Source organism: Tachyglossus aculeatus, chromosome 1 (assembly GCF_015852505.1).
Source record: "Tachyglossus aculeatus isolate mTacAcu1 chromosome 1, mTacAcu1.pri, whole genome shotgun sequence".
Classification (NCBI taxonomy): Eukaryota; Metazoa; Chordata; class Mammalia; order Monotremata; family Tachyglossidae; genus Tachyglossus; species Tachyglossus aculeatus.
Window position 1 is genome coordinate 73,720,480 of NC_052066.1, and position 132,849 is coordinate 73,853,328.

Below are 132,849 nucleotides of genomic sequence, written 5' to 3' on the forward strand. Positions count from 1 at the left end.
GTTAGTGAGCCAGAAGTAAGGGATTGGCATGTTTGACAAATGGATTATTGGGCAGGAAGGACTCGGACCAAACATAAATCCGAGCGTAAAAAAAAATGTGTTTAGAAAAATGTATATCCAACCCTTGTTTTCTGGAGCTATTGGCACTTAGGTGTAACGTGAGCTGACTTTTCAGGAATTATCCCTGCAATTCACTTTTGAGATCAAGATTTGTTGGCGTTATATGAAGCTTACGGTCGGCAATAAGCATGCCAAAACCATTAGTGCCAAAAGAGCCACCCTGGGTGACCTTAAAAAATTCAGTTAATGACAACGTTATGTCTTCAGATGCTTCAATTTCTTCTAAGAACAACAGCCGACCTTTCTTTGCCCTGCTTGTAATGACCTCCTGGAAGCTTGGCTTTCGGTGAAGTTGGCAGTTAAATTATTTCCACTACAGACCAAACTTCTTTTGGACCCTCCTCACCCTGGGCTTCCAGGCTGTCCATCCCCTCGCCCCCTCCTACCTCACCTCCCTTCTCTCCTTCTACAGCCCAGTCCGCACCCTCCGCTCCTCCACCGCTGATCTCCTCACCGTACCTCGCTCTCGCCTGTCCCGCCATCGACCCCCGGCCCACGTCATCCCCCGGGCCTGGAATGCCCCTAATCCCTCTGCCCATCTGCCAAGCTAGCTCTCTTCCGCCCTTCAAGGCCCTGCTGAGAGCTCACCTCCTCCAGGAGGCCTTCCCAGACTGAGCCCCTTCCTTCCTCTCCCCCTCTCCATCCCCCCATCTTACCTCCTTCCCTTCCCCACAGCACCTGTATATATGTATATATGTTTGTACATATTTTTTACTCTATTTATTTATTTATTTTATTTGTACATATCTATTCTATTTATTTTATTTTGTTAGTACGTTTGGTTTTGTTCTCTGTCTCCCCCTCTTAGACTGTGAGCCCACTGTTGGGTAGGGACTGTCTCTATATGTTGCCAATTTGTACTTCCCAAGCGCTTAGTACAGTGCTCTGCACATAGTAAGCGCTCAATAAAAACGATTGATGATGATGATGATGATGACCCGTTAACACCAAACCACCCAAGAGGTGATTTCATTCTCCAGTTTTCTTCCTGTCAGTGGAGCTAGCCAATTCAACCCCTTCAAAAAGCACAGTTGTAAATCTCCGGTCCTTCCCTCCTCCTGTCCCTTCTTCAACTCGCCCATCTTTCCCGGCAGTTTCTCAAGAAGAGATCTTCTGCTTTCTCTCAAAGTCCTCTCCCTCCACCTGTGCCTTATCAAAGCACTCGTCCCTTCCCTTCTTCCCTCCCTGATGGCCATCTTCAACCGTTTGCTCTCCAACGGCTTTTCCACCAGCTGCTTCAAACATGCCCAAGTCTTCCCTATACTAGTCTATTCTATTCTATTCTATTATAGAATGTGTTTAGAAAAATGTATATTCAACCCTTGTTTTCTGGAGCTTTTGGCACTTAGGTGTAAGTATTATAGAATAGAATAGAATAGAATAGAATAGAATATTCTATAATAAATTCTATTTATTTTATTTTGTTAGTATGTTTGGTTTTGTTCTCTGTTTCCCCCTTTTATTCATTCATTCATTCAATCGTATTTATTGAGCGCTTACTGTGTGCAGAGCACTGTACTAAGCGCTTGGGAAGTACAAGTCGGCAACATAGGGAGACGGTCCCTACCCAATAGCGGTGTTGGGTAGGGACTGTCTCTATATGTTGCCATCTTGGACTTCCCAAGTGCTTAGTACAGTGCTCTGCACACAGTAAGCGCTCAATACGATTGATTGATTCCCCATCCTAAAAAAAAAACTCCTCCCTTGACTCCACGGCTCTCTCTCCAAACTCCTCGAGTGAGTTGTCTACACCGGCTGTCTCCACTTTTTCACCTCCAGTTCTCTCCTTGACTCCCGCCAATCTGGTTTCCATAATACTACTAATAATAATGGCATTTATTAAGCGCTTACTATGTGCAAAGCACTGTTCCTCTCCTTCGCTCCACAGAAAGCACCCTTTCAAAGGTCACCAATGATCTCCTTCTTGCCAAATCCAATGGCCTCGACTTCATCCTAATCCTCCTCAACCTCTCGGCTGCTTCGACGCTGTCGGCCGCCCTCTTCTCCCGGAAACATTATCCAATCTTGTTCAGTTCTAGGTCCCATTCTATGCTCCAACGGCACCCACTCTTTCGGAGAATTGATTCACTCCCTTGGCTTCAACTACAATCTCTATGCAGAGGACTCCCAAATCTACATCTCCAGGCCTAATCCTTCTTCCTTTAAGCAGGCTCACATTTTCTCCTGCATTCAAGACATTTCTAGTTAGATGTCCCGCTGATACCTCAAACTTTACATGTTCAAAATCGAATTTCTTATAATAATAATGATAATAATGGCATTTATTAAGCATTTACTTTGTGCAAACCACTGTTCTAAGCACTGGGGAGGTTACAAGGTGATCATGTTGTCCCACGGGGGGCTCACAGTCTTAACCCCCATTTTACAGATGAGGGAACTGAGGCACGGAGAAGTTAAGTGACTTGCCCAAGGTCACACAGTGGGCAATCGGTGGAGCCGGGATTTGAACCCATGACCTCTGACTCCAAAGCTCGGGCTCTTTCCACTGAACCACGCTGATGGCGTTTGTTAATGCTTACTATGTCCAAAACACTGTTCTAAGCGCTGGGGAGGATACAAGGTGATCAGGTTGTCCCACATGAGGCTCACACTTTTAATCTCCATTATACAGATGAGGTAACTGAGGCACAGAGAAGTTAAGTGACTCGCCCAAGGTCACACAGCTGACGACTGGCGGAGATGGGATTTGAACCCAGGACCTCCTTATCTTCCCATCCAAACCCTGTCCTCCCCATGATTTTCCCATCACTAGAGAAAGCACCACGGTCCTTCCCGTCTCACAAGCCCATAAACCTTGGTGTCATTCGGTGTCATTCTGTCTTTTAGACTGTGAGCCCACTGTTGGGCAGGGACTGTCTCTATATGTTGCCAATTTGTACTTCCCAAGCGCTTAGTACAGTGCTCTGCACACAGTAAGCGCTCAATAAATACGATTGATGATGATTCTGTGAGCCCGCTGTTGGGTAGGGACCGTCTCTGTGTGTTGCCAACTTGTACTTCCCAAGTGCTTCGTCCAGTGCTCTGCACACAGTAAGCGCTCAATAAATATGATTGAATGAATGAATGAAAATCCAACAGATGCTCTCCCCGACTCCAAAGCTTTACCCAGGGCACACTTCCTCCAAGAGGCCTTCCCAGACTAAGCCCCTCCTTTCCTCGTCTCCCACTCCCTTCTGCCTCTCCCTGACTTGCTCCCTTTCTTCTTCCCAGCCCCATGGCACTTACGGGAGCATTCATTCATTCATTCATTCAGTCAGTCGTATTTATTGAGCGCTTACTGTGTGCAGGGCACTGTACTAAGCGCTTGGGAACTCCAAGTTGGCAACATATAGAGACGGTCCCTACCCAACAGCGGGCTCACAGTCTAGAAGGGGAAGACAGACAACAAGGCTGACAGCAAGATCAATCAATCAATCAATCGTATTTATTGAGCGCTTACTGTGTGCAGAGCACTGGACTTAGCGCTTGGGAAGTACAAGTTGGCAACATCTAGAGACGGTCCCTACCCGACAGTGGGGGACCAGTTCTTGGAGACTAGGCTCCGAGCAGCAGGGCTCAGTGGAAAGAGCCCGGGCTTGGGAGTCAGAGGTCATGGGTTCGAATCCCACTTGTCAGCTGGGTGACCTTGGGCAAGCCACTTCACTTCTCCGGGCCTCAGTTACCTCAGTTGTAAAATGGGGATTAAGACTGTGAGCCCCACGTGGGACAACCTGATCTCCTTGTATTCCCCCCAGTGCTTAGAACAGTGCTTCGCATATAGTAAGCGCCTAACAAATACCATTATTATTATTATTATTATTGTTATAGGCTAACCATACAACTACCCCAAATCAGAAGAACCTCGTCAGTGTTCTTGGAACCATCCCTGCAATTCCTACAGGAAGAACTACAGGAACCGAGCTGATCATGTCCATTCATTCATTCATTCATTCATTCAATCGTATTTATTGAGCGCTTACTGTGTGCAGAGCACTGGACTAAGCACTTGGGAAGTACAAGTTGGCAACATATAGAGACAGTCCCTACACAACAGTGGGCTCACAGTCTAAAAATGCACTCTGCACACAGCACCCTCAATAAATGCCGCTGCTGCTGAGTACAGAGAAGCAGCGTGGCTCAGTGGAAAGAGCCCGGGCTTTGGAGTCAGAGGTCGTGGGTTCAAATCCCGGCTCCGCCACTTGTCAGCTGTGTGACTCTGGGCAAGTCACCTAACTTCTCTGGGCCTCGGTTCCCTCATCTGTACAATGGGGATGAAGACTGAACCCCATGTGGGATAACCTGATCACCTTGTAACCTCCCCAGCGCTTAGAACAGTGCTTGGCACATAGTAAGCGCTTAATAAATGCTATCATTATTATTATTACAGAGCAAAGCTGAGATCGAGTATTAATAATTCCCCCTTTTAGACTGTGAGCCCACTGTTGGGTAGGGACTGTCTCTATATGTTGCCAAATTGTACTTCCCAAGTGCTTAGTACAGTGCTCTGCACACAGTAAGCACTCAATAAATACGATTGATTGATTGATTAATAAATCCCAAATCACCCACTCATTGTCGTGCCTAAAATGGGTCACTGTGATTGCATATCTATAAAAGTTTACCCAATCATACGGTGAAATAGGGCACCCCAAAACTTGTCCGTGGTCCCAGATAACAAATGATTCTACTCTCAATTACCACCTTACCAAGAGGATGCAGGGCTCCTGTTTCAGGAATTTCCACCTGTCAATCTGCTAAGGCGCTTGCAGTTTTCCTCATTCCTTTCTTCATTCTTTAGAGAAGCAGCGTGGCTCAGTGGAAAGAGCCCGGGCTTTGGAGTCAGAGGTCACGGGTTCAAATCCCGGCTCCGCCAATTGTCAGCTGTGTGACTTTGGGCAAGTCACTTCACTTCTCCGAGCCTCAGTTCCCTCATCTGTAAAATGGGGATGAAGACTGTGAGCCCCACATGGGACAACCTGATCACGTTATATCCCCCCAGCGCATAGAACAGTGCTTTGCACATAGTAAGCGCTTAACAAATGCCATCATTATTATTATTCTCTGTGCCTCAGTGACCTCATCTGTAAAATGGGGATTAAGACTGTGAGCCCCCCGTGGGACAACCTGATTACCTTGTAACCTCCCCAGCACTTAGAACAGTGCCTTGCACATAGTAAACGCTTAATAAATGCCATTCTTCTTCTTCTTCTTATTTTGGTTCAATCGGATTTATTGAGAAGCAGCATGGCTCAGTGGAAAGAGCCCGGGCTTTGGAGTCAGAGGTCATGGGTTCAAACCCCAGCTCTGCCAGGTGTCAGCTGTGTGACTTTGGGCAAGTCACTTCACTTCTCTGGGCCTCAGTTACCTCATCTGGAAAATGGGGATGAAGACTGTGAGCCCACCGAGGGACAACCTGATCACCTTGTAACCTCCCTAGCGCTTTGAACAGTGCTTTGCACATAGTAAGCACTTAAATGCCATTATTATTATTATTATTATTATTATTATTATTATTCTCTGTGCCTCAGTGACCTCATCTGTAAAATGGGGATTAAGACTGTGAGCCCCCCGTGGGACAACCTGATTACCTTGTAACCTCCCCAGCACTTAGAACAGTGCCTTGCACAGAGTAAGCACTTAATAAATGCCATTCTTCTTCTTATTATTATTATTATTTTGGTTCAATCGCATTTATTGCGAAGCAGCATGGCTCAGTGGAAAGGGCCCGGGCTTTGGAGTCAGAGGTCATGGGTTCAAATCCCGACTCCGCCACTTATCAGCCGTGTGACCTTGGGCAAGTCACTTCACTTCTCTGGGCCTCAGTGACCTCATCTGGAAAATGGGGATCAAGACTGTGAGCCAACCGTGGGACAACCTGATCACCTTGTAACCTCCCCAGCACTTAGAACAGTGCTTTGCACATAGTGAGCACTTAATAAATGCCATAGAAAAGCAGCGTGGCTCAGTGGAAAGAGCGCAGGCTTGGGAGTCAGAGGTCATGGGTTCGAATCCCGCGTCCCCCACATATCTGCTGTGTGACCTTGGGCAAGTCGCTTCACGTCTCTGTGCCTCAGTTCCCTCATCTGTAAAATGGGGATTGAGACTGCGAGCCCCACGTGGGACAACCTCATCTCCTTGTGTTCCCCCCCAGCGCTTAGAACAGTGCTTTGCACATAGTAAGCGCTTAACAAATACCAACATTATTGTTATTATTATTTATTGAGTGCTTACTGTGTGCAAAGCATTGTACTAAGCGCTTGGGAGAGTACAATATAACAACAGACACATTCCCGACCACAACAAGCTCACAATCTAAAGGGGGAGGCAGACACTAATATAAATAAATAAATGAAAGATAAATTACAGATATGTACGTGTGTCCTGTGGGAATGTGGGCGGATGAATGAAGGAGCAAGTAAGAGCGGCACAGAAGGGAGTGGGAGGAGAGGAGGGCTTAATCAGGGAAGGCTTCTTGGAGGAGACGTGCCTTCATTATGGTTTTGAAGTAGAGAGCAATTTTGGTTCTCTTTTCTTTTGTCCCCCCGCAGTCCACCACCTTATCGTTGCATATCATCAATCGTATTTATTGAGCGCTTACTGTGTGCAGAGCACTGTACTAAGCGCTTGGGAAGTACAAATTGGCAACATATAGAGACGGTCCCTACCCAACAGTGGGCTCACAGTCTAGAAGGGGGAGACAAAACCAAACATACTAACAAAATAAAATAAATAGAATAGATATGTACAAGTAAAATAAATAGAGTAATAAATATGTACAAACATATATACAGTAGCATATCGTGCTACTGTTTTAAATCCTCCAGAATGAGCCAGTGACAGCAGAGGTGTGGCACGAAAGCCTTAAATGGAAGATAACACAAGACAAATGTTTCAATCAATCAATCAATATCAATCAATCGTATTTATTGAGCGCTTACTATGTGCAGAGCACTGTACTAAGCGCTTGGGAAGTACAAATTGGCATCACATAGAGACAGTCCCTACCCAACAGCCGGCTCACAGTCTAAAAGGGGGAGACAGAGAACAGAACCAAACATACCAACAAAATAAAATAAATAGAATAGATATGTACAAGTAAAATAGAGTAATAAATATGTACAAACATATATACATATATACAGTAGCATATCGTGCTACTGTTTTAAATCCTCCAGAATGAGCCAGTGACAGCAGAGGTGTGGCACGAAAGCCTTAAATGGAAGATAACACGAGACCAATGTTTCGTCTTACAGCGTCCCGTCTGCAAGTCCCCTCGAGGTTCTCCCATATGCTAGTAAGTGTGATGATTTTCCTTTTCGGTAGGAATAAGTTATTGGATACAACTCGTTGATAATGTTTCCCCCGTCAAAAATTTCTCCTAGATTTAAATTAGGGGTATCGGGTGGTAAAAAGTACTCACTGAGTTACATTCGCGTGAATTAATTTATTTGCGTGAATTAAGTGTTTTGTCGTCTGCCTCCCCCTTCTACGCTTTGAGCCCGTTGTTGGGAAAGACCGTCTCCACATGTTGGCGATTTGTACTTCCCAAGCGCTTAGTCCAGTGCTCTGCACGCAGTAAGCGCTCAATAAATACGATTGAATGAATGCTCCGGCGGATACTGTATATATGTATATATGTTTGTACATATTTATTACTCTATTTATTTATTTATTTTACTTGTACATAGCAATTCTATTTATTTTATTTTGTTAGTATGTTTGGTTTTGTTCTCTGTCTCCCCCTTTTAGACTGTGAGCCCACTGTTGGGTAGGGACCGTCTCTATGTGTTGCCGATTTGTACTTCCCAAGCGCTTAGTACAGTGCTCTGCACATAGTAAGCACTCAATAAATACAATCGATGATGATATTGAGGCCCAGGAGCTCAAAAAACCCACTGTCGGAGTCCTGGACGCCGTGTCTGAGGAAAGCTTTAGATGACAGGCAGAAACTGGAAGTTCTTTGAGGACAGAGACATTTCTATCTCAGCTAAATAATAATAATAATAATAATAATTGGCATTTGTTAAGCGCTTACTATGTGCAAAGCACTGTTCTAAGCACTGGGGAGGATACAGGGTGATCAGGTTGTCCCATGTGGGGCTCACAGTCTTAATCCCCATTTTACAGATGAGGTAACTGAGGCCCAGAGAAGTTAAGTGACTTGCCCAAGATCACACAGCAGACATGTGGTGGAGTCGGGATTCGAACCCATGACCTCTGACTCCAAAGCCCGGGCTCTTTCCACTGAGCCACGCTGCTTCTCTAAAGAGCTAAAGAGCGCTGTTGCAGATTACGTTGGTTTCTAGATAATAATGATGGCATGTATTAAGCGCTTACTATGTGCAAAGCACTGCTCTAAGCGCTGGGGAGGTTGCAAGGTGATCAGGTTGTCCCATGGTGGGGGGCTCACAGTCTTCATCCCCATTTTACAGATGAGGGAACTGAGGCCCAGAGAAGTGAAGTGATTTTCTCAAAGTCACACAGCTGATAATGGGCAGAGCCGGGATTAGAACCCATGACCTCTGACTCCAAAGCTCGTGCTCTTTTCCACTGAGCCACGCTGCTTCTCTTGTTGGTTTAATGGCAAAGTATCCAGTAGTGTTCCTAGGGTTTTCTGATTAAATCATCAAGATGGTAGGAGTGGAGGGGTGAAAATGAACTCTTGACGAATATCGTTCTCTCCCAAGCACTTAGTACAGTGCTCTGCACACAATAAGCGCACAATGTGGAAAGAGCACGGGTCTGGGACTCAGAGGACCTGGGTTCTAATCCTGGCTCCGCCTGCTAAAATGCGATTAAGACTCAAACCTCATGTGGGACATAGACTGGGTCCAACCTGATTACCTGGCATCTACCCCAGCGTTTAGTACAGTGCCTGGCACATAGTCAGTACTTCTTAAAAACCACTGAAAACATACGATGGATTGTAAACAAAATCTTATTTTTGCACCACCTTTCTATTTTCTGCCTTCCCCCGCTAGACTGTAAATTCTTTGTTCATTCATTCATCAATTCATTCAATCAATCGTATTCATTGAGCGCTTACTGCGTGCAGAGCACTGTACTAAGCGCTTGGGAAGTACAAGTTGGCAACATATAGAGACGGTCCCTACCCAACAACGGGCTCACAGACAACAAAACAAAATATATTAACAAAATAAAATAGACTAGCAAATATGTACAAGTAAAATAAATAGAGGTAATAAATCTGTACAAACATATAAACAGATGCTGTGGGGAGGGGAAGGAGTGAGCCCACTGTTGGGTAGGGACCGTCTCTATATGTTGCCAACTTGTACTTCCCAAGCGCTTAGTACAGTGCTCCGGATTGTCTTTGTGCAGAAACGCTCTGGGCATGTTACTCCCCTCCTCAGAAATCTCCAGTGGCTACCAATCAATCTGCGCATCAGGCAGAAACTCTTCACCCTGGGCTTCAAGGCTGTCCATCCATCCCCTCGCCCCCTCCTACCTCACCTCCCTTCTCTCCTTCTCCAGCCCAGCCCGCACCCTCCGCTCCTCCACCGCTGATCTCCTCACCGTACCTCGCTCTCGCCTGTCCCTCCATCGACCCCCGGCCCACGTCATCCCCCGGGCCTGGAATGCCCCCAATCCCTCTGCCCCTCCGCCAAGCTAGCTCTCTTCCTCCCTTCAAGGCCCTGCTGAGAGCTCACCTCCTCCAGGAGGCCTTCCCACACTGAGCCCCTTCCTTCCTCTCCCCCTCGCCCCCTCTCCATCCACCCCACCTTACCTCCTTCCCTTCCCCACAGCACCTGTATATATGTATATATGTTTGTACATATTTATTACTCTATTTAATTATTTTACTTGTACCTATCTATTCTATTTATTTTATTTTGTTAGTATGTTTGGTTTTGTTCTCCGTCTCCCCCTTCTAGACTGTGAGCCCACTGTTGGATAGGGACTGTCTCTATACGTTGCCAGCTTGTACTTCCCAAGCTCTTAGTACAGTGCTCTGCACAGAGTAAGCGCTCAATAAATACGATCGATTGATTGATTGATTGCATATGAGCTGCAGGGAGGAGAGAGTGAAGGTCGCGGTCCCCAAATCTCAGAACCAAAGCTCGCCCATCGCTCTTGAGAGGGAGACTCGCTCATCATCATCATCATCATCCTAAGACCAAACTGGTTCTCACACTATATGAGAAGCAGCGTGGCTCAGTGGAAAGAGCCTGGGCTTGGGAGTCAGAGGTCACGGGTTCAAATCCCGGCTCCGCCACGTGTCAGCTGTGTGACTCTGGGCAAGTCACTTCACTTCTCTGGGCCTCAGTTACCTCCTCTGGGATTAAGACTGTGAGCCCCATGAGGGACAACCCAATCACCTTGTATCCTCCCCAGCGCTTAGAACAGTGCTTCGCACATAGTAAGCGCTTAACAAATCCCATTATTATTATTTTTTGTGGGGAGGACAGGAGAGGGGAAGGCTGGGCTGAAGACGGCAGAAGAGTTTATGAAGTGCTTCTTGGGAACCGAGTATTCCTTGCTGGTCAGGAATGACCTGGAGAATGAAGTGGACCTTCCAATCGGACTTCAAAATCCAGCTCATATTTCCTTCGCCCTCACGCTCCGAGTAAACCTGGCTTCAGAGGTCCCCATTTCTGCACCCTCCTGAAGGATCTCCAAGCGCTTTCGGTGGCCTTTGTTAAAACCGTCACGACAAAGAAAACCAACCGCAGCCCGTCAAGACCAGCGGCCTTGAAAAAAAACCGGCCAAGCACCGGGCTGCAGTCAAAATTCAGACTGATACTGATATTGGCGAAACTGAAGCTTCAATTCCTGGCAGCGGGAAACCTGCCTCAGTCAATCGATTAACGGTAATGGCACATAGTAAGCGCTCAATAAATACAATTGAATGAATGAATGAATGAGCACGTACCGTTGGGGGAGTACAGGACAGCGAGCTCTCAGTAAACGTGATTGAATGAATGAATAAACAGGAGTTGGTAGACACATTCCCTGCCCACAATGACCTTACAGTCTGGAGCCTCCCTACTAATGCTCTCCCTTTCGGGAATTCCAAACAGGAAAGAATGTGAGGGATTTGAAAAATTGGCTACAAGAAATTCATTCATTCATTCAATCGTATTTATTGAGCACTTACCGTGTGCAGAGCACCGGACTAAGCGCTTGGGAACGGTAGAGTTGGTAGACATGGAGAAGCAGCGTGGCTCAGTGGAAAGAGCCCGGGCTTTGGAGTCAGAGGTCATGGGTTCAAATCCCCGCTCCGCCGCTTGTCAGCTGTGTGACTCTGGGCAAGTCACTTCACTTCTCCGGGCCTCAGTTGCCTCATCTGTAAAATGGGGATTAAAACTGAGAGCCCCTCGTGGGACAACCTGATCAACTTGTATCCTCCCCAGCGCTTAGAACAGTGCTTTGCACATAGTAGGAGCTTAATAAATGTGATTATTATTATTATTATTACAAGTCAGCAACATATAGAGACGGTCCCTACCCAACAGTGGGCTCACAGTCTAGAAGGGGGAGACAGACAACAAAACAAAACATGTGGACAGGTGTCAAGTCGTCAGAACAAACAGAAATAAAGCTAGATAATAATAATAACGATGACGTTTGTTAAGCGCTTACTATGTGCAAAGCACTGTTCCAAGCGCTGGTGGGATACAAGGTGATCGGCTTGTCCCACGGCTCCCAGTCTGAATCCTCATGACCTGAGTCAGAGGTCATGGGTTCGAATCCCGACTCCGCCACATGTCTACTGTGTGGCCTTAGGCAAGTCACTTAACTTCTCTGCATCTGTAAAATAAAATAAAAATAAAATTTTTATCTAAACTCAAATGGCTCGTCTAAATCCCGACTTGAATAGCTTGATTGCCGTTGTCTCCCTAATGTCCTACACCAAATAGCTTAGGAGGTCGGTTGATTTCCGTCTAGACTGTAAGCTTGCTGTGGGCAGAGAATGTGTCTACCAACTCTGTTCCATTGCACTCTCCCATACTACAGTCCTCTGCCCCCAGTAAGCACTCCATAAACACCATCGATTGATTGACTTTAGTGCTTAGGAAATTGCACATTTCCCAAATGCCGAATTGTTTAATTTGCCTGTGGCTACCCAAATAAAAAAAGATTTAGAGCCCGGGCTTTGGAGTCAGAGGTCAGGGGTTCAAATCCCGGCTCCGCCAATTGTCGGCTGTGTGACTTTGGGCAAGTCACTTAACCTCTCTGTGCCTCAGTTACCTCATCTGTACAATGGGGATTAAGACTGTGAGCCCCCCGAGGGGCAACCTGACCACCTTGTAACCTCCCCAGCGCTTCGAACAGTGCTTTGCACGTAGTAAGCGCTTTATAAATGCCATCATTATATGTTGCCAACTTTTACTTCCCAAACGCTTAGTACAGTGCTCTGCACACAGTAAGCGCTCAATAAATACGATTGGATGAATGAATCATTATTATTATTACTGAAGTCACCAAATTTCAAAATTATCTATGAAAAATAATAATCAAAAAAATACTTTGTAGAATATAAGAAGGGGATAAATGCCAACCAAATCGTTGTAAGGCCAAAATTTACAGAAAAGCGATGCTCCTTTAAAGTAACAATTTTTCCCCACTATTTGATCCATTTTAATCAAGAGGGATTCTCTGGGTATAAATATTGAATCACCCTAAACGTTGCACTTGTCATAGCTTTAAATAAGCAACCTGCTAAATCTAAGGGTGACTAGCGCATTAAAATAAGACATTTAAGCTGCCAATTGATTTTAGTTTCTGATGCTGTCATCTTTTTAATGTTTTCTATTCACTTGTGAATTAGGCTCTCAAACAAAACTGAGTGAATTTGACTAGAGCTGACAAATGCAAACCACCGTCTCATCATTTGTAACACTCTGATTTCAAGACAAGGTAGTTTTACTCTTCAAACACGTCTTCACTTCCTTACCTCTATTCCGGAATGAATAAAATCGATTTTTTGGCACATCTTACTGAGGAATACGGCCCCCTGGAACATAGAACAAAACAGATGTCGATAAAGCCCACACGTCTTCAAAAGGGGTACCGCCAGCCAGAAATCTTAACAGAGTTTCAAAAAATGTAAATCTCTCCTGAAATAATAGCTTCACGGTGATGGAAGTTCTTGGATCTGGCAAAAAGGTCGGGTTCTGTTAATTTCATTACTTTGACTGCAGTGAACACTGAAGAGCTATCAGTAAAAGGAGAATCTCACCTCACCTCAATCATGCTTCTAGGTCTTCCCGGTGTGCAGGATGAAGAAATAATTTTTCAGGATTAATAAATAGCCACTTGGCTTCTTGGGGACCCGGTATTCCTCGCTGGTCAATAATGACCTGGAGAATGAAACTCTAAATACAAGACCAATTATTAGGAAATGACGCTATAGCTCAGCATAATCTATACCTCCCAACTCTTGGAAATGTTCTAACGAAAGGCCCCGCCATCACACCCGTTGGCTTCCAACTCAGAAATAGTAGGCCCGTTTCCTGCCTCGATACTGCTGTATGATAAAAGAAAATACCATGATTATTATTACTGAAAGAAATTTACCAGCCTTTACGTAGGATAAAATGATACAGGTGTGATCTCCCTATAGCTCTCCCCTGCTCTTCTCCAGTCCCCCATGGATTCTTCCACCCTTCTCAGGGGTAACTCAAGAGATCTCCCGCCTCCTCTCAAATTCTACCTCCTCCACCGCTGGGGTCTCTGACCCCATCCCTTCAGACCTTACTGAAACACTTGTCCCCTCCCTTCTTCCTCCCTGACGGCCATCTTCAACGGCTCACTTTCCAATAGCTCCTTCCTCACTGCTTTTAAACACGCTCATGTGTGCCCTATCCTAAAAAACAAAACCCCTCAAAAAAACAAGAACAACCCCCACCCTGACTCCCCCGTAATCGCCCCATCTCCTTCCCGCCTTTCGTCTCCAAACTCTTCGAGTGAGTTGCCTACATCCGCTGCTTTCGTTTCCTTTCCTCGATCCCTTCCACTCCAAGGAAACTGTCCACCCTAAGGTCATCAATGACCTCCTTCTTGCCACATCCAACGGCCTCTACTCCATCCTGAAACTCCTTGACTTCTCGGCTGCCTTTGACACCGCAGTCCTCCCTCTTCTCCTGGAAACACGATCCAACTTTGGGTTCACCGACACCGTCCTCTCCCGGGTCTCTTCCCATCCGCCTGGCTGCTCCGTCTCATCCTCTTTCGCAGGTTACCCCTCCGCCTCCTTCCAACTGTGGGGGTCCCTCAAGGCTCAGTTCTGGGTCCCCTTCTATTTTCCATCTACACCCACCCCCTTGGAGAACTCCCTCCCTCCCATGGCCTCAATTACCATCTCTAAGCTAACGATTCCCAAATCTACCTCTCCAGCCCTGACATCCCTCCTTCTCCGCAGGCTTCCATTTCCTCTAGCCTTCAGGACACCTCTACTTGGCTGTCCCGTCGACTGCTTAAACTCGACGCGTCCAAAACGGAACTCGCCCTCTCGCTCAAACCCTATCCTCCCTGTCTTTCCGATCGCTGTGAACACAGAACAGTGTTTGGCAGTGTTTGACCGTTTTTAAGTGCTTAGTACAGTGCTCTGCACACAGTAAGAGCTCAATAAATACGATTGATGAAATACGATTGATGGCACACAATAAGTGCTTAACAAATACCATAATTATTATTACTATCACCACCGTCCTGTCTCACAAGCCGTAATCACGGCGTTATCCTTGGCTCATCTCTCTCGCTCAACCCACGTATTCAATATCACCAAATCCGGTCGATTCTACCTTCACAAATCGCTAAAATCTGCCCTTTCTTCTCCACCTAAACCGATACGAGCATTTATTTCATCCTGCTTTGCTTACTGCATTCACCCCCTTGCTGACCTCCCTGCCTCTCCTATCTCTCCTCACTCCGGTATTCACCCTGGACCGTTTTTCCAAAACGACATTCAGTCCCCGTCTTTCCACTCCTCAAGAACCTCCAGTGGCTGCCCATCCATCCGCCTCCGCGTCTAACGGAAGCTCCTTACTGTCGGCCTTGAAGCACTCAATCAGCTCTTCTTCCCACTCTCCTACGAGAAGCAGTGCAGCCAAATGGAAAGAATATCAGGGTCAGAGGACTTGGGTTCTAATTCTGAGTCTGTGCGATCGAGGGCAAGTCACTTCTCTGTGCCTCGGTTTCCTCAGCTGTAAAATGAGGATTTAGGCCTACATCCTCCTAGTTAGAGCGTGAGCCCCATGTGGAACAGGGTCTGTATCTAATCTGATTAACCTGTATCTACCCCGGGACACTTAGAACAGTGCTTGACCCAAATAATTGTGATACCATCTTACCTCACTGATTTCCTCCTACAATCTAGCCAGCACACCTCTCACCTCTAACGCCAATGTCCTCACTGTACCTTGAGCTCATCTATCTCGCCGCCGTCCCCTTTCTTTAATCCTACCTCTGACTTGGCGCTCCCTCCCCCTTCCCATTTGACCGAACGCCACTTTCCTCACCTTCAAAGCCTTATTAACGTCGCATCTCCTCCACGAGGCCTTCCCCGCCTAAGCCCTCATTTCCCCTACACCCTTCTCCTTGCTGCGTTGCCCTCAGACCTGGATCTTTAGCTTTTCTGCACTGGCGATTCACCCCGCCCTCAGATCCAGCGCTTAGAACAGTGCTTTGCACATAGTAAGCACTTAACACATACCATCATCATCATTATTATTATTATCCACAGCACTTCTGCCCACATCCGCAATTTATTTTAATGTCGGTCTCCCCCTCTGGACTGTGAGCTCTTTGTGGGAGGGATATGTGTTTACCAGCTCCGTTATAACTGTCCCTTTCCAAGTGCTTATTACAGTGCTGGGCACCCGATAAGCCCTCAATAAATACCATTGATTGATTGATGTACAAAAACCTCTTTGAGTCCTTTATTAATGTTCGGAGGATGTGTGTGGTACATACAATTAATAGCATCACACCAGCTACAGGAAGTACTGTGTTGCAGGGAAGTACTTCGAAACAAGGATCCCAGAGCACCGCCGCTGCTGCCTGCCCCGAACCGTCACAAAAACCCAACTCTGACACACGCAGGACAGACAAACAATACCACAAAAGTCACTTTGAAATGGTTGTTTTAAAAAAATGACCGGAGCTGGAAGTTCAAAACCAATTGAAATTTGAAATGTGGCAGATCTCCCAGTGACAGGGCACTGGTTTTACAAGGCTGCTTCGGACACGCAGACGGTCCGAAGGAACAACGACCGGTGGGCGGTGGGGTTGGGGGGTGGGGGGGGACGGGACGGACTGTGAGGGGCTTCATCTTCAGGGTCGAGAGACGCTTTCAGCGGTCCAAGCTGATGCTTTCAGTCCCGGTTCTGTATGTCTCTGGGCGGAAGGCCCAGACCCGCCTGCCACACGTTCGTGTCGCTGGTTCTGATTAGCAGCCACCGACACGTCAGGAGGGCTAGAAACAAATACACGACCGCCAAGCGGGTTGGAAACGGATGCGTCAGAAAGGAAGGTCTCTGTTCAACGGGCCGGATCGGCTACGGTCCCTCCAGGTCTCTGGGTGCCTCGGGTCGGACCCTCGCCTCGCCCTGTAACTCTTTTAATCTTCCTTTACGTGCATGTTCCACTTAAAACGCCACCGGAAAAGTCCCCCCGGCCCCCAAACCCCAACACCATTGTTCACCGTTGTTCATTGTTTCCACGGTCCAGACGCCTTTGGGGTTTAGACTTTTTCCTTTCGCTTTAATTTGGACACTTTCTTGACAGTCCCGTTCTTGTTTAGAAGCTTCAGAACCCGTTCTTTGTGATCTAAAACTTTCAGCATGGAGTCTCTGGCTTCGTTGATTTGATCCATCACAAGTTTACATCTCTGCATATTACCCTGAAACCACAGACGCCGTCATTATTCAGGTGTTTACGAGCTCTTTTAAGCCACCGTACTTACCTAGTATCTCTAATCAAGAATCATCATAATAATATGAATGGTATTTGCGAAGCACTTACTATATTTCAGGCACTGTCCCGAGCGCTGGAGTGGATACAAGCAAATCGGGTTGGGCAGAGTTCCTGTCCCACGTGGGACTCACAGTCTCAACCCCCATTTTGCAGATGAGGTAACTGAGGCACAGAAGCGAAGTGACCGGCCCAAGGTCACACGGCAGACGTGCGATGGAGCTGGGATTAGAACCCATGGCCGTCTAATGCCCAGGCCCCGGCTCCATCCACCGTGGTGCTGCTATAACATCAGGACTCTCATTTTTTTAAAAAAGGGACTTTCTAGTAATAAAAGAAAAGTAGATAACAGCACAAGTAGTTCAGTGGGGAAGACATAATAATCGTGGTATCGGTTAAACGCTTACTAATGTCAGCTGTGTGACTTCGGGCAAGTCACTTCACTGGGCCTCAGTTCCCTCATCTGTAAAATGGGGATTAAGACTGTGAGCCCCTGTGGGACAACCTGACCACCTTATAACCTCCCCAGCACTTAGAACGGTGCTTTGCACATAGTAAGCGCTTAATAAACGTCATCATCATTATTATTATTATTATTACTATGTGCCGAGCACTGTACTAAGCCTTGGGGACGATACAAGATCATCATGTCCCACACGGGACTCCTTCCTTCTTGCCTCCTTCCCTTCCCCACAGCACCTGTGTATATGTTTATGTGTTTGTACATATTTATTACTCTATTTATTTATTTATTTTACTTGTACCTATCTATTCTATTTATTTTATTTTGTTAGTATGTTTGGTTTTGTTCTCTGTCTCCCCCTTCTAGACTATGAGCCCACTGCTGGGTAGGGACCGTCTCTATATGTTGCCAGCTTGTACTTCCCAAGGGCTTAGTACAGTGCTCTGCACGCAGTAAGCGCTCAATAAATACGATTGATTGATTGACTCATAGTCGAATAGGAGGGAGAACAGGTTGTGAGCCCCACTGTAGATGAGGGAACCGAGGCACAGAGAAGTGAGGTGACTTGCCCAAAGTCACACAGCGGGTAAGTGGCCCACTGTTGGGTAGGGACTGTCTCTATATGTTGCCAATTTGTACTTCCCAAGCGCTTAGTACAGTGCTCTGCACATAATAAGTGCTCAATAAATACAATTGATGATGATGATGATGAAGTGGCGGAATCGGGATGAGGACCCAGGCCCGCGCTCTTTCCGCTAGGCTCCGTCGCTTCATGAAATAACCACAGGACGGCCCGATATCACTGATGAATAGACTAGAGGGGTAGAACAGTGCTTTGCACATAGTAAGCGCTTAACAAATGCCATCATTATTATTATTATTATTAGAGAGGACTAAGGTTGCTGTTCCTACCTGTATCAGTTCATTTATCCGGTGGAGGTCATCATCTGTTGCTGCCTTTTTCTTCGGGATTATTCCTTCTTGCAAGGTGGTGAGTCTCTCATACACGTCGTGCTCCAGATTAGTCTGGAAAAACGCAAATATTTAATAGGGCATATTCCTTCAGGCATTACACAGTCACTCGATCCGTCGAAATTATCTGTTCGGCTCTTACTGTATGCAGAGGACAGTACTGTGTAGCTCGGGGAGAGACTACAAGAGAGTTAGTAGGCATGATCCTCGCCCCAAAGAGTTATCAATCCATTCATTCAATCGTATTTATTGAGTGCTTACTGTGTGCAGAGCACTGGACTAAGCGCTTGGGAAGTCCAAGTTGGCAACATCTAGAGACGGTCCCTACCCAACAGCGGGCTCACAGTCTAGAAGGGGGAGACAGAGAACAAAACATGTGAACAAAATGAAATAAATAGAATAAATATGTACAAATAAAATAGAGTAATAAATACATACAAACATATATACAGGTATATATCTAGAAGGGGGGATGGTCACTAAGATAAATTATAAGCAAAAGGAAGCAACGGAGCATCACGATATGTAGATGGATGCAGCGGGGAGACGTGGAGATGAGAGATTAATCATGGAAGGCCTTCTGGAGGAGATGTGATTTCAGAAGGGCCTTGAAAATGAAGAAAACCGCGGTCTGGACGAAAAAGGGGAGGGCGGGTACGATCCAGAGTTCGATGGTGAGAACGGAGGACGTTCATTCATTCAGCCGTATTTACTGAGCGCTTACTGTGTGCAGAGCACTGGACTAAGCGCTTACTAGACTGAGTTAAGTTTTTAGACTGTGAGCCCATTGTTGGGTAGGGACTGTATCTATATGTTGCCAACTTGTACTTCCCAAGCGCTTAGTACACTGCTCTGCACACAGTAAGCGCTCAATAAATATGATTGACTGATTAAGAGGAATGAAGCGTGTGAGTTGGGGTGTGGTGACAGAAGAGGAGAGTTTTGTTTTGAAGTCTGTCTCCCCTCTTCTAGTCTGTGAGCCCGTTGCTGGGCAGGGACCGTCTCTATATGTTGCCGAATTGTACTTTCCAAGCGCTTAGTACAGTGCTCTGCACACAGTAAGCGCTCAATAAATACCAGTGAATGAATGAAGTAGTGGAGAGAAAACCGATCGAGTGCATTAAAAGCCAGTGCTCGGGATTTTCCGCTGGTGGAAGAGGAATGGCAATAATTAGAGGCTTTTCAGGAGTGTACGCAACACAGTTTTGGAGAAAAATGATCCGGGCGGCAGAGTGAGCTCACAGTGAGCCCTTCCTTCCCCTCCCCCTCGTCCCCCTCTCCATCCCCCCCATCTTACCTCCTTCCCTTCCCCACAGCACCTGTATATATGGATATATGTTTGTACAGATTTATTACTCTATTTATTCATTTATTTTACTTGTACATATCTATTCTATTTATTTTATTTTGTTAGTATGTTTGGTTTTGTTCTCTGTCTCCCCCTCTTAGACTGTGAGCCCGCTGTTGGGTAGGGACTGTCTCTATATGTTGCCAATTTGTACTTCCCAAGCGCTTAGTACAGTGCTCTGCACATAGTAAGCGCTCAATAAATACAATTGATGATGAGTGAAGTACGGACAGGAGGTGGGAGAGGCTGGCGGTCAGCAAGGAGGCTGGAATCTGGGGCTGGGTGATTTACTGGAAAGAGCCCGGGCTTGGGAGAGGTCGTGGGTTCTAATCCCAGCTCCGCCACTTGCCTGCTGTATGACCTTGGGCAAGTCACTTCTCTGTGCCTCAGTTCCCTCATCGGTGAAATGGGCATTGAGACTGTGAGCACCATGTGGGACAACCTGATCACCTTGTATCTACGCCAGTGCTTAGAACAGTGCTTGGCACATAGTAAGCGCTTAACATATTTATTACTCTATTTATTTATTTTACTTGTACATATCTATTCTATTTATTTTATTAGTATGCTTGGTTTTGTTCTCTGTCTCCCCCTTTTAGACTGTGAGCCCACTGTTGGGTAGGGGCTGTCTCTTATGTTGCCAATTTGTACTTCCCAAGCGCTTAGTACAGTGCTCTGCAAATAGTAAGCGCTCAATAAATACGATAGATGATGATGATGAACAAATACCATCATTGTTATTATTATTATTCGTCTAGTTGAGACGTGACAAGTGCCTTAAGAATAATAACAATAATGATGGTATTTGCTAAGCACTTACTATTCATTCATTCAATCGTATTTATTGAGCGCTTACTGTGTACTAAACGCTTGGGAAGTACAAGTTGGCAACGTATAGAGACGGTCCCTACCCAACAGCGCTGGGCGGGGAGATACAAAGTGATCAGATTGTCCCACAGTCTTAATCCCCATTTTACACATGAGGGAACTGAGGCCCAGAGAAGTGAAGTGACTTGCCCAAAGTCACACGGCTGACAGTTGGCGGAGCCGGGATTTGAACCCATGACCTCTGACTCCAAAGCCCGGGCTCTTTCCACTGAGCCGCGCTGCTTCTACCCCACCATCTAGTCTCTCGCCCTTCTTGGCCATCTTTCCAGGGGACCCTGAAGATTCTGGGGATGTCATGGAGGAATCAATCGTATTTATTGAGCGCTTACTGTATGCAGAGCACTGTACTAAGCGCTTAGTACAGGAAGAACTGATAGGATTTGGGGACTCACTGAATCTATACATTATATGTTATAAATTATCCATTCATATTAATGTCTGTCTCCCCCTCTAGACTGTGAGCTCACTGTGGGCAGGGAACATGTCTACCGACTCTGAGCCCACTGTCGGGTAGGGACCGTTTCTATATGTTCCCGACTTGGACTTCCCAAGCGCTTAGTACAGTGCTCTGCACACAGTAAGCGCTCAATAAATACGATTGATTGACTCTCCAGTACTGTACTCTCCCAAGCACTTGGTACAGTGCTCAGCTCACAGTAAGCGCTCAATAGATACGATTGATGATGATGATAATATGGGGGTCGAAAGAGAGGGGGTAGCTGAGGATGAGGCTAAAGCAATGGATATAGCACAGGCTTTGGAGTCAGAGGTCATGGGTTCAAATCCCAGCTCCGCCAATTGTCAGCTGTGTGACTTTGGGCAAGTCACTTCACTTCTCTGTGCATCAGTTACCGCATCTGTAAAATGGGGATGAAGACTGCAAGCCCCCTGTGGGACAACCTGATCACCTTGTAATCAGTGGAAAGAGCCCGGGCTTTGGAGTCAGAGGTCATGGGTTCAAATCCCGGCTCCACCGATTGTCAGCTGTGTGGCTTTGGGCAAGTCACTTCACTTCTCTGGGCCTCAGTTCCCTCATCTGGAAAATGGGGATGAAGACTGCAAGCCCCCTGTGGGACAACCTCATCACCTTGTAACCTCCCCAGAGCTTAGAACAGTGCTTGGCACGGTGCTCTGCAGTGCAAGTGCAGGAGTGGGGGAAGCACACTGTGGAGGAGGTTGTTCATTCACATTCCTATTTACTGAGCGCCTACTGTGTGTGCATAACAAATACCAAAATTATTATTATTATTATTATTTATAGTTTTGTTTTGTTGTCTGTCTCCCCCTTCTAGACTGTGAGCCCGTTGTTGGGTAGGGACCGTCTCTACGTGTTGCCGACTTGTACTTCCCAAGCACTTAGTCCAGTGCTCTGCACACAGTAAGCGCTCAATAAATATGATTGAATTAATGCATGAATGAATGTCTCTATATGTTGCCGACTTGGACTTCCCAAGCGCTTAGTACAGTGCTCTGCACACAGTAAGTGCTCAATAAATATGATTATTTATCATAAATAAATAATACAATACAACAATACAATACAATACAACAATAAACAGACACATTCCCTGCCCACAATGGACTCACGGTCTAGAGTCGGGGAGACAGATCTGCATTAATATAAATACAGGAATTACAGATATGTACATAAGTGCTGCGGGGCTGGGAGCAAGTCAGGGTGATGCACAAGGACGTGGGAGAAGAGGAAAGCCTGGTGATGGCGGTGAAACGTGTGATTAGAGAGGGACAGGCGAATGAGAAAGTTGAGTTCGGCAAACGGAGCGAATTTAATAAGTATAATAATGGTATTTGTTAAGCGCTTACTATGTGCCAGGCACTGTTCTAAGCACTGGGGTGGATACAAGATAATCGGATAATAAGACTGTTTGTCTGTTTATTTGCTGTTCGGTTTGAAGATCCTGGCCCTGGACACTAAATTTCTACAATTTCAGCGCTTAGAGCAGTGCTTTGCACATAGTAAGCGCTTAATAAATGCCATTATTGTTATTAGAATAAAGCCAAGAATGCCCCTGATTATTTTGTCGTTACTGCTTCCGCATCAGAGCACAGCCTCGAGGCTGTGAGACTTTAGACTGTGAGCCCACTCTTTTAGACTGTGAGCCCACTGTTGGGTAGGGACCGTCTCTATATGTTGCCAACTTGTACTTCCCAAGCGCTTAGTACAGTGCTCTGCCCACAGTAAGTGCTCAATAAATACGACTGATTGATTGATCGATCGAGGCCCCATCCAACGTGTAGGTCCATTCTGAGGGTCGGGAGAGAGTGGTAATATTCCGCTTGGAGACGTGCAGTGCCCCGGGAGGAATGACTGTACAGTAATCAGTAATCTGTTTTATTTTATTTTACTTGTACATATTTATTCTATTGATTTTATTTTATTAATGTTTTGCTTTATTGTCTGTCTCCCCCTTCTAGACTGTGAGCCCGCTGTTGGGTAGGGACCGTCTCTCTCTGTTGCCAACTTGGACTTCCCATACAGTGCTCTGCACACAGTAAGCGCTCAATAAATACGATTGAATGAATGAATGAATAATCGAATTTGGATCTTTAAAAGGAGGCTGTTCGGGCAGGGAGTTCAAATGGGACATGGTGGCCAACAAACCTCCACTCTCCACATCTATTCACAGCCCAACTTCAATCCTACCTCCTTCATGAAACTTTCCCTCTCATCTCCGCTCCCTATTCTCCCTCCTTCCCGGTTCACCTATTTACACCTGATTCTCACCTCGCCCCCTCCACCCTTCTGTATATATTCTTACTCTGTTGTTTCCCTTATCTAATTTATTATGTCCGCCTCCTTCTAGACTGTGAGCCCGTTGTTGGGTAGGGACCATGTCTATATGTTGCCGATTTGTACTTCCCAAGTGCTTAGTACGGTGCTCTGCACACAGTAAGTGCACAATAAATAATAATAATAATAATGGTACTTGTTAAGCGCTTACTACGTGCAAAGCACTGTTTGAAGTGCTGGGGAGGTGACAAGGTGATCAGTTTGTCCCACGGGGGGGGGCTCACAGTTTTCATCTCCCAGACTGTGAGCCCACTGTTGGGTAGGGACCGTCTCTATATGTTGCCAACTTGGACTTTGGAGTCAGAGGTCATGGGTTCAAATCCCGGCTCCGCCAATTGCCAGCTGTGTGACTTTGGGTAAGTCACTTCACTTCTCTGGGCCTCAGTTCCCTCATCTGTCAAATGGGGATTAAGACTGGGAGCCCCCCGTGGGACAACCTGACCACCTTGTTACCTCCCCAGCGCTTAGAACAGTGCTTTGCACATAGCAAGCGCTTAATAAATACCATCATTATTATTATTATTATTATTATCCCCCGATGCCCCAGTGACAGTCCTGATGGTCCAGCGGTTCAGACAGGGCATTTCTCCAACTTCTTCTCCGAGCCTCAGTTCCCACATCTGTAAAATGAGGATTAAGACTGGGAGCCCCACGTGGGACAAGCCGATCACCTTGTATCTCCCCATCATCATCATCATCATCAATCGCATTTATTGAGCGCTTACTATGTGCAGAGCACTGTACTAAGCGCTTGGGAAGTACAAACTGGCAACATATAGAGACAGTCCCTACCCAACAGTGGGCTCACAGTCTAAAAGAACAGTGCTTGCTTTGCACATAGTAAGCACTTAACAAATGCCATCGTTATTATTATTATCTAGCTTTATTTCTATTTGTTCTGACGACTCGACACTTGTCCACATGTTTTGTTTTATTGTCTGTCTCCCCGTTCTAGACCGTGAGCCCGCTGTTGGGTAGGGACCGTCTCTAGATGTTGCTGACTTGTACTTCCCAGGTGCTTAGTCCAGTGCTCTGCACACAGTAGGCGCTCAATAAATACGATTGAATGAATGAATGAATGAATGAATCCCTACCTCCGTGCAATCGCTTGGCACCTGGGAACTTTTTACTTACCAGCTGCAGTAACTGGGCCGCACAGAGGTGAACTTTCCAGCCTTGAGCCCGGCAGGACACTCCTTTCTGGTTGGCTATCTCCTGCAGCATGGCCTTCTTCTCCTCTGGAATCGCAGATGAAGACAGGGGACATTATGCATTGCTTTTTCCCAGGTCGGCCGAAAGGTTTCCACGGCCTCAGCAGCAAGAGTCCGAACGCCTAGCAGGTCGCTCTTGAAATAATCGCGGGGGCGGTTCCACAGTGCCGAAGCTACGTCCTTGCAAGAGCCCTCATTAACGAAAACTAGGGCTGCCGTGCTTAATGGTTTTGGCGCTGCGGACAAATAGTTCCTTCTGAAGACTCAGCGCATCGTAAACAAAGATGCTCGCATTGTTGGATAATGTTCCCCGGCTCCCTAACAGAGGTCTTGTTTTGTTTTGTTGTCTCTCTCCCCCTTCTATTCATTCATTCAATCGTATTTATTGAGCGCTTACTGTGTGCGGAGCACTGTACTAAGCGCTGAGCTCACCTCCTCCAGGAGGCCTTCCCAGACTGAGCCCCTTCCTTCCTCTTCCCCCTCTCCATCCCCCCCATCTTACCTCCTTCCCTTCCCCACAGCACCTGTATATATGTATATATGTTTGTACATATTTTATTACTCTATTTATTTATTTATTTTACTTGTACATATCTATTCTATTTATTTTATTTTGTTAGTATGTTTGGTTTTGTTCTCTGTCTCCCCCTTTTAGACTGTGAGCCCACTGTTGGGTAGGGACTGTCTCTATATGTTGCCAACTTGGACTTCCCATGCGCTTAGTACAGTGCTCTGCAAGTAAGCGCTCAATAAATACGATTGATTGATTGATTGACAAGGTGGCAACATCTAGAGACGGTCCCTACCCAACAGTGGGCTCTCAGTCTAGAAGGGGGAGACAGACAACAAAACAAAACATACTAACAAGATAAAATAGACTAAATATGTACAAACAAAGCATTCATTCATTCATTCACTCATATTTATTGAGCGCTTCCTGCGTGCAGAGCACTGGACTAAGCGCTGGGGAAGTCCAAGTTGGCAACATAGAGAGACGGGCCCTACCCGACAGCGGGCTCACAGTCTAGAAGGGGGAGACAGACGACAAAACAAGTCAAATTAGAACCCAGGTCCCCTCGCCGCCGCCCCTCCAAACCGTGAGCCGGTCGTTGGGTAGGGACCGTCTCTCTCTGTTGCCGACTTGTCCTTTCCAAGCGCTTAGCACAGTGCTCTGCACACAGTAAGCGCTCGATAAATACGATTTATTGAATGAATGAATGAGGTCTAACCAAAATGCACAGTGAAACCACGAGTTACAGAAGAACTGAGTATATTATAATTGTCGTCTTAACAGCTGGAGAAACTTAAAGCAAGGGTTCAATGAGAGCAGCTTGACTTGGCCAATCTCCAGGATTCAATGTTCCCAGCTTTATCATTATTATTCACAATAAAAGAATTGCTAAACATTATGAAGCTCCGAACTAAGCCCTGGGGTAAAAACAAGATATTTAGATTAGATACATCCCACATGGGGCTGACGGTCTAAGCTATAAACATTTTGCCCAGACTATCAAGCGCTTAGTACAGTGCTCTGCACACAGCAAGCGCTCAATAAATATGATTGATTGATTAATATAGACCTCGATAATGAGGACAAAGACACTGTTTAAGACCCCAGTATAGGGTCTCGGAGAACTCTGATAATAATAATGGTGGTATTTGTTCAGCGCTTACTATGTGCCAAGCACTGGGGTAGATACAAGGTGATCAGGTTGTCCCACGTGGGGCTCACAGTCTTCATCCCCATTTTACAGATGAGGTCACTGAGGCACGGAGAAGTGAAGTGACTTGCCCAAGGTCACCCAGCTACCAAGTGGCGGAGCTGGAATTTGAACCCATGACCTTCTGAATAATAATAATAACAATAATAATAATAATAATAATAATAATAGCATTTATTAAGCGCTTACTATGTGCAAAGCACTGTTCTAAGCTCTGGGGTAGATACAAGGTAATCAAGTTGTCCCACGTGGGGCTCACAGACAAAGCCCATTTTCCAGATGAGGGAACTGAGGCCTAGAGAAGTGAAGTGACTTGCCCGAAGTCACACAGCTGACAAGTGGCGGAGCCGGAATTCGAACCCATGACCTCTGACTCCAAAGCCCGGGCTCTTTCCACTGAGCCACACTGCTTCTCTGTAATCTCTGCTTCTTCTGAATCCCACCCCGACCCCCACTGCACAGGGTAGGCCAGTGTTAAACTCCCCCTCTCCCATTAGACTGGGAGCCCGCTGTTGGGTAGGGACCGTCTCTATAGGTTCCCAACTCATGCTTCCCAAGCACTTAGTACAGTGCTCTGCACACAGTAAGCGCTCAATAAATACGATTGAACGAATCTCAGAGGGTAAGGAACTCCAGTCTGCTGTTGCCCCCTCTGGACTGTAAGCTCATGGAGAGCAGGACACAGGTCTACTGACATTTCTGTATTGTAATAATAATAATAATAATAATGATGATGGCATTTATTAAGCGCTTACTATGTTCAAAGCACTGTTCTAAGATCTGTAATAATAATAATAATAATAATAATAATAATAATAATAATAATGGCATTTATTAAATGCTTACTATGTTCAAAGCACTGTTCTAGGATCTAAGATCACGCACCGTCCTAAGAGCTGGGCTGGATACGAGCAACTCGGGTTGGAGGCAGTCCCTGCCCCACATGGGGGTCACGGTCGCCACCCCCATTTTACAGATGCGGTCACTGAGGCACAGAGAAGTGAAGTGACTTGTCCAAGGTGGCACAGCAGACAGGTGGCGGAGCAGGATTAGAACCCATGACCTCCTGACTCTGAGGCCTTTGCTCTACTTCTCTACTTTCCCACGTGTCTTGTTGGGTCGAGACCGTCTCTTTCTGTGGCCAGATTGTACTTTCCAAGCGCTTAGTACAGTGCTCTGCACACAGTGAGCGCTCAATAAATACGAATGAGTGAGTACAGCGCACGGCCCAGAGCAAGCACTCAAAAAACACAATTGATGATCATGGACCAAAGTCACTACTTTTCCAGAGAAAAATGAAGATTAGTCTTCAGAGAGCCCAGCTTTTACGCCACTTCAACTTCTGACACAATGGTCTCCCCGTCTAGTCTGTGAGCTCGTTGTGGGCAGGGAATGTGTCTGTTTGTTGCTGTAGTGTACTCTTCCAAGTGTTTAGTACAGTGCTTTGCACACAGTAAGCGCTCAATAAGTACGACTGAATGAATGAATGGAGTTTTGGGTTTTTTTTCAAAGCCGGGCGTGCTGCTAGTTTTGTTCTGATATTGGATATTTTGTGTAATTCACGTTACTACCTATGCTCTGGGCTTCTATTGTTTCTAGGTAAATATCTAAGGAGGAAAATGAAGAATGCACTTCTCTCTAGCAATCAGTTGTATTTATTGAGTGCTTACTGTGTGCAGAGCACTGTACTAAGCGCTTGGGAGAGTACAACGCGACAGAGTTGGCAGACACATCCCGGCCCATCTACACAAAGGAGAGTCTGATAAAAACTGAGACGCAGCATGGCCTAGTGGAAATCGATCAATCAACCAATCGTACTTATTGAGCGCTTACTGTGTGCAGAGCACTGTACTAAGCGCTTGGGAAGTACAAGTTGACAACATATAGAGACGGTCCCTACCCAACAGTAGGCTCACAGTCTAGAAGTCTGGAAAGAGCATGAGACTGAGAGTCAGAGGTCATGCCTGTTGTGTGCCCTTGGGCAAGTCACTTAACTTCTCCATGCCTCAGTTTCCTCACCTACAAAATAGAGATCAATCAATCGTATTTATTGAGCGCTTACTGTGTACAGAGCACTGTACTAAGCGCTTGGGAAGTACAAGTTGGCAACATATAGAGACAGTCCCTACCCAACAGTGGGCTCAACAGTCTGTTCTTCTGTTAAAGTCTCAGCCTTGTGTGGGACAGACTGTCTCATCCGACTGTAATCATAATAATAATTATGGTGCTTGTTAAGCACTTACTATGGGCCCGGCACTGTACTAAGCGCTGAGGAGGATACAAGCAAATCGGGTTGGACCCAGTCCCTGTCCCACGTGGGGCTCGCCGTCTCGCTCCCCATTTTACAGGTGAGGTAGCTGAGGAACGGAGAAATTAAGTGAGCGGAGAAGCAGCGTGGCTCAGTGGAAAGAGCCTGGGCTTTGGAGTCATAATCATCATCAATCGTATTTATTGAGCGCTTACTATGTGCAGAGCACTTTATTAAGTGCTTGGGAAGTACAAATTGGCAACATGTAGAGACAGTTCTTACCCAACAGTGGGCTCACAGTCTAAAAGGGGGAGACAGAGAACAAAACCAAACATACTAACAAAATAAAATAAATAAAATAGATATGTACAAGCAAAATAAATAGAGTAATAAATATGTACAGAGGTCACGGGTTCAAATCCCGGCTCTGCCAATTGTCAGCTGGGTGACTTTGGGCAAGTCACTTCACTTCTCTAAGCCTCAGTTACCTCATCTGTAAAATGGGGGCTAAGACTGTGAGCACCCCCTGGGACAACCTGATCACCTTGTAACCTCCCCAGCGCTTAGACCAGTGCTTTGAACATAGTAAGCGCTTAATAAATGCTATTAAAAAAAAAGAAGTGGCTTGCCCAAGGTCACACAGCAGGTAAGTGGATTAGAATCCAGGTACTTGAATAGTTGACTAAATATTTGAATACGCACATAAACATCTCAGTAAGGAAGGATCCTTTTCTTGGAACACCACTGAGCCCACATCTCTGCATTCTCTGCAGCAGAAAAGTGGCGGGGCTGAGGTTCGAACCCATGACCTACTGTTCCCCAGTTCCACGCTCTATCCACTGTGCCATGAGGTAGGTATAGTACCTACCTCAATGCTCAGTACATAGTAAGTGCTGTATAAATACCGCAAGTATTATTATTTTGCACTGAACCGACAAGTTCATGCACACCTTCCTGATTTGAGATTCCCCTTATGATCAAGGAGCAGAAACACATTGTGTTAGAAATAGAAGTGTCATCAGAGAAGCAGCGTGGCTCGGTGGAAAGAGCCCGGGCTTTGGAGTCAGAGGGCATGGGTTCGAATCCCCGCGCCGCCACTTGTCAGCTGTGTGACTTCGGGCAAGTCACTTGACTTCTCTGGGCCTCAGTTCCCTCATCTGGAAAATGGGGATTAAGTCTGTGAGCCCCACGTGGGACAACCTGATTACCTTGTATCTACCCCAGCGCTTAGAACAGGGCTTTGCACATAGTAAGCGCTTAATAAATGCCATTATTATTATTACTATGATTATTATCATGTGGTAATTCCCATCACCTGAGATATACCTTCTACCAGCTTAACAAATACTATTATTATTATTATTATTGTTATTATTATTATTATTATTATTATTATTATTATTATTTACCTAGGGAATAAATTCTACCCCCGGGGATTGTGAAGATCCACTTTCATGGGACTTTTCTCCCCCTTCTAGACTGTGAGCCCGTTGTTGGGTTGGGACCGTCTCTATACTAAGATACTAAGTACTTGGCAGGGAAGCAGTGTGGGTCAGTGGAAAGAGCACAGGCCTTGGAGTCAGAGGTCATGGGTTCCAATCCTGGCTCCGCCGCCTGTCAGCTGTGTGACTTTGGGCAAGCCACTTCACTTCTCTGGGCCTCAGTTCCCTCATCTGGAAAATGGGGATTAAGACTGTGAGCCCCCTGTGGGACAACTTTATCACCTTGTAACCCCCCCAGCGCTTAGAACAGTGCTTTGCACATAGTAAGCGCTCAATAAATGCCATTATTATTATTATTCTCTGGGCCTCAGTTACCTCTTCTGGAAAATGGGGATGAAGACTGTGAGCCCCCTGTGGGACAACTTTATCACCTTGTGACCCCCCCAGCGCTTAGAACAGTGCTTTGCACATACTAAGTGCTTAATAAATGCCATTATCATTATTATTATTATTCTCTGGGCCTCAGTTACCTCATCTGGAAAATGGGGATGAAGACCGTGAGCCCTCTGAGGGACAACCTGATCACCTTGTAACCTCCCCAGTGCTCAGAACAGTGCTTTGCACATAGTAAGCGCTTAATAAATGCCATTATTATTATTATTATTATTATTATTCTCTGGGCCTCAGTTACCTCTTCTGGAAAATGGGGATGAAGACTGTGAGCCCTCTGAGGGACAACCTGATCACCTTGCAACCTCCGCAGTGCCCAGAACAGTGCTTTGCACATACTAAGCGCTTAATAAATGCCATTATTATTATTATTATGTTACCGACTTGCACTTCCCAAGCGCTTAGTGCAGTGCTCTGCACCCAGTAAGCGCTCAATAAGGGCGACTGAATGGATGGGAAGTCTCACCTTTGACTCTGACATCACTGTATCGCTGAAAGTGGTGATAAGCAGCTTTCCAGGGATTCCGGTAATGGCGGAGCAGAGTAATAGGGGGTCTCGGGCGTACAGGCACGTACCTCACACCTTCCTCATCTGTTAAAAAAAAAGAGAAAAAGCAAAATGGTCATGCATTTATCCTCGAATTTTGTATTTCCACTGCCTATTAGCTGCAGTTTCACTATTTAAGGCGTAATAATAATAATAACGATGGTATTTGTTAAGTGCTTACTATGTGCCAAGCACTGTTCTAAGCGCTGGGGTACATACAAGACAATCGGGCTGCCCCTCATTCATTCATTCATTCATTCAATCGCATTTATTGAGCGCTTACTATGTGCAGACCACTGTGCTAAGCGCTTGGGAAGTACAAGTTGGCAGCATATCATCATCATCATCAATCGTATTTATTGAGCGCTTACTATGTGCAGAGCACTGTACTAAGCGCTTGGGAAGTACAAATTGGCAACATATAGAGACGGTCCCTACCCAACAGCGGGCTCCCAGTCTTAATCCCCATTTGCCAGATGAGGTGGCTGAGGCCCAGAGAAGTGAAGCGACTTGCCCGAAGTCACCCAGCCAATACGGGGCGGAGCCAGGATTTGAACCCACGTCCTCCGACTCACAAGCCCGGGCTCTTGCCAACGAGCCACGCTGCTTCTCTGCTCGAGTAGCGAACCCTCGTTTGAAGACTAGAAAGAGCCGGAGGGGCGGGTGGAGGGAAAAAAAACAAACGGTAAAGGTTTCTTAGACAACCACGTCCGCGGAAGTCATCCTTACCGATATACTCCTTGGGAGGAGACTTTCGCTTCTCCGCCTTCACCAGCAAACTCTTGGCGGTGGACTTCTCGTCGTCGGTGCTATTCGCCTCCATCATGTCACCCTCCTCGGTGGAAATCACGTGCTGCTGCTTCCGGGGCTTTTTCCGCGGGGACGCACCCGGCGGGAGCTCGCTCGGAGGCAGAGACAAGTTGTTGGCCAGCAGAGCAAGAGACGGAGACACGGTGTTCGGCGTCAGAGGCGGAACTGCTGACATGGGAGAAGGGAAATGCGTGCGTCTACTGAGCCCCGATCGACAGTCGCGACGAAAGGCCGACCTCTAAGTGTGAGGCTAAAGAGGTCTTCATTCAGGATGGCCGCAAAAAACAGGTTACCTCTCCCAGTTCATTCATTCAATCGTATTTATTGAGCGCTTACTGTGTGCAGAGCACTGGACTAAGCGCTTGGGAAGTACAAATTGGCAACATATAGAGATGGTCCCTACCCAACAATGGGCTCACGGTTATATGGTAACCGTGGTTATATGGTTATATGATTGATGATATGGTATCCGATCCTCGAGGCGCTGCAGATTTTTTTTTTTTTAATTGAATTAATCTTCAAAACATATCTTTGACCGCTCAAACCACCTTCTCTTTCTTCAGTGGTCTCTTCAATCAATCAATCAATCGTATTTATTGAGCGCTTACTGTGTGCAGAGCACTGCACTAAGTACTTGGGAAGTACAAGTTGGCAACATATAGAGACGGTCCCTACCCAACAGTGGGCTCACAGTCTAAAAAGGGGGAGACAGAGAACAAAACCAAACATACTAACAAAATAAAATAAATAGAATAGATATGTACAAGTAAAATAAATAAATAGAGTAATAAATATGTATAAACATATATACAGGTGCTGTGGGGAAGGGAAGGAGGTAAGATGGGGGATGGAGAAGGGGACGAGGGGGAGAGGAAGGAAGGGGCTCAGTCTGGGAAGGCCTCCTGGAGGAGGTGAGCTCTCAGCAGGGCCTTGAAGGGAGGAAGAGAGCTAGCTTGGCGGATGGGCAGAGGGAGAGAGGGCATTCCAGGCCCGGGGGATGACGTGGGCCGGGGGTCGATGGCGGGACAGGCGAGAACGAGGTACGGTGAGGAGATTAGCGGCGGAGGAGCGGAGGGTGCGGGCTGCGCTGGAGAAGGACAGAGGGGAGGGGAGGTAGGAGGGGGCGAGGGGATGGACAGCCTTGAAGCCCAGGGTGAGGAGTTTCTGCCTGACGCGCAGATTGATTGGTAGCAATCAATACCCAACAGTAATCAATCAGTACCCAACAACGGGCTCAGGGTTATATGGTATCTGATCCTTGAGGCGCTGCAGATTTTTTAAAAAATCGAATTAATCCTCAAAAACATATCTTTGGCCGCTCAAACCACCTTCTCTTTTTCCAGTGGTCTCTTTGGACACCTGTCCACGTGTTTTGCTTCGTTGTCTATCAGACTGGGAGCCCGTTGTTGGGTAGGGGCCGTCTCTATAAGTTGCCGACTTGGACTTCCGAAATGCTTAGTACAGTGCTCTGCACACGGTAAGCACTCAATGCGACTGAATGAATGAATGGATCTCTTTTCTTTTTTCTTATACGAATTCCCATTGCTTCAAGATGACAAAATTTGGACACAGAGAGATCGAAGCCCTTGTCAGGGGTCACAAAATGGTGTAGTGGGGATTAATAACGCGAGTCCCTTGCGGGGGACACGGAACCGCGTCCGACTTGATGAGCTTGTATCTACCCCAGTGGAACAGTGCCTGGCATATAGTAAGCACAGAGTAAGACTGTAACCCCACTGTGGGCAGGTAATGGACGGTTTAGTGTCACACTGTACTCTCCCAAGTGCTTAGCACAGTGCTCTGCATGCAGTGAGCGCTCAATAAACAGGGCTGAATGAATGAATGAAGCATTTAACAAATACCATAAAAAAATAACTGACGCTACAACAAAGAGCAAACCCAATTTCCTGACTTTTTGAGGTCAACAGTCTCAGGTGCAATAACCCCTCGCCACTCAAACCATGTGAGGGACGATGGGGATAAACACACTTTCCGCTTTGTCTGGGAAGCGGCGTTTATGGGAAGAAAACGGACAATGGAAAGGGACACAAGAGAAACGAGAAGGAAGGGACACGACAATGGAAAATAAACTATCTGGTTGGGAAGCTGAGGTTATTTCTAAAAACGATGGATTTTATTTTACCGCTCAAACCACCTTCTCTTTTTCCAGTGGTCTCTTTAGGCAAATTAAATCAGCGCCCGTGTTAACAGGGGAGTAATCTCAGCTCCATCCATCAATCGTATTTACTGAGCAGAAGCAGCGAAGAAGCGTGGCTCAGTAGAAAGAGCACGGGCTTTGGAGTCACAGGTCATGGGTTCAAATTCCGGCTCCGCCAATTAATAACGTTGGTATTTGTTAGGCGCTTACTACGAAGCACTGTTCTAATGATGGCATTTGGTAAGCGCTTACTACGTGCAAAGCACCGTTCTAAGCGCTGGGGAGGATGCAAGGTGATCAGGTTGTCCGACATGGGGCTCACAGTCTTCACCCCCCATTTTATAGATGAGGTCACTGAGGCACAGAGAAGTGAAGTGACTTGCCCAAGGTCACCCAGCTATTGGCGGAGCCAGGATTTGAACCCATGACCCCCGGCTCCCAAGCCCGGGCTCTTTCCACTGAGCCACGCCGCTTCTAAGCGCTGCCGTTGTCAGCTGCGTGACTTTGGGCAAGTCACTTGACTTCTCTGTGCCTCAGTTCCCTCATCTGTAAAATGGGGATGAAGACTGTGAGCCCCCCGCGGGACAACCCGATCACCTTGTACCTCCCCAACGTTTACAGCGGTGCTTTGCATACAGTAAGTGCTTAATAAATGCCATCGTTATTATTATTATTATTACTACGCGCAGAGCACCGTTCTAAGGGCTGGGGAGGATACGAGGTGATCAGGTTGTCCCACATGGGGCTCACAGTCTTCACCCCCCATTTTACAGATGAGGTCACTGAGGCACAGAGAAGTGAAGTGACTTGCCCAAGGTCACCCAGCTGACCATTGGCGGAGCCGGGATTTGAACCCATGACCCCCGGCTCCCAAGCCCGGGCTCTTTCCACTGAGCCACGCCGCTTCTAAGCGCTGCCGTTGTCGGCTGCGTGACTTTGGGCAAGTCACTTGACTTCTCTGTGCCTCAGTTCCCTCATCTGTAAAACGGGGATGAAGGCTGCGAGCCCCCCGCGGGACAACCCGATCACCTTGTACCTCCCCAGCGCTTACAGCGGTGCTTTGCACACAGTAAGCGCTTAATAAATGCCATCGTTATTATTATTATTATTACTATGCGCAGAGCACCGTTCTAAGCGCTGGGGAGGATACAAGGTGATCAGGTTGTCCCACATGGGGCTCACAGTCTTCACCCCCATTTTACAGATGAGGTCACTGAGGCACAGAGAAGTGAAGGGACTTGCCCAAGGTCACCCAGCTATTGGCGGAGCCGGGATTTGAACCCATGACCCCCGGCTCCCAAGCCCGGGCTCTTTCCACTGAGCCACGCCGCTTCTAAGCGCTGCCGCTGTCGGCTGCGTGACTTTGGGCAAGTCACCTGACTTCTCTGTGCCTCAGTTCCCTCATCTGTAAAACGGGGATGAAGACTGCGAGCCCCCCGCGGGACAACCCGATCCCCTTGTACCTCCCCAGCGCTTAGAGCGGTGCTTTGCACACAGTAAGCGCTTAATAAACGCCATCGTTATTATTATTACTACGCGCAGAGCACTGTCCGAAGCGCTTGGGAGAGTACGACAGATTGGCAGCCCCGTTCCCTGCCTGCAGTGAGCTTACTAGACGGGAGAAGCGATCCCCGCAGACGATGATTTTGCTCCTTAGCCACATACCGGAGACTGGCCGCATGATGTCCATGGGCTCCATTTCTTCTTTAATTTTGATGTCAGGCACGGCGGGCCCCAGGACGGCGGAGAGGGCGCTTCCGACCACCGCCGGCGGAGGGGCGGCTGCGAGGGTGGGGATGGGGATGGGAGAGGTGCCGGGCACCGAGCCCGGAATGCCGGCCAGGGCGGCGGCCGGCTGCGACGGCGGGCTGGCGGCCGCCAGGATGCCGGGAATGGCAGGCGCCGGGGGCTGAGCGCTGGGCGGGATGGCCATGGTGGGCTGGTCCCCGCTCTGGCTGGACACGGCATCCACAGACACGGCCACCGGCGCGCCCATGGAGACGTGGATTTCCGATTTAGGCTTCGAGCTGAAACACCAAATCAATCAGTCAATCGTATTTATTGAGCGCTTACTGTGTGCAGAGCACTGGACTAAGCGCTTGGGAAGGACAAGCTGGCAACATAGAGAGACGGTCCCGACCCACAGTCTAGAAGGGGGGGACAGAGAACAAAACCAAACATATTAACAAAATAAAATAAATAGAATAGATATGTGCAAGTAAAATAAATAGAGTAATCAAGCAATCGATCGTATTTATTGAGCGCTTACTGTGTGCAGAGCACTGGACTAAGCGCTTGGGAAGGACAAGTTGGCAACATCTAGAGACGGTCCCTACCCAACAGCGGGCTCACAGTCTAGAAGGGGGAGACAGAGAACAAAACCAAACACATTAACAAAATAAAATAAATAGAATAGATATGTGCAAGTAAAATAAATAGAGTAATCAATCAATCGATCGTATTTATTGAGCGCTTACTGTGTGCAGAGCACTGGACTAAGCGCTTGGGAAGGACAAGTTGGCAACATCTAGAGACGGTCCCTACCCAACAGTGGGCTCACAGTCTGGAAGGGGGAGACAGAGAACAAAACCAAACATATTAACAAAATAAAATAAATAGAATAGATATGTGCAAGTAAAATAGAGTAATCAATAAATCAATCGTATTTATTGAGCGCTTACTGTGTGCAGAGCACTGGACTAAGCGCTTGGGAAGGACAAGTTGGCAACATATAGAGACGGTCCCTACCCAACAGTGGGCTCACAGTCTAGAAGGGGGAGGCAGAGAACGAAACCAAACATATTAACAAAATAAAATAAATAGAATAGATATGTACAAGTAAAATGAATAATCAATCAATCAATCATATTTATTGAGCGCTTACTGTGTGCAGAGCACTGGACTAAGCACTTGGGAAATACAAGTTGGCAACATATAGAGACGGTCCCTACCCAACAGTGGGCTCACAGTCTAAAAGGGGGAGACAGAGAACAAAGCCAAACATACTAACAAAATAACATAAATAGAATCGATATGTACAAGGAAAATAAATAAATAGAGTAATAAATATGTACAAACATATATCCATATATACAGGTGCTGTGGGGAAGGGAAGGAGGTAAGACGGGGGGGATGGAGAGGGGGACGAGGGGGAGAGGAAGGAAGGGGCTCAGTCTGGGAAGGCCTCCTGGAGCAAGAGACGGTAAATAATAGTAATAATAATAATGGTGGTACGTGCCAGCCACTGTACTATGCGCTGGGGTGGATACGAGCAGTCCCCGTCACATACGGGGCAAACGGTTTCGGTCCCCATTTTACAGATAGGGGAACTGTGGCCCAGAGAAGCACAGTGCCTTACCTAAGGTCACGCAGCAGACAAGTGGCAGGGCTGGGATTAGAACCCATGACCTTCTGATTCCCGGGCCCGTGTTCTACCCACTGCGCCACGCTGCTTGGGCTATGCAATCCCAAATTCCTAACTGCAAGGGATTCCCAAGTTAAATGTCAAGGTAAAACCCACTAACTGGGCCCAGGGGATGTTTCGTTGAAAGACTAAATCAATTTATTTCAAACCCTAATGGATTTAATAGTAGTAATAATAATTAATAACACTTAATATATTAATAAATTACATTAATATTATTATTATTATCTTCTAGACTGTGAGCCCGTTGTTGGGTAGGGACCGTCTCTATATTAATATTATTATTATTATCTTCTAGACTGCGAGCCCATTGTTGGGTAGGGACCGTCTCTATATGTTGCCAACTTGTACTTCCCAAGCGCTTAGTACAGTGCTCTGCACACAGTTAGCGCTCAATAAATACAATTGAATGAATGAATGAATAATAATAATAATGGTATTTGTTAAGCGTTTATTATGTACCAAGCATTGGGGTGGATATAGTATATACCAGCGTAGCTCAGTGGAAAGAGCATGGGCTTTGGAGTCAGAGGTCATGAGTTCGAATTCCGACTCCACCACTTATCAGCTGTGTGACTCTGGGCAAGTCACTTCACTTCTCTTCTTAGAAGAAGTCACTTCACTTCTTAGAGAAGCAGCACGGCTCAGTGGAAAGAGCCCGGGCTTTGGAGTCAGAGGTCATGGGTTCGAATCCCAGCTCTGCCAATTGTCAGCTATGTGACTTTGGGCAAGTCACTTAACTTCTCTGGGCCTCAGTTACCTCATCTGGAAAATGGGGATTAAGACTGTGAGCCCCCTGTGGGACAACTTTATCACCTTGTAACCCCCCTCCAGCGCTTAGAACAGTGCTTTGCACATAGTAAGCGCTTAATAAATACCATTATTATTATTATTCTCTGTGCCTCAGTTCCCTCATCTGTAAAATGGGGATTAAGACTGTGAGCCCCCTGTGGGACAACCTGATCGCCTTGTAACCTCCCCAGCGGTTAGAACAGTGCTTTGCACATAGTAAGCACTTAATAAATACCATTATTATTATTATTATTATTATTCTCTGTGCCTCAGTTCCCTCATCTGTAAAATGGGGATTAAGACTGTGAGCCCCCTGTGGGACAACCTGATTGCCTTGTAACCTCCCCAGCGCTTAGAACAGTGCTTTGCACATAGTAAGCGCTTAATAAATGCTATCATTATTATTATATAGAACAGTGCTTTGCACGTAGTAAGCACTTAATAAATGCTATTATTATTATTATTATATACATATTAGACCCAGTCCCTAAAATAATCAGCATTCCTTTCCAAAGCACGATATTCACATCTCTGTCCAAAGGAGGGGTCCAGCTCAAATCTTCATGTGGCTATAATTCTCTTCTCTCCTGGCTTTCTCAACAAATCTTTCTGAGCTTCAGCTAAAACTCGCGCTACGGTCAGTTTAATATACCTAGTTGGAAATCCAGAGACGAAAATAAGTGGTTAGAGAAGAAAGCGTGGCCTAAAAATGATGATAACTGTGGCACTTGTTAAACGCTTACTCCGTGCCAAGCAATATACTACGTGCTGGGGTAGATACAAGATAAGCAGATGGACACAGTGCTCTGCACACAGTAAGCGCTCAATAAATACGATTGATTGATTGATTGACCCTGTTCCTGTCGCACATGGGGCTCACAGTCCAAGTGGGTGGGAGACAGGGTACTGACTCTCCATTTTACCCTGTGCTGAAACTGAAAGGTAATCTTGTAATAGAACAAGAAGCATGAAAACCTTAATTAACGGCATGTTTCGACCGGCTAACGTATAGCCACCTTGTAATCGAAACTGGGGGTATATTGGAAGAATCAGCGTTCCTTCCTAAAGCACGATATTCACATCTCTGCATGTATGTATATATGTTTGTACATATTTATTACTCTATTTAACTTGTACATATCTATTCTATTTATTTTATTTTGTTAGTATGTTTGGTTTTGTTCTCTGTCTCCCCCTTTTAGACTGTGAGCCCACTGTTGGGTAGGGACCGTCTCTATATGGTGCCAACTTGTACTTCCCAAGCGCTTAGTACAGTGCTCTGCACACAGTAAGCGCTCAATAAATACGATTGATTGATTGATTGATTGATTGATCTCTGTCCAAAGGAAGGGTCTAGTTCAAATCTTCATGTGGCGATAACTCTCTTCTCTCTCAGCTTTCTCAACAAATCTTTCTGAGCTTCAGCTAAAACTAACGCTACGGTCAGTTTAATATACCTAGTTGGAAATCCAGAGATGAAAACAAGTGGTTAGAGAAGAAAGCGTGGCCTAATGCAAAGAGCACATTTCCGGATTCTAATCCCGGCTCTGATATTTAATAATAATAATAATAATGATAATAATAATAATAATAATAATAATAATGATAATGGCATTTGTTAAGCGCTTACTATGTGCAGAGTACTGTTCTAAGCGCTGGGGGGGAATACAAGGTGATCAAGTTGTCCCAGGTAGGGCTCACAGTCTTAACCCCCATTTCCCAGATGAGGTAACTGAGGCTCAGAGAATTGAAGTGACTTGCCCAAGGTCACACAGCAGACATGTGGCGGAGCCGGGACTCGAACCCATGACCTCTGACTCCAAAGCCTGTGCTCTTTCCACTGAGCCACGCTGCTTCTCTGATGTTTGCCTGTTGTGTGACCCCGGGCAAGTCACTTCACTTCCCTGCGTCTCGGTTTCCTCATCTGTGAAATGGGGATTCAATGCCTGTTCTCCGTCCTACTTGGAGTGAGAGCACCCCATGGGACAGGGATGGTGTCCGAAATTGATGATCTTACATCTACGCCAGAGTTTAGAACAGTGCTCGACACTTAACAAGCACTATTATTAAAAATTATTCTCCAGCACAATTAACTCCTAACAACTCCGGCCCACATGTAACTTTGGGCCGATACAGCTTTTTCGATTTGAATCTTACTTGGCTTCGATAGACAATTAATTAATTAATGATGGCATTTATTAAGCGCTGACTATGTGCAAGGCACTGTTCCAAGCGCTGGGGAGGTTACAAGGTGATCAGGTTGTCCCACGGGGGGACTCACAGTCTTAATCCCCATTTTACAGATGAGGGAACTGAGGCACAGAGAAGTTAAGTGACTCGCCCAAAGTCACACAGCTGACAATTGGCAGAGCCCGGGATTTGAACCCATGACCTCCGACTCCAAAGCCCATGCTCTTTCCACTGAGCCATGCCGCTTCTCCAGACAAATAACACTGCCGCACAGATTGCATTTCTCCTGCCTCCTGTCCTCTTCTAACTAGGAAATAATAATGATTGTGGTTTTTGTTCAGCGCTTACTATGTGCCAGGCACTGTATTATTATTATGGTATTTACTAATCGCTACGTGCCAAGCACCGTACAAGGTCAGCAGGCTGGACACAGTCCTTGTCCCTCATAGGGCTTACAGTCTTAACCCCCATTTTACAGCTGAGGTGACCGAGGAGCAGAGAAGTGAAGTGGATTCGAACCCATGACCTTCTGGAGCTAAACCGGCGCTCTACCTCTTACCCCGCAGGCCTGGGGGATCCCGATGGGGTCCGCAGAGAACTCTCCACTCGAGGGCTGGCGACGTCAGGAGGCTGAGGCGGAATGAGGTTTTTCCGAACGGCCGTGCTGAAACACACACGGATACGCTCACACGCATGGTCGGCCTGGACCGACGCTTCTACTTACAGAGAACACCCTCCGAAACCGTTAAGTGTGCAAATCGCGGGAGGTATTCCTGGAACTAATTGGAACGGCCGAAGGGACCGGCCGTCCTTTTTATCGGAACTGTAATGGCTCGTCGTCACAGATTTGGAGTTGAAAATATGATATCTTGACGGGAGTAACCGCTGAAGGGCAAATATGAGCAATTCGTGTGTGACGGTAAAAATGAGGTAATGGGAGAGCGCTTTGGGGACAGAAGTGCTAAACAAAATCGAGGCCTTATTAGAACTCTGCACCAGTGGGCCAAAGCGGCCAGCACAGTGACTGTAACTCCATTAAGCAACCCCCCTCATCCCCCTCTCCACCCCCCATCTTACCTCCTTCCCTTCCCCACAGCACCTGTATATATGTTTGTACAGATTTATTACTCCATTTATTTATTTATTTTACTTGTACATATCTATTCTATTTATTTTATTTTGTTAGTATGTTTGGTTTTGCCTCCCCCTTTTAGACTGTGAGCCCACTGTTGGGTAGGGACTGTCTCTATATGTTGCCAATTTGTACTTCCCAAGCGCTTAGTACAGTGCTCTGCACACAGTAAGCGCTCAATAAATACGATTGATGACGACTCCCCGGAAATTGCTCTCTTTAAGGTCATCAAAGACCTCCTTCTTGCCAAATCCAATGACCTCTACTCCATCCTAATCTTCCTCCGCCTTTCAGCCGCCTTGGACATCGAAGACCACCACATATTCTTGGACACATTACCCTGTCTTGGTTTTATCGACACTGTTCTCCCTTTGGGGATTTCCTCCTATCTGGCTGGATAATCACAATCACAATGTCATTTTACAGATGAGGCAACTGAGGCCCGGAGAAGTGAAGTGACTTGCCCAGAGCCACACAGCTGGTAAGCGGCGGAGCGGGGATTTGAACCCATGACCTCTGACTCCAAAGCCCGGGCTCTTTCCACTGAGCCACGCTGCTTCTCCATGTCTACCAACTCTATTGTTCTGTACTCTCTAAACACCTGGTGTAGTGCTCAGCACACGGTAAGCACCCTAAAAATACCACTAATTGACTGATGATTGACATATACCTGTGAAGAAGCCATGACAGGTCTCCCAGCTGCCTTCTGGGAACGTGTGGCCCTATCCATCTGAAGTTTAAGACAGGTTTGGACAAAATCAACCAATGGCATTTTTTTTTTTTTAATGTTATATTTACTAAATGCTTACTACATGCCAGGCACTGCACTGAGCACCGGGGTAGATACAAGATAACCAGATTGGACACAGTCCCTGTCCCACGTGGGGCTCGGTCTTAATCCCCATTACACATGAGGTAACTGAGGTACGGAGAAGTTAAACCCCAGGTCACACGGCAGGCAAGTGGCAGAGGCAGGATTAGAACTCAGGTCCTCTGACTCCCAGCCCTGTGCTCCTTCCCCTAGGCCACGCTGCTTCTCTTTAGTGAGCGCCAATTGTGTGCAGATCATGATATTTAGCGCTTGGGAGTGTCGAAGCAGTGTGGCCTAGTGGATAGAGCACGGGCATGGGAATCAGAAGGCCCTGGGATCTAATCCCAGCCCCGCCACTTGTCTGCTGTGTGACCTCGGGTGAGTCGCTTCACTTCTCTGTGCCTCAGTTACCTCATCTGGAACACGGGGATCAAGGCTGTGAGGCCCACGTGGGACAGAGACTGTGTCCCACCTGACTGACTTGTCTCTACCCCGGCGCTCAGAGCAATGCTTGACATATCGTAAGCGCTAACAAATACCATTATTGTTATTATTATTATTATTATTATTAGAATGTAATAAAGCTGGTAGGCATGATCCCTGTCCTCAGAGAGCTTGCAATCTAGTCAGGGAGACAGACATTACAATCAGTTACAGACAGGGAAGCAGAAGAGGATGAAGATATGTAAGTGCTACAGAGATGGGGATGGAATGAGCGTCAGAGTGCATAATGCATTGACTTAAAGGCACAGATTATACTGAAGGCAGGGAGAATAGGGTGGAGAGAGATTAACCGGGGAAGTCTTCCCAGTGTAGATACAATTTTAGCCCGGTTTTGAAGATGAGGCGAGTCATGGTCTGTCAGATATGAGGCGGGAGGGAATTCCAGGTAGGCGGGACGGGGTGACGAAGGGGTTGAGTGACAGTGAGAGAGATGAGAGTGAGATACGGAGTGCAGGTTAAAGGAGAGAGGTGTGTCTGCTGGGTTGTATCGGAGAAAAAAATAGTGAGGTTCGCAGGGATGGGGAGGGCTGATTGAGTGTCCTAAAGTCAACAGTGAGGAGCTTCTGTTGGGTGTGGAGATAGATGGGCAACCCCTGAAGGTTTCTGAAGCGTGGGGAGACATGCCTTGTACTCCAGAGATTCGGTTACGCCACCAGATTCTCACCCCAGGCTGACCCCTGTCATTTCCCAGGAAGACCCTCTGTGCCCTAAAGAGCTTTTAACCTTCCTCCATTTTAACCCTCTCACGTTATTTACACCCTCCCAAGGACGACGACTGAGAATCAGGTACCTTGGAGATCCCACCTCCTAAAGTGCTTACTAAATGCCAGGCACTGTACTAAGCACTGGGGTAGATACAAGATAACCAGAATGGACACAGACGCTAGCCCCAGGCAATCCCCAAATCGAGAGTGCCATTTCAAAATTCTGGGAGCCAAAATATGGATTTTTTTTTTAAAAAAGGCTAATAAGAGGCTCCTAGAATATGGGGCCCCATAAATACTCACAAGGTAACTATACGGACTGCAAACACTGCACCGTATTTGGGAGAGTCCAACACTAAAGGGAATCAACAACTTCTATCTCCCTCAGGAAGACTGCCACCAGGTCAGATTCTGAGGCTAAAATGAGAGATTTAGGGTGACTACGCTCCAACAGAACCAGAGCTTCAAATCTCGCCATGAGGAATAGCTGGGCGTCTGCCTCACTGGCTCCTCTAAGCAATTGAACTGTCAGGGCAGAGAAGTCCCCCCACATCAAATTACTGAGCAAATTGAATCTTACTCACCCATCCGTGGCCGGTTTCTTACGGAGGATACTTGGACGAGGGGACGAGCCCTGGGCAGGAACACTGGTGCTGGCACTCTGGCTGTGCGTCTGCACCACCGTAGTAGCTGCTGGAGCTGCACTGAATGTGTTACTAATAGGGTTGGCGACAATCGTTGCCCCTTCCGCCAACACTACCGCTGGAAGGTCAGAGGGGAAGAGTAAGGAGTGAAGGGAAAAGGAAGAGGGCATTTATTAAACTCCCTTGAACGGAGACCGGAGCACGCTTCCCCTACAGGAACGTAAGGCCCGAAACAAATCCACTATTGACCTACGGCAGCGGTTAGGCCTGGCCAGCTTTTCAGGGGACGGAGCTGGATCGTGCGACGGCCAAGATCAACGGCAACGCGGCTAGGTTAAATCGTTTCAAGGCCGTTTTTACGAAGCGTGGTCAGTCCGTCGATCGTATTTGTCGGTTGAATCGTTTCAAGGCCGTTTTTACGAAGCGCGATCAATCCGTCGATCGTATTTGTCGGTTGAATCGTTTAAAGGCCGTTTTTATGAAGCGTGATCAATCCGTCGAGCGTATTTGTTGAGTGCTTACTGTGTGCAGAGCACTCTACTAGACACTTAGGAGTGTACAGCGTCACAGGGTTGGTAGACACGTTCCCTGCCCACAAGGAGCTTACACGCCCGAGGGAATGATGTGTGACCGATGCATAATCGACAGCTCCAAACTGTCTTCAGTAAAGTAGCTCAAGGGGTTCTTGGCTCACAACTCGCTTGAAAGACAATCAAAAACCGGCTGTCCTAAGGACCAGCTCCAATGTCACATGGCCCTTTTCTTAATAATAATAATAATAATAATAATAATAATAATAATAATAATGATGGTATTTGTTAAGCACTTACTATGTGCAAAGCACTGTTCTAAGCGCTGGGGAGGTTACAAGGTGATCAAGTTGTCCCACGTGGGGTTTACAATCTTAATCCCCACTTTACAGATGAGGGAACTGAGGCCCGGAGAAGTTCAAAAAACGGCTGTCCTAAGGACCAGCTCCAATGTCACGTGGCCTGTTTCTTAATAATAATAATAATGATGGTATTTGTTAAGCGCTTACTATGTGCAAAGCACTGTTCTAAGCGCTGGGGAGGTTACAAGGTGAACAAGTTGTCCCACGTGGGGCTCACAATCTTAATCCCCAGTTTACAGATGAGGGAACTGAGGCCCGGAGAAGTTCAAAAAACGGCTGTCCTAAGGACCAGCTCCAATGTCACGTGGCCTGTTTCTTAATAATAATAATAATGATGGTATCTGTTAAGCGCTTACTATGTGCAAAGCACTGTTCTAAGCGCTGGGGAGGTTACGAGGTGATCAAGTTGTCCCACGTGGGGCTCACAATCTTAATCCCCATTTTACAGATGAGGGAACTGAGGCCCGGAGAAGTTCAAAAAACGGCTGTCCTAAGGACCAGCTCCAATGTCACGTGGCCTGTTTCTTAATAATAATAATAATGATGCTATTTGTTAAGCACTTACTATGTGCAAAGCACTGTTCTAAGCGCTGGGGAGGTTACAAGGTGATCAAGTTGTCCCACGTGGGGCTCACAATCTTAATCCCCAGTTTACAGAGGAGGGAACTGAGGCCCGGAGAAGTGAAGTGACTTGCCCAAAGTCACACAGCTGACAATTGGCAGAGCTGGGATTTGAACCCATGACCTCTGACTCCAAAGCCCGGGCTCTTTCCACTGAGCCACGCTGCTTCTCTTCTCTTCTCTTGCCTTCTTCAAAGGCTGTCCTGCAGTTATGGTGCTTTCATTGGCTTGGTAGGCCCACAGGTTGCTACACTAGCAGACGTCTAGACTGTTGATCAGTTGGAAGCGGCTTTCTTCTAAATGGTATTTTTTTCAGGCATTACCAAACTGATCAGATAAATATGATTATTTCAGGTGCAGAAATGGATTTAGGTAGGTAAAACTCGCGGTGGGTTTACGCGGCATCTGCTCTAAAGTGGTGCCGAACTGCGCGGCGTTTAACTGTTGTATCATTATGGTATTTATTAAGCGCTTACTACGTGCCAAGCACTGTTCTAAGCGCTGGGGTAGCTACAGGATAATCAGGTTGTCCCCCTTGGGGCTCACATTTTATAATAATAATGATGGCATTTGTTAAGCGCTTACTATGCGAAAAGCACTGTCCTAAACGCTGAATTTTAAGCCCCATTTCCCAGACGAGGTAACTGAGGCACGGAGAAGTGAAGTGGCTTGCCCAAGGTCACACGGCAGACAAGTGGCAGAGCCGGGATTAGAACCCATGTCCCCTGAATCCCAAGCCCGGGCTCTTTCCACAAAGCCACGCTGCTTCTCACATCTTTTAGACTGTGAGCCCACTGTTGGGTAGGGACTGCCTCTATACGTTGTCAAATTGTACTTCCCAAGCGCTTAGTAGAGTGCTCTGCACACAGTAAGCGCTCAATAAATACGATTGATTGATTGATTGATTGATTGATCTTTCCTAAACCAAGGGGAAAACAAAAGAGGAAATGCACACCCATTCTTCCAGCTGTGAATATAAGGGGTTATCCGTGGCCGATATCGGCGTGAGCTTACTTTACGTAAAACCGGATTTATAGGAACCTTGGTGGTGAAGGATTACCGGAGAAGCTGATAGATGGCACTTTGTGAGGACCATCAGTTCTTACGCTACGGCAGCTACAAAACAACACCACCTTCTTTAAAGTCCGCTTTCTGCCCAAGAAATCCCAGTTTTCCTGACGCGAACGGTCACCTAATGAGACCGTTCCAGCGTTTCCGGGACGGGGGTCTAGGAAAAGCTCGTCCCACTCAGCATCCCTGACTGGGCTAGGAAGTCGCTTCCCGGACAGTTGAAGGGAGCTGGCCGGGAATAACGCGCGGCTCATTCGCGGCGGGAAACGGCGCTCGCGCCCGGGGAATCCTAATTACCTGAGGTTTTCGCTTCCGTCTGTGGCTGCTGAGCCCCGAGCGGTGCAGGCTGAAGTCCCTGGGCGTTAATCGGCGCGGCCGGGTGAAGTCCCTGAGCTCCAATCGGGGCCGGCTGGATCCCCTGCGCTCCGATCGGTGCTGGCTGGATCCCTTGGATGTGGCGGGCGTGAGACGCATCCACCGTCATCAGCTGCATCGGATTGAGGTGCACTGTGGAGGCCACGCCGACCCCGGTCTGGGCTGTGAGCTGAGCAGAGTTGGGGCCCTGAGCTGAAACTGGAAGCAACAATTCGCATAACTCTCAGTAGGAGAATGGAAAGCCGGTCAACGGAGGCGAGGCGATGGAGAAAGGGTCCCGGGATCGAGTGACATCATTACTCTTTGGGCATTTGTTGAACGCTTACTCAATCAATATCATATTTATTGAGCGCTTACTGTGTGCAGAGCACTGTACTAAGCGCTTGGGAAGTACAAATTGGCAACATATAGAGACGGTCCCTACCCAACAGTGGGCTCACAGTCTAAGAGGGGGAGACAGAGAACAAAACCAAACATACTAACAAAATAAAATAAATAGAATAGATATGTACAAGTAAAATAAATAGAGTAATAAATATGTACAAATATATATACATATATACTGTGTGTCAAGCTCTTCTCGGTGCTTAGAACAGTGCTTTGCACATAGTAAGCACTTAATAAATGTCATTATTATTATTATTATTGTTATTATTCTAAGCACTTGGGGTAGCTGTGACAATCAGGTCTGTCTCCATCCCAGGAGCCCCTTCCTTCCTCTCCCCCTCGTCCCCCTCTCCATCCCCCCCATCTTACCTCCTTCCCTTCCCCACTGCACCTGTATATAAGTATATATGTTTGTACATATTTGTTACTCTATTTTACTTGTACATATCTATTCTATTTATTTTATTTTGTTAGTATGTTTGGTTTTGTGCTCTGTCTCCCCCTTTTAGACTGTGAGCCCACTGTTGGGTAGGGACTGTCTCTATATGTTGCCTACTTGTACTTCCCAAGCGCTTAGTACAGTGCTCTGCACACAGTAAGCGCTCAATAAATACGATTGATGATGATGATGATGATGATTGAGTGACATTATTACTCTTATGGCATTTGTTGAACGCTTACTGTGTCCAAGCCCTTTTCTAAGCACTTTGGGTAGCTGTCACAATCAGGTCTGTCTCCATGCCAGGATCGAGTGACATTATTACTCTTATGGCATTTGTTGAATGCTTATTGTGTGTCAAGCGCTTTTCTACACACTTATAGCTGTGACTTAGGTCTGTTTCCCCATCTAGACGGTAACCTGGCCGAGGGCAATCAATCAATCGTATTTATTGAGCGCTTACTGTGTGCAGAGCACTGGACTAAGCACTTGGGAAGTACAAGTTGGCAACACATAGAGACGGTCCCTACCCAACAGTGGGCTCACCGTCTAGAAGGGGGAGACAGAGAACAAAACCAAACATACTAACAAAATAAAATAAATAGAATAGATATGTACAAGTAAAATAAATAGAGTAATAAATATGTACAAACAGGGCAGGACGTGTCTAACAGCTCGGTTGTATCACACTCTCCCAAGCATTCATTCAGTCATATTTATTGAGCGCTTACTGTGTGCAGAGCACTGTACTAAGCGCTTGGAAAGTACAATTCGGCAACAATGAGGTAGAGACGATCCCTACCCAACAACGGGCTCACAGACTAGACTTCAAAACAAAACAAGTAAACAGGCATCACTAGCATCAATGTAAATGAATAGAATTATAGATATTTACACATCATTAATAAAATAAATAGAATAATAAATATGCTCACATATATTTATTTTGTTTTGTTGGTATGTTTGGTTTTGTTCTCTGTCTCCCCCTTTTAGACTGTGAGCCCACTGTTGGGTAGGGACTGTCTCTATGTGTTGCCAATTCGTACTTCCCAAGCGCTTAGTACAGTGCTCTGCACATAGTAAGCGCTCAATAAATACAATTGATGATGATGATATACACAAGTGCTGTGGGGCAGCGAGGGGAGTAGAGCTGAGGGAGGGAATTGGGGTGACAGGGAGGGGAAGCAGAGGAAACGGGGGGCAATAATAATTACGGTATTCGTTAAGAGCTTACTATGTTCCAAGCACTGTTCTAAGCGCTGAGGTAAATACAAGGTAATCAGATTGTCCCACGTGGGGCTCACAGTCTCAATCCCCATTTTACAGATGAGGAGACTGAGGCACAGAGAAGTGAAGTGACTTGCCCAAGGTGACATAGCTAGTAGAGTGCTCTGCACATAGCAAGCGCTCAATAAAGACCACTGACTGATTGATTGTGAGTCCCTGTCCCAAAAGGGACTCACAGCCTCAGGCACTGAATCCCCATTTCACAGATGAGGAGACCAAGGCAGAGTAACGTTAAGTGACCTGCCCAAGGTCACCCAGCAGGCAACTGACAGCCAGGATGAGAACCCATGTCCTCTGACTCCCTGTCCTGTGAGCTTTCCAACAGGTCATACCTGTATATATGTATATATGTTTGTACGCATTTATTCCTCTATTTATTTTACTTGTACGTATCTATTCTATTTATTTTATTTTGTTAATATGTTTGGTTTCGTTCTCTGTCTCCCCCTTCTAGACTGTGAGCCCACTGTCGGGTAGGGACCGTCTCTATATGTTGCCAACTTGGACTTCCCAAGCGCTTAGTACAGTGCTCTGCACACAGTAAGCGCTCAATAAATACGATTGATTGAAATACTCCCTGTCTTTGAAATGTTCCCTTCACAGTCCAAATCTTAAACCTGCTAAAAACCTCTAGTCTCTGGGCTCCTGGTAAGCAGGGATCATGTCTACCTACTCGATTGCACTGTGATCTCCCAAGCGCTTAGTACATTGTTCTACACCCAACGAGTGCTCAGTAAATGCCATTAACTGCTTGCAGCAGCAGTTCAAACCATTTTAGTCCATCTTTTCCCATGGTTATGCCTGAAAGATCATTTTTCACGACAATCTTGGTAATGACAAAATAGTAACCCTTGATCCATTCATTCAACCGTATTTGTTGAACGTTCACTGTGTGCAGAGCACTGTTTTCTGAATTCTGAAAAGGAGCAAAACATTCTTTTTGGCATTAACAACACACTTGCAGAGAATAGGAAAAAAAAAATATGAGTAACATCGATTCCTAAACTCAGCCACTACAGAACTTTGCATTTAGCACATTCTTGAATCTGCTCAAATTTTAATGCTAATTTTCCCCTTAGCATACTTGTACTTCATGATAACATTGATTCTGCAGCACCCATAAAGATTAATTTGGCTCAAACATCTCACTTCTTTCATCTTCGACTGATCTGAATTAGGGAAATTAAAACCTCACTTGAAAAGTTCATTGTTCTCTGTTTTCCATTCCTTTAGGTATGGTACTATTGCCTTTTTGCTGAACAGGATTCATTCACTGATTCAATCGTACTTATTGAGCGCTTACTGTGTGCAGAGCACTGCACTAAGCGCTTGGGAAGTACAAGTTGGCAACAAATTCATTCATACATTCATTCAATCGTATTTATTGAGCGCTTACTGTGTGCACAGCACTGTACTAAGCGCTTGGGAAGTACAAGTTGGCAACATATAGGGACGGTCCCTACCCAACAGTGGGCTCACAGTCTAGAAGGGGGAGACAGACAACAAAACCAAACATATTAACAAAATGAAATAAATAGAATAAATCTGTACAAATAAAATAGAGTAATAAATACGTACAAATATATATATATGTATATATATATATACGGGTGCTGTGGGGAGGGGAAGGAGGTAAGGCGGGGGGATGGGGAGGGGGAGGAGGGGAAGAGGAAGGAGGGGGAAATAACACTCTGAAAATTAAATACCTATAGCGCACTCACAAGCGATCCACATTTACATTGCTATTTTATCAACTAACTTTTGAAAATCATTTTTACATTGCTTTGATCCATTTTTTCAATGTCCAGAATGAATGAGTGCATTTTACATAATTTCCTATGGGAAATTATGTTTTGTTTAGCACTCTGTCGCTTCAACACCTTCGTTTTATGAAGCCTCTTCTAAGTGCTAACGAGGGAGTCCTGTTTCTGTAGAAATGTGAAGCATGATGGCTTGCTGTCAAATTAGTTTTAACTCTTTGCCATATATGTTGCCAACCTGTACTTCCCAAGAGCTTAGTCCAGTGCTCTGCACACAGTAAGCGCTCAATAAATACGATTGATTGAATGAATTTTTAGACTGTGAGCCCACTGTTGGGTAGGGACTGTCTCTATATGTTGCCAACTTGTACTTCCCAAGCGCTTAGTACAGTGCTCTGCACACAGTAAGCGCTCAATAAATATGATTGATGATGATGATGATGATGAATGAACGAACTCTTATTAAGCATTGAGAGCTCACCTCCTCCAGGAGGCCTTCCCAGACTGAGCCCCCTCCTTCCTCTCCTCCTCCCCACCCCCCTGCCCTACCTCCTTCCCCTCCCCACAGCACTCGCATATATTTGTACAGATTTATTACTCTATTTATTTTACTTGCACATATTTACTATTCTATTTATTTTGTTAATGATGTGCATCTAGCCTTAATTCCATTTGTTCTGACGATTTTGACACCTGTCTCCATGTTTTGTTGTCTGTTTCCCCCTTCCAGACTGGGAGCCCGTTGTTGGGTAGGGACCGTCTCTATCTGTTGACGACCTGTACTTCCCAAGCGCTTAGTACAGTGCTCTGCACACAGTAAGCGCTCAGTAAATACGACTGAATGAAGGAATGAGTGAATGAAGATAAATATATTAATGCCATTTGGAAAGAGAAGCAGCATGGCCTAGTGGAAAGAGCACCAGCCTGAGATCCAGAGGACCTGGGTTCTAATCCCAGTTCCGCCATTTTTCTGCTGTGTGACCTTGGAAAAGTCCCTTCACTTCTCTCCGTCTTAGTTACCTCACCTGCAAAATGGACTGGGAGCTCCATGTAGGAAATGGACTGTGTCCAACCTGATCGGCTTGTATTTATCCCGGTGCTTAATACAGTGCCTGGCATAAAGTAAGCACTTAAATACCATTAAAAAAGAAATCAGTTTAGAAATATTCCCTGCCACACCTATTAATGGATGGGGTAAAATGCTGCAGCTGCTGCTACCTTCGCAGTCCTGTATTTGGCAATCTGGATAATGAATAAGGACTGGCCCTTTATTGACCTTCACTGTTATGGGTGCCCTGATGTGCAACTTTCATTCATTCAATCGTATTTACTGAGCGCTTACTGTGTGCAGAGCACTGGACTAAGCGCTTTGGAAGTACAAGTCGGCAACATATAGAGACGGTCCCTACCCAACAATGGGCTCACAGTCTAGAAAGGGGAGACAGACAACAAAACAAAACACATGCGGACAGGTGCCAAGTCGTCAGAATAAATAGAAATAAAGCTAGATGCACATCATTAACAAAATTAATAGAATAGTAAACATATACAAGTAAAATAGAGTAATAAATCTGTACAAACATATATACAGGTGCTGTGGGGAGGGGAAGGAGGTAGGGCGGGGGGGATGGGGAGGAGGAGAGGAACTCAAGGGTCCTATAGCGCTTAGAACAGTGCTTTGCACATAGTATGCGCTTAATAAATGCTATTATTATTAGTATTATTATAGCACAGGACATCCAATTGTAAATCTCAAGGCAAAACACACAAAAAAAATCCCAAAGTGCGGGTCAATAAAAATGATTACATTTGAGGGGACCTCTGCAAGGAGATTTTTTAAAGACCTGGACATGGACTTCTGGGATCAATTTTTGTTTAGAATTCAAAGTTCTTGGTGTAACTATAACAGCATTTAATCCTCAAAAATCCCTTCCATGTAGACAACGATAATCCGAGGGAAATTGGCGGTGACATTTCAGATTTAAATTTTGCCGCTGGTGAAAAGGAAACGTTATCCAAGAACGCTATTCCTCCCATTAGATTGGTCTCAGATTCAGCTGGAATCGATTTACACCCTGCAGCTCCCCAATGCCATTATAATTAGAATATGTCACAGGAGCTTGTCTTACCTGGATACTGTCGTATTGTAGATACAGAACTGGTGATTGGGGTGTATGTGTGAGCAGCCAGCGGGTAGGCCGAAGGAGGGTACGTTGGCAAGAAATATTGGAACTGAACAGGAACAGACTGCCTGGGGATGAGAACGGAGACGGAAAATATCAGCCCTAATTTAAACTAAGCATTTCCTGACCTTCATCTAAACACTGTATCCACTGGCCCCTTTCAGAGAACCACCAAACAGCACCTGCTTCAAATAGTTTTCAGTCGACTCACGGCCAATTCAATTCAAATTACGTGACCCAATCTGCTCAAATCTGCTCTCCACCAGGACAGTGCTCTGCACATAGTAAGCACTCAATAAATACGATTGATTGATTGATTGACTTCTTTTATCTGATCAGCCCTCACAAGAACATAATAATAATAATGATGGTATTTGTTAAGTGCTTACTATGTGCGAAGCACTGTTCTAAGTGCTGGAGGGGGATACCAGGTGATCAGGTTGTCCCGAGCGGGGCTCACAGTCTTCATCCCCATTTTACAGATGAGGGAACTGAGGCACAGAGAAGTTAAGTGGCTTGCCCAACGTCACGCAGCTGACAAGTGGCGAAGCCGGGATTCAAACCCGTGACCTCTGACTCTCAAGCCCGTGCTCTTTCCTTTGAGCCACATAAGAAATACTAGGTCAAACAAGTGGTCTGTGCCATCTTTTATTCTGTCTCCAACAGAAGAAACAGGATTCCTGGAGGAAGCGTGATGATTTCTCTCCTGGACCTAATGGAAGTCTTTTTTTTTTTCCCTTTTCCCATTCCTCTTTAAATCGCCTGCAAACTAGACTGGAAGCTTGCTGTGGGCAAGAAATGCACCTACCAACTCGGTTATACTGTACTTTCCCAAGGGCTTCGTACATTGCTCTGCACACAGTAAGCGCTCAATAAATACCACTGATCGATCGATTGATCACAACAGAATCCGTCTTCCTTTCCGCTATATGGGGTTCTTTTTCACATATTTGTTTCTTCCTTCAAGTCTTTCACTGATATTCCTCCACACGAAAACACAGTAGAGACAGAAAAGATCAGAAAACAGAATACTACTAATAATAACTGTGGCGTTTAGTAAGTGCTTCCTATGGGTTAAGGGCTGGTTAGATGAAGACTTACCAGATCGCCTAAATTCCTGTCACATTTGAGGTTCACAATCTTTCTCCATTTAACTGTACTGTACTCTCCCCAGTGCTTCGTGCAGCGTTCTGCACACAGTAAGCACTCAAGCGCTTAGTACAGTGCTCTGCACACAGTAAGTGCTCAATAAATACGATTGATGATGATGATGAATACCATTGTTTGATTGATTACCATTGAGGAAACGGAAACCCAGAGAAATAAGAGGCTTCTCAAGGTCACCCAGCAGACCAGTAGCAGAAGAATTAATAATTATATTTGTTAAGCGCTTACTATGTGCCAGGCGCTCAAATCGGGTTGGACGCAGTCCCCGTCCCACATGGGGGCTCACAGTCTCGATCCCCATTTTAAAGATGAGGGAACTGAGGCCCAGAGAAGTGACTTGCCCAAGGTCACACAGCGGACAAGTGGTGGAGGCAGGATTAGAACCCATGACCTTCGGACTCCGTGCTCTAGCCACTGCGCCACCATGCTGCTTTAACCGAGGTCTCTTGCCTCATTATCCTGAGCGTTTTCCACTAAGTTACGGATGTTCTTCGCTGTGCTCTGAAAGGACCTACTATATTATTCCGCGTTCAATCGTGTCTGTTGAGGATGATCATCAAGCCAATTTAGCTCTCTAGTCTAATAGTTTTAGGTCACCATCACCTGTTTGGCTAGTCTTCTTAGAGTGCTGGTTTGGAGAGAAATAATCTTTATAATTTATAAAGTCTTGGGTATGCTGTCATGCAATAAGGGAAAAAACCTACTCTAGACCCTTTTCAGAGTTCTCCACTATTAGTCCATATTTACTGTACTACTGCTAACCGAAATCCATTGAGTTTCACCAAAGAAAGTCCCTTTTAATCAAGCTTTGCTGTTAAAAGTGTAGTTTCATTATCACGATCTTGTATCTTGTTGTCGTGGCCATGCATGAAGATTTTAACGGAACTCTTCCGTTGTCAGAATTATTCTCCAGAACAATTTTCTGGTATTTTATCTGCGCCTGTGTAATTGCCCAATTCAGATTTTCACTTTTTTTTTTTTATTTTGGCCACCTATTATACATTACATCTTAACAGGCTTTCAAATGACACTTCTTTGAAATGGGTTAACTGGAAAAGAGGCTGAAACCAACGTTACCGACAGAATGTGTATATGTGAACTTAGAAGATCCATATCCGTTTTTCAAGAGGTTTGTTGTTCCTTTCAATAGCAAGCTGCCCCCGCACCCCAACACTACAACTTCTCCACATGATGTTGTCAAGTCTACCTGTTGTCGTTCCTGGTTTCCATCGCAACCGGATTTGGAGAGGCCCGATGTCCAGAAATGGGAATAAGGCTACTCCTCTCTGTGGGGTAATCGGGTTGAATCCTGGGGGACGTGTGCGTAATCTGCTGGGGGACCACTTTCGCTGTAAAGATAAAAAGATTCTTCTTCGTTAAAAGCCTAAAAGCAGCGTTTTGGGTTGCCAACTAGAAGACTTTGAAACCCTCCATGTTCACTAACGTTCTTCGTTCACTGGCAACCACACAAATCACAGGTATCTTTCATCTTTCACTTACAAGGACACGACAATCATCTTTAAAGTGTTGCTTAAGAAAACGTTTCAGGAGGCTCACAAACTCATTTTCCCAAATGAGGGAACATCACAACGGCTATTTTCTGCTTTCTCTAGCTCTTACGTGTAATTCATTATGCCTAGCATCTCTCACCTTGACGCCCATTAGGTGCACCTTTCCGAAATGTTTCTCCGTCAAAACAAATGATGCAGATTACTGGATTAGTATCTCATCATCAATGGTATTTATTGAGTGCTTACTATGCGCAGAGCACTGTACTAAGTGCTTGGGAGACTACAGAGAAGCAGCGTGGCTCAGTGGAAAGAGCCCGGGCTTTGGAGTCAGAGATCATGGGTTCAAATCCTGGCTCCACCAACTGTCAGCTGTGTGACTTTGGGCAAGTCACTTCACTTCTCTGGGCCTCAGTTCCCTCGTCTGGAAAATGGGGATGAAGACTGTGAGTCCCCCGTGGGACAACCTGATCAATCAATCAATCAATCGTATTTATTGAGCGCTTACTGTGTGCAGAGCACTGGACTAAGCGCTTGGAAAGTACAAGTTGGCAACATATAGAGACAGTCCCTACCCAACAGTGGGCTCACAGTCTAAAAGGGGGAGACAGAGAATAAAACCAAACATACTAACAAAATAAAATAAATAGAATAGATATGTACAAGTCAAATAAATAAATAAATAGAGTAATAAATATGTACAAACATATATACAGGTGCTGTGGGGAAGGGAAGGAGGTAAGATGGGGGATGGAGAGGGGGACGCCCAGCGCTTAGTACAGTGCTTTGCACATAGTAAGCACTTAATAAATACCATTATTATTATTATTATTATTACAATGCAACAGAGTTGACAGCCAAGCTCCCTGCCCACGGCAAGCACATCATTCTCACAACTCTTGCGATGTATTTAGAAAGCAATTTGTGTTGATTCAGCAAGTAACTCTCCCTCGCTACTGGGATTAGTATATGATAAAAGGGTATTAAGGATTAGTATATAATAAAACAGCATTAAGGATCACATTCACATGTTTAAGAGGCAGAAGGTAAGGTTTTCTGAAGGGCCAGTAGCCTTGAGTTTCTAACGGTAATTAAAGTAATCTAAGAGATCATTTACTCCTGATGTAGAAACAAAGGAGGCAGCAAACAACCTGCCATTTCCTGAGGCAACAGGGAAGGGGGAAAAATATGTGGATTTTTTAGAGGGGCAGACCGTGGATAGAGCGGGGAAATGGAGTTTGAGATGCAGAGGGCTCGGAGCTTCCAGAACCGAACGTGACAAGGAGCAGCACTAAAAATCTCACGGCATGTTGCGTTCCTTAAACACTTCCTTCCTTCCTTCCTCTCCCGCTCGCCCCCCTCTCCATCCCCCCATCTTACCTCCTTCCCTTCCCCACATCACCTGTATATATGCTTGTACATATTTATTACTCTATTTATTTGACTTGTACCTATCTATTCTATTTATTTTATTTTGTTAGTATGTTTGGTTTTGTTCTCTGTCTCCCCCTTTTAGACTGTGAGCCCACTGTTGGGTAGGGACTGTCTCTATATGTTGCCAACTTGTACTTCCCAAGCGCTTAGTCCAGTGCTCTGCACATGGTAAGCGCTCAATAAATACGATTGATGATGATGATGACTGTGACATTCGCCCCAGCCCCAGAGCACTTAGGTAAGTACCCTTTTACTCTACTATTTCCCCTACCCGTGATTTATCTGTGATTGAAGCAGCGTGGCTCAGTGGAAAGAGCCCGGGCTTTGGAGTCGGAGGTCGTGGGTTCAAATCCCGGCTCCGCCAATTGTCAGCGGTGTGACTTTGGGCAAGTCACTTCACTTCTCTGGGCCTCAGTTCCCTCATCTGTAAAATGGTGGTTAAGATTGTGAGCCCTCCGTGGGACAACCTGATCACCTTGTAACCTCCCCAGTGCTTAGAACAGTGCTTTGCACATAGTAAGCGCTTAATAATTGCCATTATTATTATTATTATTATTATTTATTTTCACATTTGTCTCCCCCTGTAGACCCTAAGCTTCTTGAGGGCAGGGATCGCACCTACCAATTCTTTACACTGAACTTTTCCAAGTGCTCAGTAATAATAATAATAGTAATAATGTTGGCACTTGTTAAGCGCTTACTATGTGCAAAGCACTGTTCTAAGCGCTTGGGGGGATACAAAGTGATCAGGTTGTCCTATGTGGGGCTCACAGTCTTAATCCCCATTTTACAATGCTCTGCACATAGTAAGGGCTCAATAAATACCATTGATTGTTGGCAAGCATTCAGTTCTAATAGTCCAGAGCCAATGTGGAGTACTAAAGTGGTTCCAGTCCATCTTTTTTAAAAAACAGTAGGGTAACAGGACTTTACTGAGCGGCTGCTAGTGCAATACACTGTGCAAAGCCTACTTGAGAGATATAAAACCAAGGGACGCATTCCCGGCCAACAAGGAGCTTACACTCTAATGAAGGAGACAGACATAAAAAGGTGGTTCCAGTCTGTCTTTTTTTAAAAAACAGTAGGAGTTAATAGGACTTTACTGAGCGGCTGCTAGTGCAATGCACTATGCAAAGCACTTGAGAGATATAAAACCAAGGGACGCATTCCCTGACAACAAGGAGCTTACATTCTAATGAAGGAGACAGACATAAAAACGTGGTTCCAGTCCATCTTTTTTAAAAAAACAGTAGGAGTAATAGGACTTTACTGAGCGGCTGCTAGTGCAATGCACTGTGCAAAGCACTTGAGAGATATAAAACCAAGGGATGCATTCCCTGCCAACAAGGAGCTTACACTCTAATGAAGGAGACAGACATAAAAAAGTGGTTCCAGTCCGTCTTTTTTTTAAAAAAACAGTAGGAGTAATAGGACTTTACTGAGCGGCTGCTAGTGCAATGCACTGTGCAAAGCACTTGAGAGATATAAAACCAAGGGACGCGTTCCCTGCCAACATGGAGCTTACACTCTAATGAAGGAGACAGACATAAAAAAGTGGTTCCAGTCCGTCTTTTTTTCAAAAACAGTAGGAGTAATAGGACTTTACTGAGCGGCTGCTAGAGCAATTCACTGTGCAAAGCACTTGAGAGATATAAAACCAAGGGACGCATCCCCTGCCAACAAGGAGCTTACACTCTAATGAAGGAGACAGACATAAAGAAGTGGTTCCAGTCCATCTTTTTCTAAAAAACAGTAGGAGTTAATAGGACTTTACTGAGCGGCTGCTAGTGCAATGCACTATGCAAAGCACTTGAGAGATATAAAACCAAGGGACGCATTCCCTGCCAACAAGGAGCTTACACTCTAATGAAGGAGACAGACATAAAAAAGTGGTTCCAGTCCATCTTTTTTTTAAAAAAAACAGTAGGAGTAATAGGACTTTACTGAGCGGCTGCTAGTGCAATGCACTATGCAAAGCACTTGAGAGATATAAAACCAAGGGACGCATTCCCGGCCAACAAGGAGCTTACACTCTAATGAAGGAGACAGACATAAAAAAGTGGTTCCAGTCCGTCTTTTTTTCAAAAACAGTAGGAGTTAAAAGGACTTTACTGAGTGGCTGCTAGTGCAATTCACTATGCAAAGCACTTGAGAGATATAAAACCAAGGGACGCATTCCCTGACAACAAGGAGCTTACACTCTAATGAAAGAGACAGACATAAAATATTGATAAACACAGCAAACAAAAGGAAAAGAATGTACAAATAATAATAATGATGATGGCATTTATTAAGCGCTTACTATGTGCTGTTCTAAGCGCTGGGGAGGTTACAAGGTGATCAGGTTGTCCCACGGGGGGCTCACAGTCTTCATCCCCATTTTCCAGACGAGGGAACTGAGGCCCAGAGAAGTGAAGTGACTCGCCCAGAGTCACACAGCCGACAACTGGCGGGGCCGGGATTTGAACCCCTGACCTCAGACTCCACCGAGTCTTTCCACTGAGCAGAGCGTACAGACAAAAGTGGACGGAATGTGACAAATAAGGGTGTAACTTCCGATGGGTCTGTATGCCTTCGGATGCCGGGAAGTAATCGAGGAAAGGTTGACGGGGCTCTGACTATGGGGAGCGCTTTGGTCCGCCAGATTTGGGCAGGGAGGGAGTCCCAGGCTGGGAGAACAACAGGTGCGAGGGGATAAGCGTGAAGGGAAGAGTGAAGACAGCACATACGTAAGGTGGGGCAGGATGGTTGGGAGCCCGAAAGCTTGTGACGACTTTCTGTTTGATTCCGAGGGAGATGGGATCGTGGATATAGGAAGCCATGCAGCAGTGCCTAGTAGAGACTGGGATGGGGAGAAACTGAAGGACAGCGAGGAAGCTGAAGCAATAGATTAGCCACCTATCATCATCATCATCATCATCATCATCAATCGTATTTATTGAGTGATGACTAGAGCTTCGACCAGGACCAGGACTATAGTTGTTTGGGTGGAGTGCAAGGGATGGATCCAAAAGAGCGAGAAAAAGTGGGCAGGATTTGGCAGTAAACTGAATAATAATAATAATGATGGCATTTCTTAAGCGCTTATTACGTGCCAAGCACTGGTCTAAGCGCTGGGGAGGATACAAGGTGATCAGGTTGTCCCACATGGGTCTCACAGCCTTCACCTCCATTTTACAGATGAAGTCACTGGGGCCCAGAGAAGTGAAGTGACTTCATCATCAATCGTATTTATTGAGCGCTTACTATGTGCAGAGCACTGTACTAAGCGCTTGGGAAGTACAAATTGGCAACGTATAGAGACAGTCCCTACTCAACCGTGGGCTCACAGTCTAAAAGGGGGAGACAGAGAACAAAACCAAACATACTAACAAAATAAAATAAATAGAATAGATATGTACAAGTAAAATAAATAAAGTGACTTGCCCAAAGTCACACAGCTGACAAGCGCTGGAGGCGGGATTTGAACCCATGTCTTCTGACTCCCAAGCCCGGGCTCTTGCCACTGAGCCACGCTGCTTCTGTAATTATTTATTTATTTTATTTGTACATATTTATTCCATTCATTTTATTTTGTTGATATGTTTTGTTTTGTTGTCTGTCTCCCCCTTCCAGACTGTGAGCCCGCTGTTGGGTAGGGACCGTCTCTAGATGTTGCCAACTTGGACTTCCCAAGCGCATAGTACAGTGCTCTGCACACAGTAAGCGCTCAATAAATACGACTGAATGAATAATGGCATTTATTAAGCACTTACTATGTGCAAAGCACTGTTCTAAGCGCTGGGGAGGTTACAAGGCGATCAGGCTGACCCACGGGGGGCTCACAGTCTTAATCCCCATTTTACAGATGAGGGAACTGAGGCCCAGAGAAGTGAAGTGACTCGCCCAAAGTCACACAGCTGACAAGTGGTGGAGCCAGGATTTGAACCCATGACCTCTGACTCCAAAGCCCAGGCTCTTTCCACTGAGCCATGCTGAATGACAGGGAGGGGTACAAGGTGACACCACAATTTCCAGTTTAGGTGACAGAGAGGACGGTAGTGTTATTGGCATTCATTCATTCATTCAATTGTATTTATTGAGTGCTTACTGTGTGCAGAGCACTGTACTAAGCGCTTGGGAAGTCCAAGTTGGCAACATATAGAGACGGTCCCTACCCAACAGTGGGCTCACAGTCTAGAAGACTGGCATAAATGGGAGAGTTAGCAGCAATAAGTAGTTCCATTTTAGACGCATTGCGTTTCAAGTGCCAGTGGGAAATCCAGATCAATCAATCGTATTTATTGAGCGCTTACTGTGTGCAGAGCACTGTACTAAGCTCTTGGGAAGTACAAGCTGGCAACATATTTGAGATGGCAGCCAACCAAAACCAAATACTAAGAGTCTCAAGGATGAGGGAGCGGTCCACAGTGTCAAAGGGGTCGAGAGGCCGTGGAAGATTATGGTAGAGTATACAGATGGAGACGTAGGTCGGATGAGAGGTCGGGGCTAGAGAGCTCTATTCATTCATTAAATCGTATTTATTGAGCGCTTACTGTGTGCAGAGCACTGGACTAAGCGCCTGCGAAGTCCAAGTTGGCAACCTATACAGACGGTCCCTACCCAACAGCGGGCTCACAGTCTAGAAGGGGGAGACGGACCACAAAACAAAACAGATTAACAAAATAAAATAAATGGAATAAATACGTACAAGCAAAATAAACGAATAAATAAAACAAAACAAAAAGACCAAATTAAATAAATATGTACACGCAAAATAAATAAATAAATAAACAAAACAGTCACCACGGAGGGATGGTAGCGGAAGCCACATGGGAGGATGAGCTCCCCGGCGAAGACAGCGTAGACGGAGAAGAGGAGGAGACTGGTAATCCTGAGCCCACTGTTGGGTAGGGACCGTCTCTATATGTTGCCAACTTGTACTTCCCAAGCGCTTAGTACAGTGCTCTGCACACAGTAAGCGCTCAATAAATACGACTGATTGATTGATTGGTAGAATTCCCACAGTAACAGGATGGGAGACACGTGAGGAGCTGGCGAAACTGAGACGGCAGCCAACCGAAACCAAATACTAAGAGTCTCAAGGACGAGGGGGCGGTCCACGGGGTCAAAGGGGTCGAGAGGCCGTGGAAGATTAGGGTGGTGTATACAGTCCTTTGGACTGAGCTACACGGAGAGCACTGGTGACCGGACAGCGTGCAGCCTCACTGGAATGGAGGGGTCGAAATCCAGTCCACGGAGAATCGAGAAGGGAATTGACGGAGAGGAAATGAAGGCAGCGGGTGCAACCGACCGGTTCCGGAAGCTGGGTGAAGAACGGGAGTGGGGTAATAATAATAATAATTATGACGGCATTTCTTAAGCGCTTACTATGTGCAAAACACGGGTAACTGAGGCCCAGAGAAGTGGGAGACAGCGGGAGGGTCCTTGGGATTGAGCGGAGACTTTTCCCGTACGGGTTCGGCTTGAGCGGGTTGGGAGGCAGAAGGGAAGGCGCCCGCTGAGGGAGGGGCTGTGGAAAACAGAAGTGAGGTGCCCAACTTGCCAACTTTCACTCATTCATTCAATCGCATTTATTGAGCGCTTACTGTGTGCAGAGCACTGGACTAAGCGCTTGGAAAGTCCAAGTCGGCAACAGAGACAGTCCCTACCCAACAACGGGCTCACAGTCTAGAAGGGGGAGACAGACAACAACACAAAACACGTGGACGGGTGTCAAGCCACCAGAATAGAGAGAAATAAAGCTAGATGCACCTCATTAACAAAATAAATAGAATAGGAAATATGTACAAGTAAAATAGAGTAACAAATCTGTACAAATATATATACACAAGGGCTGTGGGGAGAGGAAGGTCAAATAGTTTGCTTGGTCAAACAGTTTTTTTTCAACTAGCTTGGAAAGAGTAATTCATTCATTCATTCAATTTATTACTCTATTCATTTGTACTTTCCAAGCGGTTAGTACAGTGCTCTGCGTACAGTAAGCGTTCAATAAATACGATTGATTGATTGATTGATTGAGAGAGGATGTTGCATTCTTTCCCGTGAGCTGTACGACGGCGTCGGCAGCACGAGCGACATTTACTGAGTGCGTGGTACGGGGTACCCGGTGGGAACATTCAGAAGAAGGAAAAAGGAAGAGTCCCTGCCCTCAAGAAGCTTGCACTCGAATGGGGAGGACAATCAATCAATCAATCAACCAATCGTATTTATTGAGCGCTTACTATGTGCAGAGCACTGTACTAAGCGCTTGGGAAGTACAAATTGGCATCACATAGAGACAGTCCCTACCCAACAGTGGGCTCACAGTCTAAAAGGGGGAGACAGAGAACAAAACCAAACATACCAACAAAATAAAATAAATAGGATAGAAATGTACAAGCAAAATAAATAAATAAATAAATAGAGTAATAAATATGGACAACCATATATCCATATATACAGGTGCTGTGGGGAAGGGAAGGAGGTAAGATGGGGGGATGGAGAGGGGGACGAGGGGGAGAGGAAGGAGGGGGCTCAGCCTGGGAAGGCCTCCTGGAGGAGGTGAGCTCTCAGCAGGGCCTTGAAGGGAGGAAGAGAGCTAGCTTGGCGGAGGGGCAGAGGGAGGCCATTCCAGGCCCGGGGGTCGATGGCGGGACAAGCACATACCTACTGCAATCACCCACTGTAAGAACGTAAAACACGCCAAGAAGCAGCGGGGCCTAGTGGAAAGGGCACGGGCCTAAGAGTCGGAGGACCTGGGTATAATTCCAGATCTGCCACTGCCTGCTGTGGGGCCTTGGGCAAGTCGCTTAACTTCCCCGTCGCCTCTGCTACCACATCTATAAAATGGGAATTAAGACTGAGCCGGGACTATGTCCAACTCGATTACCTTGTATCTGCCCAGGGCTTAGTACGGTGCCTGGCACATAGTAAGCACTTAATAAGCTCCATTAAAAGAAATTATTGCACTGCCTACTGTTTTATGAGTATGTTGAGAAGCAGCGTGGCTCAGTGGAAAGAGCCCGGGCTTTGGAGTCAGAGGCCATGGGTTCAAATCCCGGCTCCGACAATTGTCAGCTGGGTGACTTTGGGCAAGTCACTTCACTTCTCTGGGCCTCAGTTCCCTCATCTGTAAAATGGGGATGAAGATTGTGAGCCCCCCGTGGGACAACCTGATCACCTTGTAACCTCTCCAGCGCTTGGAACAGTGCTTTGCACATAGTAAGCGCTTAATAAATGCCATTATTATTATTATTATTCCCCGTCGCCTCTGTTACCTCATCTATAAAATGGGAATTAAGACTGAGCCGGGACTACGTCCAACCCGATTACCTTGTATCTACCCCAGCGCTTAGTACAGTGCCTGGCACATAATAAGCACTTAATAAGCTCCATTAAAAGAAATTATTGCACTGCCTACTGTTTTATGAGTATGTTGAGAAGCAGCATGGCTCAGTGGAAAGAGCCCGGGCTTTGGAGTCAGAGGCCATGGGTTCAAATACCGGCTCCGCCAATTGTCAGCTGTGTGACTTTGGGCAAGTCACTTCACTTCTCTGGGCCTCAGTTCCCTCATCTGTAAAATGGGGATGAAGACTGTGAGCCCCACGTGGGACAACCTGATTACCATGTATCAACCCCACTGCTTAGAACAGTGCTTGGCACATAGTAAGCGCTTAACAAATACCAAAATTATTATTATTACTAAACGAGACCTCAGCGACTGAAGCAGACAAGCTAAAAGCAGCGTGGCTCAGTAGGAAACAGCCCGGGCTTTGGAGTCAGAGGTCATGGGTTCAAATCCCAGCTCTGCCAATTGTCAGCTGTGTGACTTTGGGCAAGTCACTTAACTTCTCTGTGCCTCAGTTACCTCATCTGGAAAATGGGGATGAAGACTGTGAGCCCCCCGTGGGACAACCTGATCACCTTGTAACCACCCCAGCGCTTAGAATAGTGCTTTGCATGTAGTAAGCGCTTAATAAATGACATAAAAAAAAGTAAAAATCAAGGACTGCTGCTTGCGGCATTTGCAGCTCCCAGGTGATATTGAAGGAACATCATGGGGGTTCCCTGTGGGTTGGCCAAACAGTTCCACCTAAAATCCCACATATCAGATGGATTTGCTAACTTTAGGGTTTTCAGAGAAAGCTCAGAAAGGCAGGTCTACGGCTCCAAAAATACTAGTCAAGTCTGCAGAGGACCACGTTGACTAAAATTAGATCGCCCCTCCATGTTGGATCGGCCCTTTGGCGATCCGGGCCAAAAAATGGAAATTCCCAAAATTCTTTTTCAAAAACATACCCATTCGTAGGAGACCTGGTCAATGCTGCTATATATTATTTGCGCTGATAAAGTTTTAGGTGGACTGGTTGAATCTAATGGCTAAAATGAGGATTTTGAATTATTCACTCCGTCAACTCTCTCCCTCTTACTTATCCACTCTCTCTTCCCAATACACCTCACACTCTCCATTCCTCTCAAACTACCCAGCTTGCTAGGCCTTGTTTTAATCTCTCCCGCCTCCATCTCTCCTGCCCTGCTTTTATCCATAACTCTTTTCCCATTCAAACCTGCCAGGTCACAGTTCTCCCCAACCTGGAAAGCACTTCTGAAATCCCAGGAGGTATTCATTCATTCATTCATTCATTCAATCACATTTATTGAGCGCTTACTGTATCATCATCAATCGTATTTATTGAGCGCTTACTATGTGCAGAGCACTGTACTAAGCACTTGGGAAGTACAAATTGGCAACATTTGGCTCTACTGTATGCAGAGCAAGCATTCATTCATTCATTCAATCATATTTATTGAGCGCTTACTGTGTGCAGAACATTCATTCATTCATTCAATCGTATTTATTGAGCGCTTCCTGTGCGCAAAGCATTCCCGATTACATACCCTATTACATAAGCACCCACTCAAGTATACATTCCCCTTTTGTCTTAAAGTGTACTGTAAACTATCTGTGTCTGTCTTTGCTGCTACAATGTAAGCTTCTTAAGGGCACAGACATGTTACTCTATCGTACTCTCCCAAACGCTTAGTACAGTACACTCCATACAAAATAGGCACTCAATCAATCAATCATATTTATTGAGCGCTTACTGTGTGCAGAGCACTGTACTAAGCGCTTAATTGACTGACTGATAATTTTTCTTCTCCTTAGGTCATATCCTGCCAACTATCACCTCAGCACCGGTCTGCCACCTCTACATTTAGTCACTCACACCGACTCATAACGCTTCTGTACATATTGACTTACGTAGTCTAACATTTAAGAACTCACTCATCCACATATCCGTTTTCCCAGTCCATATCCATTTTTCCATTCTCTTCCTCCTCCAGCCCCCAAATTAAATGAATCAAAAGTCCGAGTGCCTAGTATTGGCAAACCATTCTACCAAGTGCAAGATAGAGTAATAGAAATGATCCCTGCCCTCGAGAAGCTTACAATCCTGGGGGAGATGGATGCTCAAAGACCTTAGAGGAAGAAGGAAGGAAGAAAAGTGGTTCTGTAGATTTGTGAATGCTCAGGTAATAGGATATTTAAGTGGATTCATTCAAAAGTGCTACGGGTGGTTGTGACTATATAAGCGAGAGGTTGGCACTGATGAGCTAAGGTGGTAACTGGGACGAGACCCTGAGGAAAAGAGAAATAAATGCATGAAAGGCTCCTGGAGAAGGGGGTTTCAATAATAATAATAATAATAATGATGATGATGGCATTTGTTAAGCGCTTACTATGTGCAAAGCACTGTTCTAAGCACTGGGGAGGTTACAAGGTGATCAGGTTGTCCCACGGGGGGCTCACAGTCTTAATCCCCATTTTCCAAGTGAGGTCACTGAGGCACAGAGAAGTGAAGTGACTTGCCCAAGATCACACAGCAGACATGTAGCAGAGTTGGGATTCGAACCCATGGCCTCTGACTCCAAAGCCCGTGCTCTTTCCACCGAGCCCCATGCTGCTTCTTCAAGATGGAGAAAGCAATGGTCTGCTGGATGCAAAGGGGGAGGGAATTCCTGGCAGAAGGAAGGGCTTGGGCAAGGAGAGTTGGAGGTGGAAGAGGTGGGAAAGGGGTCCAGTAAGTGGGTTAGTTCGAGAGGAATGGAGGGAATGAGCTGGGATGTAGTGGGAGAGGAGAGTGGATAAGCAGCAGGGCGAGAGCTGACTGACTGCCTTAAGGCCAACGGTCAGAAATTTCTGCTTGACGTGCGGTAACCATCGAAGATTTTTGAGGAGTGGGGAAACATATGGGGGATATTCCAGGAAAATGATCTGGGAAGCACTATGAAGTACAGACTGGAGAGGGGAGAGATTAGAGCAGGGAGACCAGTGAAAAGACAGTCTAGATAAGGCCTAGATAAGCAGCGGGAAGCAGTGTGGCTCAGTGGAAAGAGCCCGGGCTTTGGAGTCAGAGGTCATGGGTTCAAACTCCAGCTCCGCCAACTGTCAGCTGTGTGACTTTGGGCAAGTCACTTCACTTCTCTGCACCTCAGTTCCCTCATCTGTAAAATGGGGATGAAGGTTGTGAGCCCCCCGTGGGACAACCTGATCTCCTTGTAACCTCCCCAACGCTTAGAACAGTGCTTTGCACATAGTAAGCGCTTAATAAATGCCATTATTATTATTATTACTATAAGGTAGCCTGGGCCCAAGTGGTAGCAATTTGGTTGGAGAGGAAAAAGTGGACATTTTGTGGAAGAAAAGCAGGGCTTGGCAAGACTGAATTGGGGTTGGGGGGCGAAGGGGAGTGGAGGTCGAGAGAGAGGGCGGAATCAACAATAATGTCAATAATAATAATAATGATGGCATTTATTAAGCGCTTACTGTGTGCAAAGCACTGTTCTGAGCGCTGGAAAACCAGGTTGTCCCACGGGGGGCTCACAGTCTTCATCCCCACTTTACAGATGAGGTAACTGAGGCCCAGGGAAGTGAAGTGACTTGCCCAAAGTCACACAGCTGACAACTGGCAGAGCCGGGATTTGAGCCCATGACCTCCGACTCCAAAGCCCTTGCTCTTTTCCACTGAGCCACGCTGCTTCTCAACGTCACGGTCGTGTGCTTCGGAAATGGTGGGACTGCGGTGCCACCGTGATGGGAAAAAATCAGCGAATTATTTAATGTCTGTTTCACCTGCTAAACTGGGAACTCCTTGAGGGCACGAATTGCATCTTCCAACTCTTACCGTACCCTCGGGTGGGCTTCGTTCAGTGCTCCGCACACGGAAGGCGTTTATTAAATAAAATGGATTTCCTTGTCTCTCAAAAGCAACAGATAAACGACATCGAGCAATAAAAACTTAGCCACAGAGCCACGGCCTAAAGGGCCCGGAAGACTTTTTTTTAAAGCTTCTCTTTCAAAGCTACAAAACACTCACCAACTGGGATGTTGGAGGTGGTCACAGCAGTAGCATGGGATGAATGTGAGGGCATTGTCATGGTGACAATAGTACTTGTGGGCGCCTGTGTGTTCGACACAGATCCTGAAAGAAGAAAAGTTCACATTTCTCAACAAAGCTTCTTCCTCTAGAACCGCATTTATGGATTTTTAAAAGAATACCATTAGGAAGGGAACCACACAAATAACCACTGGGACTTGATTACTTAATTCCCCTCAATTGCGAGTTGGAAGGGGTTCATTAGATGCCCAAAATAGTAGGTAAGGGGGTGTTCGCGCCGTAAATTAGGAGGTCATTATCCCACCTTGCGGGAGAATCGGTGCCGCCATCACGTAACGTGCACATTTACCTGCGGTGGTTGCTGAAGGAATGGTGTTAGTTGCCAAAATGGGTGCCACTGTTGCTGCTGCTACTGGGGTGCCAGTACTAAAGATGGTTTTCTAGAAAACAAAAAACGAGTCAACGGATAATCGGGAGCACGATTAGTGAAGCGTTTCCCTTCGACTTTGGAATTTAAAGGAGAATTCGACAGTAAATGATGAGCTCTGGCAAAACTGGGTGGACTCAACCCCAGATTGGAGAAGCAGCGTGGCTCAGTGGAAGGAGCCCGGGCTTTGGAGTCAGAGGTCAGGGGTTCAAATCCCGGCTCCGCCAACTGCAAGCTGTGTGGCTTTGGGCAAGTCACTTCACTTCTCTGGGCCTCAGGGACCTCATCTGGAAAATGGGGATTAAGACTGAGAGCCCCCCGTGGGGAACCCTGATCACCCTGTAACCTCCCCAGGGCTTAGAACAATCAATCAATCAATCAATCGTATTTATTGAGCGCTTACTATGTGCAGAGCACTGTACTAAGCGTTTGGGAAGTACAAATTGGCATCACATAGAGACAGTCCCTACCCAACAGTGGGCTCACAGTCTAAAAGGGGGAGACAGAGAACAGAACCAAACATACCAAGAAAATAAAATAAGTAGGATAGAAATGTACAAGTAAAATAAATAAATCAATAAATAAATAAATAGAGTAATAAATATGTACAACCATATATACATATATACAGGTGCTGTGGGGAAGGGAAGGAGGTAAGACGGGGGGATGGAGAGGGGGACGAGGGGGAGAGGAAAGAAGGGGCTCAGTCTGGGAAGGCCTCCTGGAGGAGGTGAGCTCTCAGCAGGGCCTTGAAGGGAGGAAGAGAGCGAGCTTGGCGGAGGGGCAGAGGGAGAGAGGGCATTCCAGGCCCGGGGAATGACGTGGGCCGGGGGTCGATGGCGGGACAGGCGAGAGCGAGGCCCGGTGAGGAGATTAGCGGCGGAGGAGCGGAGGGTGCGGGCTGGGCTGGAGAAGGAGAGAAGGGAGGGGAGGTAGGAAGGGGCGAGGGGATGGACAGCCTGGAAGCCCAGGGGGAGGAGTTTCTGCCTGATGCGCAGATTGATTGGTAGCCACTGGAGATTTTTGAGGAGGGGAGTAACATGCCCAGAGCGTTTCTGGACAAAGATAATCCGGGCAGCAGCATGAAGTATGGATTGAAGTGGAGAGAGACACGAGGATGGGAGATCAGAGAGAAGGCTGATGCAGTAGTCCAGGCGGGATAGGATGAGAGCTTGAATGAGCAGGGTAGCGGTTGGGATGGAGAGGAAAGGGCAGATCTTGGCAATGTTGCGGAGCTGAGACCGGCAGGTTTTGGTGACGGCTTGGATGTGAGGGGTGAATGAGAGAGCAGAATCGAGGATGACACCAAGGTTGCGGGCTTGTGAGATGGGAAGACGAGAACAGTGCTTTGCACATAGTAAGCGCTTAATAAATGCCATTATTATTATTATTATTATTATTATTATTATTATTATTATCCTGCCTTCAACATATCCTCAGTTTCTGTCTAACCTCCTCAGGTTCTGCATCTCCTACAAAATTGTGTACTCATAACTGCCCAAATCATTAGGTTCACCTTACGGACACTTCGTTTTACCTAGATTACTACTTAAGCACTAACTCATATACACAGTCACTTTTTCCACACCTCCCAGCCCTTGCTCAGTCAGACAGGGGTATTTATTGAGCACTTACTGTGTGCAGGGCACTGTACTAAGTGCTTAGAAGAGTACAATCTAACAGTATTACAGACACATTCCCTGCCCAGTCTAGAGGGGAGTTTACAGTCTACAGCACAGTACACTTCCTCCCATCCTGTGCTCATGTAGCAGAAGACATGTACCCTTGTACTTCCCAAGCGCTTAGTACAGTGCTCTGCACACAGTAAGCGCTCAATAAATATGATTGAATGAATGAATGAATGAAGAAGACGGTTGTGGAAATCTAGGCACCCGGTCGACCTGGACCGCTTCAAATAATAATAATAATAATGATAGCATTTGTTAAGTGCTTACTATGTGCCAAGCACCGTTCTAAGCACCAGGGCAGATACAAGGTAATCAGGTTGTCCCACGTGGGGCTCACAGTGTTAATCCCTATTTTACAGATGAAGTAACTGAGGCACAGAGAAAGTGAAGTGGCCTGCCCAAGGTCACACAACAGACAAGTGGCGGAGCTGGGATTAGAACTCACGTCCTCCAACTCCCAAGCCCATGCCCTTTCCACTAATAATAATAATAATGGCATTTATTAAGTGCTTACTATGTGCAAAGCACTGTTCTAAGCCCTGGGGAGGTTACAAGGTGATCCAGTTGTCTCATGGGGGGCTCACAGGCTTAATCCCCATTTTACAGGTGAGGGAACTGAGGCCCAGAGAAGTGAAGTGCCTTGTCCAAAGTCACCCAGCTGACAAGTGGCGGAGCCGGGATTTGAACCCATGACCTCTGACTCCAAAGCCCAGGCTCTTTCCACTGAGCCATGCTGCTTCTCTATTGATCCTAACTTGCAAGAATCCACTCTTTCACTCGGCAGCATTCCTTTTCTTCTCTCATCAACTCCCTCCCTATTGCCCCAGCAATTATTCTAGACCTTGAATTCATTCATTCATTCGTTCCATCGTCTGTATTGAGTGCTTACTGTGGGCAGAGCACTGTCCTAAGTGCTTGGGAAGTACAAGTTGGCAACATATAGAGTCGGTCCCTACCCAACAACGGGCTCACAGTCTAGAAGAATTCCCTTTGGAGACCCATAGAGCCCCCACCTTTCCCTCGATCTCCAACTGTTTCGCTACAGCCCACCCCGCACCCTCCGCTCCTCTACCGCTAATCTCCTCACCGTGCCTCGTTCTCCCGTCCCGCCATCGACCCCCGGCCCATGTCATCCTCCGGGCCTGGAATGCCCTCTCTCCCTCTGCCCATCATCATCATCATCATCATCAATCGTATTTATTGAGCGCTTACTATGTGCAGAGCACTGTACTAAGCGCTTGGGAAGTACAAATTGGCAACATAGAGAGACAGTCCCTACCCAACAGTGGGCTCACAGTCTAAAAGGGGGAGACAGAGAACAAAACCAAACATACTAACAGAATAAAATAAATATATGTCAAATCATAACCAGCACCACCACCAACAATTAGTTTGAATTTACCGAGTACAAAGCACTGTACGGTACTAGCTTCTGCCTCTAGTTGTAAATAATTTTATGTTTTTCTCCACTACTACACTTTAAGCTCCTTTTGGGCAAGAAATGTGTGGCTCTGTCATTCTGTACAGCCCAAGTGCCTCGTACAGAGCACTGAACCAAGGAGGCCCTCGATAAATGTTACTACTACTATGGACCGTAAGCTTAGCGGGGAAGGCGGACATTATTACTCTATTTATTTTACTTGTACATATCTATTCTATTTATTTTGTTAGTATGTTTGGTTTTGTTCTCTGTCTCCCCCATTTAGACTGTGAGCCCACTGTTGGGTAGGGACTGTCTCTATATGTTGCCAACTTGTACTTCCCAAGCGCTTAGTACAGTGCTCTGCACACAGTAAGCGCTCAATAAATACGATTGATTGATTGATTGATTGAAACAGATTACGAATATGTACCTAAGGGCTGTGAAGCCGATGGCTGGGGTGATCGAAGGGGACAAATCCAAATGCCAGGGCAACACAGCAGGGAGAGAGAGGGAGACTAACGAGAGTATTTGATACCAACAATAAACCGGGCAACTGCCAAGCCAATTCAGATGTTCTGCGTTGAAGACGACCCGTTTGACCGTTTCCCCACATCCCTGGAGTAAAACAGCACCGGCCCCTGCCAGGCTGGAGAGCCGCCTTAAGCAGCAGTATGGTTGCGTGAAAAGATCGTGAGCCTAGGAGCCGGGAGACCTCGGCTCTACCCATGGAGGGCTGGGTAGCCTTGGCTAAGTCACTTGTCCTCTCTGAATCTCTGTTCCCTCGTCTGGAGAACGGGAATGATGATAATACTGATTCTGGAATTCGCTGAGTGCTTACTAGTGCTTACTTCAGGCAGAAACTCCTCACCCTGGGCTTCCAGGCTGTCCCTCCCCTCGCCCCCTCCTACCTCCCCTCCCTTCTCTCCTTCTCCAGCCCAGCCCGCACCCTCCGCTCCTCCGTCGCTGATCTCCTCACCGTACCTCGTTCTTGCCTGTCCCGCCATCGACCCCCGGCCCACGTCCGTCGCCTGGCCTGGAATGCCCTCCCTCTGCCCATCCGCCGTGCTAGCTCTCTTCCTCCCTTCAAGGCCCTACTGAAAGCTCACCTCCTCCAGGAGGCCTTCCCACACTGAGCCCCTTCCTTCCTCTCCCCTTCGTCCCCCTCTCCATCCCCCCCATCTTACCTCCTTCCCTTCCCCACAGCACCTGTATATATGTATATATGTTTGTACAGATTTATTACTCTATTTATTTATTTATTTTACTTGTACATATCTATTCTATTTATTTTATCCGCCGTGCTAGCTCTCTTCCTCCCTTCAAGGCCCTGCTGAGAGCTCACCTCCTCCAGGAGGCCTTCCCAGACTGAGCCCCTTCCTTCCTCTCCCCCTCGTCCCCCTCTCCATCCCCCCCATCTTACCTCCTTCCCTTCCCCACAGCACCTGTACATATGTGTATATGTTTGTACATACTTATTACTCTATTTATTTATTTATTTATTTATTTTGCTTGTACATATCTATTCTATTTATTTTATTTTGTTAGTATGTTTGGTTTTGTTCTCTGTCTCCCCCTTTTAGAATGTGAGCCCACCGTTGGGTAGGGACTGTCTCTAGATGTTGCCAACTTGTACTTCCCAAGCGCTTAGTACAGTGCTCTGCACACAGTAAGCGCTCAATAAATACGATTGATTGATTGATTGATTGGTCAAAATCATCGGTGAATGAGTTCCCCACAATCTCCTCATCACTTTCCCAGCTTCCACCTATATCCGCATCTACTCTCTCATCCTTCTCAGTCATCTGTCAATCAAATACTCAGCAGTACTTGAGTATCTGAGTGCACAGTACTAGGCGCTTGGGAGACTAAACAATAATCAGCAGGCATGAACCCAGCCCTAAAGGAGCATACAATTCAGTGTAATCTAGACAGAAGTGCTAGAATATATAAGGTACGTACATAAATGGCATAGGCGGATGTGGGTACTTAGGTGGTGTCAAAGTGTTGACGTGGGGCCCACGGAATATAAGGTAGATAGATTACAAATTCGTTGAAGGCCTCCTAAAGGAGATGTAAATTCAGAAGGCCTTTGAAGATGGGTAGACTCAGTGTGGCTCAGTGGAAAGAGCCCGGGCTTTGGAGTCAGAGGTCATGGGTTCAAATCCCGGCTCCGCCACTTGTCAGCTGGGTGACTCTGGGCAAGTCACTTCACATCTCTGTGGCTCAGTTTCCTCATCTGTAAAATGGGGGTTAAGACTGTGAGCCCCCCGTGGGACAACCGGATCACCATGTGCTTAGAACAGTGCTTTGCACATAGTAAGCACTTAATAAATGCCATCATCATCATCATCATGGGTTCAAATCCGGGCTCCGCCGCTTGTCAGCTGGGTGACTTTGGGCAAGTCACTTCACTTCTCTGTGGCTCAGTTACCTCATCTGGAAAATGGGGGTTAAGACTGTGAGCCTCCCGTGGGACAACCGGATCACCTTGTAACCTCCTCGGCGCTTAGAACAGTGCTTTGCACATAGTAAGCGTTTAACAAATGCCATTATTATTATTATTATTATATGAAGGAGGAGGAAGGTCCAGACAGGAGAAAGGGCATGAGTTAAAAGGTCAGCAGTGAGCGGCACTGTGCGTCTGTTAGCTTGAAAGGAATAAAGAGAGCGAGCCTGGGAACAGTAGATGATAGTGGATAGATAGGAGGGAGAGTTAATCAAGATCCTGATCAATCAATCAATCGTATTTATTGAGCGCTTACTATGTGCAGAGCACTGGACTAAGCGCTTGGGAAGTACAAGTTGATCTCTACTCAGGAAGAGAACTACCATTTATACCTTGTTATCACCAAGTTACATTAACAACAACCTCATTCGCACCTACTCAGCCTTCCTGTCCCGCCATCGACCCCCGGCCCACGTCCTCCCCCGGGCCTGGGATGCCCTCCCTCTGCCCATCCGCCAAGCTAGCTCTCTTCCTCCCTTCAAGGTTTTACTGAGAGCTCACCTCCTCCAGGAGGCCTTCCCAGACTGAGCCCCTTCCTTCCTCTCCCCCTTATCCCCCTCTCCATCCCCCGCATCTTACCTCCTTCCCTTCCCCACAGCACCTGTATATACGTATATGTTTGTACATATTTATTACTCTATTTATTTATTTATTTATTCATTTATTTATTTTACTTGTACCTATCTATTCTATTTATTTTATTTTGGTAGTATGTTTGGGTTTGTTCTCCGTCTCCCCCTTCTAGACTGTGAGCCCACTCTTGGGTGGGGACCATCTCTATATGTTGCCAGCTTGTACTTCCCAAGCGCTTAGTACAGTGCTCTGCACACAGTAAGCGCTCAATAAATATGATTGATTGATTGATTGATTGATTTGCTTACACAAATCTTCCCCCCTCCACATCTTCTATAAATACCTGTTCCATAAGTCTTCCTTTAAACGCTCATTCTCCTACGGCTTCTTCCTTCATAGCTTCAAACACCCCCGTGACTGCCCCATCCTAAAAAAATCCTTCTGTGGACTCCACTGTGCCATCCATCCATCCCCTTATCTCCACTGCCTCGACTTTCTACCCTCCAACTCCTTCTGGTTTCCATCTCTCAAGCTTCACATCCCTGAGACCCCTCCAAGGTCACCAGTCATCTCTGTCTCGTCCATTTCTGACTCTACTTTGTCCTCCTGCTCCTCCTCATCATCAATCGTATTTATTGAGCGCTTACTATGTGCAGAGCACTGTACTAAGCGCTTGGGAAGTACAAATTGGCAACATATAGAGACGGTCCCTACCCAACAGTGGGCTCACAGTCTAAAAGGGGGAGACAGAGAACAAAACCAAACATACTAACAAAATAAAATAAATCATCGCCCTTGATCTCTCTGCCAGCTCAACACCACGGACCACAACCTTCCATGAAAACCGGATCTAAACTTGGATTTTCCGACGGGTCTCTCCAGGATCTCCTCTTGCCTTTCGAATTCAGCGTTCTTTGTTTCTTTTCCCTCCTGCTCTCTAACTTTGGGTATGCCCCCAAGTTCTAGTTCGGTTCTGGATCCCTTTCGCATCTCACTCTACACTTGGGGAGTTCACTGGCTCCCAGGGCTTCAACTAGCACTTTTTTGTTGTTTTAAAGGTACTTGGTAAGTGCTTACTATCGCTCAGTGGAAAGAGCCCGGGCTTTGGAGTCAGAGGTCATGGGTTCAAATCCTGCCTCCGCCACTTGTCAGCGGTGTGACTCTGGGCAAGTCACTTCACTTCTCTGGGCCTCAGTTCCCTCATCTGTAAAATGGGGATTAAGACCATGATCCCCCCGTGGGACAACCTGATCACCTTGTAACCTCCCCAGCGCTTAGAACAGTGCTTTGCACATAGTAAGCGCTTAATAAATGCCATCATCATTATTATTATTATTATTATGTGCCAGGCACTGTACTAACCAACTTTAGGCAGATTCATTCATTCAATCGTATTTATTGAGCCCTTACTGTGTGCAGAGCACTGTACTAAGCGCTTGGGAAGTACAAGTTGGCAACATATAGAGACAGTCCCGACCCAACAGCGGGCTCACAGTCTAGAAGGGGGAGACGGACAACAAAACAAAACATATTAACAAAATAAAATAAATAGAATATGTACAAATAAAATAAATAAATAAATATAGTAATAAATACGTACATATATATATGTATATATCAGATAACTCTGATATCCACCTCACTAGCCCCGACCTCTTTCCTAGCCTACAATCTCATATTTCCTCCAGTAATTTTCCTACACAATAATAATAATAATAATGTAGGAAAGAGTCCTACATTGATAATAATGATGGTATTTGTTAAGCGCTATGTGCAAAGCACTGTTCTAAGCACTGGGGGGGATACAAGGTGATCAGGTTGTCCCACGTGGGGGTCACAGTCAATCCTCATTTTACAGATGAGGTAACTGAGGCACAGAGAAGTGAAGTGACTTGCCCAAAGTCACACAGTTGACAATTAGAGAAGCAGCGTGGCTCAGTGGAAAGAGCACCGGCTTTGGAGTCAGAGGTCATGGGTTCAAATCCCGGCTCTGCCAATTGTCAGCTGGGTGACTTTGGGCAAGTCACTTCACGTCTCTGGGCCTCAGTTCCCTCATCTGTAAAATGGGGATTAAGACTGTAAGCCCACCGTGGGACAACCTGATCACCTTGTAACCTCCCCTGCACTTAGAACAGTGCTTTGCACATAGTAAGCGCTTAATAAATGCTATCATTATTATTATAATTGGCAGAGCCTGGATTTGAACCCATGACCTCTGACTCCAAAGCCCGGGCTCTCTCCACTGAGCCACGCTGCTTCTACATCGATGCCTTGCGGGCACCTCGAGTTCAATACGCCCAAGACTGGACTCCTCATCACCTCCCCAAATTCTCTCTCAACCTTTCCCATCACAGTGGACGGAACCGGCCTCCTTCACTCAATCTGGTAAAGTTGGCATTGTTCTCTATTCCTCCCCCTCAACCCCCCTACTCAGTCAGTCGCCAAATCCTGTCAGTTTCGTCTCCAGGATATTCCCAGAATCTTTCCTTCCCCTAATTGTAGTCATCCCAGTTGGACAACTTTATGAATCTCTTCACTGGGCTCCCTGTCTCCAGCCCGTACTTCGCTCTGTTTCCCAGATCGCATTCGGCGCTCGTCTCTCCAGTCCACAAAAAACTTTGGCAGTTACTCATTCCTCTCCACATCAAGCAGAAATCTTTAAGGCACTCAATCAGTTCTCTTCTCTGTGTTTCATGAGCACTCAGTAGAGTGCCCTGTAATTAGCAGGGGCCCAGGAAAATACCACTACGTAGCCACTCTTTTTCCACATCCCAGCTTGCTTCCTTTCTTCCTCTCAACTTAACCTACTCCCTGTGCCTCATTTCTCTTGCCACTCGCCTCTTATTCACTTCCTTCCTTTGGTCTTTGCAAGAACTCTCTTCTTGCCCCTCTCAGGGTCGCACCCGGAGAGTTTCCAGTCCTCTACCGGTCTCGGCTACGGGAGGGAGAGTCCAGCGGAGGCCTGTCCATTCCATTCCTAGCTCGGGCAGAGGCTAACGAGTGGAAGGCCATCCGCTACAAGTCAAAACTCGCCCGTGCTGGGCAGCAGCGGTGGGGGAGTTAAGAGAGGTGGGGGAGTTGGTTAACATTGCTAAGATCCGCCCTTTCCTCTCCATCCATACTGCTACCCTGCTCGTTCAAGCTCTCATCCTATCCCGTCAGGACTACTGCATCAGCCTTCTCTCTGATCTCCCATCCTCGTGTCTCTCCCCACTTCAACCCATACTTCACGCTGCTGCCCGGATTGTCTTTGTCCAAAAACGCTCTGGGCATGTTACTCCCCTCCTCAAAAATCTCCAGTGGCTACCAATCAATCTGCGCATCAGACAGAAACTCCTCACCCTGGGCTTCAAGGCTGTCCATCACCTCGCTCCCTCCTACCTCACCTCCCTTCTCTCCTTCTCCAGCCCAGCCCGCACCCTCTGCTCCTCCACCGCTGATCTCCTCACCATGCCTCGTTCTTGCCTGTCCCGCCATCGACCCCCGGCCCACGTCATCCCCCGGGCCTGGAATGCCCTCCCTCTGCCCATCCGCCAAGCTAGCTCTCTTCCTCCCTTCAAGTCCCTACTGAGAGCTCACCTCCTCCAGGAGGCCTTCCCAGACTGAGCCCCTTCCTTCCTCTCCCCCTCGTCCCCCTCTCCATGCCCCCATCTTACCTCCTTCCCTTCCCCACAGCACCTGTATGTATATATGTTTGTACATATTTATTAATTTATATATTTATTTATTTTACTTGTACATATCTTTTCTATTTATTTTATTTTGTTAGTATGTTTGGTTTTGTTCTCTGTCTCCCCCTTTTAGACTGTGAGCCCACTGTTGGGTAGGGACTGTCTCTATACGTTGCCAACTTGTACTTCCCAAGCGCTTAGTACAATGCTCTGCACACAGTAAGTACTCAATAAATACGACTGATTGATTGATTGGGAGAGAGTCGAAGGTGGAGACTCGAGTTTACTGCGCGGAAGGCGGCGATGGTAAACCACTTCCATTATTTTTACCAAGAAAACTCTACAGATCCACTACCAGAACGGTTGCAGATGGAAGGCGGCGCATTCTGGGAGGGATGTGTCCGTGGTGTCACTCTTGGTCGGAAACGACTCGGCGGCCTGAGACAAGACCTTTGGCCTGGAACTTCCTCCCTCCTCATATCACTTGCGCTCTCCATTTCCCAAGTTTTTCTGGAATCCCTTCTCCTCTGGGACACTTTCCCCAATTCATTCCTAGTCTTTCCACCTTAACATTCCCAACTCCCATGCCGCCTGAGCACTGAAGTTGCCAACTTGTACTTCCCAAGCGCTTAGTACAGTGCTCTGCTCACAGTAAGCGCTCAATAAATACGATTGATTGATTGAAGTACTCAGAACTTGCCACATCATCATCATCATCATCAATCGTATTTATTGAGCGCTTACTATGTGCAGAGCACTGTACTAAGTGCTTGGGAAGTACAAATTGGCAACATATAGAGACAGTCCCTACCCAACAGTGGGCTCACAGTCTAAAAGGGGGAGACAGAGAACAAAACCAAACATACTAACAAAATAAAATAAATAGGATAGATATGTACAAGTAAAATAAATAAATAAACAAATAGAGTAATAAATATGTACAAACATATATACATATATACAGGTGCTGTGGGGAAGGGAAAGAGGTAAGACGGGGGATGGAGAGGGGAATGGGGGGAGAGGAAGGAAGGGGCTCAGTCTGGGAAGGCCTCCTGGAGGAGGTAAGCTCTCAGCAGGGCCACAACACTTATGTACATATTTTTATAATAATAATAATAATAATGGCATTTATTAAGCGCTTGCTATCAATCAACCGAATTTATTGAGCGCTTACTGTGTGCAGAGCACTGTACTAAGCGCTTGGGAAGTACAAGTTGGCAACATATAGAGACAGTCCCTACCCAACAGTGGGCTCACAGTCTATGTGCCAAGCACTGTTCTAAGCGCTGGGGAGGTTACAAGGTGGTCAGGTTGTCCCGTGGGCGGCTCACAGTTTTAATCCCCATTTCACAGATGAGGTAACTGAGGCACAGAGAGGTTAAGTGACTTGCCCAAAGTCACACGGCTGACAATTGGCAGAGCTGGGATTTGAACTCATGACCTCTGACTCCAAAGCCTGTGCTCTTTCCACTGAGCCACGCTGCTTCTTTATATGTATAGTTATAAAGCGTGATTTCCTCCTATTTTATTTTAGTGTCAGTCTCCCCAGCTAGATTGTCACCTCCTGAAAAACTTGGGATTACGTCCATTGCTTCCACTGTACTCTCCCAAGCGCTTAGAACGGAGCTCCGCACAGGGCAGGTGCTCAAAAAATGCTCTTGACTGGTAGGGATCCTGTCAACTAGCTCTACTGTAACCTCCCAAACCCCCCTTTTTTTTCTTAATAGCATTTATTAAGCGCTTACTATGTACAAAGCACTGTCCTAAGCACTGGGGAGGTTACAACGTGATCAGGTTGTCCCACGGGGGGCTCGCAGTCTTAATCCCCATTTTCCAGATGAGGGAACTGAGAAGTGACGTGACGCCCCAAGCGGGGCTGGGATTTGAACCCATGACCTCTGACTCTAAAGCCCGGGCTCTTTCCACTGAGCCACGCTGCTTCTCATGAGTACGGGGCTCTGGGCGGAGCAGGTTCCCCGAAAATACAACTGAATGCTGTAATATTTGGGTTAGATTTTGCCTTGAGGTTTTACCTGCGCCATGGTATGAAGCTGCTGTTTCTGGGTCCCTATGGCCGGGTGAGACGGTAATGTGATTCGGGTTGCTGCATCCCTGGACTGGGTAGGTCGGTGAATACTTATCGCTGCAGAAGGTGCATGCTGGAGAGACAAAGTTGGCCGACTAAAACGACAAAAAAGAGTCAATACGCATTGCTTCTCGGTGCCATCTAAGAGATCCCAAAGCCCGTCTTTCCTTAGCTATAAGCACAGTCTCAAATTTCTGTTTTTTCCCCCCGTAGGTTTCTGTTGGAGGGAAATCACAATTTATGCATTGCTTCTCGGTGCCATCTAAGAGATCCCAAAGACCATCTTTCCTTAGCTATAAGTACGGTCTTATAATTCTGTTTTTTCCCCCATAGGTTTTTGTTGGAGGCACAATTTATGCATTGCTTCTTGGTGCCATCTAAGAGATCCCAAAGCCCATCTTTCCTTAGGAATAAGCACAGTCTTAAAATTCTATTTTCTCCCCCGTAGGTTTTTGTTGGAGGGAAATTACAATTTATGCATTTCTTGGTACCATCTAAGAGATCCCAAAGCCCGTCTTTCCTTAGGAATAAGCACAGTCTTAAAATTCAATTTTTCCCCCGTAGGTTTTTGTTGGAGGGAAATCACAATTTATGCATTGCTTCTAAGTGCCATCTAAGAGATCCCAAAGCCCGTCATTCCTTAGCTAGAAGCACAGTCTTATAATTCTATTTCTTCCCCCGTAGGTTTTGTTGGAGGGAAATCACAATTTATGCATTGCTTCTCGGTGCCATCTAAGAGATCCCAAAGCCCGTCTTTCCTTAGGAATAAGCACAGTCTTAAAATTCTATTCTTTCCCCCGTAGGTTTTTGTTGGAGGGAAATCACAATTTATGCATTGCTTCTAGGTGCCATCTAAGAGACCCCAAAGCCCATCTTTCCTTAGGAATAAGCACAGTCTTAAAATTATATTTTTTCCCCCGTAGGTTTTTGTTGGAGGGAAATCACAATTTATGCATTTCTCGGTGCCATCTAAGAGATCCCAAAGCCCGTCTTTCCTTAGCTATAAGCACGGTCTTATAATTCTATTTTTCCCCCGTAGGTTTTTGTTGGAGGGAAATCACAATTTATGTATTGCTTCCAAGTGCCATCTAAGAGATCCCAGAGCCTGTCTTTTCTTAGGAATCCCAAAGAAAAGAGATCCCAAAGCCTGTCTTGTCTTTTAAGCACAGTCTTAAAATTCTATTTTTTCCCCCGTAGGTTTTTGTTGGAGGCACAATTTATGCATTGCTTCTCGGTGCCATCTAAGAGATCCCAAAGCCCGTCTTTCCTTAGCTAGAAGCACAGTCTTAAAATTCTATTTTTTCCCCCGTAGGTTTTTGTTGGAGGGAAATCACAATTTATGCATTGCTTCTCGGTGCCATCTAAGAGATCCCAAAGCCCATCTTTCCTTAGGAATAAGCACAGTCTTATAATTCCATTGTTCCCCCTGTAGGTTTTCGTTGGAGGGAAATCACCATTTATGCATTGCTTCTCAGTGCCATCTAAGAGATCCCAAAGCCTGTCTTTCCTCAGCTATAAGCACAGTCTTAAAATTCTATTTTTTCCCCCCGTAGGTTTTTGTTGGCGGGAAATCACAATTTATGCCTAAATTCTATGCTCATGCACAAATACTACAAGTCCTTGGTTGATAAATCCAGCTTCGCTAAGGAAGTTACATGGGACTTACATATCTGTAAGGGTCTGTACAAACTTTTTTGAACTTTAATTCATGAGAGGCAGCGTGGCCTAGTGGATACAGCACAGGCCTGGGAATCAGCAGGTCATGAGTTCTAATCCTGCCTCTGCCGCTTGTCTGCTGTGTGACCTTGGGCAAGTCACTTCACTTCTCTGGGCCTGAGTTCCCTCATCTGTAAAATGGGGGTTAAGACTGTGAGCCCCATATGGGACAGGGACTGTGTCCAAACCAATTAGCTTGTATAAATAATAATAATAAATAATGTTGGTATTTGCCTTCTAGACTGTGAGCCCACTGTTGGGTAGGGACGGTCTCTATATGTGCTTTGCACATAGTAAGCGCTTAATAAATGCCATCATTATTATTATTATATGTCGCCAACTTGTACTTCCCAAGTGCTTAGTACAGTGCTCTGCACACAGTAAGCGCTCAATAAATACGATTGATTGATTGATTAAGCGCTTACTATGTGCCAAGCACTGCTCTAAGCGCTGGGGGAGATACAAGGTAATCAAGGTTGTCCCACGTGGGGCTCACAGTCTTAATCCCCATTTTACAGACGAGGGAACTGAGGCCCAGAGAAGTGAAGTGACTTGCCTAAAGTCACCCAGCTGACAAGTGGCGGAGCAGGGAGTAGAACCCACGACCTCTGACTCTCAAGCCTGGGCTCTTTCCACTGAGCCACGCTGCTTCTCTATATCTATCCCGGCGACTTGTACTTCCCAAGCGCTTAGTACAGTGCTCTGCACATAGTAAGCGCTCAATAAATACGATTGAATGAATGAATACGTTTTGTTTTGTTGTCTGCCTCCCCCTTCTAGACTGTGAGCCCGCTGTTGGGGAGGGACCGTCTCTATATGTTGCCAACTTGTACTTCCCAAGCGCTTAGTACGGCCCACGTCATCCCCCGGGCCTGGAATGCCCTCCCTCTGCCCCTCTGCCAAGCTAGCTCTCTTCCTCCCTTCAAGGCCCTGCTGAGAGCTCACCTCCTCCAGGAGGCCTTCCCACACTGAGCCCCTTCTTTCCTCTCCCCCTCGTCCCCCTCTCCATCCCCCCGTCTTACCTCCTTCCCTTCCCCACAGCACCTGTATATATGTATATATGGTTGTACATATTTATTACTCTATTTATTTATTTATTTATTTATTTTACTTGTACATTTCTATCCTACTTATTTTATTTTGTTGGTATGTTTGGTTCTGTTCTCTGTCTCCCCCTTTTAGACTGTGAGCCCACTGTTGGGTAGGGACTGTCTCTATGTGATGCCAATTTGTACTTCCCAAGCGCTTAGTACAGTGCTCTGCACATAGTAAGCGCTCAATAAATACGATTGATTGATTGATTGATTAGTACAGTGCTCTGCACACAGTAAGTGCTCAATAAATACGATTGAATGAATGAATGAATGAATGAATACAGTGCCTGGCACATAGTGAGCACTTAACAAATATCACAATTATTATTATTATTATTGTTATTTTCAAAAGGATTGTTATGCTCACAGTACGAGTAACGCTGAGAGGTTGGGGAGGGGTTTGAACTAGAGGCTACATCAATTGTGTTGGATTGTTTGCGTCTCAGACTGTCTCTCCACATGATTGAATGAATGAATATGTTTTGTTTTGTCGTATGTCTCCCCCTTCTAGACTGTGAGCCCACTGTTGGATAGGGTCTGTCTCTATATGTCGCCAACTTGTACTTCCCAAGCATTTAGTACAGTGCTCTGCACACAGTAAGCGCTCCATAAATACGACTGAATGAATGAATGAATGAATGCGGAAAAGAGACTGTGCCCAATCTGATCATCTTATAACTACTCCAGGGCCACAGCATGTCCACCACAAATACCCTGATTACAATTACTCTGATAATATATATAATATAGATTGAATTACTCTGATAATATCAGCAATTTTGCCTCTGATTGCTTAAAATTGTTTTTAACTATTGGAGAAATACCCCATTCCTTTTTAGATACTTTTGAAGCAGCGTGGCTCAGTGCAAAGAGCCCGGGCTTTGGAGTCAGAGGTCACGAGTTCAAATCCCGGCTCCACCAATTGTCAGCTGGGTGACCTAGGGCAAGTCACTTCGCTTCTCTGGGCCTCAGTTACCTCAACTGCAAAATGGGGATGAAGACTGTGAGCCCCCCGTGGGACAACCTGATCACCTTGTAACCTCCCCAGCGCTTAGAACAGGGCTTTGCACATAGTAAGCACTTAATAAATGCCATCATTATTACTATTATACTTTTTACTGTCCATGGTAAAAAGGCTCGATGAAGGAGGAGGTTGAAATCTGGGGCTAAAACGGGGTTAGAAATTATATGAAAATTTCAATGATCTCATCTAGCCTTATCCTTCCTTCACTACACATACGAATGACAGTTCATGAGCTTTCCAAGCGCTTAGTACAGTGCTCTGCACACAGTAAGCGCTCAATAAATACCAGTGAATGAATGAATGAGCGTTTTAGCAGCAGAGGATACGGCCCTCTGGAGTTCCTAATCACTCTGGTTTACAGGGCGATGGTAAAACATCAGGACAATGAATAATTGAGCAGCCTTAGAGGAATAACCGGATAATATTATTATAATTATATTATAATTATTATAATAATATTATTATATTATTAATAATAGTATTGGGATAACCGGAGGACTTGGCGGGGCTTTCCAGAATTTATACGTTCCCTCTGAACACAAATTAATTGCTTGCCAACGAGACAGTCTCTTTCCCAACGCGCTGAAAATTAACTGTTCCCTCCAGGGGATAGTTGACTCAAGAGTTTTATTGGGCTTGGGGGAAAATAGCTTGTGAAAATGAAGCATTTGCAAGTTACACAAAATTGAAGGAGGGAAGTTTATTTTTGAGACTTTACACTACAGTGAGAAGTTAAAGCTGGTTAAAGAAGCCTCTCACCCGGATGCTCAGTAACTCAGAGGAAAAGGTAGAATTAGAATTAGAGAAGCAGCGTGGCCTAGTGAGTCAGGGTGTGGCTTGGGTTCTAATCCTGGCTCCACCGCTTGTCCGCTGTGTGACCTTGGGCAAGTCACTTAATAAAAATAACAATAATGGTATTTGTTAAGCGCTTACCATGTGCCAAGCACTCATTCATTTCATTCACTCGTATTTACTGAGCGCTTACTTTGTGCAGAGCACTGTACTAAGCCCTAAGAACTGCGGGGGTTACAAGGTAATCAGGTTGTCCCACGTGGGGCTCACAGTCTTCATCCCCATTTTCCAGATGAGGGAACTGAGGCCCGGAGAAGTGAAGTGACCCGCCCAAAGTCACACAGCTGACAAGTGGCGGAGCCGGGATTAGAACCCATGACCTCTGATGCCTGAGTCTGTGCTCTTTCCACTGGGCCATGCTGCTTCTCTAACTTCTCTGTGCCTCAGTTCCCTCATCTGTAAAATGGGGATTAAGACTAGGAGCCCAACGCGGAACAACCTGGTTACCTTATATTCATTCATTCATTCATTCAATCGTACTTACTGAGCGCTTACTGTGTGCAGAGCACTGTACTAAGCGCTTGGGAAGTACAAGCTGGCAACATATAGCGACGGTCCCTACCCAACAGCGGGCTCACAGTCTAGAAGTGTATCCACCCCAGTGCTTAGAACACTGCTTGGCATGTAGTAAGCGCTTAACAAACACTATTATTATTAATGGTATTATAATAATAGCATTGAAAACTATTGAAAAATGTAATAATATTGAAAACATGAAATCTCATGAAACTTCCACTGGGCTACATGGATTTTCCTTTATCATTCAGACCCTAACCAGGAAGAAAAAGCTAAAAGGCAACACCACGTGATACGTTCTCTCCCGAGGGCCTCGCTCAGAATGTGTTTTCATCAGACCCATTTTCGCAGGAATGCGCGGGTAATATAAAGGCTGTAGGGTTAAAATTACCTAAGCGCTCAGTCCAGTGCTCTGCACACAGTAAGTGCTCAATAAATACGATTGATTGATTGATCCGCTTAATCCAATTCTCGCATGTTCCAAAGAGCTCAGTGGAAAGAGCCCGGGTTTTGGAGTCAGAGGTCAGGGGTTCGAATCCCGGCTCCGCCACGTGTCTGCTGTGTGACCTTGGGCAAGTCACTTAACTTCTCTGTGCCTCAGTTCCCTCATCTGTAAAATGGGGATTAAGACTGGGAGCCCCCCGTGGGACAATTTGATCACCCTGTTACCTCCCCAGCCCTTAGAACAGTGCTTTGCACATAGTAAACGCTTAATAAATGCCATCATTATTATTATTATTACACAGTTTCCAAAGCAATAATGACCAGAAAGTTGGCTATCTTGAAATGAAGTAGGGAGGTGAGTTTATTTTTAGTTGTCGGTTTTCCTTCATCATCATCATCAATCGTATTTATTGAGCGCTTACTACGTGCAGAGCACCGTACTAAGCGCTTGGGAAGTACAAATTGGCAACATATATGGTTGTACATATTTATTACTCTATTTATTTATTTATTTATTTTACGTGTACATATCTATCCTATTTATTTTATTTTGTTGGTATGTTTGGTTTTGTTCTCTGTCTCCCCCTTTTAGACTGTGAGCCCACTGCTGGGTAGGGACTGTCTCTATGTGCTGCCAATTTGTACTTCCCAAGCGCTTAGTACAGTGCTCTGCACGTAGTAAGCGCTCAATAAATACGATTGATGATGATGATGATGATATAGAGACAGTCCCTACCCAACAGTGGGCTCACGGTCTAAAAGTCTGTGTCTAAAATATTTCCTTATCAAGGAGGTGGAAATATTTCCAAATCCACAGCGGATGGTCCTTTTATTAAGAGAAAGCCCCGAACTGATGATTATAAAAATCAACCTCGTGCTGTGAAAGGTTTTTAGAGTCTTAATTCTAATACTTTAAGGGTCTTACCTAAGAGTTGAATCTGTAGCATGCGCTGCTGTTGTAGTAATGACGGGAGACTGAGCTCTTGAGGCCGAAACTGTTGCCACCACGGCGGGAGGGATGGTATTTGAGGTGGTCACGGGAGGTCGAGACTAGAAACAAGAAAAGAGCTCGTTAAAACAAAAAAGGAAGAATAAAATGAGTAACTGACGATACTCATTATCATCATCAATCGTATTTACTGAGCGCTTACTGTACTAAGCGCTTGGGAAGTCCAAGTTGGCAACACATAGAGACGGTCCCTACCCAACACTGGGCTCACAGTCTAAAAGACATTATCCTCATTATCAATGATAATAATATTATCATTGTCATTATTAAATGGGGATACTCATTGAAAGGAAGGAGCTAGGGGTGCTATCTAGTGAGTGCTTAAGAGAAGCAGCGTGGCTTAGTGGAAAAAGCTCGGGCTTGGGAGTCAGAGGTCACGGGTTCAAATCCCCGCTCCGCCAATTGTCAGCTGGGTGACTTCGGGCAAGTCACTTCACTTCTCTGGGCCTCATCTGTAAAAGGGGGACTAAGACCGTGAGCCCCCCGTGGGACAACCTGATCGCCTTGTAACCTCCCCGGCGCTTAGAACAGTGCTTGGCACATAGTAAGTGCTTAATAAACGCCATCATTACTATTACTACTATCTCAGTGCGGCTCAGTGGAAAGAGCCCGGGCTTTGGAGTCAGAGGTCATGGGTTCAAATCCCGGCTCTGCCAATTGTCAGCTGGGTGACTTCGGGCAAGTCACTTCACTTCTCTGGGCCTCATCTGTAAAAGGGGGATTAAGACCGTGAGCCCCCCGTGGGACAACCTGATCGCCTTGTAACCTCCCCGGCGCTTAGAACAGTGCTTTGCACATAGTAAGCGCTTAATAAATGCCATTATTATTATTATTATTATTATTACAGTGCCTGGCACATAGTAAGCACTCAACGCATATCATTAAAACAAACAAACAGACAAAAAAACCACTGGAGGTTCGTGAGGAGTGGCGAAACACGGACTGAAGTTTTTGTAGAAAAATGATCCGGGCAGCAGAGCGAAGTATGAACTGGAGTGGGGAGAGACAGGAGGCAGGGAGGTCAGCAAGGAGGCTGTTAAAGTAATTGAGATGGGATAGGATAAATTCTTGGATTAATACGGTAGTAGTACATCTCTCTGACGTACCACAGAAATCTCAGTTTTGAGACGGTCTTAGGTGGTGTCGAAAGCCAAAACAGCGATATGATCCACTTAATAATAATAATGATGGCATTTATTAAGTGCTTACTATGTGCAAAGCACTGTTCTAACCGCTGGGGAGGTTGCAAGGTGATCAGGTTGTCCCACGGGGGGCTCACAGTCTTAATCCCCATTTTATAGATGAGGTCACTGGGGCACAGGGAGGTTAAGTGACTTGCCCAAAGTCACACAGCTGACAATAATGATGGTATTTGTTAAGCACTTACTATGTGCCAAGCACTGTTCTAAGTGCTGGGGGGATACGAGGTGATCAGGTTGTCCACGGGGGGCTCACTGTCTAAATCCCTATTTTACAGATGAGGTCACTGGGGCACAGGGAAGTTAAGTGACTTGCCCAGAGTCACACAGCTGACAATAATGATGGTATTTGTTAAGCAGTTACTATGTGCCAAGCACTGTTCTAAGCGCTGGGGGGCTACAAGGTGATCAGGTTGTCCCACGGGGGGCTCACAGTCTTCAGCCCCATCTTACAGATGAGGGAACTGAGTTACAGATGAGGGAACTGAGGCCCAGAGAAGTGAAGTGGCTTACCCAAAGTCACACAGCTGACAATTGGCGGCGTGAGGATTTGAACCCATGACCTCGGACTCCCCTGCTCTTTCTACTGAGCCACGCTGCTTCTCTCTGGTTACGTTGCGTCTAAATTGCTTCTCAACATATATAATAATATTAATAATAATAATAATGGCATTTGTTAAGGGCTTACTATGTGCAAAGCACTGTTCTAAGCGCTGAGGGGGAAACAAGGTGATCAGGTTGTCCCACAGGGGGCTCACAGTCTTAATCCCCATTTTACAGATGAGGGAACTGAGGCTCAAAGAAGTGACTTGCCCAAGGTCACACAGCAGACATGTGGCGGAGCCGGGATTCAAACCCATGACCTCTGACTCCAAATCCCATGCTCTTTCCACTGAGCCATGCTGCTTCCCTAACAATATTGGCATTTATTAAGCACTTACTATGTGCAAGGCACTGTTCTAAGCACCGGGGAGGTTACAGGGTGATCAGGTTGTCCCACGGGGGGCTCACAGTCTTAATCCCCATTTTCCAGATGAGGGAACTGAGGCCCAGAGAAGTGAAGCGACTTGCCCAAAGTCCCACAGCTGACAGTTTGGCAGAGCCGGGATTTGAACCCTTGACCTCGGACTCCAAAGCCCGGGCTCTTTCCCACTGAGCCACACATCATGGTCAGACAGTGCTCTGCTCTCTCCTTCCTTCTGGAAGGAAGGCCTCCTCCAGGAGGCCTTCCCAGACTGAGCCCCTTCTTTCCTCTCCCCCTCGTCCCCCTCTCCATCCCCCCGTCTTACCCCCTTCCCTTCCCCACAGCACCTGTATATATGTATATATGGTTGTACATATTTATTACTCTATTTATTTATTTATTTATTTATTTATTTTACTTGTACATTTCTATCCTACTTATTTTATTTTGTTGGTATGTTTGGTTCTGTTCTCTGTCTCCCCCTTTTAGACTGTGAGCCCACTGTTGGGTAGGGACTGTCTCTATGTGAAGCCAATTTGTACTTCCCAAGCGCTTAGTACAGTGCTCTGCACATAGTAAGCGCTCAATAAATACGATTGATTGATTGATTGATTGATTCTGGACCGAGGCTAAATCCCTCACCACACTCTTTTACGACTCTGGAGTCGTTTCGACGATATTTAGTTTGTGATGAAAATGCGGGCAAATTTCCCAAGCGTCTCCAACGGACTACTCTGTTCTCTGTCTCCCCCTTTTAGACTGTGAGCCCACTGTTGGGTAGGGACTGTCTCTATATGTTGCCAATTTGTACTTCCCAAGCGCTTAGTACAGTGCTCTGCACATAGTAAGCGCTCAATAAATACGATTGATGATGATGATGATGATGATGATGACTACTGGACCGTAGACACCAATCGAAGTCCTCTGGGCTGCGTCCAGAGATGCTGGGAAATACGACGGCGGTAAAAGTTTCCAGATGGGTATAAGGCGGCCAGGGAAGAACAGCCCCGCAGGACCCTGTTGGGTAGGGGCTGTCTCTATATGTTGCCAATTTGTACTTCTCAAACCCTTAGTACAGTGCTCTGCACATAGTAAGCGCTCAATAAATACGATTGATGATGATGATGATGACCTGTCACCTGCCTGGATCGGTTGGTGAATGATGTGCTGGACCGCTGGCTGAGCAGTAGCTGCGTTGGGCAACTGGGAAGTGGGCCGCAGGACCGTAGTTACTTTGGAACTGGACATCACCGCCGCGGCGGCGGCACCTGAAGGACAAAATGGAACTTTAAAAGGGGTAAAAGTACCTGCCAAACCCCCGAGAAAGCATCACAAATAGCCCCAGTTCCACCCACTACAGACAAAAAAAAATTAGAACCCTTTCATTCGGTCAGTAAATCCGCCGCAGAACGACAATTACCTCCTTCCCTTCCCCACGGCACCTGTATATATGGATATACGTTCGTACATATTTATTACTCTATTTATTTTACTTGTACATATCTATTCTATTTATTTTATTTTGTTACTATGTTGGGTTTTGTTCTCTGTCTCCCCCTTTTAGACTGTGAGCCCACTGTTGGGTAGGGACTGTCTCTAGATGTTGCCAATTTGTACTTCCCAAGCGCTTAGTACAGTGCTCTGCACATAGTAAGCGCTCAATAAATACAATTGATGATGATGATGATATATGTTTGTACATATTTATTACTCTATTTATTTATTTTACTTGTACATACCTATTGTATTTATTTTATTTTGTTAGTACGTTTGGTTTTGTTTTCTGTCTCCCCCTTTTAGACTGTGAGCCCACTGTTGGGTACGGACCGTCTCTATATGTTGCCAATTTGTACTTCCCAAGCACTTAGTACAGTGCTCTGCACATAGTAAGCGCTCAATAAATACGATTGATGATGATGACGATATATGTTTGTACATATTTATTACTCTATTTATTTATTTTACTTGTACATATCTATTCTATTTATTTTATTTTGTTAGTATGTTTGGTTTTGTTCTTTGTCTCCCTCTTTTAGACTGAGAGCCCACTGTTGGGTAGGGACTGTCTCTATATGTTGCCAATTTGTACTTCCCAAGCGCTTAGTACAGTGCTCTGCACATAGTAAGTGCTCAATAAATACGATTGATGATGATGATGACATATGTTTGTACATATTTATTACTCTATTTACTTATTTATTTATTTTACTTGTACATATGTATATATGTTTGTACATATTTATTACTCTATTTATTTATTTATTTATTTATTTTATTTGTACATAGCTATTCTATTTATTTTATTTTGTTAGTATGTTTGGTTTTGTTCTCTGTCTCCCCCTTTTAGACTGTGAGCCCACTGTTGGGTAGGGACTGTCTCTATATGTTGCCAATTTGTACTTCCCAAGCGCTTAGTACAGTGCTCTGCACACAGTAAGCGCTCAATAAATACGACTGATGATGATGATGACAATTTCCTAAAAATCGAACCCGGTGACGGCAAAGCCACTCACCCAGTCTTCAAGGAAGGGTAACGTTTTTCTTGCCAGGGAAACGGTACGTCAATTTGATATAATTCATCTTTACCTCCCTAATGTGAGGACTGTGAGCCCACTGTTGGGTAGGGACTGTCTTTATATGTTGCCAATTTGTACTTCCCAAGCGCTTAGTACAGTGCTCTGCACATAGTAAGTGCTCAATAAATACGATTGATGAGGAGGAGGAGGAGGGTAGGCTACTTTTAAAAGATTTCAAATGAAAGATTTTCTGAATTTGTTTCCAGGGTTGACTTCCTATTTGGTTTTGACATTTCAGTACGGTCAGGTAATGGTATCAATCAATCAATCGTATTTATTGAGCGCTTACTGTGTACAGAGCACTGTACTAAGCGCTTGGGAAGTACAAGTTGGCAACAGATAGAGACAGTCCCTACCCAACAGTGGGCTCACAGTCTAAAAGTATAGTATAGTCCTATATGTATGGTATAGTCCTTCCCTCCACTTTGAGAAATGAATGACATGAAATAATAAAATGAAAAAACTAGAAAGAGTATTAACAATCATAAAAATAATGATGGTATTTGTTAAGCGCTTACTATATGCATGGCACTGTTCTAAGCGCTGGGGAGGTTACAAGGTGCTGAGGTTGTCCCACGGGGGGCTCACAGTCTTAATCCCCATTTTCCAGATGAGGGAACTGAGGCCCAGAGAAGTGAAGTGACTTGCCCAAAGTCACACAGCTGACAGTTGGCGGAGCCGGGATTTGAATCCATAATAATAATAATAATAATGGCATTTATTAAGCGCTTACTCGGTGCAAAGCACTGTTCTAAGCGCTGGGGAGGTTACAAGGTGATCAGGTTGTCCCACGGAGGGTTCACAGTCTTAATCCCCATTTTACAGATGAGGTAACTGAGGCCCAGAGAAGTTAAGTGACTTGCCCAAAGTCACACAGCTGACAAGTGGTGGAGTTGGGATTTGAACCCATGACCCCGACTCCAAAGCCCATGTTCTTTCCACTGAGCCAGGCTGCTTCTCATTCATTCATTCAATTGCATTTACTGAGCGCTTACTGTGTGCAGAGCACTGTACTAAGTGCTTGGGAAGTACAAGTGGGCAACATATAGAGACGGTCCCTACCCAACAGCGGGCTCACAGTCTAGAAGGGGGAGACAGACAACAAAACAAAACATGTGGACAGGTGTCAAGTCGTCAGAACAAATAGAAATAAAGCTAGATAATAATAATAATGATGGCATTTGTTAAGCGCTTACTATGTGCAAAGCGCTGTTCTAAGCGCTGGGGGGACACAAGGTGATTGGGTTGTCCCACGTGGGGCTCCCAGTCTTAATCCTCATTTTACAGATGTGGGAACTGAGGCTCGGAGAAGTTAAGTGACTTGCCCAAGGTCACACAGCAGACATGTGGCGGAGTCGGGATTTGAACCCATGACCTCTGACTCCAAAGCCCGGGCTCTTTCCACTGAGCCATGCTGCTTCCCACGACATTAACAAAATGCACGTCATTAACAAAATAAATAGAACAGTATTTCTAGACTGTGAGCCCGCTGTTGTTGGGTAGGGACCATTTCTATACGTTGCCAACTTGTACTTCCCAAGCGCTTAGTACAGTGCTCTGCATACAGTAAGCGCTCAATAAATACAACTGAATGAATAAATAAATACGTACAAGTAAAATAAATGGAGCAATAAATGCACACAAATGTATATACAGGTGCTGTGGGGAGGGGAAGGAGTTAGGGCGGGGGTATGGGGAGGAGGAGAGGAAAAAGGGGGCTCAGTCTGGGAAGGCCTCTTGGAGGAGGTGAGCTCTCATCATTATTTTGAGGCCGTCCGTGTGGGATTGGAATCGTAACCAACCGGGCAAGAGAAGCAGCATGGCTCAGCGGAAAGAGCTTGAGCTTTGGAATCAGGGGTCGTGGGTTCAAATCCCGGCTCTGCCAATTGTCAGCTGTGTGCCCTTGGGCAAGTCACTTCACTTCTCTGGGCTTCAGTTCCCTCATCTGGAAAATGGGGGTTGACTATGAGTCCCCCGTGGGACAGCCTGATCACCTTGTATCCGCTCCCAGTGCTTAGAACAGTGCTTTGCACATAGTAAGCGCTTAATCAATGCTATTATTATTATTATTATTATTATTATTATTATTATTATTATTATTATTATTATTATTATTATTACCTCGGGGTAAATGGGATGCTCCTATGTGAAGAGGCGGGCCGGGAGCACTACTGCGGATGATGGACATCTGCACGTTTGCTGCCATGATGTGATGCAAGTTACTGGGGTGCCCCTGCGGGAAAGAAGGCGATAAACAACATTCAAGATTCACGGCAAAAGAAAAGTCCGGCATGATCTCATTCTACAAACTAATAATAATAATAATAATAATAATAATAGTAATAATAATAATAGCATTTATTACGTGCTTACTATGTGCCAAGCACTGTTCTAAGCGCTGGGGGGGGGGATACAAGGTGATCAGGTTGTCCCACGGGGGGCTGAAAGTCTTCATCCCCATTTTCCAGATGAGGTAACTGAGGCCCAGAGAAGTGACTTGCCCAAAGTCACCCAGCTGACAACTGGTGGAGCCGGGATTTGAACCCCTGACCTCGGACTCCAAAGCCTGGGCTCTTTCCACTGAGCCACGCTGCTTCTCTGCCACGTGACCATTCCTGAGACGTTTAAAAATTTCTGGGGAAACTTACACGGGAGCCAGTTTCATTCATTCGATCATATTTAATAATAATTATTTTGGTATTTGTTAAGCGCTTACTACGTGCCAAGCGCTGTTCTAAGCGCTGGGGGAGATGCAAGGTCATCAGGTTGTCCTACGTGGGGATCACAGTGTGGCTCAGTGGAAAGACTCCAGGCTTTGGAGTCAGAGGTCATGGGTTCATATCCCGGCTCTGCCATTTGTCAGCCGTGTGACCTTGGGCAAGTCACTTCACTTCTCCGGGCCTCAGTTCCCTCGTCTGTGAAATGGGGATTAAGACTGTGTGCCCCCTGTGGGACAACCTGATCACCTTGTAACCTCCCCAGAGCTTAGAACAGTGCTTTGCGCATAGTAAGAGTTTAATAAATGCCATCATCATCACCATCATCATCATTAATCCCCATTTTCCAGATGAGGGAACTGAGGCCCAGAGAAGTGAAGTGACTTGCCCAAAGTCACCCAGCTGACAACTGGTGGAGCTGGAATTTGAACCCATGACCTCTGACTCCAAAGCCTGGGCTCTTTCCACTGAGCCACGCTGCTTCTCTGCCATGTGATCATTCCTGAGACATTTAAAAAGTTTTAGGGAAACTTATAGGGGAGCCAGTTTCATTCATTCATTCATTCATTCAATGGTATTTAATAATAATTATTTTGGTATTTGTTAAGCGCTTACTATCAATCAATCAATCGTATGTATTGAGCTCTTACTGTGTGCAGAGCACTGTACTAAGCGCTTGGGGAGTACAAGTTGGCAACATATAGAGACAGTCCCGACCCAACAGTGGGCTCACAGTCTATGTGCCAAGCGCCGTTCTAAGCGCTGGGGGAGATACAAGGTGATCAGGTTGTCCCACATGGGGGGGCTCCCAGTCTTCATCCCCATTTTACAGATGAGGTCACTGAGGCCCAGAGAAGTGAAGTGACTTGCCCAAAGTCACCCAGCTTGTAAGTGCCAGAGCTGGGACCTCTGATTCCCAAGCCCGCGTGCTTTCCACTGAGCCACGCTTCTTCTCTAAAATTATTATTATTATGTGAGCCCCCCGTGGGACAACCTGATCACCTTGTAAATTCCCCAGCGCTTAGAACAGTGCTTTGCACATAGTAAGCGCTTAACAAATGCCATTATTATTATTATTATTATTGAGCGCTTACTGCATGCAGAGCACTGTACTAAGCGCTTGGGAAGTACAAGCCGGCGACAGATAGAGACGGTCCCTACCCGACAGCGGGCTCATAGTCTAGGAGGGGGAGACAGAGAACAAAACAAAACATGGAGACGGGGGCAAAGTCGTCAGAACAAACAGAAGTAAAGCTAGATGCACCTCATTAACAAAATAAATAAAATAGTAAATCTGGACAAGTAAAATAGAGTAATAAATCTGTACAAATAGATATATACAGGTGCTGTGGGGAGGGGAAGGAGGTAGGGCGGCGGCAATTGTCACCTGTGTGACTTTGGGCAAGTCACTTCACTTCTCTCTGCCTCAGTTCCCTCATCTGTAAAATGGGGATTGACTGTGAGCCCCCTGTGTGACAACCTGATCACCTTGTAACCTCCCCAGCACTTAGAACAGTGCTTCGCACATAGTAAGCGCTTAATAAATGCCATCATTATTATTGTTATTATGGATTCAAATCCCGGCTCCGCCAACTGTCAGCTGTGTGACTTCGGGCAAGTCACTTCACTTCTCTGGGCCTCAGTTCCCTCGTCTGGAAAATGGGGATTAAAACTGTGAGTCCCCGGTGGGACAGCCTGATCACCTTGTAACCTCCCCAGCGCTTAGAACAGTGCTTTGCACATAGTAAGCGCTTAACAAATACCATCATTATTATATGTTGCCAATTTGTACCGCCCAAGTGCTTAGTACAGTGCTCCGCACACAGCAAGCACTCAATACAATTCAATGACTTTTTTTTCTAGTAAGTGTGTATATGCTTAGGTACACACACACGCTCTATATGTTGCTGATTTGTACCTCCCAAGCGCTTAGTACAGTGCTCTGCACACAGCAAGCACTCAATACAATTGAATGGACGAATTTTTTTCTACTAAGTGTGTATATGGTTACGTACACACACACACATTCTCTATATGTTGCCGATTTGTACTTCCCAAGCACTTAGTAGCCCGCTGTTGGGTAGGGACCGTCTCTATCTGTTGCCAACTTGTACTTCCCAAGCGCTTAGTACAGTGCTCTGCACAACAAATAAGCGCTCAATAAATACGATTGAATGAATGAATGAATAATACAGTGCTCCGCACACAGCAAGCACTCAAGAAATACAACTGAACGAATGAATTTTTTGTCTAGTAAGTGCGTATATGCTTAGGTACACACACACACGTTCTGTATATGTTGCCGATCTGTACCTCCCAAGCGCTTAGTACAGTAAGCGCTCAATAAATGCAATTGGATGGATGAATGAATGAATGAGGAGGTGAGCTCTCACCCCACCCCAGCGCTTAGTACAGTGCCTGGCACATAGCAAGCGCTTGACACCTGCCATCCTTATTATTGTTATTAGGCTGCCACGTGTGAGGAGCTGTACTAGCCGGCAGCCCAGCGGGCGCGGGTTCGACAGAGGTGCCCCGCAAGGGGGTGATGAGACTGCCAACTTGTACTTCCCAAGCGCTTAGTACAGTGCTCTGCACACAGTAAGCGCTCAACAAATACGATTGATGATGATGATGATGATCCACCCCAGCATTTAGCACAGTGCTGGCACAAAGTAAGCGCTTAAGAAAGCGCTTAGCTCAGAGGAGCAGCGTGGCTCAGTGGAAAGAGCCCGGGCTTTGGAGTCAGAGGTCATGGGTTCAAATCCCGCCTCTGCCAAATGTCGACAGCTGTGTAACTTTGGGCAAGTCACTTCACTTCTCTGTGCCTCAGTTCCCTCATCTGTAAAAAATGGGGAGGAAGACTGTGAGCCGCCCCGTGGGACGGCTTGATCACCTTGTAACCTCCCCAGCGCTTAGAACAGTACCCTGCACATAGTAAGCGCTTAATAAATGCCATGATCATCATCATCATCATCATCATCAAATACCCTACTACTACTACTACTAATTTGCCTATGTGACCTTGAGCAAGTCATTGAATTATCTGCACTTTAGTTTCTACTGTGCGCTCTGTGTGAGACGGGGGCTTCGTATAATCTGAACGTACTGCATCTAGCCTACTGCTTGGCCCGTGGTAACTATTTTAGACTTTTAGACTGTGAGCCCACTGTTGGGTAGGGACTGTCTCTATACGTTGCCAACTTGTACTTCCCAAGCGCTTAGTCCAGTGCTCTGCACACAGTAAGCGCTCAATAAATACGATTGACTGATTGATTATTAACAGACACCGTAATAATTTCAAAGGCTCGCAAAGCATGATCATCTCCGGCATTATTAGAAGCGGCAAATGTGAAGAATTATGAGAGCTAAATCGCGTTGGAGAAGCAGCGTGGCTCAGTGGAAAGAGCCCGGGCTTTGGAGTCAGGGGTCAGGGGTTCAAATCCTGCATCCGCCAACTGTCAATCAATCAATCAATCAATCGTATTTATTGAGCGCTTACTGTGTGCAGAGCACTGGACTAATCGCTTGGGAAGTACAAGTTGGCAACATATAGAGACGGTCCCTACCCAAAAGTGGGCCCACAGTCTAAAAGACTGTCGGCTGTGTGACTTTGGGCAAGTCGCTTCACTTCTCTGGGCCTCAGTGACCTCAGCTGTAAAATGGGGGTTAAGACTGTGAGCCCCCCCCGTGGGATAACCTGATCACCTTGCAACCTCCCCAGCGCTTAGAACAGTGCTTTGCACATAGTAAGCGCTTAATAAATGCCATTATTATTATTATTATTACTTTCATCCTGTCCCTCCTTCTGCCTCCCTTAATTCTCCATTAAGAACAATTCCAAACTACCTCCCTGCTTTCACTTATCTCTCTCATCATCATCATCATCAATCATATTTATTGAGCGCTTACTGTGTGCAGAGCACTGTACTAAGCGCTTGGGAAGTACAAGTTGGCAACATAGAGAGACAGTCCCTACCCAACAGTGGGCTCACAGTCTAAAAGGGGGAGACAGAGAACAAAACCAAACATACTAACAAAATAAAATAAATAGAATAGATATGCACAAGTAAAATAAATAAATAAATAGAGTAACAAATATGTACAAACATATATACAGGTGCTGTGGGGAAGGGAAGGAGGTAAGATGGGGGGGATTGAGGGGGGATGAGGGGGAGAGGAAGGAAGGGGCACAGTCTGGGAAGGCCATTCTCTCCATTCCTCTATTTCTCTAAATCCCTTTTCGCCCTTCCGAGAAGCCTTTTTGGCACCGAACCCGATCGGTGGCTTCGACCGACTGCCTAAATGCCACCGTTTTTATTATCTAGCCTCTCGTCTCTTCCTGAGAATGCACGACCCCCTTCCTCTGTCTGGAGCAAAGGCCTCAGAGTCAGGAGGTCATGGGTTCTAATCCTGACTCTGCCACCCGTTTGCTGTGCCACCTTGGACAAGTCACTTCACTTCTCTGTGCCTCAGTGACCGACATCTGTGAAATGGGGGTGGCGACCGTGACCCCCCAGGTGGGGCAGGGACTGTCTCCAACCCGAGTTGCTCGTATCCAGCCCAGCTCTTAGTACGGTGCGTGACCTTAGATCCTAGAACAGTGCTTTGAACATAGTAAGCACTTTTAATAAATGCCATTGTTATTATTATTATTATTATTATTACAGATCTTAGAACAGTGTTTTGAACATAGTAAGCGCTTAATAAATGCCATCATCACCATTATTAGTAGTAGTAGTAGTAGTAGTAGTACAATACAAAAATATCAGTAGACCTGTGTCCTGCTCTCCATGAGCTAACAGTCCAGAGGGGGTAACAGCAGACTGGAGTTCCTTACCCTCTGAGATTCATTCAATCGTATTTATTGAGCGCTTACTGTGTGCAGAGCACTGTACTAAGCGCTTGGGAAGTACAAGTTGGGACGGTCCCTACCCAACAGCGGGCTCCCAGTCTAATGGGAGAGGGGGAGTTTAATACTGGCCTACCCCGTGCAGTGGGGGTCGGGGTGGGATTCGGAAGAAGCAGAGATTACAGAGAAGCAGCGTGGCTCAGTGGAAAGAGCCCGGGCTTTGGAGTTAGAGGTCATGGGTTCGAATCCCGGCTCCGCCACTTGTCCTGCCCCGCCCCATCCTTACTCATCCAACTTGTACTTCCCAAGCGCTTAGTACAGTGCTCTGCACACAGTAAGCGCTCAATAAATATGACAATGAAGGAATGAATGACTTTGGGCAAGTCACTTCACTTCTCTGGGCCTCAGTTCCCTCATCTGGAAAATGGGGTTTAATCAATCAATCAATCGTAAGTATTGAGCGCTTACTGTGTGCAGAGCACTGTACTAAGCGCTTGGGAAGTACAAGTTGGCAACATATAGAGACGGTTCCTATTCAACGGTGGGCTCACAGTCTAGAACGGGGAGACAGAGAACAGAACCAAACATATTAACAGAATAAAATAAGTAGAATACTGAGGCCCAGAGAAGGGAAGTGACTTGCTCAAAGTCAATCAATCATATTTATTGAGGGCTTACTGTGTGCAGAGCACTGTACTAAGCGCTTGGGAAGTCCAAGTTGGCAACATATAGAGACGGTCCCTACCCGACAGTGGGCTCACAGTCTAGAAGGGGGGGACAGACAACAAAACCAAACATATCAACCAAATAAAATAAATAGAATAGATATGTATAAGTAAAATAAATAAATACAGTAATAAATACGTACAAACATATATACAGGTTTAAGTCTGTGAGCCCCACGTGGGACAACTTGATTACCTTGTATCTACCCCAGCGCTTCGAATAGTGCTTTGCTCATAGTAAGCGCTTACTAAATGCCATTATTATTATTATTAGAATAGCAGGACCCGCGTACGGTTTCGGCTTCTCCGACGCCTCACGGACCGCCAGGCGTCCCACGAGTGAGGATTCCCGACACCCCCTTTTGAGGACATAAACGTAGGAGAGGGAGAACCTGTTGTCCACTGATGGTTGCCACGGGGATGGCGGAGGCCTGCGGGATGCTGCTTTCCATGGTGACGGTGACCTGGCCGGGGACCTTGGGCGGCACCGACAGAGTAGAAGGAGGGGCGGGAGCGATGGGCCGACTCGGCATGGTGGGCTTCAGGGGAGGCTGCGAACGCAAAACCAAACGTATCAAGGAGCGGGCTTGGGAATTTCATTACCCAAGTCCCCTCAATCCATCAGCGAGAGGAATCGGCCTGACTCCGGTGAGGAGGCGGGTGATGCTATCTCGACACCAAAGAGACAGGAAAAAATAAAAAATAAAAACAAACACCCACTGAAAATAGGCCTTCACTTCAAATACCATCACCCGATCGCAATTTACTTCCCTGCTACCCTGTTCCCGACCTAATAGATCCCGGTTTTTCGAAAGTGAAGAGGTTTTCGACTCCCCGATAACCAGGCTTGGGTAGGGGCCGTCTCTATAGGTTGCCAACTTGCACTTCCCAAGCGCTTAGTACGGTGCTCTGCGCACAGTAAGCGCTCAATAAATACGATTGATTGATTTCTTTATATTACAAATGTGTTCTTCCTCTTTCTAAAAAAGTACGAAACGTTAATCGAGAATCTTATTCTGGAGAGTGCTTAAAGCCAAGAGAACAAAACTTCTTCTCTATGTTCCGCATCCCTTTCTCCTCCTATTCTTGTCTTCATTTGCTGTTCATAAAAAGCAGATCAGGAACTATACAATTTTTGAAAGCTAAGATGACTAATAATAATAATAATTATAATGGTATTGGTTAAGCACTTACTCTGTGCCAAGTAATGCCAATCAATGTGCTAAGTACTGGGATAGATACAAGGTAATCAGGTTGGACACAGTCTCTGTCCCACACGGGGTTGGCTCAGTGGAAAGAGCCCGGGCTTTGGAGCCAGAAGTCGTGGGTTCGAATCCCGGCTCTGCCACATGTCTGCTGTGGGACCTTGGGCAAGTCACTTCACTTCTCAGAGCCTCAGTTCCCTCAGCTGTAAAATGGGGCTGATCAATCAATCAATCAATCGTATTTATTGAACGCTTACTGTGTGCAGAGCACTGTACTAAGCACTTGGGAAGTACAAGTTGGCAACATATGGGACAACCTGATCACCTTGTATCCCCCAGCGCTCAGAACAGTGCTTTGCACATAGTAAGCGCTTTCTAGACTGTGAGCCCACTGTTGGGTAGGGACCGTCTCTCTATGTTGCCAACTTGTACTTCCCAAGCGCTTAGTACAGTGCTCTGCACACAGTAGGTGCTCAATAAATACGATTGATTGATTAACAGATGCCATTATTATTATCATCATTCATAGTCTTAATCCCCATTTTCTAGATGAGGTAACAGGGGTGCAGAGCAGTGAAGAGACTTGCCAAAGGTCAAACAGCAGATAATAATAATAATAATCAATCAATCAATCAATCATATTTATTGAGCGCTTACTATGTGCAGAGCACTGTACTAAGCGCTTGGGAAGTACAAATTGGCAACACATAGAGACAGGCCCTACCCAACAGTGGGCTCACAGTCTAAAAGGGGGAGACAGAGAACAGAACTGAACATACCAACAAAATAAAATAAATAGGATAGAAATGTACAAGCAAAATAAATAAATAAATAAATAAATAGAGTAATAAATAGGTACAACCATAAAAATAATAATAATAATAATAATAATAATAATAATAATAATAATAATATTGGGATTTATTAAGAGCCGGAATTAGAATCCAGATCCCTCTTGTGCACTATGCCACGCGGAGGCTAGCATTATTTATCAGGCGGATTTCTGCTAACTTCTGGCGTTGTTCAACCAGATCGATTCACATTTTGACCATTTCCCTGCTCCAGGGGCTTGGCGAGGCAACTGAATCTTTGGCTCGAACCCAACGCCCATCTGACTCAGGATAAAACTCATCTACGCTGACTTGGCTTGAGGGGGCCCTAACTTCAAAATGTTTCAAAACGTCTGAAAAGTAGCCGGGGAAGCCGGACAGAGGCCCGGAGCTGCAGACCGAAGCGTACACCGGGGTCACCGGGACGGAGCTGGAAAGATGGAAAAAAAAAACCCCAAAAACAAAAGAAAATCAAAAGGCGGAAATCAGGCCACGTTGAGGGCTACCTTACTGGACAAACCGTTGGCCCACGGTCAATCAATCAATCAATCAATCAATCAATCGTATTTATTGAGCGCTTACTGTGTGCAGAGCACTGTACTAAGCGCTTGGGAAGTACAAGTTGGCAACACCTTTCACCCGAAAAGCCAACTCAACTAATGAGAAGCAGCGTGGCTCCGTGGAAAGAGCCCGGGCTTGGGAGTCGGAGGTCGTGGGTTCTCATCCCGGCTCTGCCGCTTATCAGAGCCGGGATTATTTTACTTTGTTAATAATCAATCAATCAATCAATTGTATTTATTGAGCGCTCACTGTGTGCAGAGCACCGGACTAAGCGCTTGGGAAGTACAAGGTGGCAACATATAGCGACAGTCCCTGCCCAACAAGCAGCAGCGTGGCTCAATGGAAAGAGCCCAGGCTTTGGAGTCAGAGGTCATGGGTTCAAATCCCGGCTCTGCCAATTGTCAGCTGTGTGACTTTGGGCAAGTCACTTCACTTCTCTGGGCCTCAGTTACCTCATCTGCAAAATGGGGATTAAGACTGTGAGCCCCCTGAGGGACAACCTGATCGCCTTGTAACTTCCCCGGCGCTTAGAACAGTGCTTTGCACAAACTAAGCGCTTAATAAATGCCATCTAAAAAAACAACAACAGTGGGCTCACGGTCTAGAAGGGGGAGACAGAGAACAAAACCAAACATACTAACAAAATAAAATAAATAGAATAGATATGTACAAGTAAAATAAATAAATAAATAGGGTAATAAATCTGTACAAACATATATACATATATACAGGGGCTGTGGGGAAGGGAAGGAGGTAAGACGGGGAGATGTTTTGTTTTGTTGTCTGTCTCCCCCTTCTAGACTGTGAGCCCACTGTTGGGTGGACACCGTCTCTGTATGCTGCCAACTTGTACTTCCCAAGCGCTTAGTACAGTGCTCTGCACACAGTAAGCGCTCAATAAATATGATTGATTGATTGATTGACTTTGGGCAGGCACTTCACTTCTCTGGGCCTCAGTGCTCTCATCTGGAAAATGGGGATTAAGACCGTGAGCCCCACGTGGGACGACCCGATTACCTTGTATCTCCCCCAGCTCTTGGCACATAGTAAGCGCTTAACAAATACCATCATCACCATCCCGGCTCTGCCACCTGACGGCTGGGTGACTTTGGGCAAGTCACAGTGTGGCCTAGTGGAAAGCGCCCGGGCTTTGGAGTCAGAGGTCATGGGTTCAAATCCCGGCTCTGCCACTTGTCAGCTGTGTGACGCTGGGCAAGTCACTTGACTTCTCTGAGCCCCAGTTCCCTCATCTGTAAAATGGGGATGAAGACTGTGAGGCCCTCCTGGGACAACCTGATCACCTTGTATCCCCCCCAGAGCTTAGAACAGTACTTTGCACATAGTAAGCGCTTAACAAATACCAACGTTATTATTATTCTCTGTGCCTCAGCGACCTCATCCGTAAACTGGGGATGAAGACCGTGAGCCCCCATGGAGGACGGCCTGATAATAATAATAATAATAATAATGGTATTTATTAAGCGCTTACTATGTGCAAAGCACTGTTCTAAGCGCTGAGGAGGTTACAAGGTGTCAGGTTGTCCCACAGGGGAAGGGGGCCTCACAGTCTTCATCCCCATTTTACAGATGAGGTCACTGAGGCATTTGTTAAGCGCTTACTATATGCAAAGCACTGTTCTAAGAGCTGGGGTGGATACAAGGTGATCTGGTTGTCCCATGGGGGGCTCACGGTCTTAATCCCCATTTTCCAGATGAGGTCACTGAGGCCCAGAGAAGTGAAATGACTTGCCCACAGTCACCCAGCTGACACTTGGCGGAGCCGGGATTTGAACCCATGCCCTCCGACTCCCAAGCCCGGGCTCTTTCCACTGAGCCCCACTGCTTCTCTCGTATCTCCCCCGGCGCTTCTAACCGCTGGGGAGGTTACAAGGTGACTGGGTTGTCCCACGGGGGGCTCACGGTCTTCATCCCCATTTTCCAGATGAGGTCACTGAGGGCCAGAGAAGTGAAGTGACTGGCCCACGGTCACCCAGCTGACAACTGGCGGGGCCGGGATTTGAACCCATGCCCTCCAACTCCAAAGCCCGGGCTCTTTCCACTGAGCCACGCTGCTTCTCTCGTATCTCCCCCGGCGCTTCTAAGCGCTGGGGAGGTTACAAGGTGACTGGGTTGTCCCACGGGGGGCTCACGGTCTTCATCCCCATTTTCCAGATGAGGTCACTGAGGCCCAGAGAAGTGAAGTGACTTGCCCACAGTCACCCAGCTTGACACTTGGCGGAGCCGGGATTTGAACCCATGACCTCCGACTCCCAAGCCCGGGCTTTTTCCACTCTGCCACGCTGCTTCTCTCGTATCTCCCCCGGTGCTTCTAAGCGCTGGGGAAGTTACAAGGTGACTAGGTTGTCCCACGGGGGGCTTACAGTCTTAATCCCCATTTTCCAGATGAGGTCACTGAGGGCCAGAGAAGTGAAGTGACTTGCCCACAGTCACCCAGCTGACACTTGGCGGAGCCGGGATTTGAACCCATGACCTCTGACTCCAAAGCCCGGGTTCTTTCCACTGAGCCACGCTGCTTCTCTCGTATCTCCCCCGGCGCTTCTAAGTGCCGGGGGAGGTTACAAGGTGACTGGGTTGTCCCACGGGGGGCTCACGGTCTTCATCCCCATTTTCCAGATGAGGTCACTGAGGGCCAGGGAAGTGAAGTGACTGGCCCACAGTCACCCAGCTGACAGTTGGCGGGGCCGGGATTTGAACCCATGCCCTCCGACTCCCAAGCCCGGGCTCTTTCCACTGAGCCACGCTGCTTCTCTCGTATCTCCCCCGGCGCTTCTAAGCGCTGGGGGGGTTACAAGGTGACTGGGGTGTCCCACGGGGGGCTCACGGTCTTCATCCCCATTTTCCAGATGAGGTCACTGAGGGCCAGGGAAGTGAAGTGACTGGCCCACGGTCACCCAGCTGACAGTTGGCGGGGCCGGGATTTGAACCCATGCCCTCCCCAAAGCCCGGGCTCTTTCCACCGAGCCACGCCGCTTCTCTCGTAGCTCGGCACGGCGCTCGGCACGCAGTCAGCGCTTCACAAACGCCGTCCTTAGGGTCACTAATTACCTTCATGAGCCCTTCCGAGAAGGAGAGCGGCACGGCTGAGGCGAGGTGGGCGGGGGGGGCGGTGACGGCGACGGGCGCGGCGGACGAGACGGCGTGGTGCGGCGTCAACACCTGCACCTGGGGGACGTGAGGGACCGGCGGGACCTGGGGGGCCTGCGGGTAGGGCCGCACCACCACCGGCTCCTGCTTTTCTTCGCGAGACTGGAGGGAGCCGTTGGGGCCTTCGGGATCCCGACTGGACTCCTCATTGACCGCTGGACGGAAACAAAAAAAAAACAAAAGTCACGAGCCCCGAAGACTGAGAAACGGGGTGGAACGGGAAGGCGGCGAGGATCCGGCTGCACGCTCCTTAGCGGGAGCACCACCATCATCATCAATCATATTTATTGAGCGCTTACTATGTGCAGAGCACTGGACTAAGCGCTTGGGAAGTACAAATTGGCAACATATAGAGGCAGTCCCAACCCAACAGTGGGCTCACAGTCTAAAAGATCAGTGTCAATGTTTCGGGGTTTATCAACCCAGCAGTTCTCTATTCACCAAAGGAAACGTGCCCATTTCACCCCTCAAAAAACACCCCAAACCAAAAAGCAAACCTTCGTTAGAGATTATTATCTTCCTTCTCTCCCACCTACCGTTTTCAAGCTCCCGGAAAACGGCTGTAGTTTAATGTTTCGTACTTTTTGCGGGACTATTTAAAGCGACTACGAAATTATAAGGAGAATGATGGCATTTGTCAAGCGCTTACTACGTGCCAAGCACTGCTCTGAGCGCTGGGAGTGATCGACCGGATAAAAGAGGCGGCAGCGTGGCTCAATGGAAAGAGCCCGGGCTTGGGAGTCATTCATTCATTCATTCAAGGGTATTTATTGAGCGCTTACTGTGTGCAGAGCACTGCACTAAGTGCTTGGGAAGTACAATCAATCAATCAATCAAATTTATTGAGCACTTACTGTGGTATTTATTGAGTGCTTACTGTGTGCACAGCACCGTACTAAGTGCTTGGGAAGTACAATCAATCAATCAATCAATCATATTTATTGAGCGCTTACTGTGTGCAGAGCACTGGACTAAGCGCTTGGGGAGTACAAGTTGGCAACATATAGAGACGGTCCCTATTCATTCATTCAATTGTATTTATTGAGCGCTTACTGTGTGCAGAGCACTGCACTAAGCGCTTGGGAAGTACAAGTTGGTAACATATAGAGACGGCCCCTATTCATTCAATCGTATTTATTGAGCGCTTACTGTGTGCAGAGCACCGGACTAAGCGCTTGGGAAGTACAAATTGGCAACATATAGAGGCAGTCCCAACCCAACAGTGGGCTCACAGTCTAAAAGATCAGTGTCAATGTTTCGGGGTTTATCAACCCAGCAGTTCTCTATTCACCAAAGGAAACGTGCCCATTTCACCCCCCAAAAAACACCCCAAACCAAAAAGCAAACCTTCGTCAGAGATTACTATCTTCCTTCCCTCCCACCTACCGTTTTCAAGCTCCTGGAAAACGGCAGTAGTTTAATGTTTCGTACTTTCTGCGGGGCTATTTAAAGCAACTAAGAAATTATAAGAAGAATGATGGCATTTGTTAAGCGCTTACTACGTGCCAAGCACTGCTCTAAGTGCTGGGAGTGATCGACCGGATAAAAGAGGCGGCAGCGTGGCTCAATGGAAAGAGCCCGGGCTTGGGAGTCATTCATTCATTCATTCAAGGGTATTTATTGAGCGCTTACTGTGTGCAGAGCACTGGACTAAGTGCTTGGGAAGTACAATCAATCAATCAATCAAATTTATTGAGCACTTACTGTGGTATTTATTGAGCGCTTACTGTGTGCACAGCACCGTACTAAGTGCTTGGGAAGTACAATCAATCAATCAATCAATTGTATTTATTGAGCGCTTACTGTGTGCAGAGCACTGGACTAAGCGCTTGGCAAGTACAAGTTGGCAACACATATCAACTGCCTCATAACACTTCTCTCAGGAAGGTGGGTTACGTCCCATTTTACAGACAGGGAACCTGAGGCAGAGATGCCAGGTGATTCTCCCAAGGTCACAAAGCAAGTCAACAGCAGCTTGACTCAGTGGAAAAGAGCCCGGGCTTTGGAGTCAGAGGTCATGGGTTCAAATCCCGGCTCCGCCAACTGTCAGCTGGGTGACTTTGGGCAAGTCACTTCGCTTCTCTGGGCCTCAGTTACCTCATCTGGAAAATGGGGATGAAGACTGTGAGCCCCCCGTGGGACAACCTGATCACCTTGTCACCTCTCCAGCGCTTAGAACAGTGCTTTGCACATAGTTAGCGCTTAATAAATGCCATCATTATCATTATTATTAACAGCAGAACCGGGTCAAAGCAGTCGAAATCCCAGGATTAGCCTACAAAGCCAACGTACCTCCTATAATATCATCATCACCATCATTCACTTAAGAGTATAGGAAAATGGTTCACTCTTGGAAATCTACATTAACGTTCATTTAGCAATTTTAGGAAAAAAAACCCACTATATCTTGTTGCTCGTTTGAATGCAAGAACGTAACAGAGAACCTGCTCAACTTGCTGTCCATCACCATCATCATTCTCTTAAGAGTATAGGGAAATGGTTCACTCTTGGAAATCTCCGTTAACGTTCATTTAGCCATTTTAGGAAAAAAACCCACTATATCTTGTTGCTCGCTTGAATGCAAGAACGTAACACAGAACCTGCTCAACTTGCTGTCCATCACCATCATTATTCACTTGAGTATAGGGAAATGGTTCACTCTTGGAAATCTCCATTAACGTTCATTTAGCCATTTTAGGAAAAAACCCCACTATATCTTGTTGCTCGCTTGAATGCAAGAACGTAACAGAGAACCTGCTCAACTTGCTGTCCATCACCATCATCATTCACTTAAGAGTATAGGGAAATGGTTCACTCTTGGAAATCTCCATTAACGTTCATTTAGCCATTTTAGGGAAAAAACCTACTATATCTTGTTGCTCGCTTGAACGCAAGAACGTAACAGAGGACCGGCTCAACTTGCTGTCCACCATTTAAATGACAGGCTTCTTTCCTTAAAAGGCTTTACTTGGCTATTTTCTTTATGTATGTTTGGTTTTGTTCTCTGTCTCCCCCTTTTAGACCGTGAGCCCACTGTTGGGTAGGGACTGTCTCTAGATGTTGCCAGCTTGGACTTCCCAAGCGCTTAGTACAGTGCTCTGCACACAGTAAGCACTCAATAAATACGACTGATTGATTGATTCTTGTAGCAAATTCAATTCGACTGAAGTCGTTTTTTTCAAGTAGGCTTCAAGGTCAAAAAAAGAATCTACCACCTTATGAAAGGTCATTTACTACAGCTTCAACATCTGTTTTATAGGTTTTTTTGGCCGAGACGCCAACTGCAATGGAAATTTGCCTCCCTGCCTAGATTATTTTCTATAATCTTGACAGAATCTCGAATGCAGCGCCAACAGGCCAGAATCCATCTGTCAGCACGCCAGCGATCCACTCCAAAGGGGAATGCCGATTTGCCGTTCTTCCGGAACTGCGCCGGAACAATCGGAAATCCGTGAATCCACCAGACACCATCCCGGCTCGTGTGCTTTCGGTGAGCGCTGCCCAGGCCAAGCTCCTCGGAAGTCCTCCCGGGAAAACGGGGACACCGAGGGCCGAAAGCGGAGCCGCGGCGTTGCCGACGCTCGCTCTGAACCGTCCAACGGGGAAGTCCTCGGGCGCGGGCGGGGAGAAAGGCGATGTCCGCCGCCAATCTCTAACGGGAGACACGGCGGGTCTGGGATGATCACTGAAAAGCTGCCTGTTTGGTTCTGTTGTCTGCCTCCCCTCTTCTAGACTGGGAGCCCCTTGTTGGGCTCTTTCTGCTGCCAAACTGTACTTTCCAAGCGCTTAGTCCAGTGCTCTGCACACAGGAAGCGCTCAATAGATACGACGGAATGAATGAGAAGCGGAAGCCCCGTCAAAAACACGGGTGCAGGCACGTCACTCCGGCAACGCGCTGCGGGGAGAAGGAAGGAAGAGCAAGGCCGGGGATGGATGAGGTGGGTCTCCGAAGACCTAATTTAATCCGGCATCTTTGTAAATTTAATTCCCCTAACTCGATTAGAAGTTAACCGGGAATGAACCGATAGGAAATCCGCAGTTCTGTCTGAGCGAGGAACATCCCGGCAGGGCAGAGTTAACCATCCGTAGCCTTACCTGCGGTTGCTGGGTTTATCAGCCCTGTGGCCCCAGTACTGGAAATCTGGGATGGAGCTTGGCCCAGCCCGGCAGAAGGGGCTCCGGAACGGGGAAACTGTTGAGAACTCATCTCCGCCTGTACGACATCAAAGGGAGTGTTAAAAAACAGCAGGACGCCAAGACCGGTGGCGACGCGCGGATTCGAGAACTGAGGCCGAACGCTCAGAAAAGTCCGAGAAAAATCCGTCCAGCCAATACAAAGAAAGACAGGGTCAAAGGGGGCTGGATTTCTAGTCCAAATATTCAAGAGAAAACAGAGGTACAATAGATCATTTTGGACCTGCCTGATTTAAAACGTTAAAAGTTTTCCTGCCGTATAAAGGCACAAAGCATATATAGTATATATACATAGTATATATATATATACAGTATATATATATATTATGCATATATAGTATATATATATATACTAGTATATATACTACTACTATATATACCACTATATATACTACTATACTATATACTATACTATACTACTATACTATATACTATATAGTAGTATATACTATATACTACTATATATACTACTACTATACTACTACTACTATATATATAGTTCCTCCCTTCAAGGCCCTGCTGAGAGCTCACCTCCTCCAGGAGGCCTTCCCAGACTGAGCCCCCTCCTTCCTCTCCCCCTCGTCCCCCTCTCCATTCCCCCCATCTTACCTCCTTCCGGAACTTCCCCACAGCACCTGTATATATGTATATATGTTTGTACATATTTATTACTCTATTTATTTATTTTACTTGTACATATCTATTCTTTTTATTTTATTTTGTTGGTATGTTTGGTTCTGTTCTCTCTCTCCCCCTTTTAGACTGTGAGCCCACTGTTGGGTAGGGACTGTCTCTATGTGATGCCAATTTGTACTTCCCAAGCGCTTAGTACAGTGCTCTGCACATAGTAAGCGCTCAATAAATACGATTGATGATGATATAGTAATTATATTCTTGGCAAACGGGTCTTCCTCAATGTATTCAGGGGCCCGTCAAGGAAAGGAACTGACTGGAGATAGTGGGGCTTTTTTTTTGGTCTGAGTTCTGAATATCTTTAAAAGCCGTCACAAATTCCGCCATCGCAATAGGAAACAAAAATAAACACGGATTAAAGGACCGCTTCCTCTACAGTAGCAAGCCATATTTTTCGCGCCAAACCAAGCAATCTATAGTACTTGAGAACCGGTGAGCCGAGCACCGCGCCAAGTGCTTGAGGAGAGAATGTTTCCCTGCCCTCAAGGAGTTAACCATCTAGGTGGGGGAGACAAACGCTAAAATAATTTACAGATAGGAGGAATGAGGAAAGGATAGTAAGCTGAGTGAGTGCTTAGGTATATGAACAATCAATCAATCGTATTTATTGAGCGCTTAATGTGTGCAGAGCACTGTACTAAGCGTTTGGGAAGTACAAGTTGGCAACATACAGAGACAGTCCCTACCCAACAGTGGGCTCACAGTCTAAAAGGGGGAGACAGAGAACAAAACCAAACATACTACCAAAATAAAATAAATTGAATAGACATGAACAAGTAAAATCACTAATAGAGTAATAAATATGTACAAACATATATACATATATACAGGTGCTGTGGGGAAGGGAAGGAGGTAAGATGGGGGATGGAGAGGGGGACTAGGGGGAGAGGAAGGAAGGGGCTCAGTCTGGGAAGGCCTCCTGGAGGAGTCTATAAGTCTACATGAGCAGAAGTGTCACAAGTAGTAAGGAAAAGAGCTACGGTGATAGTTGCAGGGGTATAAAGTGGGAAGATAATTTTTAAATTGTCTGTGGGGAATTGAGAAAATGCATTAAAAAACTGGAACTTCCCCAAAATACAGAATTTTAATCCAATTTTTTCCTGGACAAATTGTCTTTAGAAAGCAATCTAAAGCGAAGCATTCATTCATTCATTCAGTCGTATTTATTGAGCGCTTCCTGTGGGCAGAGCACTGTACTAAGCGCTTGGGAAGTACAAGTAGCATGGCTCAGTGGAAAGAGCCCAGGCTTTGGAGTCAGAGGTCATGGGTTCTAATCCCGGCTCTGCCCCTGGTCAGCTGTGTGACTTTGGGCAAGCCACTTCACTTCTCTGGGCCTCAGTTCCCTCATCTGTCAAATGGGGATTGAGACCGTGAGCCCCCCGTGGGACTGCCTGATCACCTTGTGACCTCCCCAGCGCTTAGAACAGTGCTTTGCACCTAGTAAGCGCTTAATAAATGCCATTATTATTATTATTATTATTAATCTAGTCACTTTACAAATTTTTGCACAGTTCCTTGGTCAAATGGACAGACTCGGCCGAGGAGAAATTGCTCTCTGCCACCTTCAAAAGAACCCCTAAAGCTCGGGAGACAAATTTGAGTGGATTTCAGACGCCCATAAAAAATAACTGATCGGTAACGGGCTTGCCCCTGGCCCATTTTAAATTTGACTGCTACAGCACAGTGACTCTGAAACTTTGATGAAGAATAATGAAATTATTGTTTCACTTCATCTAGACAAATCGTTAATCACCTGGGGCCGTGCCTACAGAACAGGCTACGTGGGGCTAGGCACTTTGAGATTTATGCAGAATTCGGATTCATTCATTCAATCGTATTTATTGAGCGCTTACTGGGTGCAGGGCACTGTACTAAGCGCTTGGGAAGTACAAGTCGGCAACGTATAGAGACGGTCCCTACCCAACAGCGGGCTCACAGTCTAGAAGATGACATGCCTTAAAAGAGATGACAATCTGGACGGTGGCAAGTGGAAAAACAGACCAGGCTTTGGTCACAGTTTAAAAAAACATGCTTTGCTTTTATAGAAAAAAAAGAATTTGGCAATTTACAAACAGTCCCTAGTAAAAAAACAGTTCTGTTCTGTCCCCCTTTGACAGTTGGAAAAAGAAGGATACCTGGATGTCATTCATTCATTCATTCAATCGTATTTATTGAGCGCTTACTGTGTGCAGAGCACTGTACTAAGCGCTTGGGAAGTGCAAGATGGATTTGTTCGTGGTCTCCCGGACCAAGATCAATCAATCAATCAATCAACCGTATTTATTGAGCGCTTACTGTGTGCAGAGCACTGTACTAAGCGCTTGGGAAGTGCAAGTTGGATTTGTTTGTTGTGTCCCGGACCAAGATCAACCAATCAATCAATCAACCGTATTTATTGAGCGCTTACTGTGTGCAGAGCACTGTACTAAGCGCTTGGGAAGTGCAAGTTGGATTTGTTCGTGGTCTCCCGGACCAAGATCAATCAATCAACCGTATTTATTGAGCACTTATTGTGTGCAGAGCACTGTACTAAGCGCTTGGGAAGTGCAAGTTGGATTTGTTCGTGGTCTCCCGGACCAAGATCAATCAATCAATCAATCAACCGTATTTATTGAGCGCTTACTGTGTGCAGAGCACTGTACTAAGCGCTTGGGAAGTGCAAGTTGGATTTGTTCGTGGTCTCCCGGACCAAGATCAATCAATCAACCGTATTTATTGAGCACTTATTGTGTGCAGAGCACTGTACTAAGCGCTTGGGAAGTGCAAGTTGGATTTGTTCGTGGTCTCCCGGACCAAGATCAATCAATCAATCAATCAACCGTATTTATTGAGCGCTTACTGTGTGCAGAGCACTGTACTAAGCGCTTGGGAAGTGCAAGATGGATTTGTTCGTGGTCTCCCGGACCAAGATCAATCAATCAATCAACCGCATTTATTGAGCGCTTACTGTGTGCAGAGCACTGTACTAAGCGCTTGGGAAGTGCAAGTTGGATTTGTTCGTGGTCTCCCGGACCAAGATCAATCAATCAACTGTATTTATTGAGCACTTACTGTGTGCAGAGCACTGTACTAAGCGCTTGGGAAGTGCAAGTTGGATTTGTTCGTGGTCTCCCGGACCAAGATCAATCAATCAATCAACCGTATTTACTGAGCGCTTACCGTGTGCAGAGCACTGTACTAAGCGCTTGGGAAGTACAAGTTGGCAACATATAGAGACAGTCCCTACCCAACAGTGGGCTCACAGTCTAGAAGGGGGAGACAGAGAACAAAACCAAACATATTAACCAAATAAAATAAATAGAATAGATATGGACAAGTAAAATCAATCAATAAATAGAGTATTAAATATGTACAAACATATATACAGGTGCTGTGGGAAAGGGAAGGCTCAGCCAAGATAAAGCTCAGCCAACACGCTCTTGCTCACTTCACTGATACCTAAATCCATCGTTCAAATCGATGGATTTAGACTGTGAGCCCACTGTTGGGTAGGAATCGTCTCTATATGTTGCCAACTTGTACTTCCCAAGCGCTTAGTACAGTGCTCTGCACACAGTAAGCGCTCAATAAATACGATTGATTGATTGATTACTATGTTCTAGAGAAGCAGCGCGGCTCCATGGAAAGAGCCCCGGCTTTGGAGTCAGAGGTCACGAGTTCAAATCCCGGCTCCGCCAATTGTCAGCTGGGTGACCTAGGGCAAGTCACTTTGCTTCTCTGGGCCTCAGTTACCTCAACTGTAAAATGGGGGTGAAGACCGTGAGCCCCCCGTGGGACAACCTGATCACCTTGTAACCTCCCCAGCGCTTAGAACAGCGCTTTGCACATAGTAAGCGCTTAACAAATGCCATCATTATTATTATTAGGCACTGTACTAAGTGTTGGGGTGGATACAGGCAATATTCAATCATATTTATTGAGCGCTTACTGTGTGCAGAGCACTGTACTAAGCGCTTTAAGCTATGGCAATATGGGGCGGACCCTGTCCCACGTGGGGCTCACAGTCTCAATCCCCATTTTACAGTTGAGGTAGCTGAGGCACAGAGAAGAAAAGTGACTTGCTTACTTCCCAAGCGCTTAGTACAGTGCTCTGCACATAGTAAGCGCTCAATAAATACGATTGATGATGATGATGATGATGATGATTTTACAGATGAGGGAACTGAGGCCCAGAGAAGTGAAGTGACTTACCCAAGGTCACACAGCAGACAAGGAGTGGAGAGTCAGGATTGGAACCCATGACCTCCTGACTCCCAAGCCCTTCCTCTATCGACTTCGCCATGCTGTTTCTCCCTATTGTACTTTCCCAAGCGCTTAGTACAGTGCTCCGCACACATTTAGCGCTCCATAAATAAGACTGAGTGATGGAATGAATACTAGAAATTCATTATATTCACTCATTCCACCGCATTTGAGTGCAAATTCATTCATTCGTTTGGTCAATCCTATTTACTGAGCGTTTCCTGCGTGCGGAGCACTGCGCTAAGCACTTGGAAAGTCCAATTCAGCAATAAAGAGAGGCAATCCCTGCCCACAACGGGCTCACAGTCGAGAACGAAAACAGTCTAGAGAAGCAGCGTGGCTTAGCGGACCGTGCCCGGGGTTGGGAGTCAACAGGTCGTGGGTTCGAGTCCCGGCTCCGCCACTGATCGGCTGTGTGACTTTGGGCAAGCCGCTTGACTTCTCTGTGCCTCAGTTACCTCATCTGGAAAATGGGGATGAAGACTGGGAGCCCTACGGGGGGAACGACCTGATTACCTTGTATCTCCCCCCGCGCTCAGTACAGTGCCTGGCACATAGTAAGCGCTTAATAAATACCATTATTATTATTATTATTATAAGCTGAGAATAATGGACACAAGTTCTGTGGGGCTGAGGCTGGGGGAAGTGTGCTCTTCCAGGTGCACTTATTGAGCGCTTACTGTGTGCAGAGCACTGTACTAAGCGCTTTAAGCTAAGGCAATACTCTGCACCTGCCTGGCTTGGTGGGAAGAGCCCGGGCTTGGGAGTCAGAGGTCGTGGGTTCGAATCTGGACTCCGCCACATGTCTGCTGTGTGACTTTGGACAAGTCGCTTCACTTCTCTGGGCCTCAGTCACCTCATCCGCAAAATGGGGATGAAGACTGGGAGCCCTACGGGGGACGCTTAGAACAGTGCCTGGCACATAGTAAGCGCTTAATAAATACCATCATGATGATGATTATGATTATAAGCTGAGAATAACAGACACAAGTTCTGTGGGGCCGAGGCTGGGGGGAAGTGTGCTCTTCCAAGTGCACTTATTGAGCGCTTACTGTGTGCAGAGCACTGGACTAAGCGCTTTAAGCTAAGGCAATACTCTGCACCTGCCTGGTTTGGTGAAAAGAGCCCGGGCTTGGGAGTCAGAGGTCGTGGGTTCGAATCCGGCCTCCGCCACTTGTCTGCTGTGTGAATTTGGGCAAGCCGCTTCACTTCTCTGGGCCTCAGTCACCTCATCTGCAATCAATCAATCGTATTTATTGAGCACTTACTGTGTGCAGAGCACTGGACTAAGCGTTTTAAGCTAAGGCAATACTCTGCACCTGCCTGACTTAGTGGAAAGAGCCTGGACTTGGGAGTCAGAGGTCGTGGGTTCGAATCCGGCCTCCGCCACTTGTCTGCTGTGTGACTTTGGGCAAGCCGCTTCACTTCTCTGTGCCTCAGTTACCTCATCTGCAAAACGGGGATGAAGACTGGGAGCCCTACGGGGGACGACCTGATTACCTTGTATCTCCCCCGGGGCTTAGAACAGTGCCTGGCACGTAGTAAGCGCTTAATAAATACCATCATGATGATGATTATGATTATAAGCTGAGAATAACGGACAAGTTCTGTGGGGCCGAGGCTGGGGGGGAAGTGTGCTCTTCCCAGTGCACTTATTGAGCGCTTACTGTGTGCAGGACACTGTACTAAGCGCTTTAAGCTAAGGCAATACTCTGCACCTGCCTGGTTTGGTGAAAAGAGCCCGGGCTTGGGAGTCAGAGGTCGTGGGTTCGAATCCGGCCTCCGCCACTTGTCTGCTGTGTGACTTTGGGCAAGCCGCTTCACTTCTCTGGGCCTCAGTCACCTCATCTGCAATCAATCAATCAATCGTATTTATTGAGCGCTTACTGTGTACAGGGCACTGTACTAAGTGCTTTAAGCTAAGGCAATACTCTGCACCTGCCTGGCTTGGTGAAAAGAGCCTGGGCTTGGGAGTCAGAGGTCGTGGGTTCAAATCCAGCCTCCGCCACTTGTCTACTGTGTGACTTTGGGCAAGCTGCTTCACTTCTCTGTGCTTCAATTACCTCATCTGCAAAACGGGGATGAAGACTGGGAGCCCTACGGGGGACGACCTGATTACCTTATATCTCCCACGGCGCTTAGAACAGTGCCTGGCACGTAGTAAGCGCTTAATAAATACCATCATGATGATGATTATGATTATAAGCTGAGAATAACGGACACAAGTTCTGTGGGTCTGAGGCTGGGGGAGAAGTGTACTCTTCCCAGTGCACTTATTGAGCGCTTACTGTGTGCAGGACACTGTACTAAGCGCTTTAAGCTAAGGCAATACTCTGCACCTGCCTGGTTTGGTGAAAAGAGCCCGGGCTTGGGAGTCAGAGGTCATGGGTTCGAATCCGGCCTCCGCCACTTGTCTGCTGTGTGACTTTGGGCGAGCCGCTTCACTTCTCTGGGCCTCAGTCACCTCATCTGCAATCAATCAATCAATTGTATTTATTGAGCGCTTACTGTGTGCAGAGCACTGGACTAAGCGCTTTAAGCTAAGGCAATACTCTGCACCTGCCTGGCCTGGTGGAAAGAGCCCGGGCTTGGGAGTCGGAGGTCGTGGGTTCGAATCCGGCCTCCGCCACTTGTCTGCTGTGTGACTTCGGGCGAGCCGCTTCGCTTCTCTGGGCCTCAGTTACCTCATCTGCAAAATGGGGGTGAAGACTGGGAGCCCTACGGGGGACGACCTGATTACCTTGTATCTCCCCGGGCGCTTAGAACAGTGCCTGGCACGTAGCGCTTATCAAATAGCACCGCTATTACTAGTAGTAGTAGGCGCTCAAATAAATTCAGTGGATTTAATCAAGGGGAGGGAGTTGATCAGTGAGGAGAGGGAAGGCCAGACCAACTCTCCCTCAGGGAGGCCCGGAGGGGGCGGGGCCTGGACGCGGCGGAGCCAATCGGGGGGCGGGCCGCGAAAAGGGGGCGGGGCCTGACCGCGACAGAGCCAATCGGGGGCGGCCTACGGAAAGGGGGCGGGGCCTGACCGCGGAGGAGCCAATCAGCGGCCGTGCACGGAAAGTGGGCGGGGCCAGAGACGCGCCCTGTCCCTCGGCGAGGCGGAGCCAATCGGGGGCGGGCTCCGAAAGGGGGGCGGAGCTTGCCCGCAGCGGAGCCAATCGGGGGCGGGCCACAAAAAGGGGGCGGAGCTTGAGCGCGGTAGAGCCAATCGGCAGCCAGGCACAGAAAGGGGGCGGGGCCGGGGACGCGCCCTGTCCCTCGGCGAGGCTCGGAGGGGCGGGGCCAATCGGGGGCGTGCTACAAAAGGGGGCGGAGCTTTGCCGCATAGGAGCCAATCGGCGGCCAGGCACATAAAGGAGGCGGGGCCAGAGACGCACCCTGTCCCTCGCCGAGGCTCGGAGGGGCGGGGCCTAAGGGGCGGAGCCAATCGGGGGGCGGGCTACAAAAGGGGGCGGAGCTTTGCCGCATAGGAGCCAATCGGCGGCCGGGCACAGGGAGTGGGAGGGGACCAGAGACGCACCCTGTCCCTCGGCGAGGCTCGGAGGGGCGGGGCCTACGGGGCGGAGCTTGGCCGCGTCGGAGCCAATCGGGGGCGGGCGACAAAAAGGGGGCAGGGCCTGGCCGCGGCGGAGCCAATCGGCGGCCGGGCACAGAAAGGGGGCGGGGCCAGGGACACGCCCTGTCCCTCAGCGAGTCCCGGAGGGGCGGGGCCTTGCCGCAGCCGAGCCAATCGGTGGCCGGGCTACAAAAGGAGGCGGTGCCTGGCCGAGGCAGAGCCAATCGGCGACGGGGCACAGAAAGGGGGCGGGGCCAGAGGAACGCCCTGTCCCTCAGCGAGGCCCGGAGGGGCGGGGCCTAGGGGCGGAACCTGGCTGCGGAGCAGCCAATCGGGGGCGGGGCCTGACCGCGGCGCAGCCAATCGGCGGCCGGCCACAGAAAGGGGGCGGGGGCAAAGAGGCGCCCTGTCCCTCAACGAGGCCCGGAGGGGCGGAGCCTGGGCGCGGCGGAGCCAGTCGATGGGCGGGCTACAAAAGGAGGCGGAGCCTAGCCCAGGCAGAGCCGATCAGTGACGGGACACAGAAAGGGGGCGGGGCCAGAGGAGCGTCCTGTCCCTCAGCGAGGCCCGGAGGGGCGGGGCCTGGCCGAGGCGGAGCCAATCGGGGGCGGGGCCTGACCTCACCGCAGCCAATCGGCGGCCGACCACAGAAAGGGGGCGGGGCCAGAGACGCGCCCTGTCCCTCGGCGAGGCCCGGAGGGGCGGGGCCTAGGGGGCGGAGCCTGGCCGCGACGTAGCCAATCGGCGACGGGCGATAGCATGGGGCGGAGCCTGGGCGCGGCCGAGCCAATCGGCGGCCTGATTCGGAAGGGGGCGGGGCCGGAGGCGCGCCCCGGAGGGGGCGGAGCCTGGCCACGGAGGAGCCAATCGGCGTCGGGCTACAGGAAGGGGGCGTGGCCAGAGGCTCGCCCTGCCCCGTTACTCCTTCGGGCCCCCATTGCAGCCGTAGCCCCGCCCCCCCGCCCCCCGCCGATTGGCCGAGGCCCGCCGCGTCACCGGGGCCTCCAGGCCAATCAGGGCGCGGACCCCGCCTTCCCGCCGACTCCCGGCCAATGGGCTTCGGCCGTCGGCGGGGCTCGAAACCCCCCCGATCCGGGGCCAACGAGGGGGGGGGGGGGAAAGCCGAGGGGGGGGGCGGGCCCCGCCTTTCCTCGGCTCCGAGAGCGGCGGCGGCGGCGGGCGCAGGACCCGGATGTGGAGAGTCACTTGAAACTGCTCCGGGCGATCAACTGCCTTCCCCCCCCCAAGCCCGATCCCCTCCCCCGGCCCCGGGGAAAACGAGGGGCGGGGGCCCCGCAGCGCCCGGCACGGTCCGGTCCGGTCCGATCGGCCGCTAACTGGAGCCCGCAGCGTGTCCCCCCCGGCCCCGCGTCCTCTGGCCTTCCGATCGGGGCCCGCCCGCCCGTCCTCCCGTCCGTCCTCCCTCCCGCCCCGGCTCTCACCCTCCGGACTCCGGGAGCCGCCAGCACCGCGGCTCTCTCAGCCCCGCCGCCGCCGCCGCCACTGCTTCCGCCGCTTCCCCCAGCCCGCTCCCCATTGGCCGCCGCCGGCCCCGCCCCCCGCGGGCTCAGCCAATAGGCGCGCCTCGCGGCGGGGGGCGGGCGAGGGGCATGCTGGGAGATGTAGTTCCGGACGGGGTGCCGGACCGCGGGGAGGACAGGGGAAGCCGGGGCCACCCCCAAGGGGCTCGAGCCTGGGGAACCATGGCGACGGCGTTTATTAATCAATCAATCAATCAATCAATCGTATTTATTGAGCGCTTACTGCGTGCAGGGCACTGGACTAAACAACAATAATAATAATAATAATGTCGGTATTGGTTTAAGCGCTTACGATGAGAAGCAGCCATTCATTCAGTCGTGTTTATTGAGCGCTTACCGGGAGCGCTTGGGAAGTTCATTCATTCAATCGTATTTCATTCATTCATTCATTCAATCGTATTTATTGAGCGCTTACCGTGTGCGGAGCGCTGGACTAAGCGCCTGGGAAGTTCATTCATTCAATCGTATTTCATTCATTCATTCATTCAATCGTGTTTATTGAGCGCTTACCGTGTGCGGAGCGCTGGACTAAGCGCCTGGGAAGTTCATTCATTCAATCGTGTTTCATTCACTCATTCATTCAATCGTATTTATTGAGCGCTTACCGTGTGCGGAGCGCTGGACTAAGTGCCTGGGAAGTTCATTCATTCAATCGTATTTCATTCATTCATTCATTCATTCAATCGTTTTTATTGAGCGCTTACCGCGTGCAGAGCGCCGGACTAAGCGCTTGGGAAGTTCATTCATTCAATCGTATTTCATTCATTCATTCATTCAATCGTATTTATTGAGCGCTTACCGTGTGCAGAGCACTGGACTAAGCGCCTGGGAAGTTCATTCATTCAATCGTATTTCATTCATTCATTCATTCAATCGTATTTATTGAGCGCTTACCGTGTGCAGAGCGCTGGACTAAGCGCTTGGGAAGTTCATTCATTCATTCATTCAGTCGTATTTATTGAGCGCTTACTGTGTGCAGTGCACTGGACTAAGCGCTTGGGAAGTTAATTCATTCATTCATTAATTCAATCGTATTTATTGAGCGCTTACCGCGTGCGGAGCGCCGGACTAAGCGCTTGGGAACTTCATTCATTCAATCGTATTTCATTCATTCATTCATTCAATCGTGTTTATTGAGCGCTTACCGTGTGCAGAGCGCTGGACTAAGCGCTTGGGAACTTCATTCATTCAATCGTATTTCATTCACTCATTCATTCAATCGTATTTATTGAGCGCTTACCGTGTGCAGAGCGCTGGACTAAGCGCTTGGGAAGTTCATTCATTCAATCGTATTTATTTCATTCATTCATTCATTCATTCAATCGTGTTTATTGAGCGCTTACCGTGTGCAGAGCGCTGGACTAAGCGCCTGGGAAGTTCATTCATTCAATCGTATTTCATTCATTCAGTGGTATGTATTGAGCGCTTACTGCGTGCAGAGCACTGGACTAAGCGCTTGGCAAGTTCATTAATTCAATCGTATTTATTGAGCGCTTACCGTGTGCAGAGCGCTGGACTAAGCGCCTGGGAAGTTCATTCATTCAATCGTATTTCATTCATTCATTCATTCAATCGTATTTATTGAGCGCTTACCGTGTGCAGAGCGCTGGACTAAGCGCTTGGGAAGTTCATTCATTCATTCATTCAGTCGTATTTATTGAGCGCTTACTGTGTGCAGTGCACTGGACTAAGCGCTTGGGAAGTTAATTCATTCATTCATTAATTCAATCGTATTTATTGAGCGCTTACCGCGTGCGGAGCGCCGGACTAAGCGCTTGGGAACTTCATTCATTCAATCGTATTTCATTCATTCATTCATTCAATCGTGTTTATTGAGCGCTTACCGTGTGCAGAGCGCTGGACTAAGCGCTTGGGAACTTCATTCATTCAATCGTATTTCATTCACTCATTCATTCAATCGTATTTATTGAGCGCTTACCGTGTGCAGAGCGCTGGACTAAGCGCTTGGGAAGTTCATTCATTCAATCGTATTTATTTCATTCATTCATTCATTCATTCAATCGTGTTTATTGAGCGCTTACCGTGTGCAGAGCGCTGGACTAAGCGCCTGGGAAGTTCATTCATTCAATCGTATTTCATTCATTCAGTGGTATGTATTGAGCGCTTACTGCGTGCAGAGCACTGGACTAAGCGCTTGGCAAGTTCATTAATTCAATCGTATTTATTGAGCGCTTACCGTGTGCAGAGCGCTGGACTAAGCGCCTGGGAAGTTCATTCATTCAATCGTATTTCATTCATTCATTCATTCAATCGTTTTTATTGAGCGCTTACCGCGTGCAGAGCGCTAGACTAAGCGCCTGGGAAGTTCATTCATTCAATCGTATTTCATTCATTCATTCATTCAATCGTATTTATTGAGCGCTTACCGCGTGCAGAGCACTGGACTAAGCGCTTGGGAAGTTCATTCATTCATTCAATCGTATTTATTGAGCGCTTACCATGGGCGGAGCGCTGGACTAAGCGCCTGGGAAGTTCATTCATTCAATCGTATTTAATTCATTCATTCATTCAATCGTGTTTATTGAGCGCTTACCGTGTGCAGAGCGCCGGACTAAACGCCTGGGAAGTTCATTCATTCAATCGTATTTCATTCACTCGTTCATTCAATCATATTTATTGAGCGCTTACGGTGTGCAGAGCACTGGACTAAGCGCCTGGGAAGTACATTCATTCAATCGTATTTCATTCATTCATTCATTCAGTCGTATTTATTGAGCGCTTACCGCGTGCAGAGCACTGGACTAAGTGCTTGGGAAGTTCATTCATTCAATCGTATTTCATTCATTCATTCAACCGTGTTTATTGAGCGCTTACCGTGTGCGGAGCGCTGGACTGAGCGCTTGGGAAGTTCATTCATTCAATCGTATTTCATTCATTCATTCAATCGTGTTTATTGAGCGCTTACCGTGTGCGGAGCGCTGGACTAAGCGCTTGGGAAGTTCATTCATTCAGTCGTATTTCATTCATTCATTCAACCGTGTTTATTGAGCACTTACCGTGTGCGGAGCGCTGGACTGAGCGCTTGGGAAGTTCATTCATTCATTCAATCGTCTTTCATTCATTCATTCAATTGTATTGAGGGCTTGGGAAGTTCGTTCATTCAATCGTATTTATTGAGCGCTTACCCTGTGCAGAGCGCTGGACTAAGCGCTTGGGAAGTTCATTCATTCATTCATTCATTCATTCAATCGTATTTATTGAGCGCTTACTGTGTGCAGAGCACTGGACTAAGCGCCTGGGAAGTTCATTCATTCAATCGTATTTCATTCATTCATTCATTCAATCGTATTTATTGAGCGCTCACCGTGTGCAGAGCACTGGACTAAGCGCTTGGGAAGTTCATTCATTCATTCAGTCGTATTTATTGAGCGCTTACTGTGTGCAGTGCACTGGACTAAGCGCTTGGGAACATTCATTCATTCATTCATTCAGTCGTATTTATTGAGCGCTTACTGTGTGCAGTGCACTGGACTAAGCGCCTGGGAAGTTCATTCATTCAATCGTATTTCATTCATTCATTCATTCAATCGTATTTATTGAGCGCTTACCGTGTGCGGAGCGCTGGACTGAGCGCCTGGGAAGTGCATTCATTCAATCGTATTTCATTCATTCATTCAATCAATCGTGTTTATTGAGCGCTTACCGTGTGCAGAGCGCTGGACTAAGCGCCTGGGAAGTTCATTCATTCAATCGTATTTCATTCATTCATTCAATCGTGTTTATTGAGCGCTTACCGTGTGCAGAGCGCTACACTAAGCGCCTGGGAAGCTCATTCATTCAATCGTATTTATTTCATTCATTCATTCATTCAATCGTATTTATTGAGCGCTTACCGCGTGCAGAGCACTGGACTAAGCGCTTGGGAACATCATTCATTCAATCGTATTTCATTCATTCATTCAATCGTGTTTATTGAGCGCTTACCGTGTGCAGAGCACTGGACTAAGCGCTTGGGAAGTTCATTCATTCAATCGTTTTTATTTCATTCATTCATTCATTCAATCGTGTTTATTGAGCGCTTACCGTGTGCGGAGCGCTGGACTAAGCGCTTGGGAAGTTCATTCATTCAATCGTCTTTCATTCATTCATTCAATTGTATTTATTGAGCGCTTGGGAAGTTCATTCATTCAATCAGTCGTATTTATTGAGCACTTACTGTGTGCAGAGCACTGGACTAAAGGCTTGGGAAGTTCATTCATTCATTCAATTGTATTTCATTCACTCATTCATTCAATCGTATTTATTGAGCGCTTACTGTGTGCAGAGCGCTGGATTAAGCGCTTGGGAAGTTCATTCATTCATTCAGTCGTATTTATTGAGCGCTTACTGTGTGCAGAACGCTGGACCAAGCGCTTGGGAAGTTCATTCATTCATTCAATCGTATTTATTGAGTGCTTACCACGTGCAGAGCACTGGACTAAGCGCTTGGGAAGTTCATTCATTCATTCAATCGTATTTATTGAGTGCTTACCGTGTGCAGAGCACTGAAATAAGCACTTAGGAAGTTCATTCATTCATTCAATCGTATTTACTGAGCGCTTACCGTGTGCAGAGCACTGGAATAAGCTCTTAGGAAGTTCATTCATTCATTCAGTCGTATTTATTGAGCGCTTACTGTGTGCAGAGCACTGGACTAAGCGCTTGGGAAGTCCAAGTTGGCAACATAGAGAGAGGGTCCCTACCCAACAGCGGGCTTACTACAAGTTGGCAACATAGAGACACGGTCCCTACCAGGCAACCCCAATATTGGAGAAGCAGCGTGGCTCAGTGGAAAGAGCCCGGGCTTTGGAGTCAGAGGTCATGGGTTCAAATCCCGACAATGCCAACTGTCAGCTGTGGGACTTTGGGCAAGTCCCTTCTCTGTGCCTCAGTTCCCTCATCTCTCAAATGGGGATGAAGACCGTGAGCCCCCCATGGGACAACCTGATCACCTTGTAACCTCCTCAGCGCTTAGAACCGTGCTTTGCATGTAGTAAGCGCTTAACAAATACCATTATTATTTATGGGAAGCAGCGTGGCTCAGTGGAAAGAGCCCGGGCTTTGGAGTCAGAGGTCGTGGGTTCAAATCCCGATTCCACCAACTGTCAGCTGTGGGACTTTGGACAAGTCACTTCTCTGTGCCTCAGTTACCTCATCTGTCAAATGGGGATGAAGACTGTGAGCCCCCCATGGGACAACCTGATCACCTTGTAACCTCCCCAGCGCTTAGAACAGTGCTTTGCAGATAGTAAGCGCTTAATAAATGCCATCATTCTCATTATTATTCATTGTCATATTTATTGAGCGCTTACTGTGTGAATAATGATGGTATTTTGTTAAGCGCTTACTATGTGCCAAGCACTGTTCTAAGCGCTGGAGGGGTATACAAGGTAATCAGGTTGCCCCACGTGGGGCTCACAGTCTTCATCCCCATTTTACAGATGAGGGAACTGAAGGACAGAGAGGTTAAGTGACTTGCACAAAGTCACACAGCTGACAAGTGGCAGAGTCAGAATTAGAACCCACGACCTCTGACTCCCAAGCCCGGGCTCGCTGGTAAAGTACAATTCGGCAACGAATAGAGACAGTCATTCCCACGACACTGTACTGAGTGCTTGGGGAGAGTATGATGTTCATTCATTCATTCAGTCATATTTATTGAGCACCTACTGTGTGCAGAGCACTGTACTAAGCGCTGGGAAAGTACAATGTGGCAACAGATAGAGACAGTCCCTACCCAACAACAGGCTCACAGTCTAGGAGGGTAGGCAGACCACAAAACAAAACAGGTCCAAGTAAACACTTAACTAATAATAATAATAATCACCAATCAATCAATCAATCATATTTATTGAGTGCTTACTATGTGCAGAGCACTGTACTAAGCGCTTGGGAAGTACAAATTGGCAACATATAGAGACAGTCCCTACCCAACATTGGGCTCACAGTCTAAAAGGGGGAGACAGAGAACAAAACCGAACATACTAACAAAATAAAAGAAATAGAATAGATATGTACAAGTAAAATAGAGTAATAAATATGTACAAACATGTATACATATATACAGGTGTACAATAATATAATATTATTATGATAATAATAATAATAATGACATTTGTTAAGCACTTACTATGTGCCCAGCACTGTTCTAAGCGCTGGTGGGGTTACAAGGTGATCAGGTTGTCCCACGTGGGGCTCCCAGTCTTCATCCCCATTTGACAGATGAGGGAACTAAGGCCCAGAGAAGTGAAGTGACTTGCCCAAAGTCACACAGCTGACAACTGTATATATCTATATATGTATATGTGTTTGTACATATTTATTACTCTATTTACTACCCTGTTTATTTATTTTACTTGTACATATTCTATTTATTTTATTCTGTTAATATGTTTTGTTTTGTTGTCTGTCTCCCCCTCCTAGACTGTGAGCCCGCAGTTGGGTAGGGACCGTCTCCATACGTTGCCAACTTGTACCTCCCAAGCGCTTAGTCCAGTGCTCTGCACACAGTAAGCGCTCAATAAATACGATTGAATGAATGAATGTTGCCAACTTGCACTTCCCAAGCGCTTAGTCCAGTGCTCTGCACACAGTAAGCGCTCAATAAATCTGATTGAACAAATGAAAGTGGCGGAGCTGGGATTAGAACAAATCAATCAATCAATCATATTTATTGAGCGCTTACTGTGTGCAGAACACTGTACTAAGCGCTTGGGAAGTACAAGTTGGCAACATATAGAGGCGGTCCCTACCCAACAGTGGGCTCACAGTCTAAAAGGACTGTGAGCAAATACCTCCGGCTCCCAAGCCCGGGCTCTTTCCACTGAGCCACGCTGCTTCTCTTACTATAATTATTTTCGAGTGCTTAGTACAGTGCACATAGTAAGCGCTCAATAAATATGATTAGATAACTAAATGAATCTCCCCTGCCCTGGGGTTTGCTGATGAAGAGGGGCTGCGACCTGCCCAGGTCCCTGCTCCCGCTGACCGACTGCTCTCTGGCCTTTTACATCGACCTGCCGGGGAAGGACGAAGGTGGGAAAAAAGGATGTGAAGCTCAGAACAGAGCCCAGCTCAGAATTTATTACTCTATTTATTCATTTATTTTATTTGTACATATCTATTCTATTTATTTTCTTTTGTTAATATGTTTTGTTTTGTCTCTGTCCCCCCCTTCTAGACTGTGAGCCCGCTGTTGAGTAGGGACCGTCCCTATATGTTGTGAGCCCACTGTTGGGTAGGGACTGTCTCTATATGTTGCCAACTTGTACTTCCCAAGCGCTTAGTACAGTGCTCTGCACATAGTAAGCGCTCAATAAATACGATTGATGATGATGATGATGATGTTGCCAACCTGTACTTCCCAAGCATTTAGTACAGTGCTGTGCACACTTTTGTTAATATGTTTTCTTTTGTTGTCTGTCTCCCATTTCTAGACTGTGAGCCCACTATCGGGTAGGGACCGTCTCTATGTGTTGCCAACTTGTACTTCCCAAGCGCTTAGTACAGTGCTCTGCACACTTTTTAAATATGTTTCGTTTTGTTCTACGCCTCCCCTTCTAGACTGTGAGCCCGCTGTTGGGTAGGGACCGTCTCTATATGTTGCCAACCTGTACTTCCCAAGCGCTTAGTACAGTGCTCTGCACACTTTTGTTAATATGTTTTGTTTTGTTCTCTGTCTCCCCATTCTAGACTATGAGCCCGCTGTCGGGTAGGGACCGTCTCTATATGTTGCCAACTTGGACTTCCCAAGCGCTTAGTATAGTGCTCTGCACACTTTTGCTAATATGTTTTGTTTTGTTTCTTTTAGACTGCGAGCCCACTGTTGGGTAGGAACCGTCTTGATATGTTGCCAACGTGTACTTTCCAAGTGCTTAGTACAGTGCTCTGCACACAGTAAGCACTCAATAAATACGATTGATTGATTGATTGATTTTGTTGTCTGTCTCCCCCTTCTAGACTGTGAGCCCGCTGTCGGGTAGGGACCGTCTTGATATGTTGCCAACTTGTACTTCCCAAGCGCTTAGTATAGTGCCCTGCACACAGTAAGCGCTCAATAAGTACGATTGAATGAATGAATACACACAGTAAACACTCAATAAATACGATTGAATGAATGAATGAATGAAAGAACGTTCCCCCCCTTCCAAAACACTGGAGGAGTTTGAGGATTTTGCTTAAACTCTGTTTTCATTCAGTCAGTCGTATTTATTGAGCGCTTACTGTGTGCAGAGCACTGTACTAAGCGCTTGGGAGAGTACACTTCAGCAGGAAATAGAGACAATCCCTGCCCACAACAGGCTCACAGTCTAGAAGGTTGGGGCGGGGGGGAGACAGACATCCACCTGCCTACTTGTTTTGTTTCGTTGTCTGTCTCCCCCTTCTAGACTGTGAGCAAGTTGTTGGGTCAAGACCGTCTCTTTCTGTGGCCAAAAATTGTACTTTCCAAGCGCTTAGTCCAGTGCTCTGCATACTGTAAGCACTCAATAAATAAGAATGAATGAATGAACATTTTCCTTGTACATATTTACTACTCTATTAATTTTGTTAATGATGTGCATATAGCTATAATTTTATTTATTCTGACGATTTTGACACCTGTCTACATGTTTTGTTTTGTTGTCTGTCTCCCCCTTCTAGACTGGGAGCCCGTTGTTGCGTAGGGACCGTCTCTATCTGTGGCCAAATTGCACTTTCCAAGCGCTTAGTTCAGTGCTCTGCACACAGTACGTGCTCAATAAATACGAATGAGTGAATGAACATTTTCCTTGTACATATTTACTACTCTATTAATTTTGTTAATGATGTGCATATAGCTATAATTTTATTTATTCTGACGATTTTGACACCTGTCTACATGTTTTGTTTTGTTGTCTGTCTCCCCCTTCTAGACTGGGAGCCCGTTGTTGCGTAGGGACCGTCTCTATCTGTGGCCAAATTGCACTTTCCAAGCGCTTAGTTCAGTGCTCTGCACACAGTACGTGCTCAATAAATACGAATGAGTGAATGAACATTTTACTTGTACATATTTACTACTCTATTAATTTTGTTAATGATGTGCATATAGCTCTAATTCTATTTATTCTGACGATTTTGACACCTGTCTACATGTTTTGTTTTGTTGTCTGTCTCCCCCTTCTAGACTGGGAGCCCGTTGTTGCGTAGGGACCGTCTCTATCTGTGGCCAAATTGCACTTTCCAAGCGCTTAGTTCAGTGCTCTGCACACAGTACGCGCTCAATAAATACGAATGAGTGAATGAACATTTTACTTGTATATGTTTAGTACTCTATTAATTGTGTTAATGATGTGCATATAGCTATAATTCTATTTATCCTGATGATCTTGATACTCGGCTATGTGTTTTGCTTTGTTTTGTTGTCTGTCTCCCCCTTCTAGACTGGGAGCCCGTCGTTGGGTCGAGACCGTCTCTATCTGTGGCCAAATTGTACTTTCCAAGCGCTTAGTCCAGTGCCCTGCACACAGTAAGCGCTCAATGAACACGATTCTTTTCTTTGTTTTTCTTTTCAATCGTATTTATTGAGCGATGGAATGAAAACAAGTAAACAGGCACTTGCTATGGCTTATCCCCCTTTGATTTTTTTTTTTTTTTGTAATCCAAGCAACAGACAATAAACTATGGACGAAATGCAGATTGCCCAGAAGGACTCTCAGTTCAGCAATTAGTGTCCAACTGCAGTTTTCCACTTAAATGGCCTTGCTGTTATTGCGCCCTTTGCTCTTCTGCCTTTCTAGCAAAACAACTCAGAATGGCTGAGTTCAGCAGTGAAGGTGCTGATGCCCAGTACATTGTATTTACGGCGCTACCTCTGCCTTTGCTTGATTATTTCAAACGCGGCCCCATGGTCTCCCACCGCCCTTTTCTATATAAATAGTTTCTACGTAAATAGTTTGCTATTTACAAGCTCTCCATCCTTTGACGGGCTTTTCCATTTTCTATTTCCCCACTGTCGTGCCGGCACTTTTCATTCATTCATTCAATCGTATTTATGGAGCGCTTACTGTGTGCAGAGCACTGTAATAATAATAATAATAATGTTGGTATTTGTTAAGCGCTTACTAGGTGCCAAGCACTGTTCTAAGCACTGGGGGGGATGCAAGGTAAATATACTTGCAAATATACAAGATACAATATGCAAGATACTGTACAAAGCACTTGGAAAGTACAAATGGACAACATATAGACTGTGAGCCCACTGTTGGGTAGGGACCGTCTCTATATGTTGCCAACTTGTACTTCCCAAGCGCTTAGTACAGTGCTCTGCACACAGTAAGCGCTCAATAAATACGATTGATTGATCTATTTATTTTATTTTGTTAGTATGTTTGGTTTTGTTCTCTGTCTCCCCCTTTTAGACTGTGAGCCCACTGTTGGGTAGGGACCGTCTCTAGATGTTGCCAACTTGTACTTCCCAAGCGCTTAGTACAGTGCTCTGCACACAGTAAGCACTCAATAAATACGACTGAATGAATGAATGAATATTTTAAGCACTCACACCCCCCTGAAATGCTTATGTACACAGTAAGCGCTCAATAAATACGATTGAATGAATGAATGAATATTTTAAGCACTCGCACCCCCCTGAAATGCTTATGTACACAATCATAATTAATAATTATGTTTTTAAGTCCTTTGCACTGCACTAAGCACTGGGTTACATATAAAATAATCAGATTAGACACACAGTACCTGTCCCATGAGGGGTTTACAATTTAAGCGGATGGGAGAACAGGATTAATACTATATTGCATTACTTTTCCCTAACTGTAATTTATTTTAGTGTCTGTCTCCCCATTCATTCATTCATTCACTCGTATTTAGTGAGCGCTTACTGTGTGCAGAGCACTGTACTAAGCGCTTGGGAAGTACAAGTTGGCAACATATAGAGATCGTCCCTACCCAACAACGGACGCACAGTCTAGAAGGGGGAGATTGAAAGGTCCTGAGAGCAGTGATCAATCAATCAGTTGTATTAGCGCTGACTGTGTGCTGAGCACTGTTATAAAGCCTTGAAGAATAAAAATTAAAAAGTAATAATGATAATGGCATTTATTAAGCGCTTACTATGTTCAAAGCACTGTTCTAAGCGCTGGGGAGGTTACAAGGTGATCAGGTTGTCCCACAGGAGGCTCACAGTCTTAATCCCCATTTTCCAGATGAGGTAACTGAGGCCCAGAGAAGTGAAGTGACTTGCCCAAAGTCACCCAGCTGACAGTTGGCGGAGCCGGGATTTGAACCCATGACCTCTGAGTCCAAAGCCCGGGCTCTTTCCACTGAGCCACGCTGCTTCTCTAGCAGCATCCACTAATTCTCTAGTAATAATAATAATAATGATGGCATTTGTTAAGCGCTTATTATGTGCAGAGCACTGTTCTAAGCGCTGGGGGGATACAATGGGATCAAGTTGTCCCACGTGGGGCTCACAGTCTTAATCTATCCTACTTATTTTATCTATCCTACTTATTTTATCTATCCTACTTATTTTATCTATCCTACTTATTTAATTTTGTTGGTATGTTTGGTTCTGTTCTCTGTCTCCCCCTTTTAGACTGTGAGCCCACTGTTGGGTAGGGACTGTCTCTATGTGATGCCAATTTGTACTTCCCAAGCGCTTAGTACAGTGCTCTGCACATAGTAAGCGCTCAATAAATACGATTGATTGATTGATTGATTGATTAATCCCCATTTTCCAGATGAGGTAACTGAGGCCCAGAGAAGTGAAGTGACTTGCCCAAAGTCACCCAGCTGACAAAATGATGGCATTTGTTAAGCGCTTACTATGTGCAAAGCACTGTTCTAAGCGCTGGGGGGGGATACAGTGGGATCAAGCTGTCCCACGTGGGGCTCACAGTCTTAATCCCCATTTTCCAGATGAGGTAACTGAGGCCCAGAGAAGTGAAGTGACTTGCCCAAAGTCACCCAGCTGACAATTGGCGGAGCCG

At 46.5% G+C, this 132,849-nt stretch overlaps 1 protein-coding gene and 1 non-coding gene across 4 annotated transcripts; one reads left to right on the forward strand and one right to left on the reverse strand.

Annotated features, from left to right (window-relative positions):
• Nucleotides 1-16,371: 16,371 nt before the first annotated feature.
• SAP130 (Sin3A associated protein 130) lies at nucleotides 16,372-120,810 on the reverse strand. Of its 3 annotated transcripts, none has more exons than XM_038747734.1 (22): nucleotides 120,788-120,810; nucleotides 110,750-110,867; nucleotides 106,556-106,809; nucleotides 101,286-101,444; nucleotides 94,724-94,835; nucleotides 91,170-91,294; nucleotides 87,780-87,904; nucleotides 81,156-81,303; nucleotides 69,184-69,274; nucleotides 68,814-68,918; nucleotides 55,719-55,860; nucleotides 53,291-53,412; nucleotides 47,211-47,486; nucleotides 44,270-44,447; nucleotides 42,337-42,396; nucleotides 41,094-41,198; nucleotides 35,794-36,155; nucleotides 31,890-32,135; nucleotides 31,080-31,205; nucleotides 24,676-24,779; nucleotides 18,434-18,547; nucleotides 16,372-16,987 (listed from the first exon to the last, which is right to left on the reverse strand). In XM_038747734.1, exons 2-22 carry the CDS (start codon nucleotides 110,859-110,861, stop codon nucleotides 16,829-16,831), a joined length of 3,225 nt encoding a protein of 1,074 aa, XP_038603662.1. In that variant the 5' UTR covers nucleotides 110,862-110,867; nucleotides 120,788-120,810; the 3' UTR covers nucleotides 16,372-16,828. The 3 variants fall into 3 exon arrangements, with proteins under 3 accessions (XP_038603662.1, XP_038603656.1, XP_038603670.1); XM_038747728.1 differs by having other exon boundaries at nucleotides 31,890-32,138; XM_038747742.1 differs by lacking the exon at nucleotides 42,337-42,396 and having other exon boundaries at nucleotides 31,890-32,138.
• Nucleotides 78,337-78,474, forward strand: LOC119933699. The gene has a single exon (XR_005452598.1). It is a non-coding gene; the product is annotated as a small nucleolar RNA SNORA7 (small nucleolar RNA).
• Nucleotides 120,811-132,849: the final 12,039 nt, after the last annotated feature.

Bases quoted from the DNA above. Each gene is read 5' to 3' on its own strand.
- SAP130 (XM_038747728.1), bottom strand. From the start codon at position 110,861: ATGAGTTCTCAACAGTTTCCCCGTTCCGGAGCCCCTTCTGCCGGGCTG. The intron at 106,810-110,749 runs GTAAGGCTACGG...GTTTCCGTCCAG, and splicing joins GATAAACCCAGCAACCGCAG to CGGTCAATGAGGAGTCCAGT. The intron at 16,988-18,433 runs GTAGGAACAGCA...CTGTGGTTTCAG, and splicing joins GGATAAATGAACTGATACAG to GGTAATATGCAGAGATGTAA.